This window comes from Patiria miniata, unplaced genomic scaffold, assembly GCF_015706575.1.
Source record: "Patiria miniata isolate m_02_andy unplaced genomic scaffold, ASM1570657v1 HiC_scaffold_25, whole genome shotgun sequence".
Taxonomy (NCBI): Eukaryota; Metazoa; Echinodermata; class Asteroidea; order Valvatida; family Asterinidae; genus Patiria; species Patiria miniata.
In genome coordinates, this window is record NW_024037064.1 from 2,380,601 (window position 1) to 2,493,676 (window position 113,076).

A 113,076-nucleotide genomic window follows, 5' to 3' on the forward strand; every position below is an offset into this window, starting at 1 on the left:
CAGTTGATGACGTCATCTTCACGTCATTTCAAATTTTGCATACTATTATCTGCCTTCCACCAAGTTTCATGACGATTGGACCTACCCGTATGTTTGTTTTAAAAAATTCACATTTTCATGATGGCATCACACGTTTTTCATATCAATGACCTAACAAACTATTACAAAAAGAATTTTGAATTAAGCATGTGTGTTGGTGAAATATGGCGATAATCTTCAAAATTTCAGAAATTATCTAATATCACATGATGATGGCACCATAACGTCATCTCGATTTTCATCTATAACAGTTAACACATTCCAGTCTATAGACATGCACAGTTTTAATGCTACAGTTCTATAGGACTTGCACATTTATGATGAAAATAGGCACATTTACGATGACGTCACATGGCCCATGACGGCACTTGTCAACGCAAATGTGACCTTATTCTGTGTCAATTTGGAGTCGATCTGAGCAAAGACCATCAGAGTCAAATTTTGTCAGTAGAATCTCCCAAATCTAAAGGGATTTCCCAATTGTTGACAAGATCGTGACCAACTGGTCCAAAGCACCAAACTTGGCAGATTGATTCTTATAGCCCTAGAGAAGATACTTAGAAGAAGTGACACCTACAATTCTTTTGGGAAGGATGTATAATTTGCATAAATCGTAAATAGCCGCCATATATTTTCCCCAAATTTTGGTATATGTTTATTTTCAATTTTTTTTTAAAAGTATATTTTTTACGCGGATATGGAGTGGGTTTGAGTTGGGAGGGGCGCAAGAGGGCGCTATTTTCCCTTTAAAAAAATCCTCCTTTTAAATCCTCCCTTTACTGCGTCAATTGAATGGGAAAGATGAAAAACAGTCCAAAGTAGGTCACCTGGAGTGGCTACGCAAAAACAGGGATACGGAGTGGGAAGTTCACGCGTATTGTGGGTGAGCAGTCAAGCGTGACTTTGTATCTGTGTACCCGGCTACAAGGTGGTATAGATGAGTGGTGGTCACAAAATAACTACATGTAGATAGGCCCTACACAACCTGAGATACAAGTACAGATCGATGGTTAAGATCGAGGTACGTGGTTAACTTACGATGCGGATGAAAAGTGAAATTTCCCGTTCAATTCCAGGAGCTCCCCTTGTGTTCATGGACACTTTTAACTTCTGACTTGTTGGAACATTTACTGCGCGGTCATGCGCAGTCACGGTTACATGTATGTCCCCCCATCCCCCCATCCCCCCCCCCCCCCCCCACTTTTTAAAGTGGGGGTATCAAATCATTTGCCCCACCCCATCACTTTTTTCGTCCCCGAATAAAACTTGTAGGCCTGCATTTGATTTTATAGCTCAGAATAGCTGATTTAATTACTCCAAACTCGAAAATGAAAATCTTTTGCTGAAACGAATTTGTTAACATCAAGTAATTGCCTCAGATTTTCCGGTTTGTCCCCCCCCCACCCACTTTTGAGAAGCGATTGATGCCCTTGCCAGTGCGTAAAGTCTTTCGAATCAGAACAATATTTATTGAGTAGGCCTAACAATTGGCCAATTGAAAAAATTTAAGTGCAGCTTTTTCCTGTTGTCTTATATACATGTAGCTTGTAATATTTAACTGAGCACTGCAATAAGAACACGGACCAAACAATCGACTGAATGACAGATCGACTGATCGACCAACTGACATAGTGACCAACCGTTTGACCGATGGACCGACCGACCGACCGACCGACCGACCAACAGCATCCATTATGTGATTTTACCTGATTGTACTTTGCACTCACAGGATTATGCCGGGTTGAACTACCGAAGCTGTCTGTAACTAAACTGTGCCCACATTATCAGCGCTAAATGGCAGAACCACCGGCTAAGAGAGCCCGAAGACGAAGTGAGACACAAACTAACCCTGGTCCAAGCACAGCACAAGATAGTCAGGCAGCTGCAACCCAACAACTACCGGCTGGTAACAAACAACCTTCCCAGCAGGAACCAACGCAACAACCACTGCCACAACTACAGCCAAGACCGGGTGAGACACAAACTAACCCTGGTCCAAGCACAGCTGCAACCCAACAACTACCGGCTGATGGAGTGAGGGGTGATCAACAAACGACTCAGTCTGGCAGCGGACATCCTTCCCAGCAGGAACCAGCGCAACAATCACCGCCACAACCACAGCCAAGACTGGGTGAGACACAAACATTTGTCCGTCAACCCTGCATGTTATGACTCCCCTGGCCCTGATATCGGTTCCCTGACAGCATCCTTCCCCTCCATCCTTTGCATTGACGCTATTAGGCACAATATATAGCGTAGCAGAGTCCCTGAAACAAGGGGGACCGCACTGGTGACCTGCCCCCCTCACCCCATGGTGAATTACTCGGAGCATCGGTACTACACAATACCACAACCAATAGTGACTCATTACAATTCTTCTAACAGTTAACGCTTAAATCCTTGCCACCTAAAAGAAATAAAGATCCACCCGTTGAAGTTTGGACCGATGTTCAACTTTCGTTGCGGCTCTGCAAATTTCAAACTGGCATTTAAACCGAGGGCCTCAGTACTGAGAGAAATAAAAAAGAAAAGGTCCTCAGACCTGGAAAATGCAAACCGGAATCACTCAGAGAGGATACGGCTTTTGTTACTAATTTTCAAATGAATCACGAAGGGAAACTGACCAGGTGCATTATAATCAGGTTATTATTATTAACTTTGGGTTTATCTCTTGTCCCCGAAATCATGCACTAGTGTTTTCAAAACATTTAGTTAAGATATTATGTCCTGTGTCCTTTTTCAATTTGTCAGTACCTCTTTTCACAGTGCAGTGGTATTTACACTGTAAAGGCAAATGCATAAAAATTTCATACTATTTTATTTCAGAAAGAAAATTGGATGTTGAGCCTCCCCACGCTTCAGGTGAGTGACACAGCCTTTTTTCAGACAGTGGATTTGTCAAAGTTTCAAGATTGTAATGATCCTGTCTCGCTTGGAGGCATTCATTCCAGCTTGCAGTAATAAAAAGTGTTTAAAGCTGGCAGTGGTTGGGTTGGAGACCAACCTGTTTTCATTTTTTTTCCATTTTAGAAGGGACATATTCACCAGCAGTTGAAGACATTCCTGCTACCCATCCCCTGATGAGTCAGCGTATTTCTAATTTTGATCTGAGACACAGCAATCAATCGCAATCAGAATGAGTTTTTAATTTTATTAGTTTTTCCGGTGCTTTCTGCCCAGCAACGTTGACGAAAAAGTCGTATCTCTTTTTTATATTTGAATTTTTTTTAAGCAGATTGGTTAAGAAATTCACTAAAATAAGATTTGAACAGAGAACCTCTGAATCACCGTTCCAGTGCTCTATTAAAGCTATAGTCCATCATTTGTAATTTGTGCATTTTGTTCGTTTGAAGCAACAAAAGTGTTCAAAATCTAATGAAGGATACTGAACAACTTACTTGATGAAGTTTCAGCTCAGCTTCAGCTTTATATTCTGAGAAAAACAGCATTCTAGGATTTCAATTTCAAATCAAAAGTTGCTAAATCATGTTTCATATTGTTTTGAATTGCAGCTTGACGCGATGTCGCGCACTGATCCGACGAATTGTAGCAACCGCGCGCGCCTTTGCGTTCCAATGCTGGTCTTAGGGTTAACGGGGGATTATACTGTAGAAAACTCTGTCCTTTTATGTTACATGCGATCGACTTTATTTTCAGATAATGTCATGAGAGCCTTGGAAGCAGATGCCAACGAGCACGCAGAGAAGCGTAAAGCAGAGGCGACGGTTCTGAAAGATCAGGGGAACCAAGCGTTCAAGAAGAGTGATTACACACGAGCCGTTGAGCTCTACACACAGGGCCTGGAACGTCTAAAAGACTTTGTGGTGTTGTACACCAACAGGGCACAGGTAAGCAAGTCAAGTCAAGTCTGTTATGAGCTAGTCCGAGTAACTAGGACTCCACGGATCGCTTTTTTTAACATTTGGACATGGTCGGGCAATAATGTTAAAAAAACGATCTTGATGTTGAGTCCTAGTTTAATACTCGGACTAGTTTGAGCCAAGATCTCTGTATTCATGAAATGACTGAGAATATTTCTATTCCCCCCTGGATCAGTTCATTGTAGGTTGCTCCCCAATTAATACCCTTACATATTTACACGTGTACTCCTGGGTGGTGAGAGGCAAGTGGAGGTGAAGTGGCTTGCCCAAGGACACACCATATGACCAGCAGCTGGATTGGAACCCCTGACCCTCTGATCATGAGTCACTATAAACCTAACCACTATGCCACACTCCCCCAAAGGTAGACAAATGCACAATTGTTGACTGTGATGTGGGACATGACACCTGAGGGGGGCATAGCACCTGCAGGTAAAGCAGAGGGTGCTAAACATGACATATCCACATCACAGCAGTCAACAATTGTTTGGAAAGGTTTTTAACTCGCTCGTGCCAGACATGATATTGAAAAGCTGCAGTACTCTGTTGCGAGGTACATGTACCCTTCACGCCCCCGTAATATATGCATTGTGGTGTATATGAGATAATTTGCAACGCGTTGTATTTATATGCAATGCAGGGTTCATGAAGTAAACAACCATTATTGTAGACTGCACATGTGACCGTTCTCAAGGGGGAGGGGGTCCAGAACCATTTTTTTGTGGGGGGGGGGGGGGCCAAGAGGGCTCGATTTTCTGAAAAGGGGAAAGGGATGAAGTATATAGTACTGTGCACTATTTGCACATTGCTGATGGCTTGTGAGAGATATGCAACGTTTACATTTATTTCCTGAAAAGTTTTCATATAAAGGGAATGAAAAGAAAGTAAAACATATCATTTTGAGAGGGAGGCCAACTCATCTTACATGTATGTTTTTGTAGTACTGCACATAAGGCAGACAATTAATCCCAGGCGACACACCTGTTATCCTGCTGAGACACACAACGCTTCGTTGATCACTATGCGGCAAATTTAAATCCCCTCTTTTCACTAATTTCCCCCCCCCCCAGGCTTACAACAAATTGGAAAAGTTTACAGAGGCAATGGAGGACTGCCGGACGGCCTTGCAGTTGGAACCAAAGAACGTCAAGGCATTGGTGCACCTTGGCAAGGCCCAGCAGGGACTGAAGGATTACGAGGCGGCTGTTTGGACTTACAAAGAAATCCTCAAGATTGACGAGAAGTACGAGAAAATGGTGGCAGGTGGGTCAGCAGTCTTCAGGCCAAATGCACAAACAAGTCATGTGATCACGCTAAATGAGTCATTTGTCGGCCCTTATCGAATTGTGTGAAATTTTGACAAAACCAATAAACCATTATAACTAAATAACAATTCAGAGAAATGATCCACAACTCCTAGTCTGTGTAGTCTTCTTGACCATTACCAGATAATGGCTGTACATGTTGAAGATTTGAAAAATACATTGTCAGGTTCCCTTACGAAAATGTCCTGTGGTATTCCTGTGGTACTTCTGTGGTACATATGTTTACCACAGAAATTACCACAGGAAAAGTATATATGACCAGAGTACCACACAAATTCATGTGGTAATGCCGACGCTGTCCTGTGGTATTCTTGTGGTACATGTAGGAACCACACAAAGTACCACAGAACAGTAGGATTTGAGAAAAGTACCACATATGTGTGTGTGGTATTTGCCACATCCTGTGGTACTTCTGTTGTACTACCACACAAACTACCACAGGTCAGTGGAATTACCACCCAGGTGAAAATTCCAGTTGAAACCAGTTACAATTTCAACTGGTTTAACTGTGATTAACTGGGATTAACTGGTGTCCAACTGGTACCTGTTCGAGTCAACTGGTTTCAACTGTTAGCTCAACTGGATTCAGCAGAACCAGTTGAAACCAGTTGAACTTACCAGTTACCAACTGGCAATTCTTGTTGTTCCAACAGGAACCAGTTGAAACCAGTTGAAAAAAGAGTTCATCAACTGGCAATTCTTGTTGTGTCAACAGCCAGTTGAAACCTGTTGAAGAAACCATGGCAATGTTGTGCCATATCAATTAACTGGAACCAGTTGAAACCAGTGTAAGAAACGTACCAGTTATCAACTGGCAATTCTTGTGGTGTTAATAGGAACCAGTTGAAACCAGTTGAATTAGCAACCAAACTGGTCACGGTAGCGGTATCCAAGTGTCAACATATGTTCTGGACCAGTTGAAACCTTCAACGTACCAGTTGCAGAAACCAGTGTCAACAGGAAATTTAAAACCAACAGCTATAAAGCCCGGACCATCAACAATTGAAACCAGTTGATGGAACCATATAAATGGGAAAAGTTATTACCAGCTGTTAATATTTGCCAGTTGCTCATGTTATATATATTTTTTTGCTTTGCGGTAGATGGTCGATCACTTAATTGTTTTTCAGTTTTTTGCATGGAGCTTATAATTGAGAACTGAAGAGAAGAATTTCAATGGGAAGATTTTAAGTAGAAAACCAGCCAACATGATTCAAGACTGCACATCATGTTGTCTCGGTTGCGCTTCAATAATATGATAGACTCCCCCCCCCCCCCAACCCGTGCAGCGATATACTGTATGGGAATGCATTGTACGTATATGTACATTCCACACAACATATACTGTACATGTATATGACTTACACTGTCCAGTCTTGCGCAAGGTCACTTCATGCCCTTTGACACACGTACTGAGCTAGTGGTCAGCACACAGCATATACTGTACATGTAAATATGACCTTGCCTCAACCAGAAAAACCGTTAGGCCACATTGCGCTAGCCTGCATGCAGTTCAGTTCTACTACTCATTCAAAATGGTTAAAGACGGAGCAGGCACAAATGTACATCGTCTTCTCGAAAAAACACTGATTACATGTATTGTATTCAGTTCCAAATCCGCGTCCAAAAGCATCACACATGTCTGTAAACATACAGATTAGTCAGAGTTAATATTCCTGCAGCACCACGGTCTTTGCGGAATGGGAGATAGTTTGGACAGAACCTTTCGTTTCTGGAGCCCTGTTCTTTCAAACCTGGCAGTATGTTGTAGGCCTTACTGGTAAGTTTGTACTGAATGTTTCAAATACCAGCTTTTTTAATTCGTATCCGTTGTACAGCATAGATTCTGTCACATTTGTACTACATTTTATGTTTGATATCATTATTTGCTTAACATGCTTAAGCTTTGTTTGTGATCAGCTGGCCATGCTGGTGAGAAAATAAAGCTCATACTCATAGTCATATCCAAGTATTATACATTTACATTTACTAGCACGACTAGTCCTACATAATAACGTAAGTAATCACAATGAGGAATTTATGAGTTGGACTCCTGGTTAATTCTGTCGTATTCCATAAAATGCAAGAAACAACACACCTTTAATAATTTCAGGGATCAGGAATGTATTGCATAAAGCAAGGTAAATGAAATATTGGTGGTATTAGGATCCAAATTAATTGCGGATCACAATTTCTTCGGCATTGCAGAAGTAATCAGGTTACTTTTAATAATGTTAAGACTGAACATATTAAAAGCAAAATCCTGACAAAGTGGTGGTTTCTGAAAGTACAACTAGAGCTGTCTTATTCAGCCCAGACCATCTTTGTTCTTGAGGGTTTTTGGAGGGTTTGCTTTTCTTACTTTTTAATTTGTTTTCGGTTTGTTCTCAATGAAAGGGAGCCATGGAGACAATGGAACAGTCAAGCGATACGTGAGGAGAGGAGTTTTGCAACAGAGACGGGTGCGACAGTGACGGGAAAAGGCTCAGGAGACACTAGAAGCACGTTTATATAGGAACAATCTGCAGCAAATTAAGTGACTCGGAGTGTAATTGTTATGACCATTTGAAGCACGCGAACTGGATATCAAAACAGTGACGTTATTTCTGCAAGGCTTCAATGTTACAGCTTTGATGTTTTTCATCTTTGATTCGATAAAACTTCACCAGTACATGAAAGTTCTGTGCTTCTCAGGACCTGTTTCCCCAGGTCTGCACATTTCTCCATTTTTTTGTCAATATTATGATGATCTGAGACCGAATGTTAATTGCCCTGGATTTATCAAGCCATTGAAGTTTCCTGTAAATTTACTCACTGAGATATTGAGACGAGTTTCATAATTTAAACGAATAGGCTAGCTTTACTGTTTTAGCGTGGATTGTGGCCTAATTATGAAACGAGAGGCATTAAACTCAAACCAAAACCTTCCCTCTTTTATCCTCAACATTCAAATTTACATGTAAGTTGGATTGTGGAAAATCATCTAGCCATCAAAAAACTCTTGTAAAAATCAAGTGTAAAATAACTTCCACACCATCTGATAGTTTTTCATGGTTCAAGACTTCTGCATTTATTTATTTGAAAAGCCAATTATAATATTTCATTGATTATGATGATACACATTTTGTAAATAGTGTCAAATATATACAACGTACAGTATTTGCCAAAACATTTTGCTCCCCTTTGTCTCATTTGTAATACTTGTTTCCGGATAATCACTCTTTATTATCAATTGCAAAATATGTATTTGGATATATTCAACAAACTACATGTATTCGCCCTTGAAGCAACCCACAGATCTCAGCCCGCCTGTTCAAGACCATTTCAACCCGTTAACGACAGTTTGATGCCAACTACAGACCAATTCAAAACGATTTCACAGTTCCAAACCAGTTGGCAACAGCTCATGTCATTTGTGAACCAGTTGGAAACCAGTTGGAAACCATGTTCACCAGTTAAACCAGTTGGAAACCAGTTGAACCAGTTGGAAACTTCATACCAGTTAAACCAGTTCATACCAGTAACCAGTTGAAAACCAGTTACACCAGTTGCCCAGTTCATACCAGTTAAACTGATTTGGCACCAGTTGAAACCAGTTAGAAACCAGTCAACCAGCGGCCAGTTAGAAACCAGTTACACCAGTTGCCCAGTTCATACCAGTTTGAAACCAGTTAGAAACCAGTTAAACCAGTTGCCCAGTTAGAAACCAGTTAAACCAGTTGCCCAGTTCATACCAGTTAAACCAGTTCAAAACCAGTTCATACCAGTTGAACCAGTTAATACCAGTTAAACCAGTTAAAACCAGTCACCAATTCCCAGTTCAACTGGGACCAGTTGAAACCAGTTGAAACCAGTTCAACTGGTTTCAACTGGAATTTTCACCTGGGCACATAAATGTGTGTGGTACCTTCGATATCCTGTGATACTTCTGTTGTACTGTACTAAATACCACACAAACTACCACAGGTCAGTGGAATTGGATCAGAGTACCACATAAATGTGTGTGGTACCTTCGATATCCTGGTACTTCTGTTGTACTCACTAAATACCTCACAAACTACCACAGGTCAGTGGATTTACCACATAAATGTGTGTGGTACCTTCGATATCCTGTGATACTTCTGTGTACTGTACTAAATACCACACAAACTACCACAGGTCAGTGGAATTGGATCAGAGTACCACATAAATGTGTGTGGTACCTTCGATATCCTGGTACTTCTGTTGTACTAACTAAATACCACACAAACTACCCCAGGTCAGTGGAATTGGAGGAGAGTACCACATAAATGTGTGTGGTACCTTTGATATCCTGTGGTAGTCTGTTGTACTGTACTAAATACCACACAAACTACCACAGGTCAGTGGAATTGGATGAGAGTACCACATAAATGTGTGTGGTACCTTCGATATCCTGTGGTACGTCTGTTGTACTTACTAAATACCACACAAACTACCACAGGTCAGTGGAATTGGAGGAGAGTACCACATAAATGTGTGTGGTACCTTCGATATTCTGTGGTAGTACAAAATACCACACAAACTACCACAGGTCAGTGGAATTGGATGAGAGTACCACATAAATGTGTGTGGTACCTTCGATATCCTGTGGTAGTCTGTTGAACTGTACTAAATACCACACAAACTACCACAGGTCAGTGGAATTACCACATAAATGTGTGTGGTACCTTCGATATCCTGTGGTACTTCTGTTGTACTTACTAAATACCACACAAACTACCACAGGTCAATGGAATTACCACATAAATGTGTGTGGTACCTTCGATATCCTGTGGTACTTCTGTTGTACTTACTAAATACCACACAAACTACCACAGGTCAGTGGAATTACCACATAATTGTGTGTGGTACCTTCGATATTCTGTGGTACTTCTACGTTGTACCATATGCTAAATGCCACACACACACAAATGATATATTTAGGCCGAATGTATATTTAGGCCGAATAAAAAAAAATGTTTCTCATCCGGAATTTTGAAAAAAAAACTGAGGAGGAAGCTAGCTTAGAGGGGCTTTTTATTTTTTATTATTTTTTTTTCAAGATGGCCGCCATTTTAAACTTTCCTGCAATCGTTGGTGTTAGTCCACTGTTCAAAGACACTTTTAAAATGAAAAACAAGTTGGACAAGAGAACTGAACATATTTACAGTCATTTAGAGTTGTATTGTTCTACAATGAACAGGTTGCATATGCTTTAACCTTGTTCTGTGTTTTTTTACTGCATTTTTAAAAATTAAAAAATAATACAAAAATCCAGGCGGCCTCCAAAAATAGTAAAGGGCGGGGATGAGAAACATGTTTGGTTTTTTTTAACTTCGCCTTAGTTACATATGTGCACATTTTAATAATATGAAAGTTATAACTATCATATTTTAAAATTTGCACATATACATGTAACTATTAGGCGAGGTAAAAAAAAAACCATGTTTTATGCTACCACATAAATTACCAAAGAAAAAGAGATTACCATCCAATATACAGTGTACATAAATTATAACAAAAACACAAATAAGAACACACCGTCATAAAAACATACATGAACAAATATTGCCCCAATATGTACTGAACAGCTAGTACTTGTACATAAAGCCCATGCATACTTGTACATGTGTACATATACAGTACATGTACATGTACATGTACAGTGTATATTGCAGGGCACACTGTATCCTGTTCCCCACAACCACATGTGTGACCTTGTGTGCCCTGTGCAGTGTGTGACCCATGCATGACCCACCAGTGATTCCATATACACAGTGTATTAACCATGCAGGGGTCAGGTTTCACGAAAGGTCACCCACACAGCTCCTCCACTGCACTGAGTGTGCGGGAAGTTTGAAAACCAGTACAGTTTGAATCACAGCACTACATACAAGAAGCAGTACAGATGTGCATGGGGCTGGACATGGCAGAATTCAAAACTGAATATTTGTATGAAATTAAGCGCCCCACTTCTGCCTGTAAGCAAAGATCAATTGCCAGTATAATATACTGTGTTACTGTGAGCTTGAACATACTATGGTAGGAGGTATGTTAAGTTTTCTGGATGATGAAAACTGGACCGAGTGGATCGAGTCATGCTGAATGGGTCTTGCAGTACGTCATGGTCTAGCTGTCTAATGTACCGGTAAGTCTGAATTATGATGTCTGTAGCTAGTGCCAATGTAGGAATTTGTTTCAAGACATTTATGTGGATCAGTTAGGAATTCCCATTACAACTTCATAGAATCAATTCCAGTCTGGACAGTTTGTATCCTCGCACATTCAATATGGAAGCTTTTTTGAAAAATCCCATGCTCTTTATAAACCGTGTCACATATGACTTGATGACAATGCTGTATTTGTTCAGCGCCATCTTTATTATCAGATCTACCTCATCAAAAGTATAAACTGTTTGTGTTCTTTGTGTCAGATTGGAAAACTTTGTCTTCAAGTGATTTGACTGGGAATTTAAAAGGGGTAAGAAGATATTGTTCATGAAATGATACCAAACATTAAGATAGTAAAAGTTAAATGCAAACTCATTACTTTATATATCAAGTATGGAACTTAATTGTACGAATTTCAGTAACACCATCTGCTCATGACTATGGGAAATTACTCTCCTGGTTTAACTTCTTCCTTCGTAAATTACACACAAGTTAATAATCAATTCAGAGGATGTTACCTCAAATATTCCATACGTAAGTGATTAGTTGTTGCATGCACTCTTTAGTATTATTACAAACGTTGACTGTTCAATTTTTTTTTTTAATATGAAACGTATATTACAGAAATGTACAAAAATGTTTTTGAGTTTGACTGCAACTAAACTACAACTGCAACTACAACATTTTTTTCCTTTGTTGAACACCATATTGATTCATAAAAACTAACAAGTTTGTTTCTTTTCTTTTCCAGCTTTCGTGACTTAATTCCCACCAAAGATGTTGGTACATGTGAAGAAGAAACCATGGATATTCTACCTCAAGGATCCCGTTCAAGTGGAAACAATGGAATCCCATCCAGCAATTACCACAGGAACATTAATACCGCAGGAACATTATCAAATATACATTAATACCACAGCTGCAGGAACAGGTACTGCAGAAACTAACAAAGGAACATTGCCCCCCCCCCCCCCCCCTCGGCATCATTGCCACAAAACATACCATGGTCAATTTACCACAGGAACGATAACAAATGCACCGCACGAACATTTAGTTACCACAGGAACATTTACCACAGGAATAATATCAACGTACCACAGGAACATTTACCACAGAAATAATAACAAATGTACCACAGGAACATTACCACAGGAACATTACCACAGGAATGTACCACACACAAGTACCACAGCAGTATTACCACAGGAATATGTTACCACAGGAATATGTTACCACAGGAATATTACCACAGGAATGGTACCACAGGAATTGTACCACAGGACTGTTACCACAGGAATTGTACCACAGGACTGTTACCACAGGAATTGTACCACAGGACTGTTACCACAGGAATTGTACCACAGGAATGTTACCACAGGAATAGTGCTGTGGTAATATCCCAAAAAACCACAAGAACTTTCCTGTGGTAATGTCCTGTGGTACTTTTGTGTGGTAATACCACAGGACATTTTCGTAAGGGTTTATTCACTGAGCTCTTAAAAGCTCTTTTCAATACTGACATGAGGTTCAATTGCCCATTACCAGAATTTGTATTAGCAGTATTTGTATTAATCCTAACTCCCTAGGCGTTTTTGCTAGGATACAAACTCAGTCCTGCAAAATCCTCCAACTGCTTTCATGTAAAAATTGCATACAGCCTCAATCCTGCAAAATGCTCTGTTATTTATGTGGTCCTTGGAGGGGTGACCACTGCCTCAATCCTGCAAAATCTTTCAGAGAGTTTTAAGGGGATAAAGTGTCATCTGCAACATATCAGCTGACATTTGAAGAAAAAAAAAGTGGGGGGAAAAACAACCTGCGTCACTGCACAACTTTTGGGGCAAGCTCCATACCAGAAACTGGAGACTTTGTTTTGGCCTTAGGGTTAACGGGGGATTATACTGTAGAAAACTCTGTCCTTTTATGTAATGTGTGATCAACTTTATTTTCAGATAATGTCAAGAGAGCCCAGGAAGCAGACGCCAGCGAGCGCACAGAGAAGCGTAAAGCAGAGGCAACGGTTCTGAAAGATCAAGGGAACCAAGCGTTCAACAAGGGTGATTACACACGAGCCGTTAAACTCTACACGCAGGGCCTGGAACGTCTAAAAGACTTTGTGGTGCTGTACACCAACAGGGCACAGGTAAACAAGGGCACGTTTTGGCGCTGTGACCGTAAACATGTTTCTGGTTCGCGGCCATTTTGGCGCTACGGTTACACTGAAATAACGTCATTGTTTCGAACAAAGTTGAACCAAGGTTTCCGGTCGGTTCACTTACGTTTCAAGATGGCAGAAAGGTGAAGAAGCCTTGCAGACGACGTTACTTTTTACCATAAATGGGGTTTAAATAGTGGGTTTTTACTTTCAATTGGTACGAAAGTTGATACAGAATATCAGGCCTACTCTTTTTAGAACTTTGGGGAAATGCTTTAAAAATAACCTCCCACTTTTGCTTTGAATGTTATTGTTAATCATGTCCGGACGCCGCATGATTTTTTTTTTTGGGGGGGGGGGTTGTGTGCAGTCACGTAGGCAGTAACATGATGTCATGAACAATTTTTTCGGTCAGTCGTTTTCGCGGTGCACAGGAAACCTGTTTCAGGTCACGGCTGTGACATCAGAAACATGTTCCAGTTCAAGGGCCGTCAAAACATGCTCCAAGTCAAGTCAAGTCTGTTACGAGCCTAGATCTCCGTATTCTTGAAATGACTGAGAATATTCCTATTCCCCTGGATCATTGTAGGTTGCTCCCCAACTAATACCCTTACTCATTTACATGTGTACTCCTGGGTGGATAGAGGTAAGTGGAGGGGAAGGCTTGTGAGAGAGATACGCAACGTCATGAACGTTTTAATTTATTTCCTGAAAAGTTTTCATATCAAGGGGAAAAAATTAAGAGAAAACATATCATTTTGGGAGGGGGGGGGGGGGCAACTCATCTTACATGTATGTTTTTGTAGTACTGCACATAAGGCAGACGATTAACCCCAGACGACACACCTGTTATCCTGTTGAGACACACAACGCTTCGTTGATCACTATGCGGCAAATTTGAATCCCCTCTTTTCACTTATTTCCCCCTCCCCAAGACTTACAACAAATTGGAAAAGTTTTCAGAGGCAATGGAGGACTGCCGGACGGCCTTGCAGTTGGAACCCAACAACGTCAAAGCATTGGTGCACCTTGGCAAGGCCCAGCAGGGACTGAAGGATTACGAGGCGGCTGTTACGACTTACCAAGAAATCCTCAAGATTGACAAGAAACACAAGAAAATGGTGGCAGGTGGGTCAGCAGTCTTCAGGCCAAATGCACAAATATGTCATGCGATCACTTGTTTTTAATTACATTTTTTGAATAGAGCTGCATTTCAGTTTACATTTGGTGAAAACCCCAAGTGAATGCGACCTTCGGTTCAGAAGTTATGGGACTTAGAACACAAGCAGATCAGAAAGAAGGAAACAGAGAAATCAAACAGAGAAATCAACGATTAAAAATTAAAGTGTTTTTTACACAACAATAAACATGCTTTATTTCAGGTTAGTGAATATTAACTTCTCAGCAAAAATGTCACATTTTAGATACGTCATCGTGATATTTTCTCAGGAAAAAAAAAGTTGACATGAAAGAGGACATATGTAGCCTTCCGATTTTACAAAAAAAGTCAATTTTGAAATTTTTACCCCTACTGAATATTTTGGGCTTGATAATAATAATTGCCAACAAACGACTCATTTAGGTTGATAGCATCTCAAATGTGAATCTGAAGCTAATTTGAAATAATTCAGAACACGTATTCAAATGAGTTGAAATGTTTGCAGATCCGCAGTGCATTTATTTGCTGATTATTTTCCGACAATCCCACCCCTGCACTAGACTACATTGCAGCGGTGAATCTAGCCAAGTCCACAGCCAAGTCGGATATGGAGGCTGAGAGGCTGTTCAGTGAGGGCGACGTCAAGGCAACGGGCGTTCAGGAGATCGGACTCAGTGACGGTAAGCAAAAACTCTGCCATAATTTAAAAAAAATACAAATGTAGGTATGTAATTGAATGTTTCTTATCCCAAAAATGTCCAATTTATAGCATTTCATATAATCCTGAATTTTGGTTTAACTATAGACCCTTTGTTGGTTGCGCCATGACAATGGGCAGCAGCCAATTTCATAAAAAAAAAGCGCAGCTTGTGCCATGTTGAGTAAGACTTACGCAACAAATTTGCTGCGCAGCTGCGCAATAAACTTATGATCAATTTTACAAAACTTGGCACAGCTGCACAACGCTTTAAATAATTTAAGCATCTTGGTCGAGGATAAAAGCAGCATTTACGACGGCTGTTTGTGTGTGAATTTTGCAGTTGTTGGATCACCTCAGCCCGCCATTTTGAAAATTATTTTGTCCCTCTTGTATCAACCTTGATAAGTTGTGCAATAACGAGCTCTGTGACAGTCCTGATTTGCTCGTAAAATATGTCGTTTTAAGTCGCTATGCCACAACTTAGGCCGCCTAAAATGATGGTGCAAGTTGCATCATAATTTATTGTGCAACTTGTGGACTTACGCACTATGTGACTTTCGTGAAATGTGTCATAAGTGAAATGTTGTGCAACTATAAATTTTGGCTCAAGCAGAGTTGCGCCAATACGTAAGATTTTGTGAAATCGGCTGCTGGTCTGTCTTTTCTGCATTATTTTGTTTATGGTGTAAGTCAAGGACACACGCAACATTATCAATGAATCGAGGACAGAAACCAAATCGAGGACTCCTCAGTTGAAAAATGTGTACAAACCAATGAGAGCTGTTGCGAAAAGTTAAGGTACTAACAAAGGAAAAGGGAAGAGGAACAAAAGAAAATCCTCAATTTACACCATAAACAAAACTCTTGTTAACTCTGGTTAAGCACGATAACTTGAGAAATACTTTACTTAGGAACTTGACATTTCGTTTGTGGATTGTTCTGGATAGTCTAAACGGCTTATTACTGTTGGGCCGACAGGTCAAAGGTCAAGGTCACTATTTGTAAAATAAAAGAAATCTTGTCAACAAGTAAACTTGAGAAATACTTAACTTAAGGAACTTGAAATTTGGTTTGTGGGTTGTTCTTGGTAGTCTTAAGAAGCATATTGATTTTGGGGCCGACAGGTCAAAGGTCACTATTGCTAAAACAATAGAAATCTTGTCAATGTGATAACTTGAGAATAATTACGTAGGAGCTGGTTTGTGGGATGTCCGTTGTTCTTGATAGTCTAAAGAGGCCTGTTGCTTTTGGGGCCAACAGCTAGGTCAAAGTCACTAATATTGCTAAAACAATAGAAATACATGTTTTGTCAGCACGAATGCTTGAGAAATATTTTACTTAGGAACTTCAAATTTGGTTTGTGGGTTGCTCTTACCGTAACCACAGTAGCAGACAGTCAGGCAGCTCTGACCCAACAACTACCAGATGATCAACAAAACACTCAGTCGAGTAATGAACAGCCTTCCCAGCAGGAACCAACGCCACAACCACCACCGCAACTACAGCCCAGACCGGGTGAGACACAAACTAACCCTGGTCCAAGCACAGCACCAGCCAGTCAGGCAGCTGCAACCCAACAACTACCGGCTGGTAACGAACAACCTTCCCAGCAGGAACCAATGCCACAACCACCGCCACAACTACAGCCCAGACCGGGTGAGACACAAACTAACGCTGGTCCAAGCACAGCACCAGCCAGTCAGGCAGCTGCAACCCAACAACTACCGGCTGATGGAGTGAGGGATGATCAACAAATGACTCAGTCTGGCAGCAGACAGCCTTCCCAGCAGGAACCAACACAACAACCACCGCCGCAACTACAGCCAAGACCGGGTAAGACACATACATTTGTCTGTAAACCCTGCATGTTATGACTCCCCTGGCCCTGATATCGGTTCCCTGACAGCATCCTTCCCCTCCATCCTTTGCATTGACGCTATTAGGCACAATATATAGCATAGCATGAGTCCCTGAAACAAGGGGGACCACACTGCAGACTAGCCCCTGTCACCACATGGCAAATTTTACTTACTATCTGGATGAAAAGTGAATTTTTCCATTCAATTCCGAGAACTCCCCTTGCATTCATTTACACACGTTGATTCGTTTGACTGGCAAAGCAGAGACGAGGGGAGCTCTTGGGATTAAATGGGCAATGTCACTTTTCATCAAAATCGTTAGTAAACCTTACTTCGATCTTAATCCTCAATCTCTACTTCAAGTACTTGTATCTGAGGTGGGGTGTCTGATAATTTTGTGGCTGTTTTGAGGGTGAAAATGAAGTTTTTGTTGGGTCATTAGTTATGTGTTATGTCACACGGTGGCTGCCATTTTGCTTGGACACTAATTCTAGATCATATCCAAATGTTAAAATGTGTATTTTAATAATATTTTAAACCAATATTAGGTTTTTGCCCTTCGCCAACATATAGACCTACATGTACATTGTAAACACTACATGTATATTTAATGTGTTACCTCCCGAGTGAAGGTTGTAACAAAAATAATAACAACACATTTTGAAAAGAAAATGTACCTTGCATAAGCTAAATATGGCCCCTGAACATGAATACAAAAAGTCTGGAAATATCGCCAAAAGAAAGTCACAAATTCAGAGTATTTTAACTGTTTCTTTTGGCTCAATCCATTCAAGCTATAGTCCATCATTTGCAGCCATCCAAAAAGTAACTAACAAAATTGTTGTTGAAAATCATACTTGGTGAAAGATAGTAATGGGACTAAATTTGCATTAGTGGTTCGTTTTTAATTCGGTGAAGCACGTGCAAGTGTTGACAAGACTCACATGCGCGCGCTGTAGTTATAATTTGTCGGTTTAGTGCGTGTCATCGCGTGGCTGCAAAATGAGAACGCTGAATTCGGGCATAATTCAAAACATGACTCAGCAACTTTTGATTTGACATCGAGATCCTAGAATATTGTTTAACTCTGAATATACAGCATTCACTGAGCTGAAACTTCATCAGGTTAGTTGTTCAGCACCTTTCTTTAGATTTTGAGCACTTTTGTTGCTTCAAACTTCAAATGAACATAATGCACAAATTACAAATGATGGACTGTATGGTACCTTCAACAGCAGCCATCCCCCCACACATTTTTTGTCACGCAGTGAAGACCGGGTCCTCACACTGTTATTCCCTAATTATTGAATTGAATTGAATTGAAGGATATTGTAATTCTCGCTTTTGATTGTAGATTACCCACAACAAATTGGAGCCAGCATAGGAAGCATCGGGGCAATCAGCGGTAGCCAGAGCCCTGTCATTGTTGGTTCAAGTCGAGTTAATATCACTTATCACAACATGCCGTTGGAGGGACGGCCAGGTAAATACAATCTTGTTCAATACGATAAAGTATTTTTATATCTTAAATCAAGTGTTAATGTATGGGGGGGGGGGGCGGCAGGGGAAGGATGGTGTACTGTTTTAGCATATTATATGTTGAACATAGTTCCATGACTTACTAAGCTGTACTTGTAGTTCTCGAGAGGTGGGACTTGAAAATATGCACCTTAATAGGGGAAGAGATCAAAAACATTTTTCAAAGTAAATTTTCTTTGGGTATTTGTTGTTGTGTCATTACATGCCATTAAGCCAATGAGCTTCTCAAAAATGTTTTCAATGACTGAATAATGGGTGCCTAATTGAACAGAAAACCCCTCAACTGAACAGTGTCTTCCTGGAATGACATCACAGCAACAGCGCCCTCAGTTGTCCGGAAAAGCATGGAACATTTTAAGTGTTTAACAGAAGTGCACTTTTCAATCAAAAGGGATGTCAAATAGTTTTCATACATTTAAGGGAGTAGAAAGTTGCACAAATTATGTGCCGAAGAAATAAGAAAAAATCACCACATAGACCCTTTAAAAACGAAATCTGGATACGTAAATTTAAATCCCAGGCAAAATTTTTCAGTGTACATTTTACTGCATGTAATTGGAAACTTAACCAATCGAATATGTTACGGAATATAGGTAAAAAAATAAACCCTGTTTACAGAAGAAAAAAAATAGGTCGAAAACTGGGTATCCAGATGTTCGGTTTTGATGAATTGCAGCTTGAAAGAATTGTTATTAATCATGTTTATGTATACTTAATAAATAGTTTATTCATACTAATTTGATGATGTCTTTTAGAAATCACCGGACTCCAGGGGCCGGGTACCTTTGAAGGTTTGCAACAGGAAATTATCGACAGCTACAAGCAAACTGCAACGACTATCCCTGCACACCCTACACTGCAGTCACGTCAAGTGGGTATTGAGGAATTCTTTGTTCCTCTCCATCTAATGAAGAACATTCCAGGCAAAACAAAATCAGTGAGGCCGCTGAGATTACCAGAAGGAAAGGTTTTCTTAGATGAAGATCTATATGACATTCTCAATTCCTTGGATGATTTGTTCAATCAGGAAAAAGTTAAGGAAATCAAGATTCTTCTTATTGGTGGGGCCGGGACGGGTAAATCAACCCTGTTAGTGAAGGTTGCAAACTCCTCCATCACACTTAGATCAAAACCCCTTCTTGATAGATTCGATCTTGTACTTTGGATAAAGCTGAGGCAAATGCAGCAATCTAGTTGTGTCTTGGATGCCATATTTGACCAAATTCTAGCTCAAGACACCAAATTGACGAAAACCATAGTGAAAGGGTTTATTGCTGATCACGAATCACGCATTGCTTTGTTGTTGGATGGAGTAGATGAAATTCCATCTCATGTTTTGCAATCTAAGGAGGGCGTGTACAGGGTTCAGGATATCTTACACAACAGAGTCCTTACTAAAGGTTTTGTGCTGGTTACCACCCGACCACACATGAAACAGTACATACTTAGGGGTCACCCAAAGTATGCCCTGGTGGAGACAACTGGCTTCAATCCACAAAACAGAGATCAGTACATCAGATTAAACCTTCCTGATGATGCTGACATGGGAGAGGCGTTGGTTTCAAATCTGAAAACCAATCAACATCTCTGGGAAGTGTCAAAAGTTCCAATCATTTCCCAGATGATGTGCCTTGTTTGGAAGAATCAAAAGTCATTGCCTGAGAGAATTACTGAGCTGTTTGCAAAGTTTGCAGAGGTTCTTTTCATTCGCCGCAATGAAGAAATGGGTGATCAGCATATGATGTCCATCAGGATGTCCATTATTGACGACTTGGGGCGTGTTGCATTGCAAGGGTTACTAGACTCTAGTGGGGAAAGACTCATGTTCAATGAAACTGAATTTCAGAATTGTCAGTCTTCCTTAGCTGAGGGTTGTCGTGTGGGTTTCGTTCAACGTGAAACGTTCACGTGTGGTCTGGATGTAAAGGTGTTGGTCACTTTCCCCCACAAGTCCATCCAAGAATACTTTGCAGCATGTCACCTGGTGAAATTGCTACAAGATGACGAAAACCATTTCCGTCATCAGTTGAAGCAGATTGGAGAAGGCAATGTTCTTGCGATGGAATACCTGCTGAGATTTTGTTGCGGTAAATCAAGGCAGGCAGCTGGTCTAATTCTGGATCACATACAAGAGATGCAAGGTGATGAGGGGGAACTGCAGGGATTGGCTCGGTTGCTATTGTATGAGTCAGGTTCTGAGAAGTTGGCTACCAAACTTGTCAGACCAACTCGGGTAGACTGCAAGAGTAATGAAGACATGAAATCACTGAGTTACTACTTACAGCATGTCACTCCACCACTTAAAGATACAGCTTTTAACATGCATGTAAGAATGCAGGACCTAATGACCCTTTCAAGGGGAATTCTTCCGAGTGACAGCATGAACTCAGGCATGATATATGTTACCTACTTCTTATCTGAGCAGGAGAAGGAGGAGCTTAGCCTCCTTGAGAAAACACTTGGTGTGGTGGATAAACAGCACCTTGCTCGATTACACATTGCGGTTATTATTGAGGCAAAGTCATGGTTTGACGTGGGGCGTGTATCACACTGCTTTTTCAACATACGGGAACCAATACGATGGCTTGGTTTGACTATGATCCAACGATCACCGGATGAGGTTATTGATCTATTGAAGACACTGGAAGGATGCAGGTTGAGTGCTCTCGGACTGTATGTCACCGACCTGCATGCACGGATGGGAGATGTTAGCCACATCTCGTCATCCCTTAAAGTCTTGCTCCTCAGTGAATGCAGGTTGGTCGATGATGATGTGAAGGACCTGATCAGCATCTTTCCTGCTGGGCATGGTTTATTGGTGCTTTCCCTTAATGGCAATGAATTCAGTTTGGATGCAGTGAGGGCTCTCACTCGTCATCTCCAAAGTCTCCCAAAGTTCGGTTCGTTGAGTCTTTGTAACATCGGCCTCGATGCTGAGCTTGTCAGACAAGTTGTCAGTCAAGATCTCCCTTACCTGAAGGAAACAAAAGAAAGTGGCTATTTTCACAGTCCATTTATGACCTCTGTTGGGAGCCCCTGGGGAGCCCTTAAGTAAACAAAACTCCCCTTAATAAGTTCCACAGTCCCAGCAAGATAATCACTCTCCAAAATGGTGTGTCCAAAACTCAGTGGCCTATATGGTTGGTCGGGTAGGTCTTAAGAGGAGTGTTCATGAACACTCCTAAGACCTAAATAATCTCCTACAAAGTCATAACTCTCACCATGTTCCCTATGAATGCACCACTCTCACGAGGCACATTAAATTGAAACAAGAAGCTCGTATTATGGGTCATTTTATGTGAAGTCAATGCTCTGCGCCCCCCCCCCAACAGACAGAAATGACTAAAAAGCGAAAAACAAAAACAAATCAATTACAACAAAAACTGTTGCGTACAAAGGACAATAAGGGGCTCAATAATGAATGAAAAAGTCAACAAAAAGGTTTCAATACAAATAGATGTATTCCAAATCCTCTTACATTATGAATACAAATATACCAAGCATAGTTCTTCATTCTACTGAACCCCCAGCCCCCCCCCCCCCAAAAAAATTATTCAATCCATCAATTAATCAATCAATCAATCAATGTGAAAAGTCAATCAACAATTCCTGTACAAAATGATTCATTGAAATCTTCAAACATAATAGCACTGTACTAAGCACTCTGGGTGTCACTTGAAAGTGATATTAAATTTACCTTGTATCTTGGGTGACCTCTGAGTACTATTATAAATCTACAATCTAATCGTCAATTAAACAGGAGAATCCACCTCTCCTTTCCATTTCTTTTGAGAAAATTATCTTGTATCGCATCATCTTAGGGAAAAGTTGTGTGAGATGTCTTCAACTTTTGTGACAAAGGCCTCCTCCTACCCTGTTATCCGATCAATGTAGTAATATGGCATTCCAACAAACTAATGTGACCACATGCAAATGGCTGCACGACACCCTTCCATAGACCAGTGCTGTGCAAAACTTAGTATACAGCATAATACCCCAAACCTCGGGTACTTTGGAATTGTTTAGCGTTTGCCTTATGTACAAATTCAGAAAATTCTCGCAACTTCACGCCTTTCAAACAGACGTTTCTTTTAGTGTTTGTGCTTCATTCTTTATCAAATCGTTTGTGTAAATTAATGTAAATTATGCATAAAATGACAAAAATTATGATTCCAGTTTGCTAACTTGTGTATAGATCTTTAACCTTGACTGTTTATGTAATATACTTTTAAAGTGGTCCAGTTGTGTAAGGACAGTATAACATGGATTTTGTTTACTATTCAACTATAGGCCTATGTCCATATTGAGAGTTACTAAACCAGTGTTCATACTGTCAAACAATTCATGTATAATATATACATGTAGAATGTTGCATTGTCAAATGATGCATTTTTGTCAGAGGACAGTCATGTTTGCTCATTCAGGACCAATCGTTGCAATTGTTGTATACGCGCAAATGTTTCTGTGTTTCTGATTGTGTTGAAATAGGTGCAAGTGGACAATTTGCTTGTTTTTATCATTGCAAGCCTCTTCAAAGTATTGATTGACACTAGATTGGTTTGTTCCAAGTATGATCAATATTCTGTACAAAAACTTACATTTTTGTTTCTAACAGTTTTGATATTTTGCAGTTGCCCAGGTGATAACAGTCGTTTATAACATGCCCAAAGGCAACCATTCAATTTGGTAAAAGCAGTTCTGCAGGAGAGAAAAAGTATACTTTGAATCAACATTTTGATTTATTCACATTGGAAATGAAAACTGAATGTTAAAATGTTTAACTGTTGTTGCTGGCATGACAAGATTTTGATTAAAATGAGATTTAAACACTGTATTTACGAAGCTGAACTGAGTGCAATTTTAAATGACGGGGATTTTTTTACTCATTAATTTACATATTTCAAGGGATATGGGATGGGATCATTTGTATTTATCCCAAAAGTAACCTACCGAATTGTAATCAAAAAGCTCACTTGGATTAAAGATCGTACTGGTACTAAACACCCCGTGAAATTATTCCATCTGGCTTGCTGTCATTAAGAAGAAATAAAAAAATGTAGGTGATTTCCAAGTCAATTGACTGATTTTTGAAATAAGAGTTCTATGGACGAAATCGCGTTTATTGATCAAAAGTTTGTGCATGGATATTTCACTCTTTTCTTGAAAAGTGTAATATCCAAAGCTTCAACATGTTAGGTTTAGAGTATTCTTCTGTGAACAGTGATAATATTACATATATTGGAAACAAACAAATTGCACGAAATACAAATGTTCCTATGCCTTTAAGCCATGGTTTACAAACTACATAATTGTAATTTGTATCTTGTGATCATTAAATTGCAACTCTGTAAGATAAGGTCATCACTCGGGCACGGACTCTAAGTCAAGATAATCTGCTGACTTCTGGATAGTTTGGTTTCTGTCATAAAAATAAACCACAAAGGAGAACTGACTCGGTGCATTATAATAACGTGAAAGTTGAACAAAGAAATTGACTGGAGCTGGTTTGACCCTGTGACCTCCGGATTCCTGTTCCGGTACGGTAATCCGGAACAGTCATCCTGCTACAGTCAATTTGTTTATTTAACTTAAAAACAAGATTTGAAAGTTTGCATGGTGGAAAGATACTACGATAAGATTAGTTTGCGGTAGCACCATGTGAATAAATCAGTCAACTTGCATCCTTCTCAGCTTCACCGGTTTCGAGCTTCACCAGTTTGCATCCTTTTCATGCCTCCCTGCACCCATCCGTATAACATCTCATCATCGTTGGAATCCCTCATTCTCCTGACGATGGGCAGATCGAGAGCAAACTGTTCGAAACATTAAGTCCCTCTAGTTCTTTTCAGAACCACACATACTCACAAAAGAGATTTATTCACAAGGTGCTACCGCAAACTTATCTTGTCTTAACCCTAAAGGGGCCGGGGGGGCGGAATGCCCCCCCCCCTCAACATTTTCCGTGATAGCCTCTAAAAAAAAAATTTCGCGACCCGAGCTGTTAGGACTTTTTAGCCTCGAGCTTTGCGCATCTTTTGATACCAAAAACATAAAAATCGGACCACGGGTTGCCGCGTAGCAAAAACTTTTCCGGCGCTATGCGCCGTGAAAACTGAATTTTTGCATAAACGTCGTGTACACAGAGCAGAATTGCCATTCGTACATATGAATAATTAATTAGCCATAATTCCAAAACCCTTTGACCTATAGTCATGAAATTTCTTGGGTATGTTTAGGAAGAGTTGCTCTATGCATGTGCCGAGTTTCAAAATTGTTCGTCACTCGATGGCCGAGATCTTAGGGGGGCGGAATCCGCCCCCCCCCTTCCGGCTGAGAGATGGTCAAAATAACCCGGCCCCTTTAGGATTAACTTGAAAATAAAAATTATATATCTGATATTTGCACTGTTTGGCGGAAGTAAGTTTATTGGTTAACTATGTGTAGAGAAATGTTGGAATTTGTAAGTCATTTGTATTATTTGTTATTGGTGCAAAAACATTTCTGATCTCTTCTTTTGTTTTTCCAGATATTTTGGGCAAAGTTTAAGACGTCCGGGATTTTTATATGACATTGTGTACTTTGTATTATTATTATCATGTAATAAATCATTGCATGCAATGACTTGAGTCAATCAAGGAGAAATCTTTGAGGTTAGATGATTGTTGTGTTATGCCTCCATTCCTCCCTCAGTGATGGACCAATCTCCCGCCTCTGAATTCTACAGCTGGGTCACCACTTGGGTTTTGTAATCAGGCATGCAGGCATGGGCGTCTACACAAATTTTTCCCCAAAATTCTCAATTTATCACTTTTCCGAGCGTCAGCAGGGGAGAATTTGCCCTACCCCCCCCATCAAATTAAATTAACAGCAATATGGCTTCGCACCTCTTTTTCCTTACCCCCCTCCCCTTTTCCTCCCCCCCCCCCCCCGTTTTCCAGGGAGGAGGGGGGGGAGTGCCCCCTTGCCCCCCCCCCTCACGACGCCCATGCATGCAGGCTTCATAATGAGGATATCAAAAGAAATTCCTTAGAAATTATATCAACCCAATCACAAATTTACTTCATGCAATAAAAACAATGAGTTGACAGCTAAATCACTGATGGATCAGAAGCATTTATTGTTGGGGGATTGAAGAAAAGGGTCACCGACAGGCCAGTTGTTGCTAATTCCTTATGTGGAGGGGCGGGGCTAGATCACATTTATGGGGGGGGGGCAGTGTTTCTTCTCTTTCTTTGTATTATAAAGTGGCAACGGGCGGGGATGAATAGACTACAATTTCGTGTTGAAAACAGTCGTCTTCACTTGTTCCCTGGTGGATTAATCTTAAAGGCATTTCTAGTGGCCCCCACTTCAGTCTGCAAGACAGCTTCTTTGATTACTTCAGGACATCTTCAAATAAGTTGAAGTTGTCTTGAATGAATCGTTGTTTGATTACATTGTTTTGTTGTGGACCTGTTGTGTTTTGCTGTTGTGGGCTTAGCGACACCACGGTGACTCTTATTTGAAAACAAAAAGCCTTTTACAAATATTTTTCTAGCACCCAATGAACAAAAAATAGAACTTTACCTATTAACACCCCCTCTTCAATTCATCCCCTTTCATGAATTAATGATACTTGTGTAGGCCCCACTACCAATAAACAACTGTACTTTAAGAACAAAACGCACTTTTTGTTTGACTTCCCTTCGATATTCCCTAAAAAATGTTTTTGTAAAATTAAATTAAGCTGTCTCCATTTTTTTTGGGCGGAGGTGGGCAGGCATGGATTCGGGGGGGGGGGGGAGGGGTTTGGGGTCAAAACGCCCCCCAGCTCTGTCAATTGTTTTTGTCATAGAAACTAATTAAAATTAATGCAACCCCCCCCCTCCCCCCACTGTGACACCCCCAAAAAAATATACTGGTAATAATATACTGGTAAAATTCCTGGATCCGCCCCTGGTGGGGTTATTATCAGTGGACAAGTTAATTTCGCCGCACTAATCGAAAGCCCGCCCTCTATGGCTACATTTATTAAATGGAGGAATATCAAATATTAAATATTTAATACAGGAATATTATTAAAAAATAGAGGAATATAGAAGTCGCGGCACTCTAAATATTTCTAAATGGGCGTTGCGGGGAGGGGGAGTTATCGCTTGATGAAAAAAAATTGCACCTGTAAAAATTTGCATATACGTTCCACAAGGGCTATACCAAATTAATGAAAAAGGGGTGAGCCATCCATCAATACAAAAATAAGGGAACTCAGTTCAAAATAAAATTTCTTTTTAGCAAACTATTGAATTTGAAGACGATCTTTTCTTGGATACAAGTCTCCAATACTGTTTTATATAAAAATTGTGAGAATTAAAAAAAAATTCTTTTTAGCAAACTATTGAATTTGAAGACGATCTTTTCTGAGATAGGCCTACAGGTCTCCAATATTGTTTGATATAAAAATTGTGGGAATTGAAAAAGATGGTATGCAAACATTGTGAATTAAAATAAAAACGACTTTTCCCCATGCTAAAAACCCTGAAACTACCCCAGCACAAAATTTGCCCGGTAGCTTTCATTGGTGAGTAAGGCGCCGCAGAAATAACTGGTTCGCACTTCCCAATGCTTCTGAAATCATTGCAATAGTACAGGGACCAGGGATTTGTTTACAAACCAATCTCACGTGGTTCGTTGCGCGTTCTTAAATTGGCGGGGCACGACGTGGAGGACTTTCGAAAAAACGTCACAACAGTGAAAGTAAGTTTGCCAATTTTTGCCTGAAAAGTTAACCATTTGGCCTTGGAAAGCTAGGTGGAAGTGATTGACCTACTGTAGATTCTTCTGAAGTTATAATTTTTTTTGCGTATAGAGAACTTTTCCACCCATATGTGCAGAAAATCAAAGCCCTGCATTCTCTGCGGTCACGCACAACGGTGCATTTACCCGGCGACCTGCACAACCCACTGCGTAGACCGGATTATAGTATACATAACTCATAAGCAGCCCGTCGATCCTCAGAACAAATGCGATGTCTGATTTGACAAGAAAAGTGCCCCTTGTTCTTCTCAACCAATCAAAACGTTTGTTACATGAATGGAAAGCTTATTGTGTTATCTTTCAGAAGCCGTGTGAGCAGAGGCGTAGCCAGTAATTTTTTCAGTGGGGGCGCTGTGGGGGGGGGGGGGGGGGGGGGGGGCTGGGACATTTCATGGGGGGGGGGCGTCATGTAGATCAATGATAATTTTTTTAGAAACTCAAAATCTCTGTGTGGGGGGGGCGAATGGGGGGGGGGGCGACAAGGTTTATTGGGGGTTGTTGCCCCCCCCCCCCGGGTTCACACTTGTGCGACCGGGTTCACACTTGTGCTGTTCGAAGAAGTAAACCCGCACCCTCAAAAATCAGGGAATTGTGCCGTGACCTCCATAGGAAACCCAAAATTTCCACTGAGTTACCCGTCTTTCAATTAAAAAGTGCACATAATTATTCGCCTTTAATCATGAAGAAGTTATATTCAGGTGAAAGAGGAAAATCTTTATTTTGTGATGCGATACAAGGAAGTAAGTTTAACAAACATACTTTCCGCATATTTACGAAAGTTTGCTCAGAGCGCCCAGTCTTCCCACGTAGACAGAGCTTCACTAGTGGCGAGTGAGCAAATGCTCCATTGTTCTCCATATGGGTGTCACAGTGGGGGGGGGGGGGGGGGGGGTTGACTTATTTTTTAGGAATTTGTATGACAATTTTTTTTGGGGGGGGGGGCAGAGCTGGCTGGGGGGGGGGGGTGGTGTCCCCAAAAATCCCCCCCCCCCCCGATCCGCGCCTGCATTTGCAATGCATGCTGGGCATGGATAAAAACATGAATTTTATCAGACTGTCTTTTTCATTGACATTCAAATTTGGCAGTTGGAGTATATTTAGCCGGCACCGGCTTTCTTTAAGCGAATGATATTTTGCCGAATAGGCACTGAACATGCGCAGTGACATTTTTTGGGACTTAAAAATAAAACATAGTACCTTCGCTTGTACCCCCACCTCCCTCCCTACAAACAGAACGCTTGTCAGGGCTGACGTCATTTGAGCTCTCATTGGATAGATTTGCGTGACCTGTGACGTACATGTAGAACGTGTCACACAAACTAACTTCCGGTGCCCATCATGCGTAGTGCGTGCTAGCTGCATGTGAAGGTTAGTCCCATAAATGTGACGGTAATACTGGACTTCCTGCTCTGGTTAATAGGGAGGTAGACCAGTACACCGTCACATTTATGGGACCAATAAACTACAAAGTCTAAATGTGAACAATAGAAACTAGACAAAGTTTTACATTGTCAGGTACATGTACCAAGTGTGGACTTTATTTACGGAGGTAGTCCGGTAAATTGGCCACATTTATGGGGCCAGACATTTGAACAGCTATGAGGGATGACACCTTCTTGAATGTTTTGTTGATTATTTTGTGGAAAGAGGGCATGATGTCTTTGATTTATTGGGGAAATTATGGGGTCAATGACGAAGACAACCAGAAAACAGGCTCAAAAACCAAGATGGCGACAGTGAAACTCGATGCAATGAAGGAATGATGCTGATTATGCTGATTGGCTGGATAAAAATTAAAAATTTTTTAACATGTTGTTATTAGCCAATCAGCATCGGGCTAAGCTTTCATTCTGTCTGGCGTGCACACGTGTTGTAAGAAGTACAACGTGCACTTCGTCTTTGAATGCAAAAAATGGGGAAAGTCACATTTTCTTTGAAAGTGTGTTTCAAAATTCCAACAAATATGAGTAAATCTGAAGACAAAAGACTGCCGTGCAAGAGTCACTTTGGTGCTGAACAGTCATTTTAACCGGAACTTGTTAAAAATAGAGGTGTCCTGACGATGACTTTTACCCAAGTCTCAGTACATAATGTAAGCCCCATCTGAGTCACAACTGCGCGTGTGCACATCACATGACAACAATGGTCTGTGGATAAACAAAGCGGAAAAGACTTCCACACCCCACCTGGACATCACTTGACGCCCTGTGCACAAACCCTTTGAGACTGGTCTGAAAAAAAGTCTGTGTTTTTTCAGTAAATACTTTAATATTTTCCCTGCAAAATTTGACTTTTTAGGGCATGTTATTGGAAAAATTAATGATGTCCATGCATGTATAATGGAATTCTTTTCTTATAGTAAAAAAGAAGATGGAACTTTTGTTTCCACCCTAGTTGCAGCATACACATATGATCAGTACAAAACAACTTAAACCATGGTGCCGTTAAACAATCAACATTTGCATCTTCTTCACAAAAAGAACTTTTCTTTGATTTCGTTGGTACCCCGCTATGATTTTGCATGCCTGTGGTGAACTTTCGATCCACAGACCCTAATCGTCATGTGATGTGCGCACATGCAGTTGTATGAAGGACATTTACTATTAGGTCAGGGAGCCAGACGATGCTGTAACGATTGCTGCAACAGTAGCCCCTGCATTATTTTTAACATTTTGGACATGATCTGGCGATAGTACTTACAAGGCGTTTCAAATAATTAACAATCCAAACATTTGCCAACAAAAACATCAGATTTCACCCTCAAAACGTCCACAGAATTACTACATACGCCACCTGAGATACCATTACAGATTTATGACTTTAAGATCAAGATATTAAACGATACTTACAGTCTGGATGAAAGTGAAATATCGTTTATGAATATCGGCGAGGGCTCCATTGCGAATATCTTGCGGACATCATTTTCCAATTTTTCCTCCTTTCTTTTCCAATTTCAGTAAACTATGGCGACAGGTGTCCAACATGACCTGATGAAGCAGGCACAGTGCTTTTGGTCAATGCTGGATGAGCTTGCAGAGACCTATGAAGATGCATACAGGAAGTTCATGGCCACAAACCTCCAAAGAGGACAGCAAGAATTGACACCGGCCAAGCCATGGATGTGTGTCAAGACCCGTATCATGGTAGGTTCATTTAGGCTGAACATATGTGTGTGTTTACGCTAACATCCTAACAATTATCCAGGTTGGTAGGTAGGACAATTATTTTGTTTTTAACTTTCTTTATGTTTGTCTGTCAGTCGAAATGCTATTACTCTGGTTATTAATTAACCTGTTGAATTGTATAATTTAACCATCAACACACCACAATACTCACATAGGGGCAATTCCGTAAAATCCAACGGACCAATCGGACCACATGATGTACGTGTACAATGTCGTTAAGGTGGTGGTACGTTTGTTTGGTCTGTAATTGTTTTCTACTCATTAGATGTCACATCATTAGTGATGTATCACATTCACTTATCCAACAGCAGCTCATTAAAGTGTCTGACATTTATGCCCAAATTTACAGAATCGCCGACAGCGAAGACCTTTTTTCATTTTCAAAATGTACTTTGGTTTCAAAGATTCAAATTCAGCAAATGGTCAGTGAGGGATGCCAAACACAAGCAAGTGAAGATGACGTCATTACACAGCGCCCTCTTGTGTCACGTCAAAAAAAGTTAATTTTGGTAAACCCTCCTATGCAAACATACATTTTGTGCCAAGTAGTCCTTTCAGTCCAAATCAATCAAGTGGCTGTTTTCAACAGTTAAGAATTCCCAGCCTACACAGGCGCGGATCCAGAGGGGGGTTTGGGGGGTCAAAAAAAAAACCCCAGCTCTGTCAAACATTTTTTTTTCAATAGAAATTCATGAAAAAAAAATGCGAACCCCCCCCCCCCCCTGCTCCGACACCCACATTTTGTTTGCTAGTGATAATGTCCATGGGCGTCGCCAGGATTTTTTCTAGAGGGGGCAAATTTTTTTTTTGCCCAAAAATGCTTGTATTTCTCAACACATTCTCGATTTATCAGTTTTAGAGGGGGGCAGGGACATTTTGCCCCCCCCCCAACTCATTAAATTTACACCACTTTGTCTTCGCGCCTCTTTTTCTTTTCTTTTTTTTCTTTTCTTTTTCTTCCTTTTTTTTTTTTTTTTTTTGGCTTTTCCGGGGGGGGGGGGGGGGCAAGTGCCCCCCTTGCCCCCCCCTCGCGACGCCCATGATAATGTCCGCTTGCAAAAAAAACATAAAGAGCCAGCTTGGTTATTTTTGAAGTTGCAGTCAAAGTTAGGGACCATTCAGAATTTTCAATGTTTTAAAATTTCGATCTTTTTTCCAAATTATTTTGACCCACCCACCCACCCCTAATTTCGATTTATAAAAAACTGAACATGTACATCATGTAGATTGTAGGCCTACATGCACTTGCATGTACAGTGTAGGCATACATATACTTGAACATGTACATGTGTACCCATGTACATGCGTGTCTAGTTCAGTGACGGCGTGAAGTTGTCGGTCTTCCTCTTTTGCAGTGGTGGCCTTCAGTTTTCTTGCGTTTTGCCAGCTGATATGCTGTTGGGAAAGACAGGTTGCAGTCTTGAAAGCCACAAAGATGACCGTACGCGTGGTTTTGTCATTTTCTGGATTAGCCCCATAAATGTGGCCAATTTACTGGACTACCTCCGTAAATAAAGGTTACACTGCCACCACTGTACAAAAACATGTCGAACTTTGTCAAATTTTGATTTTCACATTTAGGCTTAGTTTGTAGTTTATTTTTGCTTTAGAAGCATACTTACCCTCTTTTTAGGCTAATCAGAAAGTGCTGCCTTTTCAGGTGTCTATTTTTCGTGAAATTTCCAGATTCGTTTGCACACGTTTGCGTATCAAAATTTCAACATGAAATTTTACGAAAAAATAGACATCTGAAAAAGGCAGCACTTTCTAATTAGCCTATAAAGGGGGTGAGTATGCTTCTAAAGCAAAAATAAACTACAAACTAAGCCTAAATGTGAAAATCAAAATTTGACAGAGTTCGACATGTTTTTGTATATGGTGGCATTGTGGCCTTTATTTACGGAGGCAGTCCAGTAAATTGGCCACATTTATGGGGCTATTTCTGGATGAGGTGGATGACATGTGGCATTCGAGGTTGTGCCTGTCACGTGAGGTAGCTGAGAAAAACATTCCCTCGTCCCCCGCCCAGTTTGCAGGGCGGGGGTACGAGCGAAAGAAAAACATCAGGTTTGGGCAGTCATCACATCACAGGCTGCGGTCCTCGTAGTCTTGGAGTCCAGTGGTTGAATAGTCCAGTTTTTTTATAGCGATTGGTAATTGACCCCCGCGGCGTGTTATAGAGCCGATCTAGTACACCTGGTACCCTGCTGCCTCTGCACAGCCTAACCGCTAGAAACGCCCGGCATCCAAGTCGGAAAGATTTTCATATAAGAAGTTCACTAATTTTCCTCTGTATTAACTAACAAGCCCCCAGATAGCAATTTCATGTCATCAAAGTCAATTTGAGCAGTGAGAAAACACTTAGAATTTTTCAGTCCAATCTCATGGGGTTTGTACACAGGGTGTTGAGTGAGCTTCGTATATATGGAAATCTTTCCTCCAACTCTACTGAAAAACCACCTCCCTCTCATGCCACAGTGGGTCTATACATACATGTACATGTACAGTACACACAGGGGACCAAGTTGGAAAAGAAACACGCATCGCGATATCGGAATGCTTGCGCGTTGTTCAGGCAAGTCCAAAGATCTATCTTTCTTTGTTTTTTTTAATCTTTTTTCCATGGAAACTGAATTTTGATTTTCAATTATTTAGCTTGACCCACCCACCCACAATTTGGGAAAAAGATCGAAATTTTAAAACATTGAAAATTCTGAATGGCTCCTTAGGGTGTCATTTGTTTTGGGACACCCTGTACAACACAGTTTCCAAAAGTCTATAGTTTGGTAATCCCCACAAAATGTGAACGAATTTACATATTGGGTGTGTGCTGTACGCTGTCAGCCAATCACTCATTAAAGACAAACAGATTGAGTTTGTCTAATAAAGACTTTGTCACTGAGGTGAGTACATGTACTCCAACAGAAATGAAAAGCACCAGCAATAGTCCCATATCACCATTATTCCTTTCACCTGGTGTGCTAATCCGTAAGCAGCGGGGCAGCACCAAATATGGGATTGTTTGTGGCAGCTTTTTCATTGGGTATTGTTGGCAGAATTTGCATCAAGGTCTGTGAGAGTCAATGGTGGATGACCTGAGAATACAAACCCAATAAACGGGGCAGTGACGTTGGAACGAGGAATGCTGAACTTGAATAGATTCTAAGCTCTCTGGCTCGCTGTAGGTAAACTATTAGGGAATACCCCCGGTACCAATTTGTACAATCAACAATATAGTCTGGGTATTCAGTTTATTTCTCATAAACTGAGTGTACAATTGTACGTGCTCTATGGGGAAGCTTAGATTGTCAGAATAATCTAGGGGTCAGCCTAATTTAAATATCTACGTGTGCACCAATAGGGTGGTATGTTCAGTGTGACCGAGAGTGGTGCAGGAGAAATAGGCCAATCAAACTACAGGGTGGCACAGCACAAACGCATGGCAATTGCTTAATTCTTCTGAGTAACTACCCAGCATGACGTCATCGGGACTATAAATAGGGGCTGGGCAGAAGTGGTTTTATCATTTGCGCGCCTTCGCCTTTGAGAGTAACTTGGATTCTGTTCTTGTCGATTCTGCACTGCACCTTTTTAGTACTGCAATCTTAGATTTGGTTTCTGGAAGAGTTTAGCATTGATTGTTTGTGAGGCCAGCCACAGTTGTGTGTGTAGTGCTGTATACAGGGGAGGAGTTTCTGTAGGTGAGTAGCCATTCTTTCTTTTTGTGTGTGGAATCATTTAGTGACAATTCATGTTGCTAGTAGGACTGCTGTTTGCAGAGTCAGAAATGGGGTACAACTTTGAAGTGCAGTTTTACAATTATCGATCAGCTAATGGACGAGGATTTGGTTCGCAAGTTGATTTGACACTTCAGATGACATCATGTAGCTAGTCGTATGCTGGTGTCCTACGTGTAGTCACCATGACAAATTGGCAAAGGGTTTCAGGTTTAAAGTGTGATCGTGTTTGGTACGGCAACTTGTAGAAGATAACGTGAAGTTTCGATTCAAATGCTAAAACTTTTGTTGTCACATGGGGTTGAACTCCTGTCAGCAGTATTATAGTGTAGTCCACCGAGTTGAGTCCAAGCAGATGGAGTCCAATCGAGTCCAGTCTCTTTTCCAGAAGTCAAGCTATTAAAGTCCAAGTTTCATGATTGAGTCCAAGCTAAATCCAAGCCTAGGCATGAAAACACATTCAGACCACATCACTTACCATGAGCAGTGTTTAAGGGACAACATACAGAGAACAGTTCGTGTAATTATAACATCCTGCTGCATATTGCTTCATAATCTGCAGTGAATATCGTGTGATGATGGTTCTATAAGTTTATTTGAGATGCCTACTGAGCTTGTCTACAATTATGTGAAAATGTGAAGTTAAATGCAGTCATTTAACAATTAGCAAATACATGTACTGTGATGTGGGAATTTTTTATTGTAATGGATTTTCTACTTGTACCGTAAGTTATAATTTAACGAAAAAAGTATACATGTTCTATTTTAAAGCCAGAGTCCATCATCCAAAAAGTAACTGGTGAAAAACATACTGATTGAAAGATAGTAAGGGGACTAAACTCCTTGTGAAATTATTCTTTCTGGCAAGCTGTCATTTTAAAGAAATCACCAAAAGAAGGCCTTTCCAACGTCTTAAGAAGCACCGTTGGAAATTTCTGTTAACTAGTAGTTCGTTTATTCAGCGAAGCGCGTGCAAGCGTTGACACAATGCACACACGCATGGTTGCTATAATTCGTCGGATCGGTGCGCAACATCACGTAGTTGCAATCGGCTCAGTGAGAACTGTTTCGGACGCTGAATTCAGGCCCAATTCAAAATATGATTTAGCAACTTTTGATTCGAAATCGAGATCATAGAATGTTGTTTTTCTTCAAATATACAACTGAAGCTGAGCTGAAACTTCATCAGGTCAATTGTTCAGCACCCTTCTTTAGATTTTGAGCACTTTTGTTGCTTCAAATGAACAGAATGCGCAAATTACAAATGATGGACTATATCTTTAACCATGTGCAAATTAATTCATGCGATGTACATGTAGGCTGCTGATGCTGTGAGCCAATCACTCACTACCAAAGAAAAACATGTTGAGTTTGCCCACGGACCATTGTGGTCCATGGTTTGCCTAATACAGTACTTTTCACAACAGGTGAGTGCTCCAAACGAAATGAAAAGCACAGGCAATAGTTCCATATCGCCATTACACACATACACTCAACCAGAAAAGAAATCACCCCAATACTTTTTGTCTCACTCTAAAACTACTGCACATCTTTTGCTCAAATAGTGACAAGTACAGAAATTCCTTAGCAATCCAGCCATACTCTTTATTTGGCACAAAATAGCGATAATGTACGTACATAAAGTGTACAAGCAAGTTGAGTGTGAACATTTCGTCTCCAACGCAATCTTCCAACAAAAATTTCATAAAAATAATTTTAAGTTTTGTTGGTTATATTTTTACCCTTTCCTTTACTGAACCTGGAAGAACATGCAAAGAATGCAGTAAAGGAAATGGTGAAATTTTTTTTAAGAAATCAATTTTAAGAATTTTTTGTTGGAAGAGATGAAAGAGCATTCGAGACAAAATGTTCACACTCAACTTGCAGGTGTACAAGAGTGCAAATTTGTTTCGGTATGGATTTTCTACTTGTAAGTTGTAAAGAAAAAAAGTACATGTATTTTCTATTTTAACTGCGTGCAAATTATAAAAGACGATGTACATGTACATGTACATCGTAGGCTGCTAATGCTGTGAGCCAATTTACCAAAGAAAAACATGTTGAGTTTGCCCACGGACCATCGGGGTCTGTGGGTTGCCTAATACAGTATTTTTCACTGAGGTGAGTTCTCCAAATGAAATGAAAAGCACCTGCTACATGTACATGTAGTTCCATATCGCCATTGTATCTTTTACCTGCAGGGTGTGGTATTTATTATCCGTATTAAGGCATAAGTAGTGGGGCAGCACCAAATATGGGATTGTTTGTGGCAGCTTTTTCATTTGGTATTGTTGACAGAATTTGCATCAAGGTCTGTGAGAGTCCATGGTGGATGACCTGAGAATACAAACCCAATAAACAGGGTAGTGACGTTGGATCGAGGAATGCTGAAGTTGAATAGATTCTAAGCTCTCTGGCTCGCTGTAGGTAAACTATTGGTGAATATACCATTGTACTATCAACAATATAGTCTGGGTATTCAGTTTATTTCTCATGAACCAATTTTACGCGATCTATGGCTAATACAGACCTGTGTGGTTTTTTGTACTGTTATGAGTAACATGTACAGGCCAATTAAGGTACCGGTACTATATTTTGGAGGAGTGGTAATTTCTCTTCGACACAATAAACAAGTTTTGTTTCATCAGATAGGCCTACCGGTAAGGGCTACATGTATGAACGTGCATGTACCGTAGGCCTGCATGTCAGGGCCCCAAAAGAATAGCAGTTCAAACAGCTGAAAAGGCTACCCTGCTGAAATATATTTCAAAAGATGTTGCTTTATTCCGTAATTAGGACTTGTTGATAACAAAAAGGTTTCAGACAAAACAAATGTTTTACAACTTTCAAATTGTACAATGTAGTTTAATTGTACTGCATGTTGCTCCTCTGTTATGAAGTTTAAGAGGGAATTTAGACTTTTCAGAACGTTTTGGAACTGGACGCAAAAAGCTTAAAAGTAAAACTTTATATTTGGAGGGGGTGCAAGAGTCCCATACATTTCAACATAGAGCTCTGCAAAGGAATCTTCAAATATCAAAGAAGCTGTAAATATTTTATCTGTATAACATTTTTACTGAATAATTACAAGAATAAGAAGAAGCAAATTTGGACTGATTAAGTTGGTTGAAATTGTTCTATCGGTAGTTCCAGAGGGTCAGCCCAGTATCATTTTGATAGCTGACTGACAGGCAGGTTCAACAGTACACCTGGTGCTTCTCAGCAAATTCTATCTTGGTTTACTGTTTATCTTTGTAATAAAATTCGTACCTGGCATTAGGAAATATTGGTAGTCTCCCATTTAATTTGAATAGGTACCTTTGTATGGAAATGCAATAATTAAATGGAGTATAACAATAGGTTATGGATGTATTAAGCAAAAGAAGGCCTTTCCAACGTCTTAAGAAGCACCGTTGGAAATTTCCATTAACTTGTAGTTTGTTTATTCAGCGAAGCGCGTGCAAGCGTTGACACAATGCACATGCGTGCGCAGTTGCTATAATTCGTCTGATCGGTGCGCGACATTGCGTAGCTGCAATCCGCTCAGTGAGAACTGTTTCGGATGCTGAATTCAGGCCCGATTCAAAACATGATTTACATGTAGCAACTTTTGATTCAAAATCGAGATCGTAGAATGTTGTTTTTCTTGAAATATACAGCTGAAGCTGAGCTGAAACTTCATCAGGTCAGTTGTTCAGCACCCTTCTTTAGATTTTGAGCACTTTTGTTGCTTCAAATGAACAGAATGCGCAAATTACAAATGATGGACTATATCTTTAACCATGTGCAAATTAATTCATGCGATGTACATGTACATGTAGGCTGCTGATACTGTGAGTCAATCACTCATTACCAAAGAAAAACATGTTGAGTTTGCCCACGGACCATTGTGGTCCATGGTTTGCCTAATACAGTATTTTTCACAACAGGTGAGTGCTCCAAACGAAATGAAAAGCACAGGCAATAGTTCCATATCGCCATACACTCAACCAGAAAAGAAATCCCCCAATACTTTTTGTCTCACTCTAAAACTACTGCGCATCTTTTGCTCAAATAATGACAAGTACAGAAATTCCTTAGCAATCCAGCCATACTCTTTATTTGGTACAAAATATAGTGATAATGTGTACAAAATTATGCAATTTTGTATACGAGCAAGTTGAGTGTGAACATTTCGTCTCTAATGCAATCTTCCAACAATAAATTTCATAAAAATAATGTCCAGTTTTGTTGGTTATATTTTTACCCTTTCCTTTACTGAACCTCAAAGAACATGCAAAGTATGCAGTAAAGAAAATGGTGAATTTTTTTTAAGAAATCAATTTTAAGAATTTTTTGTTGGAAGAGATGAAAGAGCGTTAGAAACAAAATGTTCACACTCAACTTGCAGGTGTACAAAAGTACAAATTTGTTCGGTATCATTTGTCATAAGTTGTATAAATGTGTACACATTATCACTGTTTTGGAGCCAAATTAAGAGTATGGCTGGATTGCTAAGGACTTTCTGTACTGATTAGTCGTTATTTGAGCGAGAGGTGCCTAGTAGTTCTTGAGTTAAAGACAAACAAGTATGGGGGGGGGGGGACTTTCTTTTTTGGTTGAGTGTGTACAAGTTTTACCTGCAGGGTGTGGCACATGTACGTGTATATTATCCATAAGACATACATGTACATAGCGGGGCACCGCGCCAAATATGGGATTGTTTGTGGCAGCTTTTTCATTGGGGATTGTTGATAGAATTTGCATCAAGGTCTGTGAGAGTCAATGGTGGATGACCTGAGAATACAAACCCAATAAATTAAATGGGGTAGTGACGTTGGATCGAGGAATGCTGAACTTGAATAGATTCTAAGCTCTCTGGCTCGCTGTAGGTAAACTATTGGTGAATGTACCATTGTACAATCAACAATGAAGTCTGGGTACAATTTATTTCTCATAAACCGATTTTACGCACTCTATGGCTATTAAATACAAGTGTGTGTTTTTTTGGCTGTTGTCGAGTAACATGTACAGGCTAGGCCACCATGAGTCGAGGCCAAGCAGAATGAGTCCAATTTGAGTCTGGTCTTTTTCCAGAAATCCAGCTACATTGTATTCTAGTCAAACATGTCAAAGTTAAATGATTGATTCTAAATTTAAGCTATTTAAATCCAAGTCTACATGTACATGTAGGAATGAAATCTTATTCAGACCACATCATGAACTATGAGCAGTGTTCAAGGGACAACATACAGAGAACAGTTCATGTAATTATGACATCCTGCTGCATAGTTTCTTGATAATCTGCAGTGAAATCGTATGATGATGGTTCTATATAAATTTACTTTAAGTTTATTTGAGATGCCTACTGAGCTCGTCACAATTATGTTAAAAAGTGAAGTTAAATTAGAACCATTGTTGAGTATACTGCGATGTGGGAATATTTTATCCTAATGGATTTTCTACTTGTAAGTTATAGTTTAATAAAAAAAAGTACATGTGTTTTCTAATTTAACTGTGTGCAAATTATAAAAGGCGATGTACATGTAGGCTGCTAATGCTGTGAGCCAATTTACTAAAGAAAAGCATGTTGAGTGTGCCCACGGACCATTGTGGTCCATGGTTTGCCTAATACAGTATTTTTCACTGAGGTGAGTTCTCCAAATGAAATGAAAAGCACCTGCAATGCATGTAGTTCCACATCGCCATTGTATCTTTTACCTGCAGGGTGTGGTATTTATTATCCATAAGGCATAAGTAGCGGGGCAGCACCAAATATGGGATTGTTTGTGGCAGCTTTTTCATTGGCTATTGTTGACAGAATTTGCATCAAGGTCTGTGAGAGTCAATGGTGGATGACCTGAGAATACAAACCCAATAAACGGGGCAGTGACGTTGGAACGAGGAATGCTGAACTTGAATAGATTCTAAGCTCTCTGGCTCGCTGTAGGTAAACTATTGGGGAATACCCCCGGTACCATTGTACTATCAACAATATAGTCTGGGTATTCAATTTATTTCTCATAAACCAATTGTACATGCTCTATCACTAATATACAGGTAGAGTGGGTGTTTTGGCTGTTATGGGTTGAGTAACATGTATACAGGCCAAGGTACTTTTTTGGAGGAGTGGTAATTTCTCTTCGACACAATAAACAAGTTTTGTCTTCACAGATACCAGTAAGGGCTAACATGCATGTCAGGACCCTTAAGAACAGTTCAAATTACTGAAAAGGCTATCCTGCTGAAGTGAAAGCAGTATACTTCAAAAGATGTTACTCTATTCTGTAATTAGGACTTGTTTGATAAAAAAAAAAGGTTTTACGCAAAACGGGATGTTTGACAACTTTCAAATTGTAGTTTGTGTTGCATGTTGCCCCGTTGCTCAAAAGGCAGTGAAGCAGTTCCAATTTTCGTGGTAAATACCGACCCACAGGGATCTGACAATTGCCCAGTTCTACTTTAATATCTCTCTGAGCATGACGTCAGTTTCACTATAGATAGAGGCTGGGCGGAAGAGGATCTTTCATTTGATAGTAACAGTGGATCCGTTCTTGTCGATTCTGAACTGTACATTTTCAGTATTGCAATAGATTTCAGGCATGCAACTTTTTTTCAGAGCAGCTGATTTCCTCCTTTTTTTCTCATTTCATTATGCCTCTCAAAATTCGAAAACAAATGTTGGAATTTCCTTTTGCGTGTGGTGAATTTACAGTTGCATGCCTGAGATTAAGTTTGTGGAAGAGATAAAAGCATGATTTATAAGGCGAGCCACAGTACATGTGCATGTGTGAACTGTACTGACAACTCAATGAAAATCCCTTTTATCATCTCGGTGAGTAGAATAAATTCCACCCATTCCTGTGACGTTTAAAACCGGCTGGGAAGACAAGTTTTAAACGGAGTGCACATTTTCTTTGTTTTGATCATAATTGAACCACAGCTGGCCCTGCGTTGATGATTATGAATGTAAGCAATGCCATTTGTGACTGTTGGCAAGGGATGGATGGCCTTTTTTCTTCCTTGGCCCCCACTTACACATTTTGTGTGTGAACACAATGGAGACATCGTACTGTGGAATTCTCTCAATCCATCTCTTAAAAAGGTGTCAAATGTATCATTGTTCAAACGCAAATGTAAAACCCAATTAATTAACAAATATGTGGTAGAATAATCTCATTTTGTAAGACCAAATAATTTTAGTTTTATTTCGTATTACTAGCTCTGTACCAATAGTTTTTGTTATTTAACTCCTATCGTTGTACTTGTACTTGTAATTAATTGTAACTGTCATCGTAATTGTGATTGTAATTGTTCTTTCGACAAGCTGATGCTTTTTGGAGACCTCCATCCATCCATACACAATAACTCAAGTGTTAAGTTATATGTTCATGTGTGTGTTGGGAAAAATTAAAGATTTGATTGATTTGATTGATTGAGTCTGCCATGCAATTTTATACGGAGATGACATCGTATGCTAACATATAGTGGAGTCAAGGCTTAGCAAGTTAATTGGCATGAACAGACGTGGGATACTTTAAGAAAGGTTTCTCTTTGCGGCAATAAATCTTATCAACAGGGATGTTCTGGGCCCTGTTGGAATGAAAACAAAAATGGGGTACTCTGTGTACTATAATAATATGCATATACCGGTACATGTGTACATGCCATAATAATTGATCAAGCCAGCAATTACTATTGTAGGCCCTAATTATTTTACTAATATGAAAGTGAGTTCAGACTCTGCCAAGGATGCTAAGAAGTAGTTTCCTGCATCAAGTCTGTTCACCATTTTCTTGTGACCCTACTTGTATTTCCTTTTGTAGACACCAGTGGGGTATATGGGGGGGGGGGGAGGGGGGGGGGGGCTAAATCCTACAACACTTGAGGGTGGGGAGGCGGGTGTGCATGTGGTTGTCCAAAGTTTGATGTGTTGCCATGGTTAATTCCCTTCCAGACAGTTTCTTGTGTTAAATGTACCATCAGCAAATAATGAGTATGGACATTCAGACTCTGATACGGAGCATGGGGGTTAACTAGGAAGGGGAAATATGGGCAGGGATGCCCTTCCCTCAACACTGCTGTTTTAGAGGTATTTAGCACAATGCAGGTTGTAAAAATAGGGTTTAAGTTCCTTCCTACACAAAGTTAACTGTTATGTCTTGATATCCAAACAGTAATGGACGTGTGAACTCCTTCACTGCCACAGTCGGCTACAGAGTAACGCCTTTCATGGGTTAAAGGTGAGTGAATTAATAGACCTGCATGTATTAGACATCATGACGTCACGCTTTGTTTACATGTGTGCTTTCCTATGGGAGCTTGGTGGCTCTCGTGCCCACCTGGCTCCCATAGGAAAGCACACATGTAAATAAAGCATGACGTCAATAGGTCTATTAATGACTGCAATATTTTCCTTTCTGCTGATATTAGGAATGTACATCTTTGTTTAAACCTTTTTGACTGAATGATGTGATTCATAACATAAACTGGGTTTCCAGTTTCAAGTTTTAAGATGCTCAAAGTGAAAACTACTTGGACTTCTATTATTAAGATGGCGTAAAGTTTTGCTAGTCACGTACATGTACATGTACATGTGGCGAGAATTGTTTTCATGGGTGGGGCGTTAACAAAATGCTGGCCATTTGCAGAGAGCACAATCTGCACGTTGATCATTATCCCCGGCTGTAGCCCCGTCCCTTCTTTCCCCTCCCTCATCCCAGCCCTATTTTGTAGGGGGGGGGGATGTTTGAACCCCCGTCCCCCTGATGCTATACTACTAAAAGTGCCAGCTTAAACCAACTGACCGATTGACCGAACAACCGTACTTACCAGCGCTACTTGTGGCGTACTGCACACAAAGGGAACAAAGATGCCAACTCGTTACCCACAATTTTTCCTTTGAAAAACTGTACCACAGAAGTGAATTCTAAAGAAAAGGGATAAAAGGCCAACAATGCAAGTACCCCAGGATTGCCATCTGCTGGGATAAACAACTGACTAACCGACCGACCAACTGACCAACTTGACCATCACTGACCATCACTTGACCAACCGACCAAATAACCTACTGACAGACTGACTGACCGACCGACCAACTGACTGGCCGACTGACGGACCAACCGACAAAGTGACCAATCGATCGACTAACCGACCAACCAACCTCCCAACTGACAGAGCAACCGACTGACCGACAGAGCAACTGACCGACCTACCAACAGACTGACTGGATGACTGACCGACTTGGTGACCGACCGACCAAACTGACCAACAGAGCAAACGACTGACTGATTGACCGTCTGACCAACCAATCAACCGACAGACTGACCAACTGACAGAGCAACCTATTGATCGACTGAATGACAGATCGACCAACCCACTGCCTGACCAACGGACTGCCCGACCAACTGACATAGTAACCAACTGATCGACCAACAGACCGATTGACTGACCAATAGCATCCATTTTGTGATTTTACCTGATTGAAATTTGCACTCACAGGATTATTACTGGGGTTGGACTAACGAAGCTGTCTGCAAATAAACTATGCTCGTGTCAGAGGCACTGAATGGTAAAATGGACAAAAGGAAGGCTTCCAAGCATCAGCCAGAACCAACAGCAAAGAGAGTCCGAAGAGACAATGAGACACAAACGCCACGGACACAAACTAACCCTGGTCCAAGCACAGCACCAGACACGCAGGCAGCTCCAACTCAACAACTACCGGCTGATGGAGCGAGGGATGACCAACAAACGACTCGGCAGGAACCGCAGGCAGGGCCTTCTCAGCAGGAACCAACGCCACAACCACCCCCACAACTACAGCCAGGACCAGGTGAGACACAAACTTTTCCTGTAAACCCTGCATTCTACTGCGTTCTACTTAGCTGTAGAGTATTAATACATATGCATTATTCCCTGGAGGGCGCCGGCCATACGCTAAGATTTATTACCCTTAGTACCTTGGGGCCCGCCCACCATACTTTCTCTTTTCTCTTAGCGGTGTTGTGTGAAAGACGTGTATTTACAGAGCTCTCGCTTTGTAAATTTTTCCTCAGCCAATTTTTATACTAAGTTCATAGTTTATTCTTCTATTATTGTTTCTACACAAGTTGAGTGAGTTTTTGTGACATCAGGTTGGTTTTTCGTGATATTTCTTGGTCATTATGGTCATTACGGTCCCTCACTCCGGTTACACGGTTCTTATGAGACCTTGTGCATGAGGCATTGCACAGGCTGCAAGTAGTGCATGCCGTACACACCGAGCGAGGCTTTGCACAGCCTGCAAGTAGCTTACTTCGTATGGAGCAAGTGTGGCCTTACCCAGGCTGCCGGCTACTCACTAGTATAAGCTCGTACCTCACAACCGTTTGACCGTGAGGCTTTTCAGGCTGAAAGTCACTCACGCCGTACCGAACGGACAAGGCTTTGCAGGGGGGAGCGTCACACGAATTGCACGCTGCTCACCCGACTCTATGCTTCTACTTACCGACCAGTCAGCGTGATACTCGCTTTTTAAATAATCCTTCACACTGCACCCAATATTTGGTGTTTTCGTTTTCAAAACAAATGGCGTTATTTAACCGGCGATACCCTGTTATTTAACTGGCAGTTTTTCATTGTCTCACGGCAGTGTTGCTGTACCGAGCGAGTGAGACTTTACATGGGACAAGTGTCGCACGAGTTGCAAGCCACTCCCCTCCCCCCTCTCCAGTCGTGTCGGCGTTCCTGTCAACTTGCCGTCTGAACCTTCAAATGAGGATCCCGACATTGCCTCTTCTCACTCGCCTTGGGAAGCCGATAAAGAAGAGGACACAACTATACCATCCTCCATTGCCACGCTTTATCGCCTGGTACAAGGAGACATGGTGTATGTATTGGGGTTTCCCTGAACCTGTAAAGCCCTCATCTTCTACACAACTGGAATCGTTCAAACGACTTACGGCTCCTGACTTACAAGTCACCCCCGATCACACCCCAGGTGGTTCCCTTCAATCAGGTTTGCTCTCAAGAGATTCGGTCTGTGTTTGACCAACCCGAAGTGCGTCGTCCCACTCGTTGCCCGAGTTTGTACTCCTTCCCAGCAGACGAGACGACCCAGTACCTTACCACGCCTACCATTGCTGACGACGTGCTCGCTAAACTGGCTTCCAACTCATCAGGTCATTGGGCCATCATTGGTCATTGGGCCTCGACTACATCCTTGTTTTGAGACACTGCTCAGAACCGTAATGAGAAGGCGCTTCAGAATATTGACTGCGCCTCTCGTCTGGGTGTCACCCATACAACGTTTTCGCTCCTGCTGTCCGACTTTTTATTTCAGGGATGTCAAGCTGATTCAACCATCCCAACAGACATGCTAGGCTCCAACTTTCGCTGTCTGGACCACTCACTTCTGGTAGTTCTCAGTGAAGTAATACTCGCATTTGTCGTCACAGCATAGAGACACGCTAGACAGCAATTCTTGATGCCATATTCCTGCCCATCGATGGAGCTCCTAACTGTCTCGAATCCCTTTCCTTCCAAGGACAAGAACTCTTTGCAGACCAGTTTCAGATTCGAATGCAGGCTGAAGCTGATTGTATCAAGGCTACGGAGAAGATTAATTTGGCGAAGGTTCATCCCAAACCACCTCCCCAGCCCCGTTGAGTATTACCTGCAGCCAGAGGCCGGGGCTCCCAGCAGTGCTCACTGGCTACTGGCTCTTCTTTTCAAGCCTCCCAGCCGTTCAGACCCAGTTGTCCTCCGCCACAGCCATCAAGCCGTAGTTTTTGTTCCACTGCTCGACGTCCTGCAAATACACGAACCACCTCCCGCCCTTCAGCCTCGACCACTGCCCCCGGCAGCAGTTCGGCTGATGGAAGTGTCTATGCTCACCAACGACGGGCTCCATCACAGGACCTGTGGGAGCCCGTTTGGCCCATTTTGTTGGGTCCTGGGACCAAATCACTTCCGACCAGTGGGTACTTGCCACCATCTCACTCAGCTACAGCCTAGAGTTCACGAGTGCCCCTTTGTCGGACACACATGCCCGCTCGCCGGACTCGACCGCCCGGCGATTCACTCAAACGCCAAGCGCTCGAGGACGAAATAGCAGCATTGCTAACAAAGAACACTATCAGGATTTTACAAACCCGAGAAGAAGATTCTCAGGGGTTCCATTCAACGTCCACCGTCAAGGTCTACAGGTGTTCATGTACCTAGACGACTGGGTCATCATCGGCAAATCGTAGGCAGCAGCTGCAGTCCATCAAAAAAACCCCAGGCCTTCCTTGCGGAAGGCCTGGGTTTTCTCATCAACGAGTCCAAATCCAAGATAATCCCATCTCAACGGCCCACATACCTAGGTGCTGTCCTCGATCTACAAAGGGGCACGGCTTACCTGACGCAAGAGCGAATCGACAATGTTTGTCAATGCATTTTTCAATGTCAATGTCCCACCCCGTAACCAAGGTGGTACCGTGTTCATTGCATATTCGGCCACATCTCTGGTGGTGAACCCAACCGGACAACCTCAATCAGGGCCTTTCCTTCCAGCCCCCAATACGAATACCATAACTTGACCTGAATTTTGACCTGAACGTTTCATGTTTTTTAAGCCCTCAAAATAGTCTTGACCCTACACCTGACCGTGTAAATTACCATTTATTTATGATGGAGAAAACAGGTTTAATGAAGAATTTCACTATTGAGACATGCGACCTCCGAAACACTGTTAACTGAATGAACTGAATTATTAAGCCCTTTGTTGGCCCTCTCCTAATTTATTAGTACCTCTTTTCACAGTGCAGTGGTATTTACTCTGTAAAGGCAAATGCATAAAAAAGTTCACATTATTTTATTTCAGAAAGAAAATTGGATGTTGAGCCTCCCCACGCTTCAGGTAAGTGACACAGCCTTTTTTCAGGACAGCTCGGGTCATGAAAAAAAAAATTCTGAAACTTGGTACATGCATCCTGAAAATATGAACATACCCAAGAAATTTATGACTAAAGGTCAAAGGGTTTTGGAATATTGGCTAATTAATTATATATATGCACCAATGGTATTTCTGCTTTGTGTACACTACGTATATGGGGAAGTTCAGGTTTCACAGTGCGTTGCGCTGGAAATGTTTTCGTTGAACAGCAACCCGTAGTCTGAATTTCATGTTTTAGGTATCGAGACACAGCAATCAATAACAATCAGAATGAGAATTTGTTTATTTTTTGTTTTCTGTCCAGCAACATTGACGAAAAAGTTGTTTTTTTTGTCTTTGATTTTTTTAAGCAGATTTGTAAAGAAATTCACTAGAGTGAAATTTAAACAGACAACCTCTGAATCACCGTTCCAGTGCTCTGTTAACTGACCTATTGAGCCATATTTTGCGTTCTTCTGATTTGTATGCCTCTTTTCACAGTGCAGTGTTATTTTTACTGTGAAGGCAAATGCAGGTACATTTCATATTATTTTCTTTTTAGAAACAAACTTGGATAAAGAGCATCCCGAACTTCCAGGTAAGGCCGAAAGAAAATACTTCTGCTTCCGATTACATGCCTTTCAAAAATAGGGTCGATCGGTCGGAAAAAAAAATGTTGCCAAATTTTTTTTATGCAGATTGAATGGGGTATTCAATTATATGCAAAGTTTTAGACTGAACTATTTCCATTGCACTAAGAAAGCTAAACACAAAATGGCCACAAAAAGTGAATAAAACCTACTTTAATTATTGTCAACATATTTACGTTTGATAATTCTTAAAAAATCATGAAAAATGCAGGTCGTTCGCACCATATGCACAACGCTAGTCAAGACGGGAAACTGGCCAAAACTCCGAAGTGTGCGATGCACTGTGCATGTGTGGCGCGTGGCCAACAGACCTCGTTTTTACGGTCGAAAATTTCGGGAAACACGCTGCATTGTATCACTCCAAATACGAGCAGTGCGATCTCAAAATGAACTCTTGAACAGGGAAAATACATACACAGATATAAAGCTAGATCAATTCTGTGAATTAAGTTGCAAAAATGTTCTTTCACCATCGGTGTTTTCTTGGCATTTTTACGATGTCGAATCCAACCAGTTGACAGTGCACATGCCTGCAATGCATAGCCATGCTAGCACTATCGATCACATAGCCGTGCACAGACCACAGACTGGTTACCGCATTTTCATCATGTCTTCTAAATTGGCCCCTGTGCGGCGCGGCGGGAACCAGTCGTCGTCACATTGAGCTAGGTTTACGCACGTGATTATAGTCGGAAAGATTTCCATATACGAAGTTCATTCAACACCCTGTGTACAAACCCTATGAGATTGGACTGAAAAATTCTAAGTGTTTTCTAAGAAAATGCTTGTATTTTCTCACTGCTCAAATTGACTTTGATGACATGAAATTGCTATCTGGGGGCTTGTTAGTCAATACAGAGGAAAATTAGTGAACTTCGTATATATCGAAATTTTTCCTTATAGTCATCGTGACATAGAATTGCGAAGCAGTTATATCGCGAAGCAAATTTGTAAAAATAACGGAGGTCTCTTTTGAAAAAAACCCCTGAATGTTAGTAAGAAAACAAATAAATACAAGCATTGTTGTGACGCGAAAGGGTTGTTGAGAGGTATTTTGTGAAGACAGAAAAGACAACAGGTTTTTATTTTTATTTATTCAATCTTTTTTTTTTGGGGGGGGGGAATTGCCGATAACATTTTTAGGGTCGCATCCTAAAAAATAGGGTCGGTCGGGTAACCGGAAGCAGAAGTATTATTTTTTTTGGCCTAAGTTAAAAAGCCTAATAAAGTACTTCTTAACTTTCCGTTTTGCCGGATAAAACGTTTTATGAGTGGACAAAGGCTGATTGGACACTAATAAGTATTACATTTTTCATAATGTCTACACAAGAAACAAACACTGCATGTGCACCAACTTATCACCGTGATTCAGCGTTCTTCTCTTCTGATCTGAGACAGAGAGAATCAATGGAATCAGAAAGAGAATTGCATAAGTGTCCAAAGTTGCCACATGTGCTGAACATAAGTGTAAGCTTTGTTTACAATAAACAGCTGTTGAACAAAGTAATAAACATCACAAAGTTTTTGTACAGAAACGTTGTTTACTGTATTAAATAGATTTGTGTCTGTTTGCAGGTATCAGTGACACCATTCTACGCAAGATCTCTGAAAGGCTTGGCTCTGAATGGCAGAGGCTGGCTACACATCTCGGTTTAAGCGCTGCAGAGATCGAGCACATCTTGATGGATGACCCAGGCCAGACGGAGAACCAGATCTTCAACATGCTGGCTGAATGGAGGCGCAAACAAAGGGACGTGTTATGTGCAGCTCTGATGAAGATCGGCAAAACAGACATAGTCGAAGACTTGAAAGGTAGGTCTCAAAATGAACCACATCAATTGTTATTTTCATGACATTAGTAGCCATGGTACAGATAATTGCATGACGAGGCAAAACACCGTTTTTTATGGCCATCGAAATAGCTGGGTGTGTTATTATAAAAGGAACCCATGGGCGGATCCAGGGGGGGCCAAAGGGGGCCATGGCCCCCCCCCCCCAAAAAAAAAAAAAACGAAACCAATATTTTTTTTTTGTATGTGACATCGCAATAAAGGGAGGCAATGAGTACACCACCATCTTTTCCTCCAAAAAACATTGGTTAAAGTGGTCAGAAATTGCCTCAGATTGCACCACAGAGCATCTAGAATCCAAAAAATATTCGGGGCCCTTAAGCGGGCCCCCGAACCCCACGCCATAATTTCTTGACCCATTTTTTGGGGGGAACAAACATTTTTTTGGCCCCCCCCAAAAAAAATTGTGTTACTACTACCTACTACAGTATACCTGAAATTAATAAAACACATTTGTTACCGTTTGTTCAAGGCTAACATCTCTATTACTTACCAAATTTTGATCCTAATAAGGACATTTGAAAGGGAACACCAAATAAATTTCAACTTAAAAAGAAATTGTGATGTACGTAAATTTCAATAGGCGTAAATGATTATCAGTATTGACATCAATTTTGAATAATTTTGACCTTAACAGTTCATATTTTTAGCCCTAAAACTTGTCATCACCCTACACGTGACCTTGTGCACACCTGTGCACTTATTAACCCTTTTCGTTCTAGTGACTGTCCCTATATTTATGTGTCTAAATTTTTTATAATTGGTCGCTATACTAATTACAAAGGCATTTCTAGAAAGGTTGAAATCTTTTTGCTTCCTCAGTGATCGAGTTAATGGTTGGAATAGCATGAGATTTCCATTACAGAAAATACCTCACCTCTGTTTACCTACATTTGCATATCAGCGCGCATGCGCACAAACGTTCGCTGAAAAGAATAGCGCCCAAGCCACACCCTCATTGTCCACTGCATGCCCCACGCCCACAAAGGACCCTGTAACGTAATAGCTCGTCCTAGTTTTTTCAGCGACGCGTAGTGTAAAGACGTACAATATTTAGCTGTTCTCGCTGTGATTACAATATGGCGGACTCCGCCAAAACCAAAAAGAAAACTGTCTCAAGCCGTTCTACCGGAAAGTCACCCTCTACTCAATCCAAGCGTGATAATTCCTCTGCTACGACTGGGTCCAACCTCCCGGGTTCGGCAGTTGGAATTTCTCCAGGGTCAAAGAATTCTCCAATGAGAATTACGGCCACTCCCCGACAAATCCCGCATTCTTACGGCAGTCTGCAGGAGCACATGCACGCTTCGGAACAACAAGTCGACTCGCATGTGCAGGCGGGACGGCGGGGCTTGGCGTTCGAAACCCAAAGGTCTCTCGGTAATCCGACCAGCCCCGCCAGGTCACAGAGGCTTGGGGCACCACCACCACCATCATCTTCAGTCAGCCATACTACGGGTTCGTATTTTCAACCTAGTTTTACAAGCGAATCTCGGCGAGATTTTCTTCATCATTCGGAGCCTCACAGTACGTGGTCCTTTTTCCCGAACGATCCTCGTCACTTCGACCACAATACTCGCACTCCGTATCCACTCAGTGTTTCAGCCTACGACCCACGGGTTTATCCCCAGACTTTTCCGATGGGATTTTCACACCATTACACGCCTTATCAGGGTAATTCTTCTCCGCGAGATCATGGTGTACCTTTCACAGGACACAGACTCCGTTCTACGCAACGCTTCGGTGAACACACCAGCCGGGCGGGGAGAGAACGCCGCGATTCATGGCGCCGTTCCCGGTCTCGTGCGCGGTCCCGCTCGGACTCCGACGATCGACATCGGCGATTACTCACGGTCGGATTCTGGTCATCGAAGCCGACACTCACATTCTAGATCTCCTTCAAGGTCTTCTTTTTCCTCGGGCCAGACAGTGGCGAAGATACTCTCTCAAATGTCCAACGGGCTATTACGATGACGGAAGTGGGTAAGATCCTTCAGTTTCCACCCCCTTCCCCAGGCGAATCTACTCGACCTTCATATCGCAGAGATTCTGGTACTTGTAAATCTAAGCCTTCGCAGCCCATTTTTCCTATTGATAGAATGTGTGCTGACTCTATGAATGAGTCCCTTAGTCAGGTGCAAAACAAGCAATCTCTCTCTTGGGGACCGAGCAGGTTTGCAGGCATGTTCAACACCAATAAAGTGGACACTGATAGATTTGTTTCTACCCCTTCCTTGTCTTCTGAGGCCAAAGACTTGCTGAGACGTGAAAATCTGCAATCTAATAAGCAAACTTTTGATGCTAAGACGAAAGCACTTGACAAAAGACTTGCCTACTTGGATAGCCATCTGCATCAAGGGGCCAAAGTGGCCTCTTTCTCCATCCTGTTATCGGATACCCTTGCTCGATGTTATGGAGATCCTTCCTTGTGTGAGCCTTATAAGATACCTGAACTGTTCCATTTCTTGGATGATTGTCTGAGTTTTTGCCTCAAGGAATTTAGTTTGGGTTTTGCTTCAACTTCGTTGCTGTGACGCTCCCTTGTTGTAGACAAGTTGTTTCTCCCTTCACTTGGGGCAAAGGATCGCATGCTAGACCTTCCCCTGGCTGGGCGTGATCTCTTTGACAACAGGTTCGACGAGACTATGTTACATGAAGCCAAACGCCTCAAAGCTGAAGACAAGTTCGATCTTCGTCGGCGTTCAGCCTAACGCCCCTCTACATTTGTCCCCAGTCAGCCCAGCAAGAAGAATCAACGCCCGTTTTCTACCGACAAGGGCTCCAACCAGTCCAAGTTTCAGGGGCATCAGGCTTCTTCGTCTTCCTCCCGCTACACCAGGAGACAGCCCCCCAGATATTCGCGTCCCTTCAAGTCCCTGGGGTCGCGAGGTAACAAGGGCCTCTGACTACAACACAGTTTTCATCCCTCCAGCTTCGGGTCCAGTAGGTGGTCGTCTTGGGGAGTTCAGTCAGATATGGTCTCACGTAACCTCGGACATTTGGGTTCTTCAAACCATCTCGACAGGGTACCGTCTGGAATTCACCAGCAACCCTCCTCTACAACCTCCAAGACGACCAACTCCTGTTCCCTCAGATCCTGCACGCCGGGCGGCGTTGGAGAAGGAAATCATCTCTCTGAAAGACAAGAACGCCATCATTCTGCTTCCAACGGGGTCCACTGTTGGCGTCACTTCAACCTTTTTCCTTGCGCCGAAGAAGTCGGGCGATTGGCGACCCATCATCAACCTACGACCTCTCAACAGTTACAGCAAACCCAAACACTTCCGCATGGAGACTCTTTCCACGGTCCTCCAGTCCCTGTAAAGTAATTGGAGGGCTACTTCCATCAATCTGAAGGATGCCTACCTTCATGTACCTATCCACGCAGATCATCAGAAGTTTCTCCAGTTTCTATACCAGGGTTCCGGGTACCAAATTCGTTGCCTACCGTTCGGCCTCTCCACAGCCCCTCGGGTCTTTACAAGAATAGCCAAAGCAGTAGCAGCTTTCTTGCGTCAAAAAACAGATCCACATATTCCTGTATCTGGACGATTGGCTCATAGTAGGTCCGACCTTCCAGGACACGGTAGATGCCCTCCGACAGACCGTTCAACTTACTCTCAATCTCGGCTTCATCATCAATGTCGAAAAGTCGTCTCTGATTCCAACTCAACAACCGACCTATCTTGGAGCAGTTCTAGACATGACAACAGGCAGAGCGATGCCATCGGGGGAAAGATGTCAGACACTCTGGGATTACATCGGAATTTTCAGGTCATCTCCAATCCTCCCAGCCAAAGCTTGGCTCCACCTTCTGGGCCTCATGGCAAGTCTTGTCGACTCGGTTCCCTGGTGCAGGACGCACATGCGTCCCTTACAGCTTCATCTCCTGTACCACTTTCGCCCTCACAAGGATCCTCTATCAAAGATGGTTCCAGTAACTCACTTAATTATCGACAAGCTACAGTGGTGGCTAGCTCCGGACAATCTCCTATGTGGAGTCGTGTTCCCTCGCCCCTCTCCAGCAGCTATCCTCACAACAGATGCTTCAACTCTGGGTTGGGGAGCTCACTTAGACTATCTATCACGGGCCGGCACATGGTCGATGGAAGAGAGTCTACTTCACATCAATCACCTAGAACTCCTGGCAGTGTACAAGGCTTTACGTTCCCTAGAGTCCGAAGTCCTCAACAAATTAGTCGTAGTCAAGTCAGACAATTCCACGGTAGTGTCTTACATCAACCGTCAGGGGGGAACTCACTCTCCGTCTCTCTGCCTAGCCACTTGGGAGCTACTCAGCTGGTGCATTCCTCATCAAATATCTCTTCAAGCAACCCATCTGGCCGGGAAGAAGAATATCCTCGCCGACGCCCTTTCCAGGGGTCGCATCTCTCCGACAGAATGGTCTCTCCACCCTCCTGTAGTCAAACACATCTTCAACGTACTCGGAACTCCACATGTGGACCTATTCGCATCTCACCTGAACAACCAGCTTCCAACCTTTTGCACCCGTCACACTCATCCTCTGGCGTGGAAGGTAGATGCCCTCAGCTTCGACTGGTCAGGAATGCATGCTTATGCCTTCCCCCTGATCTCTCTCATTCAACGGGTCCTGACAAAGATAGAGACAGAGCTATCCAGAGTAGTCCTCATAGCTCCCTTTTGGCCAAGACAGCCATGGTTTCCTCGCCTTCTGGATCTCCTGGTTCACTCGCCCCTCATACTTTCCAACCGGCCAGACCTCCTGTCACGACCCGCGTCTCACATTCTGCATCCGGATCCATCCACTCTCCATCTTTGTGCCTGGATGCTCTCAAAGTCTCCTTCCAATCAGCTGGACTTTCGGAGGAAGCTACGTCCTTGGCAACCAAGAGCAGACGGAGATCCACCAGAAGAACTTATGATAGTAGACTTCTCCACTTCACCAAATGGTGCGAGGAGAGAGCTGTCAATCCCCGTTCTGCATCTGTAACCTCGATTGGGGATTTCTTTCTTCACCTTTTTAATTCAGGCCTTCAAATTTCAACAATTAAGGGCTACAGGTCAGCTATTGGTGTCCTTCATCAGGGTTTCCATGATGGCACAACAACTTCATCCAATACATCAATTTCTCACATGATTCGCGGTATGTTTAATGATCGGCCTCCTACCAGGAAGCTGATACCATCATGGGATCTGGGCACCGTCCTGTTATCTCTCTCCAAACTTCCGTTTGAACCAGCAGGTAATTCGTCCCTTCATCATCTTACAGTTAAAACCACATTTTTACTGGCTGCAGCTACAGCTCACCGCAGAAGCGAACTCCATGCTCTGTCAGTGGAACCGGGCCATATTCGATGGGAACCTGGCGGTGTACGACTAATTCCAAGGGTAGGTTTTCTCACCAAGAATCAATCAATGGGTTTCTCACCACCCGACATATTTGTACCAAGTTTGACATCGTTCTCTTCAGTAGCAGAGGATAAATGGTGGTGCCCCGTGCGAGCGCTCAAGTACTACATTGCTCGCACCAAGCCCCTCAGAGGAGACATCAAGCAACTGTTTATTACGATCATCCAGCCTCATCACAAAGCCTCTGTAACCACGATCGCTCGATGGATTTCGGTGACCATACAATGCAATCCCGAACATCGAGGATCGAAATCAGGAGCCCACGAGACACGCAGCATGTCGACTTCATGGGCCCATCTGCTTGGAGTTCCTCTTTCAGAGATTATGAAAGCGGCCTGCTGGAAAAATCCTTTGACTTTCACATCATGCTACCTGAAGGATGTCGTGCAATCGGAGGGACACATGGGCAAGAAAGTCCTCCAAGAAACAGCACGATCAGCAGCCCGCTCAGCCCGCACAGCTCCTTCGAATTAGATAGGCAGCTCCCGGGTATGTCTAGACAACCTTTGCATGTTATTTAGAATTGCATGTAGGCCTAGTTTAGACTTTCAAGTACCACTGCATGTCCCTCCCCCCCCCCCCCCTTGAGACTTTCGGTGCCACTCTGCAAATGTAGGTAAACAGAGGTGAGGTATTTTCTGTAATGGAATTCCTAAAATCCAAAGGGATTTTCCATTCTAGTAAGAAAATACTCACCTTTGTTTACCATCCCTCCCTTTAAAAAAAAAGAAAAACTAGGACGAGCTATTACGTTACAGGGTCCTTTGTGGGCGTGGGGCATGCAGTGGACAATGAGGGTGTGGCTTGGGCGCTATTCTTTTCAGCGAACGTTTGTGCGCATGCGCGCTGATATGCAAATGTAGGTAAACAGAGGTGAGTATTTTCTTACTAGAATGGAAAATCCCTTTGGATTTTAGGAAATATCTGGGATTGTACTGGGTGACCCCTCCCCGCCCCAATAAAAATGCAACACTAAAACATTGGCCTTTAAAAAAAAGGGATCGATTGATTTTTTTTTGTGTATCAGATTAAAGCTGAGAGCTTTTTCTTTCAAATACTGGAAAAAAATCATGAAAATAGCACTTTGGGTTGCTGAGAAAATGCCAATTATGTAAAAGTAGTCGTTTTTCATCCTGTACACAAGTACTTCAAACAGTGAAACATTTGACTATAAGACTACTGTGCAATTATCTTTCATTTGTGCAATGTCTTTACTCTTTAACACTTGTATCACACGAATTCCCTATAAGTTTCAATTTGGTCCCCGAACATCGCCAAGCTCAATTCTCAATTTGAATTTCAAAAAGCCACCACTAGATTTCATTTAAGGTTCAGTATGATTCAAATTGTTAGCATTCTGATTCGTCCAAAATCTTTGAAATTCGTCTCGTGAAGCCATTGGCGTTGAATTGACAAAGTAAATTCGTTTTTTGTCATTGGTTTTCATGCTCTTGTCATTACATTTTGTCCCTGGTGACTTAAATCTTATACGATTAGAAAATGCCTATATTTTAACATATTTATGATGCTGAAAAGGTTTAAAATAGTACTAAAAAGGATGAGATACCTGTTCAGGTGGAAAATAATTAAAAGGTTTTTCCATCAAATTCATTTGCACTCTTGTCATATTATGTGCCGTTTTCATGTGTAAGGATTAGGACATGCACAAATAGCTACAGTGAAAATCCCTTACTGTGGTAATGTTTGTGTACAGGTTGCAAAATGACTATGTTTACATAATTAGCATTTTCTTAGCAACCCAAAGTGCTATTTTCATGATTTTTTCAGCATTTGAAAGAAAACGCTCTCTGCTTTAATTTGATACCCAAATTTTTTAAATCCATCGATCCTTTTTTTTTTTAGGCAAATTTTTTGGGGTTGCATTTTGTTGGTGTCACCCTGTATAATTCTCATGTTTAGTCAGATCTTAAAGATCGCCTGATCTTTCTTTTTAATCGGCAAGGGGTTAGCACTTAATTAGATTGAAAATGTAAACACACAGTCGGAAGAACCATTGCAAGGTATAGACCATTGCCAGCATGCTATCCCTATACACAGTTAGTCACACTCAATGGCGAAAGTGCTGTGATAGTTGTGTACACGACGTATGGGAAAATTTAGTTTTCACGGCGCAGAAAATTTTTTGTGTTAACCCGTGTTCCGATTTTTATATTTTTGAAATCAAAAGATGCGCAAGGCTCGAGGCTAAAAAGTCATAACAGCATTTTCAAGGCTATCGCGGAAAAAGTCGAGGGGGGGAGGATTCCGCCCCCCCCCCGGCCCTTTTAGGGTTAACTGAACAGTAAACTGGCCCAATGCTTTTACCTTTGAAGCCTAATCGGAACACACTAGAGATCTTCTGGTAATAATTGTTTTTACCTTATAAATTGATTCCTGTCTGTTACCAGATTTAAGTGACCCTGTTCTACGCATGATCTCTGAGAAGCTTGGCTACGTATGGCGTAAGCTGGCTACACATCTCAGTTTAAGCGCTGCAGAGATCGACTGCATTGTGATGGATGACCCAGGCCAGACAGAGAACCAGATCTTAAACATGCTGGTTGAATGGAGGTGCAAACAAAGGGAAGTGTTATGCACAGCTCTGATGGAGATCGGCAGAAGGGACATAGCTGAAGACCTGATAGGTAGGTATCAGAATGAACCACATCAATTGTTTTTGTCTTGACATTAGTAGTCTTGATGAATATGATGAGGCAAAACATTGCTTTTTATGGCCATCAAAATAGCTAGCAGGGTGACCATTTTAGCTGATTTTCAGCTAACTTTGACAGATTTTTTATTCAAAACGAGTTTCACAGAAAATTTGACAGAATGGATTTTTTTTGGGCAGATTTCTGGCAGAATTCTGCAAAAATGGAAATTTTAATTTTTTTTTTGTAAATTCGTTTAAAAAAGCTTCAAACTTTTATTATTATTATTATTATTTAATTGGCATTAAAAAACACACACAAGCAACAAACTTCCACACAAATAAATAAAAAACCAAGAAAACAAAAACGAAAGCCAGGGGCATATGCCTGGAATTAAAAAAGTTTACCTAAAAACTGTGGCCCGAAGGCCTTCAATTCCAATACCTCTTGCTACACAAAGAAATATATAAATATATAAAAATATATTAACAATAAAAACAAACCCTTGCTTATCAAATGGGACAGGGTGGCTGGTCTCCAGGTGCTGAGGTTCATTGGGAACAGGACTTATGTCGTGACGCAAAAGCAACCGCGTTTTACCTGAAATTTAAGCAATATCATAACATCTAAGTTATGTGACTATAGATTGTTATGTGACTATAGATATTAAAAGGAAAATACAACATTTGCAAACATCAAAAATAAAACTACCAAATCATTTTGAAATACCTTGCTGGACTGTTAGTGAATGACAGTGTAAAGCATCCTGTAAATCATGGCACCTGGTATACTGTCATTTTCAAGAAAAGTGGTATTTTTGTATCAATTTCCAACGCTGATCGGCCGATCAGCGTTGGAAACAACTGGCTTTTTTTCAAATACTGGCCCCAATTGACCATCGCACTTGTTTGCAATCGATTACAAACCTATGAATGGGTACGAGCCAGCTTGACTGGTTCCCTGACCTTACAATTCCCCAATGTATGTAAACTGCTCTGTTTCTTCTTATATGGAGTCAGGGAACCAGACTACAGGAAAATGATCGTGTTTCTTGGTTTTATAGCATTTTGAACCAAAAGCCTCAAAAAAGTCAGTGTGACTATATTTGCTATATATTTCCAACCCCCCAATTACAGCAAAATCAAATGATGTATATTCCCTTTAAAGGGAATATACATCATTTGTTTTTGCTGTAATTTTCAGAAATGGATGGAATTGGGGGGTTGGAAATATATAGCAAATAGTTACACTGACTTTTTTGACGTTCGAAAATGCTATAAAAACCAAGAAAAACGATAATTTTTTCTGTAGTCTGGTTCCCTGACTCCATATAAGAAGAAACAGAGCAGTTTACGTACATTGGGGAATTGTAAGGTCAGGGAACCAGTCTTGCTGGCTTGTACCCGTTCATAGGTGTGTAATCGATTGCAAACAAGTGCGATGGTCAATTGGGGCCAGTATTTGAAAAAAACCAGTTTTTTTCCAACGCTGGTCGGCCGACCAGCGTTGGAAATTGATACAAAAATACCCCTTTTCTTGAAAATGACAGTATACCAGGTGCCATGATTTTACAGGATGCTTTACACCGTCATTCACTAACAGTCCAGCAAGGTATTTCAAAATGATTTGGTAGTTTTATTTTTTGATGTTTGCAAATGTTGTATTTTCCCTTTAAGGCAATACTACAACATCTGCATGTGATTTTAAGTGTTTATAGTGTATTTCGAGTACTTCCAAGGAATTTGGCAGATTTTTGATGAATCTGACAGATTTTTGAATTGCATTGATCAGAATTTGGCCATGACCTTACGGTCACCCTGTTAGCTAGATGTGCTTATTTTATCCCATGGAGAAACTGTATTACTTTAAAGGCGCCATGACATGAATTTTACTTCGGAACACATTTTGTGCACTGAGCTATTCCTCTTAAATGTATGAAAACTATTTGACATCCTTTTGGTTACATTTGGTGAAAAGTGCACTTCTTAAACATTGATTTATAATGTTCCCTGCTTTTCAAGACAACTGATGGCGCTGTTGCTGTGATGTCATTTAGTACTAATCTTGTCATTTCAGGAAGACACTGTTCAATTTACAGGTTTTCTCTTCAAATTGTGAACGCAATATTTGGTCATTGAAAATATTTGTATGAAAACTTTGTTCATTGGCCTCCTGTCATGTACTGAAACATCAACGAATCACCAAAGGAAACAAAATTGACAACATCAAAATTTAAAAAATTCTGGCAAATCTGGGTGCTGAAATAGCTGTAACATTGAATTTTCTGCCTGAAAAGACATCACTTTTTTGCTCATGACTATGCAAGTTTTAATCGGATGAAAACCAAAACTGCACTAAAATGCCCTTCAATATGGCAAAATGAAAGTGGAAGGTATAAGTTTGAATGGGACTCAAAGGTGCCTTTACAAGGATTGCATTGAAATAATTACATTACCTATAGACCTGGTATGAAAAGGGCTTCCCGGTACTTCCGCCGGTCTGTAGCTCATCCGGTCTTCAGCCCAGTCGCATCCGGTACATAGGACTGTCCGACCTGAAGCTTTAAAGTCAGTAGGGCGTGTCAATTTATTGCCCCTTGCAGAACACAAGACGACTTACAGACTTGTGGCCAGAGATTACCTAACTGTTCATGTGCAGGTACTGGGGCTCTATTGTTTCGCTCTGGAGATTAATGCTTCCAATTTACACTTTTACAGTGTGCCCAACCACATGGCACAGCTTTTGATCTGTGAAGGGGCTCTTTTGTTTCATATGAAAACCACAAGTGGGCTTTTTCTGGGATAGATTACATGCACATGTGTCAACACTTGCAAACAAAAGACCCCAGGATGGGAGAGTTCATGATCAGCCACCAGATCAGCCTCCTACGCTGGTACAATGTAGCTGGTCTGGTAAGAGAGGGCTTTTTGCTATCGGGCGAGCTTACCAAGGCCCTTTTCAAACCAGCTCTGAATGGTCACGGTCACCGGCCCTTAATAAAACACTTTTGTTAACATGAAATTACTGTCTGCTTAATTTGTTCTTTGTTATTAACCAACTTTTGGTCCTAGAACATTTGAAGGGAAAACACATAATCGTCAGATAAATAAAAATAACAAAAAAATAGGATATGTATATTTCAATATATGAATATCCATATTGACATCAGTTTTGAATAATTTTGACTCAAACGTTTCATAGGCTTGACCCTACACCTGACCTTGTGCACACCTATTGACGAGCATAATATGTGTCTAAATCTTTTATAATTAGTCACCATATTACAAAGACATTTCTAGAAAGGTTGAAATCTTTTTGCTTCCTCAGTGATAGATTTAATGGTTGAGAAAGCATGAGATATATCTGGGATTGTATAATCTCATGTTTAACCCGATCTTAACAATCTTAAAATACAAGAAACATGCAATTTTTCACAGAAACACTATTTACCATATTTAATTCATGTCTGTTTGCCATTTGCAGGTATCAGTGATCTTGATCTACGCATGATCTCTGCCAAGTTTGGCTCTGAATGGTGGAAGCTGGCTACATATCTCAGTTTACGCCCCACAATGATCGAGCGCATCGTGATGGATGACCCAGGCCAGACGGAGAGCCAGATCTACCAAATGCTGGTCAAATGGAGGCGCCAACAATCCACAAGCACGGATCAGAGGGACGTGTTATGCACAGCTCTGATGGAGATCGGCAGAAGGGACATAGCTGAAGACCTGATAGGTAGGTATCAGAATGAACCACATCAAGCTTTATTTTCATGACATTAGTAGCCTTGGTACATATGATTGAATGATGAGGCAGAACACCCTTTTTTCTGGCCGTTAAAAAAGCTAGGTGTGTTGAATTTACTTTATCTACGGAATACCAAAAATCACATGAAATATTTTGTTATTAAACCTCAACCAGAGGCTGAAGTGGGAGGAGCTAGAGAACAGAGCAGGCAGAGAAGAACTACATCATCTGAAAGACGGGGACAGGGAGATGTTGGTCATCGAGACAAGTCTCACCAAGAAGTTCAAGAAAGAGGGGCTAAAGAACAAAGCAAGCTGCTCTGTACCTCATCATCTGAGGGACAGAGACAAAATCAGCAAGAGGCAGGAGGAACACATCAGGACATTCAGAAAGAGACGATGCAATCATCCGAGGATCATGGACTGATAGGGTCAACACACCAAAAACCAGGTCATGGACCTGTAGTTTCTATCAAGGGCGAAAATTGTCCTGTCATCGTGGGAGATGCTAATCATTCGACTTTTAACTTTAACATTACAGTAGAAAGTTCACGTAAGACATGTTTCAAATATCAATGTGTCATTTCTCTCTCACTCGCTTCCTTCCTAGTCTTTTGTTCTTTCTCGCTTCAATCATACATTCAACCGAAAAGCCAGATACTCAGTAGCCAGCCAATCACTCAATAGCGAGATATGCGTAAAAACGTGTATCACCCTAATGTAATAAAACGATCAGATGTCCAGATTGTCAAACAATGACAGTGAAAAGAGTAAAATATATGGAACTATAAGTACTAGCGATAGATGAAATTGAAAAAAAATATGCGTCAGATAAATATGTATAAAAAACAAATTCTTGTTTATGTAAACGCACTTCAACCGGCTTCTTGATTTGACTTTGAGGCCTGTTGGTGTTTCTGGCTCGGGTCAACTGAACCTTCAGTGTATAGATTACAAGCTCCACTTAAACTGAGGCTGATGAAAAATCAGAATGCAGTTTAGACACCTCAAAATGAACATGCAATTCATTGCCAAGTGGGCCGACATCATATATTGAAGTTGGCCCAGTCAGAAAGAATCGTGAATTAATTTTGAGTTTTCATAAACTGCACTCTGATTTCTTATCTTTTTTCCCTCTACACCCAAAAACAATGTCAGCAATTAAAATGGCAAAATTGGCGCGGCCTCAGCCATAATCTATACAAATTCGGTTTAATCCGTGCATAATGAAAAAGAGAAACAGATTTGTAGCGGTCCCCTGGTATACAACTACTAACACTTTAGAGAGTATTTAAAAACGAGCATACATATATATAGAAGTCCAAGTGTCTTTCCTACAGGATGTAGTTTCTAGGAAGCACAACTCCCTCCACCTTTACATAAAGAGTCCATGGCCTTTGTTATATCAAACTACTTTTGATAATGAAGACATGTCACCTGATATCTGCCCCCAGGGTTTCCAAAAGTGTCAATAGCAACAGATGTAACAAGGCAGGGTGGCGAGGACCGTGGCATGAATGATGTTCTCCGGATAGCCCTGACTACCTTACATAGAACGGAGGGAAAGGAATACGTCCTTGAGCAAATCTCAGCTATCCTGAAATCATGTGACGGAGAGCTTGAGGAAGTAATATCTGGGTCTGTGACATTTGTTGTTCGCTTCAAGAGTCGGGAGGGTCTGAACAAACTCTGGAGTATGTACACCACTGGCGAACTCGCCAAGAAACTGACAAAGATTCTCATAACGGATGAACTGACTACAGAAGATAAGAGTGACTTGGCTATCAAGGCGACTATACCAGAAAGCGACTACGATCGGGCCTGCAAATTCTTTGACGAATTGGAAAAGGACCTGCAGAAAGGTAGCCAAATGCTGTAAAATTAAAACTACAATCTGACTCCTTTTCTAAATTATGTTTAAAAATAACTCTTTCATTGTCTGAATTGCTTTTTTTAACAGATGAAGAGGACTCAAGCAGCGTGGAAGAGGTACAGCATACACAACTTGGAGAAAGCAGCACAGCAACAACGGCTTACAGTAGCGATCCAACCGAGTACGATGAAGACAGATGTGAAGAGAAAGTGAAGACATCGTTTATAACAACAGGTATAGATAATCACAAATGGGTGAATGGTTAGATAGTCCCAAAATATAACGTTAAGGCTGGCCATGAGACAGAGGAAAGGGTATTATATGAATGTATATTTCTTGAAAACAAGGGAGGGCGACCCCATGAAATTGTTGAGCAACAATCCGTTCTGTTTGGAAAACTTTGTATATGTTTGGGCAATTAGCTCCAATCCCACGCTCAAAAAAGTTGTTACTGTACTTTGATCTGAGGCACAATCAGTAGGATCAGAAGGAACCTTTATTAGGTTTTTTTTCACAGAAGATTCCTTTGCCATTTTAATTGATACATGTCTGTTTGCAGGTATCAGTGACCCCGTTCTACACAAGATCTCTGAGAGGCTTTGTTCTGAATGGCGGAAGCTGGCTACACATCTCGGTTTCAGCGTTGCAGAGATCGAGCGCATCGTGATGGATGACCCAGGCCAGACAGAGAACCAGATCTTCAACATGCTGGCAGAGTGGAGGGGCCAACAATCCACTAGCACAGATCAGAGGGACGTGTTATGCACAGCTCTGATGAAGATCAACAGAAGGGACATAGCTGAAGACCTGTTTGGTAGGTATCAGAATGAACCACATCAATCGTTATTTTCCTATTAGTAGCCTTGGAACATAGGATTGAATGACAAAAGCAAAACACCGTTTTTATCCCCCTGGCTATAAGCCAGAGGAGGATAGTGCACTAGTGACGATCGATTCCTTCTGTGTGCATGTTTGGTAAGGTTACCCTATATGACTGAGGACTTGGACAATGGGGGATTTGCGATACCAAGGACTTGGGCCAAGTCCTCAGGAGGTTTGTGTGTACAAACCTTATGGGAAGTGTTGAAAGTTTAAAGTTGAAGTGTAAACAACAGTGTTGTAGTCAAGACCAGGCAGTCCGAGACCAAGACCAAGACCGAGACCGACGGTCCGAAACCAAGACCAAGACCAGGCCGAAAAAAGCAGTCTGAGACGAAGACCAAGACCGAGACCGACAGTCCGAGACCAAGACCAAAACCAAGACCAGATTTATAAATAAACACATGTGAATCATCTTTGTATAAGTTAAGTTATTAGGGGCCTATGCACAAACAAAACAAAACAGACAAATATAAAATAAAGAATTGAATAAATCAAAAAAGGAATATGAAATTTAATGAAGGGTCACATTACTGAACTAACCGCAACTTTAATAATAATAGCAGGCCTACTTCCAGTGTTAAACCGAGTTAAATTAAATTGGGCTGAAATGCGCATAAAAACGAATGCATATTGATAATCAATCATGAAACACAGATTTGTGTTGTTTGAACAGTTTTGGACATTAACTTAGCCTCATTAGACTTTTAAAGAATTGAAACAAACATGTCCTAGACATTACTCAACAACAACAACCATGCAAGGAAGAAAACCTTGCTAGGCCTACATCGGGTGATGACGCTGCACATGTTTGATGAAGGCAGAGGATGTTGCCTTATTGCTGATGCTGGTTCTTTTCGGGCTAAAACACAAACTGCGACATTTTTTTTTGCCTCCAGTTTTGGCATCAACATACTTTTGTGGTCCTTGTACGCATACAGTATGATTGCCGAATTGGCAGACATGACTCAAATTAACTCCAACTGTGCGTACAAAAGAGCAAACTTTCTCGCAACCGAATCACACATGCTTCCCACATAGCATACAAGTACAACGTATGTACACTATCTAACAATAATGCCTTCAACACGGCATACTGCATGCGTCTAGTTACTGGACCACGCAATATGTGACTGCAGAGTACGGGTACCGGTTGCCTTGCAAACCACGCATTCAATACATGTCTTTTTACTGACGGTAACCAGTGGCATTAATAATTATATGGCTACGGCTAGTCACCATTGTGCGTATAATAGATCATGCGCAAACGAACGAGGTATCTGCCAAAGCTAGCCGTAGCCAAGTCAAATCTAGTAGTCAGGTTATGTACGTCAGTGCAGCCGGTATGACGGTCGCCAGAACGATGGAACATAATGGCGGTATTATTCTGGTGGGATTTGGATTTCGTTAGGAAACAACTGCAAGTGCATTTTGATATTGGTCTCGTGCTGGTCTGGGCCCAAAATTCCAAGAACAGTAGGTGCAAGACCAAGACCAAGACCAAGACCAGCGGTTTTTTTTCCGAAACCATGCGTGGTCGAGAACGAGCACACGTTCAAACTGGTCTCGAGACCAAGACCAGTCTCGACGGCTACAACACTGATAAACAAAGGAAACAAAACAATGGAACAATATCACATTGCGAGTAACCTCCACTAGAAACTTCTGAGAGAAAACAGTCAATCTAACTGTAAACTTGCTAGCCCTTTCAATTCTATCTTAATCCGTTGTCCAAACAGTTGCTTTGTAATCCTTAACGTACACTTAGTGTAATCAAGCCACATGTGCTGTCACACAACAGATATTGACAAGTGCAGGGGATTAGCAGAAGTATCTGATAACAGGGGCTAGTTTGTTGACAAAGGGATTAACAAGATAATAGTGTACCAAGTATTGTATTCTCTCCGAGTTTACATGTAGGCCCGAGTTAACATGTAGGGGGGGGGGGGCGGCAAATATTTTAAAATGTATACTATCAGTGACGGTGATCCGCCGGGCCATGCATTTTGAGTTCAAGGAAGAACAATCGTTCAAAAGGTGTGGCAATATTCATGCGCCTCCTAAGATTTTATGCGTGGGTTATGATGGCCGCAGGATAAGCGGATAAAACCAAGTTAAAACAGACTGTAGTGGACAGTGTTGAAGTCCAGGCCACAACCTCCGAGGCCGAGGCCAAGGCCGAGGCCACAACCTCCGAGGCCAAGGCCGAGGCCGAGGCAACAACCGCGAGGCCAAGGCCAAGGCCGAGGCCACCACCTCCGAGGCCAAGGCCGAGGCCGAGGCCAGCTATCAAAACACGTAATAAAATATAAATCACTAAAACAAGGCTAAGATTATGTTGGAGTTTTAACATCTTTTCAGTTGAATTCACTGAGTTTTGGAGTGCCTGGCTTAAAAAAATTACAGCTTGCAATGGGTTTCCTGTTGTAGGGAGTCCGGCGAATTTAATTGTTTAAAGAAAGAAATCTCAAGTTTTGTATCACTGAAAGCAAATTACATAACAAATCAATGGCGTTTGAATCAGTCTCATAGGTGTTTGCCCTTTGGAGATACAACAATTTAAATGGCCAACTTTTGAGTTTCTATTCTGTAAGATTTAAATCGTTTACTTTTAGCATGTCTTATAAATATTATTTTAAAAACCTATCAAAATGCTTAATATCATAGGAATCCCTATTAAATAAACAACAACTTGATTTTTGAGTCAGGTTCTACCACTCATAACCAAAAAGTTACGACCCCCCCCCCCCCCGACTTTCGCACTGTCCAGGCGCGCGCCCGAGCAAACACCGCGATGCGACCAGACAATGCCAGATGGCCCGCCGTTACGCAAGGGCAAAGCATAGTTCCAATCTCGCTCGTACAACGGAATGTCCACGCATTATCACCGTTAATACCGCGGTACCAGACAAAGTCTGGCAATGGCCAATCCCGCTCCAAGTAACACGGAACGTGCGTGCATGATATCACTCACTCAGTTCATCAAAATGACCATGAATTCTCGGATCATCCGATTTGAATCCAATGGCTTCGAAGTATTTTTAGATCATGGCAAGAGAGGTTTTGGCCGTATATCTGTAACCACGCAAAATTAGTCAATTTCAAACCGTGCTTATACATGTAATAAGTATCAACATGGCTCTAAAAATACAAAAAAGTATCCTGGTACCACGAGGAATACTGACTCCTATTATTAAAACATTCATTCAGAACTTTGCATTCATTTGGATGGAAAAACGAATTCTGAAATCGCGCTTTCCATATTGACCATTTGCGCCAAACATTACCGTGTGAGCCGGTACTTTCATTGAAATTGCCGTGTAAAAATAAAATCTACTTGATAAATCGTAATTGTTTTTATCATATCTTTATGGGGGAAAATGGTACGGACTTCTACACACGATCGTACCCAGAAAGTTCAGACTTTTACTGAAACAGTGGCCTATAAAAGAAATGATTAAGCTTGCCGCACCTTGCCGCAAGGTCGGGGTACAGAGGCGTTTTTACCCGAAACCGGTCATACTAAACAGCGTCAACACAGCGTCAACACACTCCAAAGCGTCAACACAGCGTCAACACATCCAAAATGCATTAAAATTGACAAAAGCAGTATGTAACCCATACAGTATGGACAGAAACAAGATTTGTGCTTAAAATCAATAGGTTAAACGTCTGAAAATCACGAATTTTAGTTCAAGAAAATTGGCTCTCCGTGCCGCTCCGAAATCGGCTGCCGAACACCCGCCATGTTGCCTCAGTGGCAGCGCGGACCATACCATTATTCTAAAGGGTGATAGCGTTGTACAATAAACCAACAGAGAGGGACGCGGCCGGGGTCGCCAGTGTTAAAAATATCTGCAAAGACTAACAATTTAATGCTGTGTTTACGCTGCAGTTGCCTTTGTTGTTTAATTTTCTTTACTTGTTCTGGTATCCCTCTGTCTAGTCTGCAGCAAGGCGTCCTCTGTTGTTTATGACAAGATAATGTCATTACCTACACACCCCTACTTGAAATGGTGTAGTCCAGGCTTTGTGCGAAGTCAAGATGGCGGACAACGGCCGTGTGGCCGTGCAAGTTAAGGTCATTTTTTTCGCGTGAAAATACGATATTTTTAACAACGAAATGGAAACTCAATCCAATGGAAATTCTCTTTTATTGTGTGTTTCACAATTATATGCCCTTTTTGTTAATTCAGAATGTGTTTTGGATGTGTTGACGGTGTGTTGACGCTTCTGTCATGTGTTGACGCTGTGTTGACGCTGTTTAGTGCGACCCGGCGAAACGAGAACATTTTGTACAACACTGCGACCAGACTAGTCTACTACCACATGTCATTGTACGCAAATGGGAAGGGTGCCAGACTTATGTAATCTGGCAGCGGTAACAGTTATAATGCTTGCACGCACTTGGAAAGCCGAAGCGCAGGCTAGGCGAAGATGCTACGTACGTGAGTACGTTCAATGCAACCATTTCCAGTTCATTCGTGCGTATACATTGTATGCGTTCGTTTCACGGAACCCACTGCGGCAGAATCTCGACAGTTTGATACGGTAAACAAATAAAATTAATTAGAATAGAAAACACATCAAAATGGGCGGCCTCGAGCCGGCCTCGACCGATTCGCCGAGGCCGGAAGGCTCCGAGGCCGAGGCCAAGGCCGAGGCATTGCACCTCCGAGGCCAATGCCGAGGCCGAGGCCATGGAAATCGGCCTCGAGGCCGGCCTCGAGGCCGAGGCCGGCCTCGAGACCTCCAACACTGGTAGTGGAGTCTCATTTCGTGCATTTTTTTAGCGCGTCATACGTCCATGAAACTGCACACAGACAACTGTTGCGTACAATGCGTATGAAGGTCAAATCGTTTCACGCTCCGGGCTCGATCAGCCTACAAAATCAAACAATGGCCACTTCACATTCTGTTAAAATATTTTTTTTCTGATACGTTTAATGCCAGTATGTCACACTCCCCAAATATGCAGCCGCTGTAATGAAATATTTAAATTCATGTCAGTTATGTGACAAAGCGCTGTGCTTCGCTCGTACCCACCACCCTGCAAACAGGGCGTTGCATGGGATACGCTGAGGAGCTTCACAGAATCTTGGGAAGGAATTGCCTATGACCTATGTATAAAGCATCTGGCTCACTGGCTGCAGCTGTTTAAGACCACAGTGAGCCAATGTGCGAAAATGCTATCTGCAAACTTTCCCTTGTGCATGTGCATATTCCATACCGGATGTGATTTCTGTTTCATTGCGGACCATGTGGACAAATTTTGAGTGTCGCATTATATGCAATCTGACCCTTCTTGAATTCGAAACCGAGCCTGAGCAAGTGACGAGAATTGAACATTTACAAAACAAAATTTTCTACATTATTACGTTTTTCAACGAAATGTAGCGTTTATGAATTGGAATAAAAAAGTAATTTTACAAAAAAGTCAATTTTGAAATTGTCACCCTCACTGAACTACGTTGAGCTTTATCTTAAAATCATAATTGCCGACAAACGACTCATTTTATAGTGTGTGTCACACCAGGAAATAATTTTTAAAGATTAAGTGATTCCCGTGTGTCTACCCTAAACCACTAGTATAGGACACTGAAAGAAAATTTAAAAAAGAAGTCTTTCTTATATTAACAAATTAATCAGCTTAATTTATTTACAGAATTATTTATAATAATTACGGAATTATATACAAACTACAGAAATAGTAACCCCCCTACAATCAGAAACTCTGTGATGAACTTTACAGCTGTATGTGTATGAATCAGATAATTACCAAGGACTAATGACGAGATTCCACTATCAAGTATATCAATTAAATCAAGAATTCCTCAAATGAAGGATATAAACAATAATCTGAACCTAGATTCTTTTAAAACCCAGTGATTATTCCTATCACGATGTCCAGAATTCTTATACGGGTTATTACCTAATTAAACCAACAAGTATCTACAATGATAATGATATATAATTAAACACGCACTCGGCACTTGGTACTCGGCACTCTGCACTCGGCTCTTGGTACTCGGCACTCGGCACTCCCACTTGGCCTTCCGGCACTCGTCACTCGGACGGCTCACTCTCTCTCGGTGGCTTCTTGTTAAGGTGGACGGCCGGTCACGCTCGGCTTGCTTCACCTCGGCCCCTTGACCTTGAGCTACTGGCACCTGGCTCACAGACCTGTATGTCTCGTCTCAGCCGGTGTCTCTGGCCTGATTAAGACCAGACTAATGTGCCGTCTACAACAAAATAATACAAATATTTGTACAACATAATCTCTAAGGAACCCGTACACAGTGTACACACATATCTTCCAATTCATATCATCATTGGTAACCAATAAACAAATTGGTTCTCATAAAGCTTCAAATTTCTTACAAGGATTCCAATGTATTAATAATGTGATATTTCAAGTGTATAACTTGGAGGTTTTGTCGGACTGATCGAGATAGACAAACTGTACTATTGTGGTGCAATGCAAGCATGCTTTATTTGACCTTTTCCGTGACCTTATCTATGGAGCGCCTAGTAGCACAGAATAACACAAGTGATCTTGCATGCGATGGAATGCCTAGGATACAAAATGAATGGCTATGAATACTACATCACTCCCTTTTTTTGGAACATGAAAACAATCAGGAATGCCAAAGTTGTTTGTTTTTGGTAAGCGCTGTGTGCTCGTTCAAACAAAGGAGGTTTAGGTCAAATCAGTGAAAACACATTATAAGAGATCAAAACAGTTACATGAAGTTTACGCAGTTATATAAAGTGCAAACGGTTACATGTTCATAAAAACAAAACGGTTACATGTTAAAATCAAAACGGTTACATGTATATACAAGTTCAAACTGTCATGATTGAAACCAAGTGTTCTCTGGTGTTGGTATTTTGAGTGGCCAAGTTATTTCACAGTATAGTCTTTGAAACGCGCTGGTGGGTGGCGTGCTCGAGGTGGGTTTCTGCGTGGTGCTTGATTGGGTGTTTGGGTAGGTGTATCAGACATGTCATCCAGGTCAGACTCATCTGAGTCGTGATGGTTGAGGTTGATCATTGATGCGCTTGAAGCGAGAAATATTGCGAGTCACTCTGTGAGACCCGCGTCGAGCAGTGATCATGGATCCTCGCGTGTCGGTGACGGTGTAGGGTTGAAGGTGATATGGTGTTTGGTCCTTTGCAACATATACCATCGCGGCAGATGAGAACTGTGTCACCCACGGTGATGTTTTTGTGTTTGGCGTGTTCACGCTTGTCCGCGTATGCCTTCATGGCAGCCTTTCGACGTTTGTCTTTGCGTTTGGCGTTGGGATTGGGAGTCGTGCGTGTAGTCTCTGGAAGGCGAGTGCGCATTGGCCTACCGAAGAGAAGTGTTGCAGGAGGGGTGCCTGTGGTCGCGTGTGGGGTTGCGCGGTAGTTTCGAAGGAACTGGAAGAGGGCTTGCTTCCACGGCTTGTGGTCAGCAATGGCGGTGCGTTAGGTTTTCTTTAGAGTTTGCATAAACCGCTCGACCTCTCCATTTGCGCGTGGCCAACGTGGCGTGACTTTGCGGTGCTTGAAGCCTAGGTAGTCCGCAAAGTTGGAGAACTCTCCACTGTTGAATGGTGGGCCATTGTCCGTGCGTACGACTTATGGCACACCGAACGTTGCGAATATGCGATCGAGTTTCGGGATGACTGCGCGTGCTGATGTAGATGAGACGATTTCGATCTCTGGAAACCTGGAGCGCGTGTAGTGTCCACTGTCGAAGCTTGGCACGGCAGGCAGTCGCGGATGGTTTGGTCAACCAGACGATCAATGTCAGGGAACCATATTTTCTCACGCAGCAGTTGTTTGGTTTTGGTTATTCCCTGGTGTCCCTCATGGGCGATGTTGACGACTGTTTGCTGGAGAGTTTGGGGAACGACAATACGGTGTCCTCGGAGTAGGAGATCGCGATTTGCGGTTGTTGTAAGCTCAGCACGTATCTTGTGTAAGCTTCGCACTGTGTCACTGGCCTGCTGATTGTGTGGTTGGGTGAGAATTCTGTCCCAACTACCAGTGACCAATGCGTTGATGCAGTTCTGGAGAACTGGATCTTGTTGTGTCGCGGTTTGGAGTTCTTCCAGCGTAACAGTTTTGGGCACAGCGTTCTCAGCGATGAAGTTGAGATGTTCTTCCGTGATCTTTTGTTCTCTGCTTGGAGCTCGCGTGTGGGGCTGGGGGTGACGTGACATGTAGTCAGCAGGGTTTAGCTTACCCGGCTGGTATTCAACAGTGTAGTTGTACTCCTGGAGCTTCAGTATCCAGCGTTCGATTCGAGCTGGAGCTTGATTGTTTGGATTGTTGAATAACGTGACCAGCGGTTTGTGGTCTGTGACGATGGTGAAATCGCCCCCGTATACTAGAGGTGAAAATGAAGAACTGCCCATGTTATGGCCAGCGCTTCTCGCTCGGTTTGCGAGTACCGTTGCTCAACGGGTGTTAGTGACCGACTCGCGAGTGCGACAACTGAGAGTTCGTCACTGGCGTTGCGTTGTGCAAGAATGCCAGCGAGGCCGACTGGACTGGCATCCACTACGATCTCTGTCTTCTTGGTTGGGTCGTAGTACGCCATGGTGTAGTACGCCATGGTGCAGCACTGCGAAACGCGTTCTTGGGCTTGCTTGACAGCCTGCTGCTGTTCAGGACCCCATGACCAAGGGACTGAGTCTTTGGTCAGTTCGCGTAGGGGTGCAGAGATGGTAGCTAGGTCGGGGATGAAACGACTGCAGTAAGTGACTAGTCCGAGGAAGCTGCGAACTTCACTGGCGTTTTGGGGCTCAGACACATCTTGGATAGCCTGAACCTTCTTTGGATCAGGTGAGACCCCGTCACGGCTGAAGATGTGTCCGAAGTATTCAACTCGGCTCTTGCTGAATTGGCACTTGTCTTTGTTCAGCGTGAGGTTTCTTTCGCGGAGACGGTTAAGACAGGCTTTGAGTCGCGTGTCGTGCTCTTGTTGAGTGCTGCCGAACACGAGGATATCATCACTGATATTGAGGACTCCCTCAAGCCCCTGCAGTGTAGCGTTGATGATATTCTGGAACACTTCAGCAGCTGAACAAACGCCAAAGTTCAAGCGCTTGTAGCGGTACAGTCCTGCGTGTGTTGAGAAGACTGTAAGATGACGCGACTCTGGGGACAACTCCACCTGGTGGTAGCCTGCGTTAAGATCAAGCTTACTGTGGCGTGATGGGGTGGGCCGACACCAGTCTAATTCCCCTTATTTGGTAGTGTTTACTTGTAATTTCTTGGCAAGGAAGTCAGGTCGTGTCAGCGGACAATGTCTTGTGGTTTTGGCGGGAGTGGCCGCCAATCGGAGCGCGCTCGCTGTTGCTGGGCGGGGCGAGGCAGGCCGTGACCGCACTTGCGATCTGTGTTTCCCGTACCCGCGTATGCGTGATTGGTGTTACCGGGCAGAGGTGAAAGGTTGGCGGCCAATCACGGCGTGATTGGGCGTGGCCCCGCTACCCTTGCCGTGGTACTTGAGCGCATGGTCGGCCGGGCGTGCTTCAGTGTTCAGTTGGTTGAGTTCAGTGGCGTGAGTTGCGTAAGTTGTTCCTCAGTTCTGTGTATGGAGCGGGCTCAATAGTAGTGTACGAGTGAAATTGCCATTGTCCGTGACGAAGCTAGCGTTTGCTTTGGCGAGGCCGTGTGTGGTGCAGTGTACCGGTGTTGACACTGTTTCGGCCTGACTTCTCGTACCGTGGTTGAGCGATTGTACGGAGCGCAGAGCCCCGTGGTGTGACCCAGTTAGCCTGGTAGGACCGAATTGCTTTATTGTGTAATTTAGTGCATGTTTGCGCAATTGTTGCAGTTGAGTGTTTGACTTACAGAGTAGGGTGACTAAGTACAGGCATAAGGATTGTTGTCGTGGGTTCACAGAGACGTGCGATAACATAGAGGGTCGACCCAGAGGTTGACATAGAGGCCTGGGAGGAATAGTCACAGGTAGTCAATAACTGTACTCGGTCAAGTTTATTGTCACACGGGTTTTATCGCATACTGATCAGCTAAGGCGCTCAAACTTATATAATCATAACAATCCAACGATAATAAATCAAAGAGTTCCCAATCAAGTCAGAATTGTCCGTGATTAAATAAACCAATCATTTCCTTTCCACAAAGAGAATTGTGTATCCCAGTGTCCAATATTTCTGCAGTTTCTTCGTCTGTTTGTTCTGTTCTGTACTAGAGTAACAGGGCCTGGTAATCAGTATCCAACTGGGCGGTAGATTTCCACCAAAACGAGCTCGCATCCCTGGGCCTAGAGGCTGCTCGAAAACTTCCCTAGGTTCGAGGCAGAAAACATAGTTTGGGGTTAGGGGAACTTTCACCTCAGTCGGTGATTGCCTTCCCTGACCTCTGGTTTCAATTGACCTCGGGAGATTCCGCCACAAATGGTGTCAGAAGTGGGATAGTTGGTGCTGATTAAAGAGTTGGCCAGTAGAAACAAATTGCGTCTAATATAGAAATCAAGCAGGAATTAGAGTACAGTGATTTCTGTGGTTGAAGAGTAATCATAGAAAGAGACAAACATGAGTCAAGAGAATACTTCGAGTATTGAGAGTGAACTGCAGAAGCTGAGATTAGATGCTCAATTTTTGCAATGGGAGAAAGAGTTGATGGCTAAGAAATTAGAAGCCATGAGAGCCAATTATGAGGAACCTTCCCCGGTGGGAAGTATAGACAAAAAGAGCCAAGAACAGGGGCCAGTGCGGATCGATTCTGAAATCGAGTTCCAGATGCCAAGAGACAGTTCTGGTTATTTTTCCCAGGGAGGGGCGAGTCCCTCGGTGACCGCACGGTCGCCTGAAGTTGAACTTGGACCGAGGATGGGAAAAAGAGTGAAGTTTGGGGAAAGTACACCCCTTAAGAGTAGTGGTGTAGGAAGTACCCGACCAGAGATCTTAACGGGGAGCAGTGCAATAGAGGAGCTCCAGTCCTTTCTGTTGAGCACGGATAGCACTGTAGAGAACCCGAGTAGGGGAGAAACAGTTTCTCCTGAGAAAGTAAATAGAGATTTGCTGAGTTTCGCCCCGAGTTCAGTGGGTACAGGTGCCAACAGTTTGGCAGGTAGTTTAAAGACCTCAGCAGGGCCCTTAACGCCGACAAGTGAGCCCAAAGTAGTGGCAGAGAAAGAGAGGAGTGTCGAGCGGCCAATTAGTAGACGGCCAAATATCACTCCTGATAGATACAATGGCAAGGTGCTATGGAAAGAGTATTTCAGGCACTTCGAGTCTTGCCGGTTGGTGAATCAGTGGAGCGAAGAGTAAGCGGCTAAATATTTGGTGGCTAGTTTGCAAGGCAATGCCCTAAGATTGTTGGGTGACGTTCCCACTGAAAAGACACAGTCCTACAGTGGGCTGTTGAAGTTGTTAGAACAGAGATTTGGCTCAGGCCGCCAGAGTGAAAATTACCTTGTCGAGTTGCGGCAATCGCCGACAAGGCCCAAAAGAGTCATTGCAAGAGTTAGGCCAAGCCATACAAGAGTTGACGGTTAAAGCGTACCCTGACATACAGGAAGAGTCACGTGACCGGTTGGCTAAGAACCATTTTCTAGATGCGGTCGAAAGTAGGTCAACTCGGGAGGGCATAAACAGGGCTCGTCCTGAAAATTTAGATGAGGCCATTCGAGCTGCAATAGAAACAGAGAATTTCGAAAAAGTTGAGCAACAGAGAATGCTCGATGGAAAGCCTCCGAGGTTGGCTAGAGTGTTAGATACCGGGGTGGAACAGAGGATCCACGAATTGGAAAATGGAATGAAAAGTTTGGCTGGACTGTTGACAGAGTTAACGAAACAAATCCAGGAAAAGAGTGACCTAGTGGGGAAACCTGCTGACCAGAAGTCACAAAAGAGTGAGCAAAGTGTTAGGAAATGCTTCAATTGTGGGGAGCGAGGTCACTTTGCGCGAGAGTGCAAGAAACCAAAGAAGAGTAGCCCAAAGCGTGATGGCTGGAAGTGTTTCAATTGCGGAGAGCACGGCCACATTGCCAGAGACTGTGACAGACCCTCAGGGGGAGAGCCTGGGGCAGGAAAGGTCGAGCCAGCTGCTCGAGGGGCCCGTAGGCACCTCGGAAGTGCTAGAGGGGCAAAGAGACGATGGAGAGATTGCAAGGGGGCCATAGGAGAGAAGCGGCGAAAGTATGAGGGAAAGGTAATTACGTTACCGAACCCAAATAGTGATGCCCGCTTTGGTTTGTTTGTAGAGGGTGTAGTGAGAAAAACCAAGTGCCAATTTTTGGTTGACACTGGTGCCACAGATACGTTAATTAGTAGCACAGTGTATTATGAGATACCCAAGGAACAGAGACCTGTCTTAGAGTCAGAAAATGTGAAAGTGAGACAGGTGGATGGAAGTTCCCTGTCGGTGTTAGGAGTCGCCTGGGTCGAAGTTCAAGTTGGACGAACAACGCACCCAGTCAGGGCGATTTTTACAGAGATGAAGTATCCTGGAATTCTGGGGATGGATTTCTTGTTGCCCACAGGGGGTAACTTGGATTTCCACACCAAAGAGTGGAGAATAAATGGCGAGAGAATTAAATGCACTAGTAGTGCTGGAGAGCCATTTGTTGGGAGAGTGGTAATTGCTGAAGCAACCGTGATTCCATCTGGTTCTGAGGCAGTAGTGCCTGGCACTATTGCTCACAGAGGAAAAGAGTGGGCTGGCCCAGCCATAGTGGAACCGCTAGAGGGGGGCGGAGATTTAGCCCAGAAAGGCTTGGTCTTGGCCAGGTCACTAGTGGAGTCAGGGAACCAAATTGTTCCGTTGCGGCTGTTCAACCCAGGAAAAGAGAAAAGAGTGGCGCGAAAAGGGACCACTGTGGGATTAATTTCCACCGTGGACCCTGAGACAATAAGAGGTGAGGCACATGAGTCTGAAGAGGCAAAGGAGGGCTTGCCCCCATATTTGCAAGACTTGTATGCAAGGAGTAGAAACCATGTAGAGATCAACTATCATGGTCAAGTTAAGGAGTGCTTGATAGAGTTTCAGGATGTTTTCTCCAGCAGTGAGCAGGATATTGGTGCAACTGATGCCGTGAGGCATCACATTGATACTGGAGAAGCGAGACCAATAAAAGAGAGACCGAGACGACACCCCGACTGTGTCCAGAGAGAGATACAGAGACAGGTCATTGACCTGGAGAAAAGAGGTGTGATAGAACCCTCGGATAGTCCGTGGGCAGCAAATGTAGTGTTGGTAAACAAGAAAGATGGTACCAGGCGTTTCTGTATCGACTACAGAAAGTTAAACGCGGTAACCATCAAAGACGCGTATCCGGTACCTCGCATTGACGAGACTCTCAATGCGTTAGGAGGTGCCAAGTGGTTTTCAACACTTGATTTGGCCTCTGGATATTGGCAGGTCGCCTTGGATGACGACGCCAGCCAGAAGTCATCATTTGTTGTTAGAAATGGTTTGTACAGATGGAAATGTATGCCATTTGGGCTCTGTAATGCCCCGGCTACATTTGAAAGACTAATGGAGAAGGTGATGGCAGGACTCCAATGGGAAATCCTGTTGATCTACCTGGATGACATTATTGTCTATGGTAGAACAGTCACAGAGATGATAGATAGGCTCAGGCTTGTGTTCAATAGATTGAGAAATGCAGGACTGAAGTTAAAGCCAAGCAAATGCCATTTGTTTGAAGAGTCAGTGGCCTATTTAGGGCACATAGTGTCATCCGAAGGCGTGGCCACGGATCCAAAGAAAGTTGAGGCGGTAGCCAAGTGGCCTGTTCCCAAGAGCGTGAAGGATGTAAGGAGCTTTCTTGGCCTTGCATCCTATTACAGAAAGTTCATTCAAGGTTTTGCAGAGATAGCCAGTCCTTTGCATGCCTTGACAGAGAAGTCAAGGGAGTTTGAGTGGAGCGAATCATGCCAAAGTGCGTTTGATGACCTCAAGAGTAGACTTCAAAGAGCCCCCATTTTGTCCTACCCCATTCCAGAGGGAGACTTCATCCTCGATACTGACGCAAGTGGCGACGGTATCGGAGCGGTGTTGTCCCAAATACAAGAGGGAGAAGAGAAAGTGTTGGCGTATGCCAGCCGTAAGTTAACCAGGCCAGAGCGAAACTACTGCGTCACACGCAGGGAGTTATTGGCAGTAGTGGTGTACTTAAAGAACTTCAAACAGTTCTTGTACGGTAGGAAAGTCACTGTCAGAACCGACCATAGTGCGTTGAGATGGATCCTTAATTTTAAGAATCCGGAAGGACAGATGGCGAGATGGCTTGAGGTGATTTCAGAGTATGACATAGAAGTACAGCATAGAGCTGGAAAGAAACACGGCAACGCGGACGGGTTGTCTAGGCAACCCTGTAGACAGTGTGGCCGAGAGGAAGTGACGTCACAAGAGGACAAGACATTGGTTAGAGGCATAGAGGCCAAACCAAGTGTCCCACTAGAGGCTGTAAGGAAAGCCCAGTTAGAAGATGAGACGATACGTTGGGCCTTAGAGGCCAAGGAAGAGGGAAAAGATCGTCCGGAGTGGGTAGAGATTTCCCACTTGACGGCGGCCCATAAGACGTATTGGTCCTACTGGGACCAGTTGAGTGTGAGAGAGAAGGTGTTGCATAAAAGGTGGGAGTCTGATGACGGTAGAGTCGTGATATGGTTACTAGTGTTGCCACAGAGTTTGAGGAAAGAAACCCTGAGGGAGGTGCACGGTGGACTGCTTAGTGGTCATTTGGGCATAAAGAAAACCCTTGCCAAAGTAAAGAGAAGATATTTTTGGCCAGGTATGTCCGCAGATGTTCGCTCCTTCATAAGGGGTTGTGACCTCTGTGCAAGAAGAAAGTCCCCTGCGAAGAAAGGGATTGCACCCTTGCAACAATATAGAGTGGGAGTGCCTGTAGAGAGAGTGGCCATAGATTTGCTCGGGCCACTGCCCAAAACAGAGAGTGGGAACCAGTGGATTCTCGTAGTGGGTGATTACTGTACAAAATGGATGGAGGCCTATCCATTGCCTGACGCAACAGCGGGTACAGTAGCACTCAAACTGGTGCAAGAGTTCGTGTGTAGATTTGGAGTACCACAAGAACTCCATTCTGATCAGGGCACCAATTTTGAGTCAGAAGTCTTCACAGAAATGTGCAAGGTCTTAGGAATCACAAAGACAAGAACGACAGCATACAATCCTAAATCGGATGGTATGGTCGAACGGTTTAACAAGACACTAGTAAACATGGTGGCTGTGCTGATTGACCCACAGAAGAGGCATAGAGACTGGGATAGATTCCTCCCTTATGCAACCTTTGCGTATAGATGCACCCCACAAGACTCCACAGGGGAGTCCCCCAATATAATGATGTTGGGGCGAGAAGTCAGTATACCAGTTGACCTGGTCATTGGTAGTCCAGAGACAGGGTTTGACACTCGGACAGACTTTGCAGAAGAGTTGCGAAGAAATTTGCAGAGTGCACATCAGAGGGCTAGAGACTGTCTAGGGAAAAACTCCCAAAGACAGAAGAGAAACTATGACAGAAGAGCCACCCATAAAGGGTTGAAAGAAGGGGAGTTTGCCTGGCTACACAACCGGGCTAAGAAGAAACAGTTGTCCCCCAAATTGCAGTTGAGATGGGAGGGACCGTGGCTGATAGTTAGGAGATTGTCAGATGTGACCTTCCGAATACAGATACGGAAAGGGGGAAAAATGAAAGTGGTGCATTCTGACAGACTGAAGCCATACCAGGGTGAGAAACTGGTACCCTGGAGTCACTCTCCAAAAGCATGTGAAGAAGCTCCTCAGATTGATAAAGCAGGAGAAAACCCTCGAGTCGAAGTGACAGAAGAGACTCCTCATGTTGAGGAAACTGAGAAAACAGAGAAAACAGAGCAAATAGAGCAAGAAGAACCGGAAAAAGAAGCTCCGGTAGAAAATGGGGATGTTCAGATAGATGTTGACCCCATCAGAGTGCCAGAGAGGACCAGTATGTGTCGGAGGAACCCGAGGAGAGAGCACCGCCTGCCTGTAAGATACCGATAGAGTGGCAGACTTTGACTCATCTATGCCACCCCTAGAAGAGATGACCCCCTCCCCCTCCCGAAGTGGTCGTGACTCACCTCCGTTGAAGATGAGGAGACTCGTCACAATCCGAGTAAGGACGACCACCGAAGTGATCTACCGCAACAGGGTCGTTAAGAGAAACGACGAGGTCACCGAGCATCTGCGAGAGACAGAGCTGGACACTGCACTGGATGATCCTCAGGAGGACGGGACCCAACTAGCAAGTCCTTAGGGCCAGTTAAAGTTTATTTAGTGTTAGTAGTTGTTTTTTAGTTCTAACAGTTGAAAGAAGTTTTGTTGGTGCTATTTAGTGTGTAAAAGAGAAGTTATTTTATCTTTAAAGTTTTAAAATCAGTGATTATTGCCTTCATCTTGTTTGAAAAGAAATCCGTCCATTGGTTAAAATGATTCCCAGTTAATTTTTGATACTATTCGAGTTTAAGTGTGATTTTCCATCTGTCTTATCCCTAAAATTATCTGCATAAATTGTAATCTGTTGATACAAAACATTTCCTTGTATAAAAAGAAAAACAATCAGGAAGAGTGCTTTTATCTTTGCCGAGGATTCATGATTTCTAAATAAATTGTGTGGTTCAAATTCATTGTAAGGAAAACTTTACCATGTATAAGCTAAGTTTTGTATAAAGAAAAACAAAGCAATAATTTTGTGTAAAGAAAAACATAAGATTAATGCTGTATAAAGGAAAACCTAAGCTTTATTCTGTGCCAAAGAAACACATAAGTTTAGTTTTGTATAAAGGAACACATAAGCTTAGTTTTGTATAAAGGAACATATAAGTTTAGTTAGTATAAAGAGAAATCATAAGTTTAGTTTTGTATAAAGAGAAATCATAAGTTTAGTTTTCTATAACGAAAAGCATAAGAGTGAATTTTACGTGACGTTTAAAAAGCTTGTGCATATTTAATTAGCTAGACTGGTGCCGGTCACCCATCTCGTGACTGGGTTCGAGCTGGTTTGGACTGGGACAGTCCAAGCTCTGCTCGGGCCTGTGTGGCGTGATGGGGTGGGCCGACACCAGTCTAATTCCCCTTATTTGGTAGTGTTTACTTGTAATTTCTTGGCAAGGAAGTCAGGTCGTGTCAGCGGACAATGTCTCGTGGTTTTGGCGGGAGTGGCCGCCAATCGGAGCGCGCTCGCTGTTGCTGGGCGGGGCGAGGCAGGCCGTGACCGCACTTGCGATCTGTGTTTCCCGCACCCGCGTATGCGTGATTGGTGTTACCGGGCAGAGGTGAAAGGTTGGCGGCCAATCACGGCGTGATTGGGCGTGGCCCCGCTACCCTTGCCGTGGTACTTGAGCGCATGGTCGGCCGGGCGTGCTTCAGTGTTCAGTTGGTTGAGTTCAGTGGCGTGAGTTGCGTAAGTTGTTCCTCAGTTCTGTGTATGGAGCGGGCTCAATAGTAGTGTACGAGTGAAATTGCCATTGTCCGTGACGAAGCTAGCGTTTGCTTTGGCGAGGCCGTGTGTGGTGCAGTGTACCGGTGTTGACGCTGTTTCGGCCTGACTTCTCGTACCGTGGTTGAGCGATTGTACGGAGCGCAGAGCCCCGTGGTGTGACCCAGTTAGCCTGGTAGGACCGAATTGCTTTATTGTGTAATTTAGTGCATGTTTGCGCAATTGTTGCAGTTGAGTGTTTGACTTACAGAGTAGGGTGACTAAGTACAGGCATAAGGATTGTTGTCGTGGGTTCACAGAGACGTGCGATAACATAGAGGGTCGACCCAGGGGTTGACATAGAGGCCTGGGAGGAATAGTCACAGGTAGTCAATAACTGTACTCGGTCAAGTTTATTGTCACACGGGTTTTATCGCGTACTGATCAGCTAAGGCGCTCAAACTTATATAATCATAACAATCCAACGATAATAAATCAAAGAGTTCCCAATCAAGTCAGAATTGTCCGTGATTAAATAAACCAATCATTTCCTTTCCACAAAGAGAATTGTGTATCCCAGTGTCCAATATTTCTGCAGTTTCTTCGTCTGTTTGTTCTGTTCTGTACTAGAGTAACAGGGCCTGGTAATCAGTATCCAACTGGGCGGTAGATTTCCACCAAAACGAGCTCGCATCCCTGGGCCTAGAGGCTGCTCGAAAACTTCCCTAGGTTCGAGGCAGAAAACATAGTTTGGGGTTAGGGGAACTTTCACCTCAGTCGGTGATTGCCTTCCCTGACCTCTGGTTTCAATTGACCTCGGGAGATTCCGCCACATAACTAAACACCGTGGAGCCGTTGACGTCCGCGATGATGTCATCGATGGTGGGGGTTACGTGTCGTTCGCGCTTGATGGCTTTATTGACAGTACGCATGTCGACGCACATGCGTATCTCCCCGGGCCATTTGGGTTTCTCGACGACATGGATGGGCGAGACCCATGGAGTGGGCTCGTCACGCACTGGTTCGATGATGTCCAAGGCAAGTAGCTTGCGTAACTCGGCTTCGACTTTTTTCCGCACTTGGAACGGTATGCGGCGATGGGGTAGAGCAATGGGCTGGACGGACTTGTCCTCATGGAGTATGCACTGAAAGTCTTTGAGCTTACCGATGCCGATGAAACGATCGGAGTATGTTTTTCCATGCTTTTTGCCTGTGTATCAGAAAGTTCGTAGGCACGTGCAGTGGTAAGCAGCTTCATGAGAGTGAGATCTGCTTCACGCAGGGCGTAACGACGCAGCTTGGACGAAGAACATCCACGGATGATTTGCGACTTGACCTCGGAGTCCCGGTCTCACATTTTTGTGCCAGCTGTTGGAGCCGGGTGTTTAAATCACCAACTGTTTCAGTTGGAGACTGTTTCGCTTCTCTGAACACGAATCTCTCATATTCAATATTGCGTCGTGGGGAGAAGTACTTGTCAAGCTGTTCTTTAGCTGTCTTGTAATCTGTCCCAGTAATAGCTAGTGTCTCGAAAATGTCCATGACTTCCTGGCCTGCATAGTGCAGTAGGAGCGCCCGCTGTTGTTTATCATCAACAATGTTGAAAGCTACAAAGAGGTTTTCCAGTCTCTTTACATACTTCTGCCATCGCAAGCCAATGGTAGATGGCTCGGTGTGTGGTTGAAAGTTCGGAAAAGATGGCAGATTAGGGCAGTTAGATGCAGCCATGGTGATTAGTGCACTGCTTTTGACGGTACAGTACAGCGTTTATACGACTCACATGGTCGTGTAACAGTGAATGTGATGCATACAGTACACACGTACGATAATGTTCAACAGACGATCTTCCGAAAACTTACTCAGTTTTGAGACCGGAATTTCAGCCAACAAACGACGACAAACTGACAACAACTGACGATAGAATCAATGCTGGGTTCCTCAGCAACGAAAAGATCCCGTCCTCGTCGCCAGTTAGATATTTCAAGTGTATAACTTGGAGGTTTTGTCGGACTGATCGAGATAGACAAACTGTACTATTGTGGTGCAATGCAAGCATGCTTTATTTGACCTTTTCCGTGACCTTATCTATGGAGCGCCTAGTAGCACAGAATAACACAAGTGATCTTGCATGCGATGGAATGCCTAGGATACAAAATGAATGGCTATGAATACTACAAATAATATTCTGTCACTCTAAGATCTTAGTCAAATAATAACTTCCACTATATCATGGATAATTATAATAAATTCATCCACTCGTCCAGATTCAAATATAGAGAAATAAAAGTCACCAGACTATATACTTCGATCAAATCCAGGTAATTAATGCAAACTCAAATAATCTTTAATTTATCGTAAATCAGAATATATACACACAAAATGACTATACTTACAGTCAGAATAGGTCCCGATAGCCTGGATCTCTGATGTCTCACGACCGATCCTGGTCTCACAAATTTGCTTTACGCAGCTAAAATCTCACGTCTCTAGCGATCTACAATCTCTGGATTTTTATGTTTCGCGGGGATACTCATTTCTTAAACCACATGACTACGGCACAATTGTTAATCAATCTAGCTTTGGACAAAAACACAATAAACGAAGCGAGTTTCCACAGCTTTATTTAAATTCAAACATACATATTCATTTACATGGTTGGCCGATTTCTTCAGCACGCTGGCTATGGTTAAACTCATGTGCACGCAGGTACTGTTCTTTACGTGTTGAATAGGCATAAAAGGACAAACTATATATACAGGTTTATAGAGGGAAGGGGTTATACAGAAAGAAATTAAGGAAAATATCTGGAAGAATCAGAATCGGGCATCATCCGTGACAGCATCCCTTGCAACATAAATGTTACTTGGAAATTAATGATGTTTTGCTTACAGAAACATGTCAAAAAGGATTCAGTACATTGTTTTAATGCGAAATATTAAAAAAAATAAAAATCAAAAAAATTGTATCTTTTGACATATGTGGCTCTTCGTGAAAACGGTGACGAAATGTCCGTTTTATAGCATTTCAAATAATATTGACTTTTGGTTTAACTATAGACCCTTTGTTGGTTGTGCCATGACAGTGAGCAGAAGCCGGCAAACTGTTTCATACTATGCTTCGCACACAGTCCAGGCATATCATCACTAAAAACAATGCTCAGTTTCTTGCTCAATGTCGGAAGATCCATCGCAAGGTATAGACCATTACCAGCATGCTATCTCTATGCATAGTTAGTTGAATTTAATGTTAAAAGTGCTGTGCTAGTTATTTACCAAGCAACTGGCCCATTATGTGAACGGTAAATGGCACAATGCAGCTGTGCCGGTGTAGTGTGAATTTAGGACTACGAAATACCGACTCACTTGTTGTATTGCACATGCCTATGTGAGAATTGCGAATTTTCAACCTATTAACGGGTTAAAGTGACCAGATTTCATAGTAGTCCAAATTTCAAGTGACACTTGAAAAGTGTTTAAGACCAGCTGGTTGTAGCCAGCCGGTGTTTTATTAACCGTTTAAGACCGGCCACGTGACAGGCTGTCGACCAATAGCAATGGGTAAACTGTCGTAGGTATTTATAAATGTTTTATTAAAGGCTCACAGCTCCTTTATTATTAACCAAAATTCAGTCCAAAGAATGTTGAAAAGGGAAAAACACATAAATTACCATTGTTTTATGATGCAGAAAGCAGGTTTAATAAAGAATTTCACTATAGAAAGACTTGGGCATGCGACCTCCGAAACAACGTTAACTGAATGAACTGAATTATTAGGTCCTGTGTTGGTCCTCTCCCAATTTGTCAGTACCTCTTTCCACAGTGCAGTCGTATTTACACTGTAAAGGCAAATGCATAAAAAAAGTTCATACTATTTAATTTCAGAAAGAAAGTTGGATGTTGAACCTCCCCAATTTTCAGGTGAGTGACACAGCCTTTTTTCAGACAGGAAATTTGTCATAGTTTCCAGATTGTAATGGTCCTGTCTCGCTTGGAGGCAATCATTCCAGCTTGTAAGTACTTGGTAATAAAAAGTGTTTAACCCAAGGGCCGTGGTGGGGGGGGGGGGGTTAGTATCCGCGCCCCCCTTCAACTTTATCCGCGATACCCTTGCAAGTTTGATTTTTTCGTGACCCGAACTGTCCTGAATTTTCCTAAAATTCTGAATTTCCCCAATAATTAATTAGCCAAAATTCCAAAACCCTTTGAAATATAGTGATGAAATTTCTTGGGTATGTTCATATTAAGTTGTATGCATGTACCGAGTTTCATAATTGTTCGTCACTCGATGATAATGCCTGTACATTTAATATTATTTTCTTTTCAGAAACAAACTTGGATAAAGAGCACCCCGAAGTTCCAGGTATTAAGTTATAAAGCCTAATAAAGTACTTTTAACATTCCGTTTTGCTGCACAAAGGCTGATTGGAAACTAATATGTATTACGTTTTTCATTATGTCTAAAAAAAAAAAAAACACTGCATGTGCACCAACTTATCACCATGAGTCAGCGTTCTTCTCATTCTAATCTGAGACAGAGAGAATCAATAGAATCAGACAGAGAATTGCATGAGTGTCTAAAGTTGCCATGCTGAACATAGGCGTAAGCTAATAAACAAGCTCTTGAACAAAGTAAAAAACATCATGAATTTTTTTTTACAGAAATATTGTTTACCATATTAATTGATTCGTGTCTGTTTGCAGGTATCAGTAACCTCGCTCTACGCAAGATCTCTGAGAGTCTTGGCTCTGAATGGCAGAAGCTGGCTACACATCTCGGTTTAAGCGCTGCAGAGATCCAGCACATCGTGATGGACAACCCAGGCCAGACGGAGAACCAGATCTACAACATGCTGGTTGAATTGAGGCGCAAACAGAGAGACGTGTTATGCGCAGCTCTGATAAAGATCGGCAAAACAGACGTAGCCGAAGACCTGATAGGTAGGTCTCAAAATGAACCACATCAATCTTTTTTTTTTTCATGACATTAGTAGCCTTGGCACATATGATTGCATGACAAGGCAAAACATTGTTTTTTTTATGGCCATCAAAATAGCTAGTTGTGCTTTAGGAAGCCATGGAGAAACTATGGTACTATACCTGAAATTAATAAAACACTTCATACTGCCTGTTTTAAGGCCCGAGTCTCATTTATTATTAACCAACTTTTGGTCCTAAGGACATTCGAAAGGGAACACCAAATATTTTTTAAATTAAACAAAAATTGTGATGTACGTACCTTTCAATAGGCGTAAAGGATTGTCCGTATTGACATCAATTTTGAACATACATGTATGTGTCTAAAAAAATTTTATAATTGGTCGCCATACTCATTACAAAGGCATTCCTAGAAAGATTGAAATTTTTTTGCTTCCTCAGTGATCGAGTTAATGGTTGGGATAGCATGAGATATATCTTGGATTGTACTGGGTGACCCCCCCCCCCAAAAAAAGGCAATACTAAACATTTGCCTTTAGAAAAAAAGGAATTGATGGATTTTTATTTTTTGGGTATCAGATTAAAGCTGAGAGTTTTTTCTTTCAAATACTGAACAAAATTATGAAAATAGCTCTTTAGGTTGCTGAGAAAATTCCAATTATGTAAAAGTAGTCATATTTCATCCTGTGCACAAATACTTCAAACAGTGAAACGTTTTACTGTAAGCCTACTGTGCAATTATCCTTTATTTGTGCAATGTCTACAATATTTTAACATATTTATGATGCTGAAAAGGTTTAAAGTAGGACTGAAAGGGGTGAGATACCTGTTCAGGTGGAAAATAAAAGGTATTTTCGTCAAATTCATTTGTACTCTTGTCATATTATTTGTCGTGTTGTGTGTAAGAATTAGGACATGCACAAATAGGTACAGTGAAAATCCCTTCCTGTGGTAATTTTTTTGTGTACAGGATGAAAAATGACTGATTGTTTCAGTTTAAAAGAAAAAGCTCCCAGCTTTAATTTGATACCCAAAACATAAAAATCCACCAATCTCTTTTTTTTTGAAAGGCAAATGTTTTTAGGGTTGCATTTTTTTGGTGTCACCCTGTATAATTCTCATGTTTAGCCTGATCTTAAAGATCTCCTGTTTAGCCAATCTTAACATTATATAGCCTGATCTTTTTTTTTTAAACAGCAAGGATTAGCACTTACTGGTAATTAGATTGAAAATGTTAACACACAGTCGGAAGAACCATTGCAAGGTATTGACCATTCCCAGCATGCTATCTCTATACGCAATGAGTCCCATTTAATGGTGAATCATGGTGCCAGTTATTTTACAGGCAACTGGCCCATTAACTGAACAGTAACTGGCACAATGCTTTTACCTTTGAAGCCTAATCGGAACACACTAGATCCTGGATATATATAAATTGATTCGTGTCTGTTACCAGATTTCAGTGACCTCACTCTACACAAGATCTCTGAGAGTCTTGGCTCTGAATGGCAGAAGCTGGCTGCACATCTCGATTTAAGCACTGCAGAGATCGACCGCATCGAGATGGATGACCCAGGCCAGACTAAGAACCAGATCCTAAACATGCTGGTTGAATGGAGGCGCAAACAGAGGGAAGTGTTGTGCACAGCTCTGACGAAGATTGGCAGAACGAACATTGCCGATTACCTGATAGGTAGGTATCAGAATGAACCACATCAATCGTTTTTTTCCATCACATTAGTAGCCTTGGTACATATGACGAGGAAGAACATTGTTTTTTGTGGCCGTCGAAATAGCTAGGTGTGCCTATTAAAGGAACCTCTGGAGAATCTGTTTTACTTTACCTGTGGTGTACCTGAAATTAAAGGCGCATGACATGAATTTTACTTGGTAACGTATTTTGTGCACCGAGCGGTTCCTCTTAAAATGTACAGTATAAAAACTATTTGACATCTCTTTTGGTTAAATTTGATGAAAAGTGCACTTCTTAAACATTGATAATACTCCATGCTTTTTCAGACAACTGAGGGCGCGGTTGCTGTGATGTCATTTCATGAAGACACTGTTCAATTTATAGGTTTTCTTTTCAAATTGTGAACCCAATATTTGGTCATTGAAAACATTTGTATAAAAACTTTATTGGTCTCCTGTCATGTACTGAAACATCAACGAATCACCAAAGGAAACAAAATTAAAAACAGTAAAATATCCAAAACTCCAGCAAATCGTGGTGCTGAAATAGCTGTAACAGAGGTTTCTGCCTGAAATGACATCACACTTTTGATCATGAATATGACAATTTTCATAACATTTAAACCAAAACGGCACCAAAATGCCCTTAAAGAAGGCAAAATAAAAATTTAAAGTAAGTTTAAATGGGACGCAAAGGTGCCTTTGCAAGGATTGCATTAAAATAATTACATTACATTGGCCCTGAAACACTTTTAATAACATGAATTTCTGTCTACAAGTCCTATATTATTGACCAACTTTTGGTCCTAAGAACATTTGAAGGGAAAACACATAATTGTAAAAAAAAATTGTGATCATTTGTACGTACATTTCAATAGGCGTAAATGATTATCCATATTAACATCAATTTTGAACAATTTTGACCTGGACAGTTCATATTTTTTTTGCCCTAAAAATTGTCATCACCCTACACGTGACCTTGTGCACACCTGTGCACTTACTTACCCTTTTCATTCTAATGACTGTCCCTATTGCCGGGTATCATATGTGTCTATTTTTTTTAATCATTGGTCGCCATACTCATTACAAAGGCATTCCTAGAAAGATTGAAATCTTCTTGTTTCCTCGGTGATAGAGTTACGGTTGGGATAGCATGAGATATATCTTGGATTGTATAATTCTCATGTTTAGCCCAATCTTAACGATCATAAAATACAACAAACATGCAATTTCTTCACAAAAACGTTCATTAATAGCTGTATTAAATAATTTGTGTCTGTTTGCAGGTAACAGTGATCCTGATCTACACATGATCTCTAACAGGCTTGGCTCCGAATGGCGGAAGCTGGCTACATATCTCGGTTTACGCCCGGCAACGATTGACCGCATCATGATGGATGACCCAGGCCAGACGGAAAACCAGATCTTCAACATGCTGGTCAAATGGAGGCACCAACAATCCGCTAGCACGGATCAGAGGATAGTGTTATGCACATCTCTGATGAAGATCGGCAGAAGAGACATTGCCATGGACCTTTTAGGTAGGTATCAGAATAAACCACTGTCATTGGTTTTTTTTCTTTCATGACATTAGTAGCCTTGGTACATATAATTGCATGACAAATCAAAACAACTTTTTTCTGGCCATTAAAAAGCTAAGTGTGCTTAAAGGGAAGATACATCATTTGCAAACATCAAAAAACAAAATGATCAAATTATCAAGAAATATCTTACTGGATTGTTAGGGAATGACATTTTTAAAGCACCCTGTAAAATCGTGGCTCCTGATGTGCTGACATTTTCAAGAAAACAGGTATTTTTCCAACGCTGGTCGGCCGACCAGCGTTGGAGAAAACTTTTTTTTTTCTTCAAAAACTGCTCTTATTTTTTCATAATTAGTTTTGTGACATTTTCTTTGCAACTGATTACACATTTGTGAAGGGGTACAAACCTGCCAGACTGATTCTCTGACCTCAATTCCTCAAAGTCAACAAACTGCTCCGTTTCATCTTAAGTGGGGTCAGGGAACCAGACTCCTTGAACATGATGTTTTTCTTGGTTTTTCCAGCATCTTCAAGCCCAAACTGTGTAAACAAGTCAGTTGAACAATATTTGCTATAACATTCTAATCCCCAAGTCCATTTACTACTGAAAATTGCAGCAAGAGCAAATGTTGTACTTTCCCTTTAATTTACTTTATCTAGGGTATACCAGAAATTACATGAAAAATTCTGTTAACACGAATTACTATTCAAAGTTATTCCTTTATTATTAACTAAATTTCGGTCCTAAGAAAGATTGAAAGGGGAAACAAATAATTGCATTAAATATAATTTGCATCGTTGTACTCAAAGAGAAATTTGTGTTAACTCATTAAGCAACTTAATACTGAAGTTTCACTGTGGATTCCACATTGTGAAACTCGATTCGAGTTTCACAATGTAGCCCTTTTCATGTTAGGGTTGGTTTTTCTGCTGCGTGCATTACCCCATTTTAGGAGGTGGTGAGAGAGGTAACGGAACATGTATGAAAGCATCCATAGATACATGTATGTATGGGATTAGTAAGCGGGTGGGTTTTGGTTGATTGTAAAAGTCTACACCCCGGCTGAAGAAGAAATTGGTAAAGTGGACCCGCAGATTGTTTGGCGAATTGGGTGCAAGCGTTGACACAAAACACATTTGCACGCGGTTGGAATCAGCTTTTACTTGAAACACTTATGTCGTGAAAAAAAAAGGTTAGGCTTTGGGAAATGTCGCCTTGAAAGTGCGGTTGTACAAAAATCCATTATCGATGGTTTTGTTTTTGTTTTAGCTCCATATGATTTCCGGTGATACAAATACTTGTAGTTAAAGAGCGATCTAAATTAATTACACCGCCGCCTCCACTGCTCTAGTTTTTCTACTGCTGACAAAATGTTTTGAATGAATTTGTAACAAACAAAATACCTAAATGTTAGCTTTACCCAAAAGCAACAAATAAAACTAATTCAGTAAAGAGTGACACGAGTGGAAGCACATATGTCTGAGTTCCTTTGCTTCTCTTGCATTTAAAATTAAAATTCAATCCCCAAAAGGCAGATTTGATATTGTACTGACAAATGTATGTTTTGGGGGGTTTTTTTGGCAGACAAACACCCTGTTGATGATCTGTTCTTTCTGGAGTTTGCTTTGAAAACTCAATCGTGCTGGGAAAAATGGGCAAATCTTGTTCAAAGAGACAAACCTTTACCAGAGTTTAAAGAGGGAGGGGCTAAACAACAAAATAAGCTGAAAGGAACTACATCATCTGAGGGACAGATGCCGAGTCACATGCCAAAAACAATATGACAAAAAATGTGCATGAGCAATTAAAATGTGGAAATTGGCGTAGCCTCAGCCATAATTTTATACAAATTTGGTTTAATCCGTGCATAATGGAAAAGAGAAACAGATTTGAGGCGGTCCCCTGGTATATGTTAGTGCCTACTAACATAATAGAGAGTATTAACTTAAGTATTTGTGTATATAGAAGTCCAAGTGTCTTTCCCATGGGATGTAGGGTTGCTAGGAAGCACAACTCCCTCCACCTTTACACAAAGAGTCCATGGCCTTTGTTATATCAAACTACTTTTGATAAAGAAGAAGTGTCACTTGATAAGCGGAACCCAAACCCCCAAAAATATATTTCATATTTAAGAAAATATGCAACACCAAACATAATAATGACTGGAAAGCCAATTTCATAAGCCACTATAGGTAAAAAAAATACTGAATTTCCTCAATCCGTTCAAAGAATATCACCATTTAAACGCAATGACCCTAAAACCTGTTTCGTCCAAAAAAAGCAGTGTATTGTGTAATCGACTGTTTGGAATGTAGGGGACCCAATGATACCCCTTTAATTTATTTCATGTCCTTCATTGTCGTCCTTAGTTTTGTTTGTAACGGGTTGTCCGGAAAAACATTGTGCAATGGTCTTTAATTTAGTACGTGTAGTTCATAATAAGTTAATCATACGAAATGCGGGCCAAGGACCTTGAAATGTAACAACATTTGTTTATTTTTATCAATGTTCTCTTTGCTGTAAATTTCCGAGGTTTGGCGGCCTGATATCAACTTTCAGTTTTTCCGAAGGGTTTAGACTGTACTACACGGGCACATATATACTGCCCAAAAACGCGGGTTTTGGCACCTGAAGTGTTCTTAATTATTATAAGAATCCAATAAACATGCTACGACGCATACAGTCCATCTTTACGAGTCCGTGCGTGTCCGCTTTTATTGCTGTCACTTTCACACTTTATACATGTTGTGTCACGTGATGACCTTTGGCGGTTCACGTAATACAATATACACAATAGTAGTCTCAACTCAAGGCGCACCTACTCTTTGCTCAAGATACTACATCTCCTCCCTTTCTTAGATCTTGAATCCAAATACATGAATGGTATTAAATACAAGATTTTGGGAATACATCACAAAAACAGTAATGTGGGAATCTATACTTCAGTAAACTGTTTTCAATGCAATGAGTTTGAATTTGAAAATTTTCTGTTTCCATGTGGACTCTCTCTCTCTCTTTTTTTAACTCTTAACTCTTCAAACAATGTTTAAACTATGCCAACACTGAAGAATTAGTGTCTTTTAACTTGGGTAAAATACATGTCTGTATCAAACAGCTTCTTTTCCATTTAACAAACAAAACTAGTTTTTGCATTTATCCAAAAGATACGGTAATGAGAGAATAAACCATTACTATCAGTACAGAATATTAAGTATAGAAATGCACTGAAAATTCTAAACTGCTTTCATAGTCAAAATAATACACATAAATCTCATGTGTGTGTGTTTACAGGATTTGTGTCTTCCAAAGGTATTGAGCACCATACATACAGTACTTAATTCTAATGCCAAAATTAAGCAAACATTCTCTTTCAGTGTAACACTAATAAGAATTGTGGAATAGCTGTTTCCATGATAAAATGAGTTGTTGCTCAACCAATCAAAAGAAAATACTAATAAACAAATAAGAAGGCATGACTACTTTGTCTCAAATAGGAAAAATCACATATGAGCAAAACTGACTTTTTTTTCTATATTTTTTTTTCTGTAGGCCTTACATCACAAACTAACGATACATTACAAAGTCATCAAACCGCTTGGGTAATTTTCTTTTGCACCTCTCTTCTTGTCAATGTATCTCCTATTCCTCTCCTTTCTCAAGGCATCTGTGTCTCTTATCTCTTCATCTTGTCCAGCCATCTCTTCAACTTCAGGAAGCCTTGTTCGTAGTTTGCGTTTGAACATCATCTCTGCTGGGGTAACACCTGTAGTGTTATGTGGTGTTGTTCTGTATGAAAACAAGTACTCTCTTACTTCCTTTTTCCAGTCTTTCTTCTCTGCATGTGCAATGCGTATTCTTTTCATCAGAGACCGATTTTGTCTCTCAACTTCCCCATTGGCTGCTGGATGCAACGGAGTGACTTTTCTGTGTTTGATCCAATTTTCTGAGAGGTATGCTTCAAACTTATCTGAGGTGAACTGGGGTCCATTATCGGACGTTAAAGTGAGTGATAAACCGTGTTGAACAAACACATTCTCAAGTGACTCAATGACCCTATCACTTGTAGTGACCTTCATAAAATCAACTTCATAGTATCGACTGTAATAGTCAACTATCACTAGCACATACTCTTGTGATGGCAATGGACCTAGTAGATCAATGCTAATGTCTTGCCATGGACCAGTTGGCAATGGAGTCGGGTTCATTGGCTCAGGGGCAGGCATTGCTCCAGTAATCTGGCAACCATGACATCTCCGCACAAAGTTCTCAACATCTCTCTCCATGCGCGGCCACCAAACCTTGGTTCGCAACCTCTGTTTAGTGCCGACCACTCCAAGATGTCCCTGGTGGGCTAACTGGACACACTGTAGTCTCAGACTCTTGGGAACTACAATTCTGGTTCCTCTCAAGACGAGAAAACCAATACATGAGAGCTCATTCTTCATAGGGAAAAAATCTTTGACATCAGTTCCCCATGAGTCCTCGTTGAGGCATCTCCGAACTGCACTTAATTCGTCATCTGCTCTTGAAGCTTCTTCAACTTCTCTGGTTGTGAAAGCTTTCGGCGTTGCCTCGCTTGCTACCCAGCGTACATAGCGTTCTGTTTCATCCTGCAGTGTTTCTTGCTCCTTAGCAGGGGTCGTCTTTGTAAGCCTCGACAGAACATCTGCAATATTACATCTTCCTGGTAGGTACTTAACTTTGAAGGAGTAAGACATCAACTTCATCACCCACCTCTCAATTCGGGCGTTTGGCCGGGATTTTGGCCCATATAGGACTTCAAGGGGTTTGTGATCTGTCATTAACACGAAATCTACCCCATACAGGTAAGTGTGGAATTTACTGCATGCCCACACCACAGCAAGAGCCTCTTTCTCGGTTGTTGAATATCTCTTTTCAACATCAGTCAGTGTTCTACTGGCATAAGATATGACCTTCAATTGGCCATCGTACTCTTGCAGAAGCACGGCTCCAAGGCCGACATTGCTCGCATCTGTCACAAGTTGGGTACTGTCTGCGTCGAGTCGAAAGTATCCCAGAGTATTTGTATGTGTCAACGCTTCTTTCAATTTCTTGAAGCTGTTTTCTTGCTTTTTTCCCCAGTGGAACTTCACTTTCTTCCTTACCAACCTCCTTAATGGCTCTGCCACTGTAGCAAGGTTGGGGATGTAACAAGCTGAGAAGTTCACCAGCCCAAGGAAACTCCTCACTTCGGCAGAATTGGTTGGTCTCCTGGCATTGCGTAGTGCCTCTTCACGGTCGTCTGTCGGCTGAATGCCATTTCTAGACATAGTGTGGCCCATGAAAGTGATTTTGTGAACCCCAAACTCACATTTATCTTTGTTCAAGGTCAGGTTTCTCTCCTTCAATTTTCTCATGACACAGTCTAGCCTCTGGTCATGCTCTTCCTGTGTCTTGCCATATACTACAATATCATCTGATATGTTAGCTACACCTTCACCCACACCGATCACCTGACTAATGACATTTTGATACATTTCTGGGGCTGTATTTATCCCAAACATAAGCCTCTTGTATCTATACAATCCCTTGTGGGTTACAAAGGTTGTTATGTCTCTTGATTGCTCATCTAGCTCAATTTGGTGGAAACCATACTTTAAGTCAAGTTTACTGAACACAACACTGCCATTCATTTTGTACAGTACTTCGTCAACCGTTGGAATCGGGTGTCTTTCCCGCTTAATGGCTTGATTAGCTTGCCTCATATCTACACATAGACGAATATCACCATTGGGTTTTGGGACAACAATAACTGGGCTTACCCAGGAACTGGGCTCGTTAACATGCTCAATTATGTCTAGAGCCTCTAACTCATCCAACTTATCATTCACCTTAGCCCTCAAGCTATACGGAATACGGTACATGTTCTGAGCTACTGGGGTAGCATCAGAGTCTACATGCAGATGGAGCTGGTAATTTGTTAGTTTACCTATGCCCTCAAAACACTCTGGGTACTTGGTAAGTACACTTTGCACACTACTTACTCCACCCACATCCGCATCTACACCAATTTTCAACACCCCAAGCTTCAAAGCTGTCTCTCTACCAAGTAAGGCAGGCCCTTTACCATTCAGTACATAGAATTCTGCCTCTATGCTCTCTGCTGAATCTGAACCAGAAAGCAACACACTTGTGGTGAACTTGCCCCTCAGATCTAATGGACCATAGGCATACAACCATAGGCATACAACCTTTTGGTCGTCTTTTCCGACTAACATCTAATTCTGTTGGCTTTCAACATTTCCCATGTTTCGTGATCAACAATGTTAACAGTAGCTCCACTATCTACAATCATATCTAGTACTTTCTTATCAACTACAACCTTCACTTTTGTTTCATCTGTGGGTACATGAACAGTATTTACACTAAATGAATACAAATCATATTCACCATCATGCTCTTCATGTTCATAGTCTACATTACGTACAGTTCCCCTTTTGTTGTTCTGTCCTTGTGGGGCCATCTTAGTTTTGCAACAGGATGAGAAATGACCCATCATGCCACATTTGTTGCATTCCTTCCCTCTGGCAGGGCAGGACTTGTCCTTGGCATAGTGTCCGTCATGCCCGCAGCGGTAGCACTTTCCAGCTGATCCCCGCTGACTGACAGTAGCGCTAGCACCCGAGGATCCCCGTCCACGCGAGCCTGGATACCGTCCATGATTGGATGTGCTTGGACCACGACTACCGCTCGCACTTGACCATGTCGACCGTCTTGGATATGAATTGCTGCCCCGGCCTCTTGACATATTTAACATGTTTGATGACGGTTTAACACTGGCAACAGTCTCTCTCCCACCGAATGATGATGTCCCCTCTGCCATATGTCTTGTCTGGGTCTCCGTCATCTCTATCGTCGCTGCAATGGTCTGCAGTTGTTGCAGAGTCAGGCCATGTCCTTTCTCTAGCAGCTTGGTACGGAGTTTGTTGGATTTACATTTCTCGATGACCTGATCTCTTATCTGTTCGTCCACATTAGTGAAATCACACGTGGCTGCTTGGTGACGTAGTCTAACTACAAACTCGGCCACAGTTTCATCGTTTGCTTGAGACAGACTGCGAAAGACATATCTTCCATATGGTACATTTACTTTGGTTTCAAAGTAAGCAGTTAAAGTGTTCTTCACCTTAACGTAGGCGTCCGATCCTTCCTTCTCCGGCAGTGAGTAGAAGATATCTTGCACCGCCACTCCGGCACAGTGCAACAACAGTGCCTTACGCTGTTCCACGTCTGTCACGCCCTTGCCGGTTACGTACAGTTCGAACGAGCGTAGCCATTTTTTCCACGCCTGTCTCTGTCCATGCTGACCCTGGGAGCCTCCACGCACATCGTGCGGATCGAAGTTTGGCACCGACGGCAAGTCATTCATGGTTGTTTTTGACATCATGCATATCACAAACGATCCTCGTCGCCAGATGAAGTGTTCTTAATTATTATAAGAATCCAATAAACATGCTACAACGCATACAGTCCATCTTTACGAGTCCGTGCGTGTCCGCTTTTATTGCTGTCACTTTCACACTTTATACATGTTGTGTCACGTGATGACCTTTGGCGGTTCACGTAATACAATATACACAATAGTAGTCTCAACTCAAGGCGCACCTAGTCTTTGCTCAAGATACTACAGCACCGCCTGCCCGACTCTTTGCAGGTAGCCCCAGTCTCGGGGCATGACTACTACCACTATTATACTGGCAGAATAAACCCTCTGGAAAGGAAGAGAACTGAAGATCACTGGCTGCCACCTGTACCATGTGTACATGTACTCGTGAACCTGCGTGCCTGGCCCCCTCCTGCCTCTTTCCCCCTTTCCACCGGCCCGGTTCTCCACAAGCGTAGTCGGCAGGATCAAGTTTTTACAGAAGCTGCGAGAGGACAGGGAACAAGAGGACCAGGATAGGCTCTTACCCCGTGGATGGTCTGGAAGGCTTTCTTGGAATTTCTACCAGTTGTATTATATATTCTCTAAGTCATTATTTAACTACATTTGTAATTTTATTTGGAAGTCCATTAACCCCAGATTTTACATCGGAATAGAGACCCTGGTTGCTTGTTTTAGTAGTATTATATACAAGTATTGCTTGTTGTTTGCTGAGTGAGAGTTGAAATTGTTTAGCACCACATATAAGACATAAGAATTTATTCATACCATGATATTCTTTTTAATGTGCTTCCTGTTTTGTATTGAATAGAATATAGATTTGCCTTGATAAGAGTTGCCTTGATTTGCCTTGCCAGAATAACTTGGATAGAACATAGATTTGCCTAACATCACGCTTTGGACCTTGCCAAAGAAAGAAAACAAAAAAAAAAAATTCGTAACAGTGCATTTTATTTTTTTACTGTAAATGTATGTTAGCTTGTAATCCTATATAGTCGGAAAGCAAGTTCAATCATAAGAGAGAGTTTGTCCAAGGCTTTGTCACATCATTCCAATATTTCGGGAGTGTTTATAAGTCTTGCCACTGAATGTGTACTCATAGGGGGTAGTGTACATTTTAAAAAAAGGTTACTGAAATACCCCTAATTTAGTTTATCGGTTTTTTTGGCTTATTGCATCTGGGGATATATTGTTTTACCCCAAGTGTGTACCAGGATATAATTTGTGTGTCGTACATATTGATACCAGTGAGCAATATTTGATTGTTTCGAGGGTGTCCGCCATTTTTGCATATTTCGTACATTGAAATTGGTCTGAGGTATTTTAGGCAGTGACCTGGTGGAGACTTATTTGCAGAAATACCGTTTACATTTCCTGGTTCACGAAGTTTTTGTGTTAATGCAAACTGCCCTTGCCGTAATCTTATACCTGTTCTGTATTCCCATTGTAACTGGCAATATGACACTTTACGTGATAATTCAGGGGCCCACATCCATCCACCAGTTTCCCTTGCAGGACGACGGAGGTCCACTGAGCCTTTCTGTCCTTCATGCTCAGTACCCGACAGCAACAGGCCTCCTGTATTCTGAGGGTGCAGACAAAGTGGTTGTTCCGGCCTCACAAGATGTCATTATACCCCCAGCCGGAGGATGGTTGGAACGTACGTACTCCGTCCTGCTCCCTGAGCCAGTGCCCCCTAGCCCTGGGGATGCAGCGATGGTGGACGTTCAGCTACAATTGGCCAAGCTGCTCAAGAAACCACAGCAGCAGCTGGTAATGGCGCCGGAGAGGAAAATCTCTGTTTTTGATGGCAAAGCTAGCGAGATAGAGGACTTCATCAAGAGCTTTGAATATGCTTTCGAGCGCTACACCATCCCCCACCTCAAAGGGGGCCGTTTGTGTTGGACTACCTCCGCGGAGGACCCAAGACCGAGGTAAAGGCTCTCCTAGCAGCAAAGACGAAGGCTGATGAAATTCTCTGGTTTCTTCAAGAGCCTTATAGCGACAAGCTACCCGTCGGGGAACTATAGCGCATGTTCTTTTAACGACAGCAGAAGTATGGCGAATCCATCAGGGACTATGCGGTTGATCTCGAGAAGAGATTTATGCGCCTCACCCGGCGAGACCCCAAGCTGTACTTGGAGCCAGACACTACCTTGGCGGAGCAATTTGTGGAGGGCTTCCGAGACACGTACCTTCGGAACTCCTGCAGAAATCAGCACGAGCGGGGTACAATGGGGAGTTTTAGGGAGATCAGGGAATACGCCATAAAGCGTGAAGGACAAGAGGAGGCGAGGCACAAGGTGTCTGGTTCTGATGGAGTTCACAGTGCATCTATACAGATGGGGGGAAGTAGCGCCCCTCCAAACGAGTCCCTCCTTACTGCCCTCAACCACATGTCTGACCGAATTGTCGAAGCAGTGAAGCAGGTAGTCGGAGCCCCCCAGCCCGGTCCGGCCCCTTTGAGTACACCATATCACCCGCCCTACGGAGGGGTTGGCCCGGCGTGGTCGATGAATCGCAACCAATCGCCTCGCTCTGGTGTTTGTTACCGTTGTGGCATGCCGGGTCACTTTGCTCGGGAGTGCCGTATGGGAGGGCCACCTCCACCACCTTCCCGTCGGGCAGAACAGTACCGGGGCCCGCCGTTCCCATCAGCAGGCCAGAGGCCAACTGAGTACCCACCTGAGAATTACGGTCGTGGAGGCACAACCCAAGGGAACACATCCGCAACTTCAGGGCATCCAGCACCTCAGACTTTAAACGAGCAGCCTCTGCTGTAGAGAGCCATATGACAGAGGTTGGTGTGACTGGCTCATCTGCAGCAGTAGACAGGCAATTTTTATCCAAAGCTGTTGGCGAGTGTTTCTCCGTTACTGTTAAGTTTGCCAAAGAGACGGTAACCTGTCTTCTAGATCCTGGATCCCAAGTGACGACCGTTGGGGAGAGATTCTTCCAAGAGTGCTTAAAGCCAAAGGGGTTCCAGCTTCAGGGGATCCCGTCAACATTTTCCCTTGTCTGAGCTAGCGGTGCATCCATACCATATGTGGGTTGCTTTGAGACAGACGTTTCAGCGTTGGGCCACGTAATGAAGTCACGGGTGGTGTTAGTCATCCAGGAACGGTGCTCCACCCTGAGGAACTGGAAGGCGGCAAATGTACAGGGGAACCTGGGAATGAATATCCTCCGCGACTGTTGGGAGTTCTTGGTCGGTGATCAAGGGTTGAAGCATGTGGAGAAGATAACCTGGCCTTCGGGACAGGCTTGGCAGAGAGCTCTTCAAACGGTGGGGGAGAAAATGGAATTTGGCAGAGCGACTGGAGAGGTTGGGAAGGCGTATATAGTAACATCAGAGCAATACATTGCAGTATCTGCAAGGCAAGGAGTCACAGTAGAGTGTAAGGGGCTTCCTAGTCCTGGAGGGGGAGCATTTGATGCGGTCCTGGAACCATCCAAGAGTGGGGACGTTCCATACGGTGTTGTCGTACCGCCGTGCCTCGTAAGGGTAGAGTCTGGGTCCTTCAATGTCGCTTTGTACAATGAGAATGAAGCAGACATGGCCATCCAAAAGTCGGTAGAGATTGGCACCCTGTACGTTGGATCTATAGTGGAGAGCCACGATGGCAGCCAAACAACCACTGAACCCCCTGTTGCAGGACTGACTGGGATCAGTGTAACAGAAGGTCAAGGACCAGAGACTGGTGTGCCCTCGGTGGACGTTGGAGAAGACCTTACTGCGAAGCAGGCATTGAGGGTGTCCACCTTGTTGGTCAAGCATCGAGACACGTTTTCTCACCATCCCCAGGACTTAGGATATACAGATACTGTGAGGCACCTCATTGATACAGAGTCCGCACACCTAATCCACCAGCGACATCGACCACTTCCCCCGTCACAATATCAAACAGTGCGGGACCATATCCGAGGCCTGTTGGAGGAGGGGATTGTTCGTGAGAGTACAAGTCCTTGGGCATCTCCGGTCGTGGTTGTCCAGAAAAAGGACACAAGCATTCGCTTGTGTGTAGACTACCGGCAGTTAAACAAGCTGACCCATCGTGACTCCTTCCCGCCTTCTCGAATTGAGGAGTTGCTTCAAGCGCTTGGCGGTGCAAGGTTTTTCAGTGTTTTAGATCTGACGAGTGGTTACTATCAGGTGGCGGTGCACCCGAGGGACGTCGAGAAGACAGCCTTCACCGTGCCCTTTGGGTTATACGAGTACACGAGGCTACCCTTTGGGCTCTCCAATGCACCTGCCACCTTCCAGCGGCTCATGCAGCGATGTCTTGGGGATCTGTCCTTCGACTCTGTGCTGATCTACTTGGATGATATCATCGTTTACTCGCCAGATTTCGAAACCCATATGGCTCACCTCGATAAGGTGTTCTCCAGGCTCCGTCAGCATGGGCTCAAACTCAAACTGGTAAAGTGCCATCTTCTGCGATCAGAAGTTCAGTATTAGGGCCATAGAGTATCCAGCAGTGGAGTTGCAGTAGACCCGGACAAGGTCAAGGTCGTTCAGGAGTGGCCGGAGCCAACCTCGGTGCGCGACCTTCGAGCCTTCCTGGGGTTTACAGGATTCTTCCGGCGATTTGTTCGTGGATATGCCGCCATTGCTGCACCGTTGTTTCGATACCTAAAGGGAGATCAAGGGAAGAGTCACAAGAAGGGCAGAGTGGGAAACACATGCATCACACTTAATGGCGACGGTCGGGATGCCTTTCACAAACTCATCAACTGCCTCTCAACTGCACCTGTACTAGCCTATGCAGACTTCAGCAAACCCTTTCGGCTTAAAACCGACGCATCCAGTTCAGGCTAGGGAGCCATCCTATTTCAAGATGACAGTGAGGGGCACCGTCATGTCATTGCTTATGCCTCCCGTGCCCTGTGGCCCTCTGAGCCCTCGGGTCGTTGTAGCGCTTTCAAGCTTGAACTTCTAGCCATCAAGTGGGACGTAGCAGAGGTGTTTAAGGACTACCTCCTCGGCCACAAGTGCACAATTGTGACCGACCACCACCTGCTCAAGTTCTTGGAGACAGCCAATCTTGGATGCACCGAAATGAAATGGATACAGCAGCTCAGCTCCTTCGACTATGAGATTGCTTACAGACCGGGGAGGAACAACCAAGCACCTGATGCCCTGTCACGCATGGAAGAGGACGGAGCAACGGATCAAAAGGGTCACCCTTTCTGCAACACTATGACTGTACCCGAACAGACTGTTACTGCATGTCTGGCGGACCACTCTACCGGTGCTTCACTCCCGATCTCCTTCTGTAATCAGGTTGAGGCATGTCGCAACGGGGGCAAGCCATGCTTACCTGGGTACACAAGGGCACAGTTGAGAGCCCTGCATCAGGACGATCCGATATTGCAGCCAGTTATCAAGTACCTGAGAAAGGTGTTACAGCCTACGCGGCAAGAGAGGGCTACCTGTAGTCATGAATCTCTGGTTCTCCTTCGTGATTCTCCGTTACTCCTTGAGGATGGGCTCCTGTATAGACGGGTTACTTCTCCGTCCACTGGCGAGGTACATCGCCAACTAGTACTTCCAAGGGCACTGCAAGCTGAAGCTCTGACTACGTTCCATGATGAAGCAGGGCATTTCAGGCCTAAGCGGACTTACCCTCTGCTTTTGTCGCATGTCTTCTGGCACAACATGAAGGAGGACATCAAAGAGTGGTGTTACAAGTGCAAACGCTGCGCCCTCAGCAAACCCCCAGTGCGGCGTACCCAACCACCATTTGAGACGCTCTCTGCAACGGCCCCCATGGAGACCTTGGCGATGGATATTACTGTCCTGGAACCCCTCACAAGATGGTCACGAAAACGTGCTGGTTGTAACAGATGTTTTCACTTAGTTCGTCTGGGCCATCCCAACCAGGGACCAGAAGGCTTCCACCATTGCACGAGCCCTAGTAAAGTACATCTTCCTTCCATTCGGCTGCCCCCTCAGGCTACATTCCGACTGCAGGCGGAATTTTGAATCGCCCATTGTCACCGAGCTATGCGGGATGTATGGGATTCATAAGGGGCACACTACCCCTTACCATCCCGCTGGCAACGGACAATGCGAGCGCTTCAATAGGACGATGCACAATATGTTGGCGGCGCTCCCAGGGGGGAAGAAAGCAAGATGGACAGACCAACTACAAACCTTGGTCTTTGCCTACAATAGTTCTGTGCATTCAACGACCGGAGTAGAGCCCTTCTTTTTGATGTTTGGTCGAAACGCTAGGTTCCCACATAGCACAGTTTTAGGCGGGGAAGCTTCCAAGCGGGAGTGGCAAAGCTTTGGCTCCTACGCAAAAGACCACCAAAAGTCCCTCAAGGTTGCCCGCCAAGTCGCCTCCAAGAAGACAGCAGAAGCAGCTATGACCAGGAGGGCACTCCAGGCTCGGAAAGTCTTCGAGAAGCCTCTGGAGGTTGGACATTACGTCCTGGTACGAAGCCGAGGGCACCAGGGACGTTGCAAGATAAAGGATTACTGGGAGGAAGAACCCTACATGGTCGTTCGGCAGCCATGCCAAGATGGGCCGGTTTATGTAGTTCGGAATAAGTTTGCAGAGAGAAGGTTCTCTACCGCCAAGACCTTAAGCACTGCCCGTTTCTCCCGGACGACGTGCAACAATCACCTGAGTCATCCTCGAGCGACTGTCTCAGTTCCTTTGATGATGATCCACCACGAGGCTATATCCTTCAGCGCCCGCCAGTCTATGACGCCATGGAGAGTGTAGACGCTGCGCCGGTGACAACAGATGACCAGGGCTCTCCTGTTGCAACCACAGAGGAGCACTCGACCCGTCGATACCAGGTTCGTTCATCTGGAGGTATTAAAGCCACCATGTTGTTTCTCCTTAGCATGTGCTCAGAGAATATAGTGTTTGAGTGGCTACTCTGGAGGACACTTGTTGGTGTTGTGTTATTCTAACTTTTCTGTATTATTCCATCTATTACTCTAGAGTGTGCCCGAGGATTATGGTGTTCAGTAGTTAATCTGGAGGACACTTATTTGTGTTGTGTTATTCTAACCTTCCTAGTTCGTTGTTGAAAATGCTGTGCATTTTTTCATAAAAGTTCTCTCCCGACTCCATTTTGGGCGTTGTCAGGCCGCCGCCATCTTTGACCTGAGTCATCGGGGGCGAAGACTCCAAGGCGGGGAAGAGATGTAGGGGACCCAATGATACCCCTTTAATTTATTTCATGTCCCTCATTATCGTCCTTAGTTTTGTTCGTAACGGGTTGTCTGGAAAAACATTGCGCTATGGTCTTTAATGTGTAGCTCATAATAAGTTTTAATCATTGGAAATGCGGGCCAAGGACCTTGAAATGTAACAACATTTGTTTATTTTTATCAATGTTCTCTTTGTTGTAAATTTCCGAGGTTTGGCGGCCTGATATCAACTTTCAGTTTTTCCAAAGGGTTTAGACTGTACTACACGAGCACATAAATACCGCCCAAAAACGCGGGTTTTGGCACCGCCTGCCCGACTCTTTGCAGGTAGCCCCAGTCTCGGGGCCTGATTACTACCACTATTATACTGGCAGAATAAACCCTCTGGAAGGAAGAGAACTGAAGATCACTGGCTGCCACCTGTACCATGTGTACATGTACTCGTGAACCTGCGTGCCTGGCCCCCTCCTGCCTCTTTCCCCCCTTTCCACCGGCCCGGTTCTCCACAGGAACAACAAAGAAAATGACACAGAATACTTGTTTCAACAACTGTCAACAACTGTAGTACACAATATCTTTAGGCATTATAAAAGCCACTTTTTTAAAATACGGGCCTTCAAGAGGACTTTGTTGAATATTTTTAACGTTTAAACTGAGGTTTTATCGCTGGTGATGTTTAAAGACAATTCTTGAAATCGCATTTTTGGGCAAAAGAGGTTTTAGGGTCATTGTGTTTAAATGGTAATATTGTTTGAACGGATTGAGCAATATCAGTATTTTTGTCATGTAAAAGTAGCTTATGAAATTGGCTTTTCAGTCATTATTATGTTTGGTGCAACGTATTTTTTTAAATATGAAATATAACTTTGGGGGTTTGGGTTCCGCCTTTTTTACTCACTCTTTATAATTAAATGAACAATCAAAGTAACTCCTTTTCTAGCATTCTTTTTAAAAATTTAACTTTTGTATTGTCGGAATTACTTTTTTTAAACAGATGAAGAGGACTCAAGCAACATGGGAGAGGTACAGCATACACAACTTGGAGAAAGCAGCACAGCAACGACGGCTTACAGTAATAATAATAATAATAATAATTAATTCTTATATAGCGCATTACATCATTCACACAATCTCAATGCGCTTTACAAAGTAAATAAAACAAATGTCATTAAATACACTAAAAAAGCTCATTAAAAATATTAATACATCACCAATTTATTGATTTAAATACCAAGTAAAACTCATTAAAAATACATTAAAACCACAATCAGTCAATCATCATGAATGTTATTTAAAAACCTGACGGAAGTAATACGTTTTTAGTGCTGACTTAAAAGATAAAAAAGAAGGTGCGTTCCGAATAAAATAAGGAAGCTTATTCCATATACTGGGTGCTGCTACTGAAAAGGCACGCATGCCATAATGATTTTGATTGAAACGGGGCTGGACTAAGCGTGTTTCATTGGAGGAGCGAGTGGCTATAGAACTTTCCCGAACTGTCAACAAATCCAACAAATAACCAGATGCGTGTTTATGTAAGATTTTATAAACCAAGATAAGGATCTTGAACTCAATACGCTGTGCCACTGGAATCCAGTGAAGACTTTGGAGAACAGGGGTAATGTGCTGATATTTCTTAGTATGGGTAATAAGACGAGCGGCTGAGTTTTGAACTAATTGTAGCCTATGGATTAAATAGTCAGGAAGGCCATAAAGCAGGCTATTGCAATAATCCAGTCGTGACGTAATGAAGGCATGAATAAGTCGTTCAGTAGTGGTGCGATCTAAAACATTGCGAATTTTGCTAATGCGGTGCAAAGCAAAATATCCTGATTGGCACATTTTAGAGACATGAGTAGCCATATTACAGTGATTATCAAAATACACACCGAGATTCCTAATGACTGTGCTAGGAGTAATATCATTATTTCCAACGTGCAAACCTGACAAAAGGTCACATTTACGAAACGAGGAATGAAAATGAATCACCTCAGTCTTCGAATCATTGAAACTAAGCTTGTTCAAAAACATCCATTGTCTAATTTCCTTAACACATGCTTCAAGATGAGTCTTTGAATTATTACCATTCTTACAGGACACGTACAGCTGGGTGTCATCAGCATACAACATGAAATTGATGTCATGTTTCTTGAAAATATCGTCTAACGGTGCAAGGTATAATGTGAACAAAATTGGCCCAAGTACACTTCCCTGTGGCACACCAAAAAGCAAAGGATTCAACTCTGACTTTGCTGACCCAATGCAAATCCTTTGGGTACGACCCACTAAATAGGAAGTGAACCACTGGAGCGCTAAATCTGTAATCCCATACCTGTTTTTCAATCTATGAAGTAAAATGGACTGATCAATGGTATCGAAAGCGGCAGTCAAGTCAAGCATAACTAAAATAACCTCTTTCCGATTGTCAAGTGAAATCAAAATATCATTTTGAACTTTCAACAGTGCTGACTCAGTACTGTGATACTGCCGATAAGCTGACTGAAATTTGGATAACAATGAGAATCGGACCAAATATGCATGAAGCTGGTGAGCAGCTATTTTCTCGATTAATTTACCAACAAAAGGAACATTTGACACAGGCCTGTAATTACACAATTCATTTGGATCCAATCCAGACTTTTTAAACCGAGGTCTTATGATAGCCGTTTTTAATTCTGATGGAAAAACGCCCGAAACAAAAGATTTGTTCACAATCGATAATAAATGCGTTGAAACATAAGGAAGACCAGCTTTCAGAAAGTGAGTCGGGATCGGATCCAAAACACACGATTTAGAGTTCATTGATTTCATGAATTTGATCAGAACGTTAATTGTACTAAAATGCATGAATGAGTGACCAAGTTCAGTAGATACACATGGAATATCACCAGGAACATGCATCAGTTGCCCTCGAAGACGATTTATTTTGCTATTAAAAAAGTCTAGAAACTGTTCGGCTAATTTTTGATCGTTGTCGTGTTGAGGCAAATTCTTTGCTGCAGCTGCTTTGTTGCCAGTCATGTCATCTATTACAGAAAATAGTTTTCTCTGGTCGCAGTTCTGGATTTTATGCCGGTAATACAACTCCTTTATTTGTTTTACATGTCGATTGTGTCCTAACCGCTTGGCTTTAAAAATCTGCATGTTTACCTGCAGAGGATTAGCTATACAGTTCCTTTCCAGTCGACGAGTTTCTTGTCTGCTCTGACGGATCGCATCACAGAACCACGGCACTCTGGGTTTGACCACAAAGAACTTGGTGGTTTCGGGAGCAAGACGATCAATAACACGTCTCATTGTAGAGTTGTAGTTTTGGACCAATTGGTCGACAGAATCAGCGTCAGTAATGGGAACTGGGTTAGTACTAAGACATTCTATTAATGACTCAGCAGAAACCGATGATGTTTTCCGACTGACCCGCTTCACTTGAGAAACTCTAGGTCTTATCGTGTCCGATGTGAAATGAATCGTGCTGTGATCTGACGGTAGGGTATTTTCAAATTCGAAATCCAAGACGCAGTTATTTGTTGAACGAGTTATTACTAAACCCAGTGTATGGATTACAGTAGCGATCCAACCGAATATGCTGAAGACAGATGTGAAGATAAAGTGATGACATCGTTTATAACAACAGGTATAATCACAAATGGGTAAATGGTTAGATAGTCCCAAAATATAACGTTGGTTATATATAACTGCATCATGATGGATGACCCAGGCCAGACAGAGATCTTAAAGATGCTTTTCAAATGGAGGCGCAAACAGGGGGAATTATTATACAAAGCGCTGATTGAGATCGGCAGAAGGGACATTTTCGAAGAGCTGATGAACCACATCAATAGTTATTTTGGTAGCCTTGGTACATATGATTGAAGTAAAACACCTTTTTTTCTGACCATTAACCTAGCTAGATGTGTGATATACAAGAAATCACATTGTCACTTTGCTCACAGTTGTTAAATGTTTAAGTTTTAGTAGCCTTTTTATTATATTTGTCTCAAGGAACGTTTTGACTAAGTTTCAAGGCGATATATTGTTTACTTTCTTAATTACAGTGAACAAAAAATGTGACAAACATATGTGTTAATAACAAATTTTTGTTTATGTAAACGCACTTTTTGAGGCCTGTTGGTGTTTCTGGCTTGGGTCAAAACCACATTCTGAACCTTCAGTGTATAGATTACAAGCTCAGCTTAAACTGAGGCCGATGAAAAATCAGAATGCAGTTTAGACACCTCAAAATGAACATGCAATTCATTGCCGAGTGGACCGATGTCATATATTGAAGTTGGCCCAGTCGGAAAGAATCGTGAATTCATTTTGAGTTTTCATAAAACTGCACTAAATCTTTTTTCCCTCTACAGCCAAAAACAATATGTCAAAAAATGTGTCCGAGCAATTAAAATTGCAAAATTGGCGCGGCCTCAGCCATAATTTATACAAATTTGGTTTAATCCGAGCATAATGAAAAAGAGAAACAGATTTGAAGCAGTCCCTGGTATACGCCTACTAACACTTTAGAGAGTATTTAAAAACTAGCATACGTGTATATAGAAGTCCAAGTGTCTTTCCCATGGGATGTAGGGTTGCTAGGAAGCACAACTCCCTCCACCTTTACACAAAGAGTCCATGGCCTTTGTTATATCAAACTACTTTTTATATTGAAGAAGTGTCACATTACATTCCCCCAGGGTCTCCAAAAAAGCCACTACAAATGGGAGTAATAAGGCAGGGTGGCAAGGACCGTACTACTGAAGTTCTCTGGAATGTCATGACTACCCTACATGACACGAAGGGAGCGGATTATGTCCTCGAGCAGGTCTTAGCTTTCCTACAATCATGTGACGGAGAGCTTGAGGAAATAAAATCTGGGTATGTAACATTTGTTGTTTGCTTCAAGAGTCGGGAGGGTTTGAACAAACTCTGGAGTATGTACACGACTGGAGAACTCGCCAGGAAACTGACAGAGATTCTCATTACGGATGAACTGACAACAGAGGATAAGAGTGACTTGTCTATCCAGGCGAGTATTCCGGAAAGCAACTATGACCAGGCCTGCAGATTCTTTGACGAATCGGAAAAGGACCAGCAGAAAGGTAGCCTACTGCTGTAAAATTAAAACTCCAATCTAACTCCTTTTCTAACATTCTGTTTAAACCTTAACTCTTTTATTGTCGGAATTACTTTTAACAGATAAAGATGACTCAAGCGGCATGGAAGAGGTAAAGCATACACAACTTGGAGAAAGCAGCACAGCAACGACTGCTTACAGTAGCGATCCAACCAAATAGGCTGAAGACATATGTTAAGAGAAAGTGACGACAACGTTTATAACAACAGGTATAATCACAAATGGATGAATGGTTAGATAGTCCCAAAATATAACGTTGGTTAAGGCTGGCGATGAGACAGAGGAAGTGGTATATATTCCTCTTGAAAACAGGGAGGGCGATCCCATGAAATTGATGATGTACAAAATCCATTCTGTTTGGAAAACATTGCATATGGTTGGGCAATTAGCTCCAATCCCACTCTCAAAAATACTTGAACTTGACATGACAAAATTGTACACGATCATCAAGGTACGTGAATAGCAGTACTCACACACAAAAAATGTTATAGCTTTACTTACCACGGCCTCACTATTTATCGATACTTTCAAATGGTTGATTGAGGAGAAATCTACTTCCTCTACACACCATCGGGACAAAATATGGCTAGCCTTCACTCATACCCCCCCCCCCCTGCAAACAGAATGCTTCAGTTGGAAGGGCTTATCTCTTTGAGCTGTCACTGGATAGATTGTGCGTGACCTGTACTGTGTAGCATGCAGCACACAAACTCGTTACAGCTGTTTATCATAGTTGCGCGTGCAGGGGTAACTGGGGTGAAACATCTTGGGGGGGGGGCACCTGGGGGTGCACAATTTTTTCAAGGGGGCACTGAAAGTAATCAAACAGCGGCTTGCCTTTTTCGGTTTTGGACTTATAAAGGGCTATACTTGCATTTATATGGACGTATATGCTGAAGCTTATACTTTTTGAAACACAAACCGCAGGGAGTTCAGCTCCCAAAAATAAAAAAAATCTTACCAATAAAAATATAATTTTTTTTCTGTTGTGCTTTCCGGAAAAAGTTTTTTGGGAGTCCATATTTTTAGAAGTTAGGGACTCCATCATTTTGAAGCTACGGATGCAACATAGTTTGCACTCCAGCATTATAATTATGTCGAATTCCCGATAAGCATATGCGCGGGAGTTACTCAAGCTATCATATTAGTTTTGGAAGGCTGAAAACAGTGGATTTTGTTCATGTTCTTAATATTGGCGTACTACCTTGAAAAGCATAAGCACACTTCCAAGAATGAATGTAAAAATGAAATTATGAACAGCTACAAAAATCAGCTTATAAACTTATGAAGAAAATATACTCACGGGAAGAAATTTCTTGCGAATACCCGCTCATTAAAGGAGCCTATGGCATTCACTGTTTCAAAACTTACAACACATCAACTATCATTGCGGACGTAGTTTGCCCAACAGTTTTGGCATGACAAAAGTGTAAATACGTTGGCGTACGTGTACGCAATATAATATACAGGTTGATACATAAATAGTGATGATATTACTTGTATTGGAAACGAACAAAATGCATGAAATACAAATGTTCCTATATGCTTTTAAGCCATGGTTTATAAACTACTTAATTGTAATTTTGATCTTGTGATCATTAATGTGCAACTCTGTAAGATAAGGTCATCATTCGGGCACGGACTCCAAGTCAAGATAATCTGCTGACTTCTGGATAGTTTGGTTTCTGTTTCACGTTCGTTGAAATTGAACGAAATAAGACCTTTGCTCTTTATATAGAACATTGTAATAGTTCCTGACACTTCTCCAACCAGTGACTGTGCTTTACAATAATAATGAAACACCTGATAATAATGATTTAAATGACATTTCCACTGTTTGGCAGACGTAAGTTGATTTAGTTTTAATATGGTTAACTGTGAGAGGAGATTTTGTTGGAAATTTGTACGTTATTTGTATTATTTGTTATTAATTGGTGCAGAAACATTTCTGACGGATTTTTGCTTTTTTTTCAGATATTTGAGGCAGAGTTTAAGACGTCAGGGATTATTATTTGACATTGTGTACTTTGTATGATTATTATCGTGTAATAAATCATTGCATGCAATGACTTGAGTCAATCAAGGAGAAATCTTTGAGGTTAGATGATTGTTGTGTTATGCCTCCATTCCTCCCTCAGTGATGAACCAATCTCCCGCCTCTGAAATCTACAGCTGGGTCACCACTTGGGCTTTGTAATCAGGCATGCAGACTTCATAATGAGGATATCAAAAGAAATTCCTTAGAAAATCAACCAAATCACAAATTTACTTCATGCAATTAAAATATGATTACACAGCTAAATCGCTGATGTATCTAGAAGCATTTATTGTTGGGGCATTAAGAAAGGGGTCACCGATAGACCAGTTGTTGTCAATTCCTTATGTGGAGGGGCGGGGCTAGATCGCATTTTATGGGAGGGGTGCAGTGTTTCTTTTCTTTCTTTGTGATTATAAAGTGGCATCGGGGATGATGAATAGACTACTATTTCGTATTAAAACAGTCGTCTTCACTTGTTCCCTGGTGGATTTATCTTAAAAGGCATTTCTAGTGGCCCCCACTTCAGTCTGCAAGACAGCTTCTTTGATTACTTCAGGACAACTTCAAATAAGTTGAAGTTGTCTTGAATTAATCATTGTTTGATTACATTGTTTTGTTGTGGACCTGTTGTGTTTTGCTGTTGTGGGCATAGTGACACCACGGTGACTCATTTGAAAACAAAAAGCCTTTTAAAAATATTTTTCTAGCACCCAATGAACACCAAAAAATAGAACTTTACCTATTAACACCCCCTCTTCAATTCATCCCCTTTCATGAATTCATGATAATTGTCTAGGCCCCACTACCAATAAACAACTCTACTTTAAGAACAAAACGCACTTTTTGTTTCACTTCCCTTCGATATTCCCTAAAAAATGTTTTTTTAAATTAAATTAAGCTGTCTACATTGTTTATGGGTTGGAGGTGGGCAGGCATGGATTCGGGGGGGGGGGGTTCAAAACGCCCCCCCCCCCTGCTCTGTCATTTTTTTTCTTCATAGAAACTCATATAATTAATGCTACCCCCCCCCCCCCCCCCCCCCCCACCCCCCCGCTGTGACACCCCAAATAAATTATACTGGTAATAATATACTGGTCAAATTCCTGCATCCGCCCCTGGTGGGGTTATCAGTGATGGACAAGTTAATTTCGCCGCACTAATCGAAAGCCCGCCCTCTATGGCTACATTTATTAAATAGAGGAATATCAAATATTAAATATTAAATATTTAATCAAGAAATATTATTAAAAATAGAGGAATATAGAAGTCG

The 113,076-nt window shown here is 42.3% G+C and overlaps 2 protein-coding genes and 1 long non-coding RNA gene across 3 annotated transcripts; all 3 read left to right on the top strand.

Moving 5' to 3' along the window:
• The first annotated feature begins 1,747 nt into the window (after positions 1-1,747).
• Positions 1,748-21,990, top strand: LOC119732800. The gene is made up of 10 exons (XM_038206404.1): positions 1,748-2,170; positions 2,866-2,901; positions 3,697-3,887; positions 4,991-5,183; positions 13,368-13,558; positions 14,506-14,698; positions 15,290-15,409; positions 16,816-17,262; positions 18,643-18,771; positions 19,583-21,990. Exons 1-10 carry the CDS (start codon positions 1,834-1,836, stop codon positions 21,880-21,882), a joined length of 4,137 nt encoding a protein of 1,378 aa, XP_038062332.1. The 5' UTR covers positions 1,748-1,833; the 3' UTR covers positions 21,883-21,990.
• LOC119733316 lies at positions 6,541-8,210 on the top strand. Its single transcript, XR_005271773.1, has 2 exons — positions 6,541-7,025; positions 7,643-8,210. It is a non-coding gene; the product is annotated as an uncharacterized LOC119733316 (long non-coding RNA).
• Positions 21,991-27,485: 5,495 nt separating the features above from the next.
• Positions 27,486-65,173, top strand: LOC119732801. The gene is made up of 14 exons (XM_038206405.1): positions 27,486-27,560; positions 30,578-30,763; positions 42,699-42,764; positions 44,023-44,356; positions 47,369-47,404; positions 47,982-48,017; positions 49,645-49,881; positions 57,719-57,955; positions 61,445-61,699; positions 61,886-62,263; positions 63,165-63,572; positions 63,671-63,817; positions 64,143-64,397; positions 65,139-65,173. Exons 4-14 carry the CDS (start codon positions 44,068-44,070, stop codon positions 65,171-65,173), a joined length of 2,313 nt encoding a protein of 770 aa, XP_038062333.1. The 5' UTR covers positions 27,486-27,560; positions 30,578-30,763; positions 42,699-42,764; positions 44,023-44,067.
• Positions 65,174-113,076: the final 47,903 nt, after the last annotated feature.

What these genes read in the sequence shown, in the direction of transcription:
- LOC119732800 (XM_038206404.1), top strand. Translation starts at nt 1,834, where the DNA reads ATGGCAGAACCACCGGCTAAGAGAGCCCGAAGACGAAGTGAGACACAA. An exon ending in ACAACCACAGCCAAGACTGG is followed by an intron (nt 2,171 to 2,865) that starts GTGAGACACAAA and finishes ATTTTATTTCAG; the next exon opens with AAAGAAAATTGGATGTTGAG. An exon ending in GCAACTACAGCCAAGACCGG is followed by an intron (nt 17,263 to 18,642) that starts GTAAGACACATA and finishes TTTTGATTGTAG; the next exon opens with ATTACCCACAACAAATTGGA.
- LOC119732801 (XM_038206405.1), top strand. Translation starts at nt 44,068, where the DNA reads ATGCTCGTGTCAGAGGCACTGAATGGTAAAATGGACAAAAGGAAGGCT. An exon ending in CATAGCTGAAGACCTGATAG is followed by an intron (nt 57,956 to 61,444) that starts GTAGGTATCAGA and finishes TGCCATTTGCAG; the next exon opens with GTATCAGTGATCTTGATCTA. An exon ending in CATAGCTGAAGACCTGATAG is followed by an intron (nt 61,700 to 61,885) that starts GTAGGTATCAGA and finishes AACCTCAACCAG; the next exon opens with AGGCTGAAGTGGGAGGAGCT.